Genomic DNA, 144,179 nt, shown 5'->3' with positions numbered 1-144,179 from the left:
TTCTGAACCTGTCCACTTCTCGATCTTCTTTCTCGGGTTTGGGCTTTCGACTTACTATTCCTCTGATTTGAACTTGGGCTTAGTTATAACCTATGGAATCTCACTCTATGGGTTGGGTCAACTGGATCTCTTGACTTTTGGTCTGACACAGCTCTCGGGTAGGAGTGTGTAGCTGCAAGAGACTCCAATGATAATTATCAGATAAATTCACTCTACTCACCTCTTGAATTGATCACCTATTTATAATGCTTTCTTATTGGGCCTCTAACCCAATTGGGCTTTTACTCCTTCTATTCATTATTTATTAAATATACTCCTTGTGTTTGGGCCAATTTATTGGACTTTGTTATAATATTTTACTTTATTTATTTCTTATTTGATTTTCAGTCTTACTATTATTTCTTATTTCTTACATATGCTCGTCCACCACACATGACTTGACAATCATGTCATCCACATAGACTTCCATATTCCTCCCAATCTGCTCCTTAAACACCTTATCCATCAATCTTTGATACGTTGCTCCAGCATTTTTCCAGCCAGAAGACATGACTTTATAACTATAATTTTCCATTTCAGTGGTGAAAGTTTTCTTGGGTATATTCGGCTTGTACATTTGTATTTGATTGTAACCGAAATCAGCATCTTAAAAATTCATCACAGCTTGGCCGGAAGCCCCATCAACCAATCTATCAATGCTCGACAGTGGATACGAGTCCTCCGAGCATCCTTATTTAAATCTGTGTATCGATACACGTTCTCCACTTTTCACTCGACTTTTTAACAAGCACCACTTTCTATTTTTCTTCCCCATCTTTCTTTTTTTTTGAGCTACTGACTTTGCTTCTCGAAAAACAGACAGCTTATGTGAAATAGCATCAGGATCTATTCCTAAAATATCACTGTTTTCCATGTAAACAAATCCTTAACTCTCTTTAATGTTGCAATCAACCCATTTACTAATTCCTCTAGCATGCTTCCCCCCCCCCCCCCCCCCCCCCCCCCCCCCACACACACATATGTGCATTGTTTTTCATTTTCCCCTATTTAGGTAAATGTTGTCTCTTCTCTCAACCCCTGATAGATATCAAGTTAGAGAGGATTTTACTAATGAAGGAAGAGGCCATCCACCCAAACATTTAAAGTTCTTCCTTCTAGTCTTCTCAAAAATTAAAGAAGAATTAAGTAAAGAGAGGATCAAACCCAAAGCCAACAAAAAGACTACAAGCATTCAAGAATGGGCTCCAATTAATATCTTTCTTTATAATTTCTTTTGTATAAATTTGTAGAACATCTAGGAGTAGTGTTTAGGAAGGTGCTAAGAGGGAAACCAAAAAGACACCTCTTTTTTAAGTACCTTAGGCGTTAGTTTTTTAGGAAAGAGCTAGAAGAAGTGACTTTTCCTTCTCTTGCTCATTTAGGCGCCAATTTAGGAATAGGCTAGAAGGTGACTCTTCAAATGTTCCTTCCCTTGTACTCTTGGCCGGTCTTATGTCTCTATATAAAGGCATGAAAGGCACCTTCAATAATAGAATTGATTTTTGAGAGTAAAGAACCTCTACCAATTTGGTGAGTGAGTGAGAGAGACTTGTGTCTTCTTCTCTTCTAGTCTTATCTTGAGTGAATTCTTGGGCTCTCAAGTGGCGGCAACAACACTCATCTTGAAGCCAACCATCTTTCAAGTGGCGTGCACATTCCAAGAGCTTTATCCATATAAGTCCATTTTCCCTTCATTCCAAATTACCCATTTTTGTTCTACTTGTTTGTTTTCACTTTCAATCGGTGCAATCTCTTCCTTATGATGTCCTCTTTCATTTTCTGCACTTATATTCAATTTTAATCGGTGCAAGTTGGTTGTTCTTGCTGTTTTGGTCACGCCCTCCATGGGTATAATTGCTATATGTTGTGTTCTTGAGTTTCTATCCATGGGTTTGTTGTTCAAAATGGGTTTCTATATGAGTTTGGCTTGGTTACTTGTGTTTTGGTGAGTTCTTGAATGTTAAGAACATTGATCCAATTCTTAAAAAGTGCCTAATCATATTCCAACTCTTATTGAATCCATAACATGTTCATATCATATCCATATCATGTTATTGGAATCATATCAACTTCATTCTCTCCTCATCATTCATTCTTGGATCTAAATCCACCATGACTACCATATTTATGCTCTCTTCCCTCCTTATCGACAGTCTCAGCTCTTAAACCATCTTCAACCGTGCTACATAACATTTACGAGTAGCCCTTTGATAAACATATATGGTTGCAATATCCCCACGTTCAGTTGGAAATTTCATAGCCAAGTGTGGTGTTGACACTATGGCTCCCAACTTGTTCAATAAAGACCTCCTCAATAGAGCATTATATGAAGTGCATGCATCTACCACTAAATACCTGATTTTGATTGTTTTTGTGGCACTTACTCTTCCAAACGTTGTCTGCAAATCAATGTATCATTTTTTATCAACCCTCTCACCTGAGAACCCGATTATTTGTTCTTGGAATGATATCATATCTTCTTCCTTCAAATGCAACTTGCGCAAAGTTTCCTAAAACAAGATATCAAGTGAACTTCCTTGGTCTACAAGAGTTTTCGTTATAGCATACTTGATTATCTCCACCGTTATCACCATCAGATCATCTTGTTCATGATCAATTTCTTGGAAATTCTTGTCAAAAAACAGCATTGGTGGCAAACTTCTCTTTTGAAAACATGATTTATAGTCCTGACATTCCTCAAGTGTCTTTTTCGTGAAGATGGAGAAACATTCCCCCAAAGAAGCCTCCATAAATGGTATTAATAAAACTCTTGACAGGTTTTCCTAGACTTCGCTCACGATTTCTCCTACATTAAGGGTTGCGATAACTTCTTTCATCTCGTCTCTCTTTTATGGTCTCTACTTTTCCTTCTCTTCTTTCAACCCTCCCACCATCTCTTATTTCGAATTGTTCTTCTCTCCTGCTGACATTTCCTCTTCCTCTTGGCTCTGGACTTTCTCTAATCCTTATTCCTCCATCTATCACAAAGCGTTGTAACTGCCCGACTTAAATCAACTTTTCAATTCGATCTTTCAAAGCCACACATTCTTCTGTATGATGACCATGATTCTTATGATATTGACAATGTTTGCTTTGATCAGCTCGGTTTGGTGTTCTCGCTTTCCTTGGTGGCGGAATTACTTCAATTGCCATTGTCTCTTGTAATATTCATGCTTTGGTGGTGCTCAATGGTGTGTATTGTTAAAATTTTCGACCACGAGGTTCCTCTATCTATCCTCACCTGATTTTGAAACTCCCTCAAGTCCTCCATCTACATAAACTTTGGTGCACATTGCCTTAACTCATCAAGATTTCTTGCTGGTTTTTTACAAAGACTATCGGCAAATGGTCTCGGCCTCAATGTTGTAATCATATGATACATAGTGACCTCCGGACTAAGATTTCAGATACTCAGTGCCACTTTTCCAAAGCGTTCCATAATTACTCTCAACGATTCTCCCTTTTCCTATTTTATATTCATCAAGGCAATTGACGTTAGATGATGTGACCGACTCGTAGCAAACTGAGTTCCAAATTTTTCAACTAAAGTATCAAAGCAATCAATACATAACGACGATAATCGTGCAAACCAACTCAAAGTTGCCCCCTTCAAATTTTTTGGAAATACTCAACATAGAATGACGTCATTCCATGTATACAAACTTACTTACATTGTATAAATTGCAATATGTTCATCAAGATATGTACTCCCATCATATTTATCCATGATTAAATTCTTCCAGTTTTCTAGTAACGGGGTTTCTATAATGGCTTTAGAGAATGGATGTCTCCTAACAGATGCTCCAACAAACGTACCAGAAGCCTATGGTAATCTCTTCCTTGTAGCTTCGAAACTTTCTTCATTGTGAACCCTATGAAGGATTTGTGTTCTTGGTTGAAGAGTTTCAAACGATATGCTTAAAACTGTTTCTTCATTCAACTTTCGCCTCATGTATGCATTCTATGCTCTCAACATGCTCAACTCTTCTTCATTACTCTTCTTTAATGTTTCAAATTCTTTTTGCAATTGTATAAGCATAGCCATCGACATAGCATTTTGACTATCTCCTTACTCCCCAGACTGCTCTCTTCTCATACTCATCTTTCCTCCCTTCTTCAATTAACTTGCTTCTCGGCCCCATGGTGGGCACCAAAATGTTCTTACAAGGGCCTAGAAACAAACTTCTTCTTTTGAACCTGTCCACTTCTTGATTTTATTTTTCGGGTTTGGGCTTTCAGCTTACTATTCCTTTGATTTGGACTTGGGCTTAGTTATAACCTATGGACTCTCACTCTATGAGCTGGGTCAACTGGATCTCTCGGCTTTTGGTCTTACACTGCTCTCGGGTAGGAGTGTGTACCTGCAAGATACTCCAATGATAAAGTCATAATCAATTTTAGTTAATTATCCGATAAGTTCACTTTGGTTACCTCTTGGATTGATCACCTATTTATAGTGCTTTCTTATTGGGCCTCTAACCCAATTTGACTTTTACTCTTTGTATTCATTATTTATTAAATATACTCCCTATGTTTGGGCCAATTTATTAGGCTTTGCTACAATATTTTACTCATTAGTTATTTATTTATTTCTTATTTGATTTTCAGTTTTACTATTAGTTTTTCTACCTTTCGGCCAACTTTTTGGCCTTTTACTCTTTTACCTAGACAATACAATTTCCATATAGGAACATGTTATTTATATCAATTTGCTTAACCATTCAATGGTAAAACAAGGCTAAAGTAAGAATGATGCAGATAGTGGCATGTTTGACAATTGGACTAAAGGTTTCCTAGTAATTGAAGTCGTATTGTTGATGAAACCTTTGGTCACAAATCTGGCTTTGTACCTTTGAAAGGTACCATTTGCATTACACTTCTTCTTAAAAACCTATTTGCAGCCAATATAAGTAACTCCTGATGGAAGTGGAACAAGTTGTCATGTTTGATTTGCTTGCAGCGTCGTATACTCTTCTTGCATAGCAAAAAAACAAGTGAGGATCATTTAAGGCTTCTTTAGTCGTGGTTGGAATAAAAGGATTATCAATGAACGCAATGAAAATATGTGGCTTGAAAACACCAACTTTTGCTCGAGTTGTCATAGGATGTGTATTTTGAAGAGGTGGAACAATTGAAATGTTTTTTGTAGCAGATATAACAACATATAATAAGAGAAGTAATAGGGGAATAATGTTGGTACATCAAAGAAACCTTATGTGTTGCATTTTGTTTCAAAGGATCGGAATTAGTTGTCCAAGACTATGTTGATTCAAATTTTGCAGTGATCTTGATAAAATAAGATATGCTAACTATGTGTTTACATTTGTAGGAGCAAGAATAAGTTGGTTATCCAAGTTACAGGATGTTGTATCTTTGTCTACTACAAAATTTGAGTACATGGCTACTATTGAAGCTTGCAAAAAGCTATATGGATTCAAAGGTTAATGGAGGAACTCAGGCTTAAGCAACATAAACTTGTTGTACATTGTGACAGCGAGAGTGCCTTGCACATTGCAAGGAATCCTATCTTTCATTCCAGGACAAAACACATAAGTATTCACTATCACTTTGTTCAAGAAGTAGTAGATGAAGAAAGTATAAATATGCAAAAGATTCACATTAGTGAAAACCTAATAGATGTTATGACAAAGTTGGTTAGCATTAACCAGTTCATGAGTTAGATCCTAATATGATCTATTGAAAAAAATAAGCAACATGTTAACACAAAATAAAAGATAGTGTGAAGATTTCATTAATTTTATCAAAATCTTCAAATGAAAAAATGTGAAAAGGAAATTTTCATGAGAGAAAATTTACTTTAATGCTTACTTTTTCATAATATAAAAAGAGCACAATATTTTCTTAAAAAATACAAACCAAAATCTTTTTTTTATTGCTTAGTGCTTGAGAGAAATATTAAAAAAAGAAATTAATTTCTCTTTATAAGAGTTAGAAAGGGTATGTAATTTTCTTTTTTCTTAATTGAATTACATTATTAACTTTTTTTTTATCTTTTATTTTAATTGTAAGTTCTTCTTGTTACTCTCTATCGTCCAAAAGATTATAGATAAAAATATATAAAATAATTACCAAGGATATAATCATTTTTTTATTGACAATAAAAAATAAATAAATGAAAACCACTTCAGGAGTGGTCAAACTCTTATACAAAATAAAATACCTAAGACACTCCATCTCAACCCTCACACCGCCTGAGGCCTAGAATTACAAAACACCATTGACTCAACCGAAAAATAAACACCCTAAAAATAGACATCTGAACTAAAAGATAAATGAAGAAACCATCGTCATACAGACCAAAGGTTCGAGACACCACTCGAAAAAGGAGAACAAACCTGAGAGAGACTTGGACGTAATCCAAGACCAAGCCTTCACTTGAACCAAGACAACCACTTCTAAACCATCGACAACTCCCCCATTAAAGATTACGTTATTTCTATGCTTCCACAACTCACTTACCACTGCAGTCCAAATCACTCCCCACATCTCATTTGCTGAAGCAGACGCATTACACAATCTAAACTGAGAAAAATTTAGCAGTGGATCATTATGGGACACAAACTGCACTCCAAGCCATGCAAAACAACGACTCCACACTAGTCAAGCAAATCTGCTCTCGAAAAACAAATGGCTATTTGATTCCACCTCCACCCTACAAAGACTACATAAAAGACTACACAAATATCCCTTTTAACCAAGAATAATGAAGGTTAAAATGAAATATCCAAATCTGGACTTCTTTATATTCATGCTAAAAAATTGCCTGGTTAATGTCCTAAAGACTGGGCCAATTTGAGTGAGTCATTTCCTGATCTATGCATGTCATTGACGTAATTGTCTTCAACCTTATCAGTAATTCTCACATTCTATACATTTCAAGTTTTTTATTCTCTAGGTAAAATTTGAGGATGTATGTTGTTATTTGAGGCATCCAAATTGTGTTTTTGGTGATTCTGATAGTGGCATGAACTTAATTGCCACAAATGATGATTCTGACCAAGCTTTTGGACAGTTTATTTAGGCTGATGCAACCATTTAATAATTAGAGGAATATAAAGCATCGATAACAAGTGATTCAGGTTCAGTGACAACCCCCCTGCCAAAAAAATTCCCAACAGTTTTGTACCATCACTAAGAAATTGAAATTTTGCTTACCATAAATGCAGAGATGATGGTGGTAACGGATGCCCCAATAAAACCCTCCCAGGTTTTCTTTGGAGATAACTTAATCAAAGGGGTTTTTCCAAAGAAGAAACCAAAGATATAAGCAGCAATATCATTAATGACAATAAGTGCCTGTTTGCTTCTGGGGATGGCACTATAGCCGCAGACAGATTGTTGGTGCCACACCCATTTGTTTCTATTGAAGGGTGAGGTTGAGAGTGTGAGTGAAGGGAAAGTAAAGAGTGTTTTTGTTGCTCTCAAGAGTGAAGAGAAAGTGGGGGAGATTAAGAAGAAAGCCATGTAGGATAGTGTCATTTACATAGTTACCATTGTCTTTTGCTATCTTTCACGTGAGCTTGCATGTCATGCACAACACCATAACATTGAACAGTGAGTTTCGTAGTGGTTTACTGGGGTTGGAGAGGTTCGTGATGCATCAAAGTGGTAGGGGAGTGAGTTTCGTAGTGGTTGTTTGGTCTCAGGTTAGCATTGCCTTCGTTTTGTATAGCACATAATCGATTATGACTGAAAAATAACAAAGTACATAATCGATTATGCTGTTAAAAACAGTGGATAATCGATTATGCTCTTGGGATAATCGATTATCTGTTTTTTTTTTTCGACCATAATCGATTATGCACTCTGTGTAAAAGTGAGGATAATCGATTATGTATTTGAATAATCAATTATGTTAGTTTTTTAACTATAGAAATAATCGATTATGTTAGTTATTTTCAGATTTGTAAATTTTTGTGTTTTTTTTTTGTTTTATAATAATTTGTATTATTTTGAAAATATTATTAGTAATAAAAATAATATAATTATTTTCATGAAAATTAATTATATAAATTAATTTAAAATATAAATATTAAGATCATAATGAAATTTATATTATATTATTTAAAATTAAATAAATAAATTACATATTTTTGTTATATTTTTGCTATTGAGAATCTATTCGAATGAATTTCTCTTAATTAAAATTCATTTTAAATCTAGACTAAATTAATATAATTATTGTTGTTATATTTTTGCTATTGAGAATCTATTCGAATGAATTTCTCTTAATTAAAATTCATTTTAAATCTAGACCAAATTAATATAATTATTGTTTTTTTTATCAGCACTAATATAATTATTGTTTTTTATTTAGGATTTTATTGATTAATAAGAGTTTTTTTTTCATATTAGTCATAACATATTGAATTTTTTTTCTTCTGTTTTTAGAATATTAAGGTTTTCATGGTAGTTTTAATGGTACTTATTTAGAGAATGATATTGTTTTAAATGCAATTTTTTTAACATTTAATTTATATTAGGCTCCATTACATTGAAGCATTACTTTATATATATATATATATATATATATAATTTAAAGAATCAAAAATAATATTAAAATTATCTAAATACATTAATTTAACTAATAAAATTAAAATAAATTGAAAAATTGAAAAATAATATAATATAATTATATTTACATTTTATATTTTATTTATTTGTTTGAATTTTACATTATTTTATTATTTTATTTATAATTAAAATTTTAAATTATTTTAATTGAATAAAATGTGAACGAAATTAATTATTATTTGTTTTCTTTTTTTTATACACAAGGGTAAATTTGTAATCTTATCATTTACACAATTAAAAATAATTCAAAATATCCTTACAACCATCACATTACTCACATATTTCAATAAACTTTCTTCACACATTCACTCTAACATACCTCAATCCAAACACACTCAACTTTTTTCACACTTTCTTCTCAAATCTTCACACTTCCACTCCCCCTCACCCTCAACTTTCCACTCCCTCACACCCTCTAATCCAAACAAAGCCTAAGTGCATGTTTGGATAGGGGGTGCACTGCTCCTGCGGACGGAAATGAAGGTGCACCCCCTGTTTGGATCTGGGGATGAAGAAGGATGAGGGAGCGGAGGAGTGGGTGGGTGGAAGGTTCAAGCTTCTTCTCTCAAGTGCAGAGAAATAAGTGAGAGAAGAGAGAAAGCCACCTAGGATGTCTGCAATTACGCACGTGCCCCCATATTTTTATAAAATCTGCTGTGAATTAATCACATTTAATTTTGTATCTATTTTTTTAACTATCCCATGCACATAATAAATCATAAAAAAATAACTAAAATTGTAAAAAAAATTATATATTAATAAAAAAATTAACTATATTAATAATATAAATATTAAAATAACAATAATATTTAAAATAAATTTTAAAATAATGATAATAAATATTAATTAAAATCACTTCAGTTATTTTAATTTTATTTCAAATAAACTGTACACACCCAAAAAAAATTAATCATTTATAATAAAAATAAAAATATTAAATATATTTCTAATAAAATAAAAATGCCTATATATATTAATAAAAATAGTATAAAAATTTAGTTAAATTAAATTTTACAAAATATTTTATATTTTATTATTTAAATATTTTAAAGATAAGAGTAAATTTGTAAATATATATAGTTTAAAGAATCATAAATAATATTAAAATTAACTAAATACATTAATTTACACAAGGGTAAATTTGTAATCTTACAATTTACACAATTCAAAATAATTCAAAATATCCTTACAACCATCACATCACTCACATATTTCAATAAATTTTCCTCACATATCCATTCTAACATACCCCAATCCAAACAACCTCAACTTTCTTCACACTTCCACTCCCCCACACCCTCTAATCCAAACAAAGCCTAAGGTACCATTTGCTTCTAGGGGTGGTAGTGTTTGCGACGACAGAAGTCACAGTACCACCCCGTTTGCTTTCTGATGGAGGAGGGCCAAGCTCACCACACTATGAAAACCAAGTTCCAAGTCTAGACCGTCTAGACCCATGTGGTGAGCGTCTAGACTCAAGAGGAGAGCGTCTAGCACAAGATGAGGGGCGGCTACAAAAGGAGCGTCTAGGAGGAAGCCTAGACCGTCTAGGACCTATCACTAGGTCCATGACCAAGCACCTTCACGCACAAATGGGTCAAGCAACGGATTGGAGGGAGAAGAACTTATACATGCTACATGGAGGCCCATTAGGGGTGGCTTAGTAGTTAGTGTAGTGTTAGAAAGCATAAACTTGTCTTATATGTGATTTACCCTAGATTTTGTGCACATTCTAGAACTTTGCCTCACATGGTCGGCCATGTGCCCATGTGCTCCATGTGGAGTAATTTCCATTTCATTTAGGAAGCATTTCATCTTCTCTTAGCTTAGGATTTACGACCTCCTTAGCCTATAAAAGGAGAAGCCCATCACTTGTATTTGCAAGATTAATGAGAGTAATGTTATGCTACCCATATTGTGCCATACATTGCCTTTGCCTAGTTTCTAGGACCTAATCTTTTCTTCACCATCTACCAAGGGGGCTGGCCGAACCTCCCTCTTTCCATACAATACATGCACCTTCAAGGACACCACAACTCCTAGGAGGTCCTTGCCCACTTTCACCATCAACTTCCGCACCATATTCTTCAACATCCAAGAAGAGCTCCATGAGAATGCCATCATTTGGTATCATGAGCATAGGTTCTTCAAAGATGAGTAGTTCTTGGTCATTTTCATTTTGAGTCCTTCTTTATTTCATGTTGTTCATCTTGTTTTCATTTTTGTCTTGCTGTTTTTAATTTTTTGCTTTGATTTGGTGTGCTGTTTGGAAATTCCAATCGGTGCATCTTGTTCAATTGATCTTGAGCAATCCTTGTGCAATTTTTTGGTAGGATTCCATACACTTTGAGTTGCTGTTTTTATTTTAGGTATTTGAGTCCTTATTGCAATTTTATTTGGTTCATTTTATGCTCTTTGAGTCTTTTAATTTCTGAATCTATATGTGTTTTGTCTAGTCATGTTTTTTCCAAAATGTCATCAAATCATAGTAGTACTTTGTTTGGCTTATTTGTTTCTTGATTTTGGTCTAAATATTTGTTTTGAATCTGCTGTGTTTTTTTATCTTTTGGTGCCTTTTATTTTTAGCTTGAGTTCATATTTGTGTTTAGATCTACACAAATTCCTTTTCATCAATTCCATTGTGTTTATATTTTGGTATCTTGCTGTTTTTTCCAGTTTTTACAGAATCCCCTGTTTTACATAACTCTGTGCTGGCTGTTTTGTTTAAAAAAATTATTTTCCTACATAGGAAATTTTTGATTCTCTAGATTATGCAAGATTGAGGTGTTACAGAAAAGAAAAAAAAAAGAATCAGCTCAAAAGAGTCAATAGAAAAAAAATGATAAATATTATAAAAACAGTGTGCAAATCTGGCGCTACAGTTGGCGTAACTGAACACTTATTTTGAAAATTTTATTAAAAAAAATGGTTCATACGTTTGGAGTGAAACCAACGCCAGAATTTAGTTAAGATCTTGAATTATTTGCATATAAATTTTCAGAAGCAAATCTTAAAAGGACAACTCAGCATAAATCGGGGAAAATCACGTTCTCTGGCCCACAACAATTTTTTCAGTGGTGCTGTTTTTTATTTTGAAATCAATTCTAGTGCTATTCTTAGGATCCATTTTGTGTGCCTACCTTTATTTGAGTACCTTTATTTGCTTGTCTAATATTTCTTGGAACTCTTTCTAGTTATCACAATTTAACTCCATTTGTGTGGTACTGTTTTTCTAATTAAATTGTTTCTTGCTTTAATTCTTTGGCCTCTAAATTTGGTGTTGGATTTATTCTCAATTGGTGCTTATTTGAGTGGAAATTTGACTTGAGTGAGGTCTAGTTTGCTTGATAGGTGCTTGATTGGAGAATTAAGTCCCTAATTAAGAGGAACAAAGGCAAGGGCAGAAACAATTACTTACCAAAAAAAACACCACAAACACTTGGAGGGCCCAACAAAGAAAAGACAACCAAGGAAGTGCCATAGCATAAAAAGATCAACAAAGGGAGTTTTCTTAATTTTCTTTGCAACTTAACTTTTTTAATCACTTCTTTAATTACGTGATTAGACGGTGAGTGTGTCTTCAAGGGCTCCAAGTGTCCAAGAAGCCTCACCTAGGGCCGACTAGTGTAGAACTATTTAGTTTAGCAATTGTTAATTGTTTTTAATTGCATCTCTTGCTTAATTAGTTTCGCTTTTTCAATTGTGTTGCTTTGTTTAAGCTTTGTTAATCCTTGCTTGGTTAATTAGTTAGCTTGCATTGTTTTCTTGCATTAAAATCTGATTTCTCAACTTAATTGTGTTCTAAGTGGTTTACTAAGAGAAAGCTTTGTGCGAAGACATTGAGGGATAGTTTTTGGCTAAGGCAAAGGCTTGGTATTTAAGTAGTCCATTGTGACTCACCTCCCTTACCTGGAAAACTACCTTCTTTGACTTTCCTAAATTTTCTCAAGGTAAAATACTTGTATACACAAAGCTTTAGTCATGTCTTCTTCTTCTCATTCTCCAAAGTCTATTGAAAGTGAAGTAAAATCTATAAAAACTCTTTTGAAAGAAGTTTCACAAGCTGTGCAAATGATTTCTTTTAGACAATTGGAGAATGAGACTAAAATTAATGAGTTGACTAAAGCCCAAGAAGAGAAGTCACAAAAATCAAAAAAATCTCATACTCATGCATCTAAAAGTAATGAGTCTCTAGGGGAGGGGAGCCTTAGAATCAATGACTATTACCAACCACCCCCTAGAAGAAATAGGCAAAGGGAGCAAGAGGGGCCAAGGGAGGTTAGAGTAGACCTACCTCACTTCCATGGTAAGGAGAATGTAGAAATCTACCTAGATTGGGAGATGAAAGTAGAACAACTCTTTGCTTGCCATAGGGTGAGTGAAGAACGCAAGGTACCCCTAGCCGCCCTTAGCTTCCAAGGGAACGCCATGTATTGGTGGACCTCTCTCGAAAGAGAAAGACGTCTTCATAGGGAACCTCCCATACGTATTGGAATGACCTTAGGGGAGCCATAAGACGTCGCCACATACCTTCCTACTACCATAGGGAGTTGATGGACAAGCTCCAAAGACTCCAACAAAAGAACATGAGTGTGAAAGAGTATAGGCAGAAAATGGAGCTCTACATGATGAGAGCATCCATTAGGGATGAGGAGGACACCACCATAGCTAGGTTCCTTAGTGGCCTTTCACTTGAGATAAGAGATAGGGTAGAACTCCTTCCCTACCAAGACTTGAATGACTTGGTTCAACTTTGCATTAAAGTTGAACAACAAATTTTGCGCAAAACTTCAAGTCAAAGGGTGAGTTCCTATTCTAGCTTTTATCCCAAGAAAGAATATAGAAGGGAGGGTAGCACATCAAGAGAAAAACAAAAAGAACCTACCAAACCCTTAACCAAAGAAACCTCCACCCCACCCATCCGAGCTAGAGATGTTAAGTGTTTTAAGTGCTATGGTAGAGGGCATGTGCAAGCACAATGCCCAAACCAAAGGACTTTGTTTTTAAAGGGTGTAGATGAATACACTAGTGGCGAGGATGAGCCTAGTGAGAGAGAGGAAGGGGGAGAGGATGAGAGGGTAGCTCCACTAGAGGGAGAATTGCTTATGATTAGGAGAACCCTCAACAATCACCCTAGCACATCCATAGAAACACAAAGAGAGAACATATTCCATACAAGATGCAATGTTTTAGAAAACATATGTTCCCTCATTGTGGATAGTGGATCTAGTTGTAATTGTTGTAGTGCTAGAATGGTGGAAAAGCTTAATCTACAAATAGTTCCTCACCCAAAACCTTACAAACTACAATGGCTTAATGAAAATGAGGAACTAAGTGTAGATAAGCAAGTGGAAATCAAGTTTTCCATAGGGAACTACAAAGACAAAGTTTTATGTGATGTAGTGCCTATGGAAGCTTGCCACATCTTATTAGGGAGACCATGGCAATTTGACAAGAAAACCTTGCATGATGGTCTCACTAACGAGATTTCCTTCACCTACAAGCATAAGAAATTTGTACTTAGTCCTTTACCACATTCTCAAGTGGTGAAAGACCAAATACAAATGAAACAAAAGAGGGATGAGGAAAATAAAATAAAAAAAGCGCTAGAAAAAGAGAAAATCCTTAGGGATAGGAAGGCGTGGGAGAAGAGTGTTCCTTCCCACAAGGTTGCTCAACAAGAAAAGTCTTTTGAAAATGTTTTGGAAAATTTGCTTCTTGTTGAACAACCAAGCCTAGTCTTTTGTAAAGGAACACTTACATGCACTGTCACAAGTAATGAACTCATGAATCTACCTCCTCAAATAGAAAAACTTTTAAGTGAATTTGAAGATATATTCTCTAATGAGGGACCCATTGGACTCCCTCCCATTAGAGGTATAGAACATCAAATTGACTTCATTCCGGGGGCAAGCCTACCAAATAGGCCCGCTTATAGAACAAACCCCAAGGAAACCAAGGAGATAGAATCACAAGTTCAAGACTTGTTGGAGAAGGGTTGGGTTCAAAAGAGCCTAAGCCCTTGTGCTGTACCTGTCTTGTTGGTGCCCAAAAAAGATGGAAAATGGCGCATGTGTTGTGATTGTCGAGCAATCAACAACATCACCATCAAGTATAGGCAGCCAATCCCAAGGCTTGATGATATGCTTGATGAACTACATGGGTCAACCATATTCTCTAAAATTGACCTTAAAAGTGGATATCACCAAATTAGAATCAAAGAGGGTGATGAATGGAAAACCGCTTTTAAGACCAAATTTGGATTATATGAGTGGTTGGTGATGCCCTTTGGGCTCACTAATGCCCCTAGTACATTCATAAGGCTCATGAATCATACCTTGAGAGATTGCATAGGTAAATATGTAGTAGTTTATTTTGATGATATCCTAGTGTATAGTAAAACCCTAGAAGACCATCTAAGTCACCTTAGGGAAGTTCTTCTAGTGCTTAGGAAAAATAGTCTTTTTGCCAATAGGGATAAGTGCACCTTTTGTGTAGATAGTGTAGTTTTCTTAGGTTTCATAGTCAACAAAAGGGGGGTGCATGTTGACCCCGAGAAAATCAAAGCCATCTGAGAATGGCCCACTCCACAAAATGTAAGTGATGTAAGGAGTTTTCATGGGTTAGCTAGCTTCTATAGAAGGTTTGTGCCTAATTTTTCAAGTCTAGCTTCTCCTTTGAATGAACTTGTAAAAAAAGATGTTGCATTTTGTTGGAATGATAAGCATGAGCAAGCCTTCCAAAGGCTAAAAGCTCAACTCACCAATGCACCAATTCTATCTCTTCCAAATTTTTCCAAAACTTTTGAGATAGAATGTGATGCATCGGGGGTAGGCACAGGTGCGGTATTGTTGCAAGGTGGACACCCCATTGCATATTTTAGTGAAAAATTCCATGGTGCCACCCTCAACTATCCCACCTATGACAAAGAGCTCTATGCTCTTGTGCGAGCCCTAAAGACTTGGGAACACTACCTTGTGTCCAAAGAATTTGTCATCCATAGTGATCACGAGTCTTTAAAATATTTAAAGGGCCAACACAAACTCAACAAGAGACATGCTAAATGGATGGAGTTTCTTGAACAATTTCCTTATGTAATCAAATACAAGAAAAGAAGCACCAATATAGTGGCCGATGCTCTTTCAAGGCGGCATACACTCTTTTCAAAATTGGGTGCCCAAATTCTTGGATTTGATCACATAAGAGAGCTTTACCAAGAGGATCAAGAACTTTAATCCATCTATGCCCAATGTCAACATAGAGCGCAAGGAGGTTACTATGTGACCGAGGGATATCTCTTTAAAGAAGGAAAACTTTGCATTCCCCAAGGTACACATAGGAAACTCCTTGTCAAGGAATCACATGAGGGGGGACTCATGGGCCATTTTGGAGTTGATAAGACTCTAGACCTTTTGAAAGCAAAATTTTATTGGCCACACATGAGAAAAGATGTTCAAAGACATTGTTCTAGATGCATATCATGTTTAAAAGCAAAGTCTAGAACAATGCCTCATGGACTCTACACCCCTTTGCCGATTGCAAATGCTCATTGGGAAGACATTAGCATGGATTTCATTTTAGGACTCCCTAGGACTGGAAGAGACCATGACTCTATCTTTGTGGTAGTAGACCGTTTTAGCAAAATGTCCCATTTTATTCCTTGCCACAAGGTAGATGATGCTCAAAATATTTCTAGACTCTTCTTTAGAGAAGTGGTGAGACTTCATGGTCTCCCTAGAAGTATAGTATCCGATAGAGATCCCAAGTTCATAAGCCACTTTTGGAAAACTCTTTGGGGCAAACTTGGAACAAGACTACAATTTTCAACTTCTTGTCATCCTCAAACGGATGGCCAAACTAAAGTATTCAACCGATCTCTTGGGACTATGCTTAGGGCTATCATGAAGGGAAACCATAAATCTTGGGATGAGTATCTTTCCCACATTGAGTTTGCTTACAACCAAGTAGTCCACAAGACTACTAATGCTTCTCCTTTTGAAGTAGTATATGGATTTAATCCTCTCACACCTATGGATTTGTTACCTCTCCCTAATCCACAAGAATTTGTGCATAAGGAAGGAGTAATCAAAGCCGATTTTATAAAGAAAATGCATGAGAAGATTAAAATCCAAATACAACAACAAAATGAGAAGTACACCAAATACAACAATAAAGGGAAGAAAGAAATAATTTTTGAGGGAGGAGACTTAGTTTGGCTTCACCTTCGCAAAGATCGATTTCCAACTCAAAGGAAGTCCAAACTAAGTCCCCGAGGTGATGGACCCTTTCAAGTCCTCAAGCGAGTCAATAACAATGCATACAAATTGGACCTACCTCTTGAATATGGAGTACATGACACTTTTAATGTAATTGATCTTTCTCCATTTGTAGGTACCAATGACGATGAGGACGAGATGGATTTGAGGAAAAATCCTTTCCAAGGGGGAGGGGATGATGGAGGAAGGCCAAGCTCACCACACTATGAAAGCCAAGTTCCAAGTCTAGACCGTCTAGACCCATGTGGGGAGCGTCTAGACTCAAGAGGAGAGCGTCTAGCACAAGATGAGGGGCGGCTACAAAAGGAGCGTCTAGGAGGAAGCCTAGACCGTCTAGGACCTATCACTAGGTCCATGACCAAGCACCTTCATGCACAAATGGGTCAAGCAACGGATTGGAGGGAGAAGAACTTATACATGCTACATGGAGGCCCATTAGGGGTGGCTTAGTAGTTAGTGTAGTGTTAGAAAGCATAAACTTGTCTTATATGTGATTTACCCTAGATTTTGTGCACATTCTAGAACTTTGCCTCACATGGTCGGCCATGTGCCCATGTGCTCCATGTGGAGTAATTTCCATTTCATTTAGGAAGCATTTCATCTTCTCTTAGCTTAGGATTTACGACCTCCTTAGCCTATAAAAGGAGAAGCCCATCACTTGTATTTGCAAGATTAATGAGAGTAATGTTATGCTGCCCATATTGTGCCATACATTGCCTTTGCCTAGTTTCTAGGACCTAATCTTCTCTTCACCATCTACCAAGGGGGCTGGCCGAACCTCCCTCTTTCCATACAATACATGCACCTTCAAGGACACCACAACTCCTAGGAGGTCCTTGCCCACTTTCACCATTAGCTTCCGCACCATATTCTTCAACATCCAAGAAGAGCTCCATGAGAATGCCATCACTTTCAGTTATGTATGTGGGTGAGGGAGAGACTGCAGGTAAAGTGGAGGGCATATTGCATCTTCTCCAAAATGAAGAGAAAGGAGAGAGTGCATAGCAAGTGCCACATCATATGTAAAATATTACTTTTCTACCCTTCTTTTCTCTTTTCTCTTACATGCCACCATAGGCCTCCATTCTATTCAGGTTTTTTAATTATTTATTTTAATGTTATAGTAATTTTAATGTTAAAAAGACAAAAAAGTTTAGAGAAAAAAATTGAATTTCTAATAATAAATGTTGATAGTTATTAGTTTTTAAAAATTAAATTGTTTTATAAAAATAGCTTTTTATTTCTAAATAATATTTTTACAGAATGGATATAAAAATTTATAATGTTTAGTTAATTTTTTTTTAGATTTGACATAAATTATTAATGTTATCATTAAAAACATTAAAAAAATGTTGTAGTCATTTTTTTTTATAACATTTAATTATTTATAAGAAAAAATTTATTTATTTAAACTGAATATTTTTACAACTGGAAATAGAAATTTGTAATGTGTAGGGTTTTTATAAATTAATATTATAAATTACAAAATCAAAATAAATGTTTTAGTAAGTTAAGAAAGCAGAAAGAAAAACTTTAGATAAGAAATTTCAATTTATAGTAATAAATGTAGATAATTTTTATGTTTTAAAATGAATATGTTTACATAATGGAATTAAAAATGAATATGTTTACATAATGGAATTAAAAATTTGTAGGATTTTTTTATATCTGACATAAATTGTTCATGTTATAATTAAAAAATTTATAAAAAATGTTGTATTAATTAAAAAAACAGTCAAACTTATGAGAAGAAATCTGATTTTTTAATAATAAATGTAGAAAGTAATTATTTTTTAAAAAATGAATTGTTTATAAAAAATAGAAATTTTTATTTAAAAAATTTATTTTGACAGAATGGAATTCAAAATTTATAATGTTTAGGATTTTAATTTTTTTAGATTTAACATAATTTATTAATGTTAAAATTAAAAAAATTAAAAAAATATTGTAATAATTTGCATAATTTCAAATTAACATGTATTTATCTCTCTACATCAAATATAATAACTTTTTATATTTTTGCAACTAATTAATGTTCATGACATGTTTTCTTAAATTATATTAATGTTATTATTAATAGTAATCAAAATCATAATTAATAAAAATTATATATTTATATATTTATATATTTATATACCATAAAATTTATTAAATAATCATTAATAATATTAAAATTATCTATTAACAAAAATTTAACATTAATATTTCATTTTCCTATTTATTTATATACAAGGGTAAATTTGTAATCTTACAATTTACACTATTCAAAATATATTAAAATACTCTCACAACTATCACATCATTCATACTTTTCAATAAACTTTATTCACATATTCACTCTAACATCTCCCAATCCAAACACCCTCAACTTTCTCCACACTTTCTTCACACTTCCACTCACCCACACTCTCAACTTTCCACTCACCCACAACTTTTAATCCAAACAAAATGATGCTGGGAGAAGAAACCTGTACAGTAGTCCAAATGTTGAAGAAAACAAGCAAGACATCAACATCAATACAATTAAAAGCAATGGGTGCAGGATATGTCTTATTTCCTATAATAGCAGTGATCAAACATTAAATAAAATGTGTGAACAAAATGATTCTATGGAAGCACATAGATAAACGCATAAAATCACTTTAAAACATACCAGTTTAAGATTATGCCACACAATCATCATTAACAGTGCAGTTTTTTATTTGGGAAAAGAATTAAAATAATACCCCCGTAATCAATGGCGGTAAGAGACTACGGTAGAGGGAAGGAGGTAAGGTGGAGGGGGAAAAGGGAAGAGGTCTGGAGAAGAGAGGCAGACTTTAAGGCAGCAGCGTCGGTAAATAACTCCGGGGAAGGGGACTCAATAACGTTCTTTTTCTCGAATTTTCCCGACAGCCATGGAGAGCATGAGATGTTTAGGATCTTCAGAAAGTGGGCTAGAGTAAAAGAGGTATTCATCTCTAGAAGGCCAAACAGGTGGGGAAGAAGATATGGTTTCGTGCGATTTTATCCTGGTCCCAATGAGGCTAAGCTGGAAAAGCAACTGGATCAGATTCACATTGGCAACTTCAAACTTTATGTTAATGTTCCAAAGTACAGAAGAGCAAAGATCAAAGTCATGAAGAGGAGGCCAAGTACATCTACGAATGCTATCTTTCGAGTTAGGAGCCCTCACGGCAAGAACAAGGAAAATGAGGGTTGGCACGAACACAAAACAGTCCGAAAGGGTGAGAACCTGAAACCTAACCAGTCCTATGCTGAGGTTGTATGTAAGTCGGTAAAAGATAGATGGACTGGCCCTGCTTTTGAAACAACTTCAAATGCACCGGCGTGGCTGGTTTCAAGTGCAGTCGGATGGATGTCTCCTGACATCTCCTTCGAATCTTTGAGTGAAGAGTTTGTCAAGGGGGGAATGAGTAGTATTAAGCTTAGAGGTATGGGTGATAATCTAGTGCTTCTAACACCTAAAGCTGGTGAAAGTATGGATGATATCATTAAGCTTAATAAAGAATGGTTCGTCTCCCTTTTCGATGATATCGAGCCCTGGTCTGAGTCTTACGTAGCAGAGCATAAAATGGTATGGGTAAGGTGTTATAGAATCCCATTAACCCTGTGGAACGAACAATGCTTCTCGAAGGTGATTGGAGAAGTAGCGTCCTTGGTTAAAATTGATGAACCTACTCGGCGGTGGGAGAACTTGGAGTATGCTCGTCTGCAGGTGAGGTTACGCAAAGCATGCAAAGCTGAAATGGTGAAGGATTTTAGGATTAATGGGCAACTCTGTAATATTGTGGTCATAGAAGAGATAACCAGCAATGAAAGAGGAGTATGTTCTTACCTCGATGACCATTATGCATCGTCCGACAGCATTTCGTCCTCGGACACCGTTGTGGAGGAAACTTGTCATTCTAAAAAGTCGTCTGATGAAGAAGACGACCTTGGAAGCGGCGGTATGCGGCGGGACGAGGTATCCGAGGCGGTGGGGCAGACCCCGATCTCGGTACCAGCAAACAGAAAGTTCGTAGGGAATAAGGCTCTGAGTGATAAGGGGTGTTAGTCTAAAGGTGGTTTTTCTTTCATTAATATGGCAAAACGTGTGCAAGGAGGGTCTGAAAGTGGGGCAGTTGTTGATACTGTATACCAAGTCAACGAAGCTTGCAAAATGTTACAGGATTCGCTGGCTAACCTAATGAAAGGGGCCTATGAGTGCAATTCTTTAGCTACTGGGCTTAAGCAAAGTGAGGCCCAATCAGCTAATAGGGGTACGGTTAGTAAAGAATTGGTAGCAAGGGGCCCAACATCTGGAAGCAAAGGGGAAAAAGTGTCTCTACGTTGTGTGCAGGTGAGCGAATCCGATGGAAATCCATGCCAGGCAATTCGCCGTAGTAGCGAGGGCGAGGGGTCTTCTACGGGGAGCTCGGACCCTCAATCAAGCGGAAGCGTCAAGTGGGGCAACACGATCAATGCTGAAGAAACAAACGCCGAAAACGAGGCCTGTTCAGATGGAGTTGTGAGTCGCAAGCTATCACCGGAATTCCGACGGCTACGGTCTATGCGGGGGCATGGCACGCAATCTGCTCAACAGAAGTGGAGGTCGAATGGGGGAGTAGGGTCACTCCATAATGGGGTAAATTCTCCTTCGAAACTTAGCCTCTGTTCTTTCGCGGAATCGAGTACTGATATTCACCAATGCAACGATCGGTTTAAGTTGGAAATTAAGGATGCGGAATCCGTTAGAATTTGGGAGTTGGGACGTAACTTAGGAATGGAGTGCTCAGGGGGTGAGGGGATTTTGGTTGGAGAACTGGACCGTTTAGAGGTAAGGAACAAGAACGATAAAGAGATGTTTAGGGTGGGCAGTGCGAAGGAGTTACCATGATTATAGTCAACCTTAACATTAGAGGGTTGGGAGGAGGGACGAAAGCAAGGTATCTGAGTCAAACCGTGCTTAAGGAGGGTGCTGAGATTCTTTGTTTGCAGGAAACAAAAACTACTTCGTTCTCAGATGCTAGATGTTTTATTTTGTGGGGAAGTTGTAACATTGGTTGGGTTCACCATGAAGGGATTAACGGGGCAGGAAGCATGATAACAATGTGGAACAAGGAAGCTTTTGAATACGGGAACCATGTTGTAGGTACTGGTTTTATTGCTATTGAAGGTTATCACTTACAGGCAAAACGTCATTGTGTGGTGGTAAATGTTTATGCAACATGTAACATACAAGACAAAATCCACTTGTGGGAGGCATTAACGATGTTCAAGCAATCCCACCAAAATCCGGTCTGGTGTTTATGTGGTGATTTCAATGCCGTAAGGAGGGCAGATGAGAGGAAAGGGATTAGAGGACACTCAAGTCAAAGGAAGGAAATGGAAGGTTTTAACAATTTTATTGAAGCCAATGGATGGGTGGATATTCCGTGTGTAGGGAAAAAGTTTACCTGGTTTAAAGCAAACGGAACTGCAAAGAGTAGACTAGACAGATTCCTGGTTTCCGAAGAGTGGCTTCAAGTCTGGCCGGCGGCTAAATAGTATGTGCAACAGAGAGTCGTTTTGGATCACTGCGCTCTTGTTTTGAAATCATGTATTAAAGACTGGGGGCCAAAACCTTTCAGAACCTTTGATGTGTGGTTAAAGGAACCGGGGTTTACGGCAATGGTAAAGGGGAAGTGGGAATCGTATCAGGTGGAAGGTAATAGTATATTTGCACTTAAAGAAAAGCTGAAACTCTTAAAGGCGGATCTTAAAGTGTGGAATAGAAGTGTTTTTGGATGTGTGGAATCTGATAAGAGACGTATCGAGATGGAAATTGAGAATCTGGACGGGGAGGACGACATTGACACCTTAGAGGACGAGGGGAGGTTGAGAAGGTTGGAATTGCTTAGTCAACTGGGGTTAGTGAATAAAAAGCTAGACTCCATGTACAGGCAAAAAGCAAGAGTGAATTGGCTTAAACATGGGGACCTTAACTCTAAATTCTACCATTCAGCGATTCGATGGAGAAGGCTAAAAAATGAGGTTAAAGGTGTTGAGGTAGACTCCCAGTGGTGTGAGGAACTGGAAGTTGTAAGGAGGGAAGCTAAGTCACTTTTTGAGAGGAGGTTCATGGCTACGCAGGACTTTGGAGTACACTTGGGTTCGGTAGAATTCAGGTCGTTACCTTTGGAGGTAAGTAGAAATATGGTTATCAAGTTCTCTGAGGAAGAAGTGAAGAATGCAGTATGGGATTGTGGAGGATCTAAAAGTCCGGGCCCAGACGGTTTCAATTTCAATTTTATCAAGAGCTGTTGGGAAGTGCTTAAGGTGGATGTTATGGCAGCGGTGCAACTGTTTCACACAACAGGGTCTCTCCCGAAAGGTTGTAATGCGTCCTTCATTGCACTCATTCCAAAAGTAAGAGACCCGTCGACGCTAGATCAGTTCAAACCCATTTCTTTAGTTGGAGTGATCTATAAGATCATCACAAAAGTTTTGTCGAGTCGAATGAAGAAAATTATGCCGCTTATAATTGATGAATGTCAGTCAGCCTTTATTCGTGAAAGAGGATTATTGGATAGCGTTGTTATGGCAAATGAGGTCCTTGAGGAAATAAAGAGAAAGAGGAAAAGTGGGGTGTGCTTTAAGGTGGACTTCGAAAAGGCGTATGACTCAGTAAGATGGAACTTTTTGTTTGACATGCTCCACAGGCTAGGCTTCCACGAGAAGTGGATCTTATGGGTAAAAGGGTGCCTAGTCTCATCGTCAGTTTCTGTGTTGGTTAATGGAAGCCCCACAGAGGAATTTAAACCTTCCAGGGGGTTGAGACAGGGTGACCCAATGGCCCCTTTTCTTTTTTTAGTGGTTGCTGAAGGTTTAGCAGGATTGGTTAGACAAGCGCTGAGAACGGAGGTTCTTAGGGGCATAAAGGTGGGAAGGAATAATGTGGAGTGCTGCTTACTACAATTCGCAGATGATACACTCTTTATGTGTGAGGACTCCTTTGATAGCATTTTTACAATTAAGGCTATTCTTCGTTGTTTCGGGCTTGAAAGTTAACTTTCACAAGTCTAAGTTGACTGGTATCAAAGTGGACAACTTTGCTATGAGCACGTATGCCAAAACCTTGAATTGCAATACGATGAAGCTACCTTTCCTATATTTGGGGCTTGAGGTGGGTGGGAACCCGAGGAAGAAACAGTTCTGGGATCCGGTAGTTAAAAAGGTAGAAGCCAAACTTAGCTCTTGGAGGGCAAGATTCCTCTCAATGGCAGGACGGATTTGTCTGCTAAAATCGGTATTCACTGCCATACCTTTGTTCTACTTATCTATCTTTAAAGCCCCGGTAGCAGTGTGCAATAAAATCAACAGTATTCAGAGGAAGTTTTTATGGGTGTGGGGAAAACATAATAAATCCATACCTTGGGTTAGCTGGGATAATGTGTGTAAGCCCTTAGAGGATGGAGGATTGGGGGTGAAGGAAGTGAAGAACTTTAATGATGCACTCCTGGCGAAGTGGAGATGGAGAATCATAAGTAATGAAGGTGGAAAATGGATGGAGATTATATCTTCTAAATACAGTTCATCTGCCGAGAACATGCATCTTAGATCAAAAGACCAATCATGGTGGTGGAAGGATATCATCAAAGTATGTGGTGAAGGTGTAGCAAACGGATGGTTCCAAAAGGCCATTGGGTGGAAAGTAGGTAACGGAGCCGTAGTGAGATTGTGGGAGGATTTGTGGCTCGGGAATGAATGCCTGAGATCGGCGTATCCTAGATTTTTTTCTTTGTCTCTTGATCAAGGAAAAAAGGTGGGAGAGGTAGGGGAATGGGAAGATAATAGATGGCGGTGGAATTTGAATTGGAGGAGGGTTAGGTTCCAATGGGAGACGGAATTGGAGGTCGAAATGCTATCTAGATTAAGTTTGGGTGCACTGAGTAAGGACACCTCTGACCAACTGCTATGGAAGGGGGACCAAAAGGGTATGTTCTCGGTAAAATCAGCATACTCTGTGTTGACTAACCACCAAACCCCAGCTTCAAAGGAAAGTGTGTTTAGTCTCCTATGGCAAGCCAAAGCTATGCCCAAAGTTCTCACTACTGCTTGGAGAATCCTTATTGACAGAATTCCTAGTAGAGTGAATTTGTTAAGAAGAGGAGTGCCGGTGACATCAACCTTGTGCGCATTGTGTAATCGGTCGGATGAATCTTCCCAACACCTCTTCCTAGAATGCGTGGTTGCACAACAAGTTTGGTCACGGTGCTATCGATGGATTGGTGTTTTAGGGGCCCAAAATAAGGATCTCATGAACCACTTTATGAATTTCCACTTAGCACACCTTTCTAGTAAACAAAATCAAGTGTGGTTAGGCTTGTGGGCGGCGATCGTTAGCTGTATTTGGGAGCACAGGAACTTAGTGGTTTTCAGACAAGGGGTCCCAGACGCTGATGAGATTTTCCAGCATGCCCAGCTGCAGTCCTGGTTATGGCTAAAACACAAAACAGTGGTTTTTTCGTATGCTTTCTCGGATTGGATCCTGAATCCGAATCAGTGTCTCATCGAGGTTCGCTGAATGTCGGGTGCTTGTGCTGGAACAGGAAAGGAACATCAGAAAAGGGAGGTTGCATCCTAGTAGGTATAAGGTGTAGTTTCTTCCTGTCTTCGGTAGAGGTCATGCTTGGAAAGTGGACAGGTTACGAAGTGCTCCCAAGTCCAAGGTTATCTAGGTGCCCTGCCAGATCAAGTTTCTTTAGTATAGCTGGGATGTGGTAGGATGGTAGAAGGGTGATGCTGGTTTTTTCTTCCTTGGCAAGTTTATTCACCTCTAAATCTGATCGATGTTCGGTTTTATGGTCGGGATGATATTTTAAGTAGTCTGGACGAGGCAGTAGATTGTGCTAGACGCCTCCCAGTACATCTTGGATGTGGGAAATCATTTACCTTTTGTTTGGAGTAGCCCATATGCCTGATGCCACTATAACTCTTGTAGGGGCTGTCATGTGCGAACCGTGTGTGCCTGGATAAGGCTTACAGACACCTGGCGTTGAAGTTATTGTGCAACAGCGAACAGCAAGCTCAATATATTGTTTTGGAAGTGTGTTGCAGGTACTCAACCATTCAAAAACAGGGGTGCAGAATTGTTCCTCCTCTGGTGCGATGTTTCACTGGGAAGATTAGTTGGTGGACTAGCAACAGCAAGGAATTGGCAGAATGCAGATTGATGATTCAAAGCTGCAAAAGTTGGTGTTGTCTCCCTTGTTTTTCTGGTTTATGCAGCTTTTGAGGTGTAGGTATAGGCTGTGAGGTTATGTCTAGTTGTATGTGCGCTAGTTTGAGGCCATCAGGTTTACCAAGTTGTAAAGAATGGCTATAAGTACTTACAGGGGTTGTTTTTGAGCTTAACATGGAGCACCCGAATGAAGATGATGCACAATAAGTGGACCATGGAGGTCTCTTGGCTGCTGGGGAAGTTTGGAGGTCCTACTCTTAGTGCGTTTTTTCTTTGGGTATAGATATCAGTGTAAGGCTTAGTTCTTGTAGCATAGAGTTTGGTTTATCCCTTGTTTTTGTCTTGCCTTATGTAGTTTGGTTAATGTAAAAGGGTTGGGATACCCCTTTGTATCCCTGTTAATTTAATTTCATTCTTTGCTGATCAAAAAAAAAAAAAAAAAAAACCCCGTAATCAATCCAAGGAAAAACAAATGGGAATATACTTTAAAAATCAGCTCCCTGCATTTTGAAAAGTTGGCAGTTGATTGATCTTGTTTTACAGCTTTATTGTCTCTCTTTTTTTATGAGAAATATAATCATTTCATCAGCTCCCCAATATTCTCTCCATCTTTTCTATCCTAAGGCCTTGATTCCACCATTTGGGCAAGACCAGATAACATCCTGTGCAATTCAGCCAACAAACCCACAAATTATGAAATTCGTTTACACAATTCCTTAAGGTGATTGTTTTGGCATCAACTACCAGAAAAATACCTCCACCCCACCCTTACAAAGACTACATAAAGAACTTTCAACAGCAATTCCACGCTTTTCCAAGTTAACCCTAGTAACTAGCTTATTTTTCAACACTCTCCAGACAATAACAAGTGCAAAAGGCAGGGTTTTACATCTCCAAAGTTATTTAAACTCGATGACATTCTCTCCTTCTCGGCCCCTCCTAAGACGATTATAGACAGAATTAACCGTATATGATAACACCTCCCTTATCCTTCCAAATCCAACTATCCTCCTTTTTCAAGTCAAAACAGACACCTTGAACTACCTGTGAGAACTGACACTCCAATTACTTCTCCCATTCAAAAAGACTTCACTGGGTTAATATAATCAATCATAAGAGTAATTCAAAATTCTAACAATTATCCTATTTTGTAAATAAAGATTATTATTTCTGTCCCTATTTTATAAATTCTCTTATTTTTCATGACAATGTAGTATAAGCAATACTTTTATAAGACTTTTTCCTAAATTTAGTCTTAGATTTTTCCATAAAAAATTATTTTAATCTAAAATCCTCTAAATTCTTTTTTTTACGGGGTTGCTCTTCCATAATTGAATTTTTCTTCAAAATATTAAGTGCACTAAAGCACCTTGACCCTCAAGTAAAGGGTTTTTGAAAAGGATATAATCATAGTTAATATAAGCATAAGAGTAATTATAAATTCTAACAATTATCCTATTTTGTAAATAAAGATTATTATTTCTGTCCCTATTTTCTAAATTCTCTTATTTTTCATGACAATCTAGTATAGGCAATACTTTTATAAGACTTTTCCTAAATTTAGTCTTAGATTTTTCCATAAAAAAATATTTTAACCTAAAATCCTCTAAATTCTTTTTTTTACGGGGTTGCTCTTCCATAATTGAAATTTTCTTCAAAATATTCAATGCACTAAAGCACCTTGACCCTCAAGTAAACGGTTTTTGAAAATGAGACTGCCTTATATTAAATTGAATTCAAATATACATTGACAAATAACTAGCTCACTCACATTCTCAGAGCAGAAATTGAGCATTTTTAAGTATATTACAAAATAAAAAAAATTGGAACTTTGAAATTATCATAGTATTTTATTATTTTTGGAGAAATTGTGACTTTGATAAGTCATATCCAATAGAATCATTCTTGAAAGTAGGTAGAGAGGTTATTCAAAACTGATTAACCAAGAATATATTGGATTTTGTTCGAGAAGGATTCTACATACTTCTTGGTAATCAAATTAATTAAAGGCATGGACAAACAAAAATTTGAATTTTTTTTTTGCCAATGAGAGATTTTTTTTTTGTAAAATTTATTTTCTTGCTTCACAAAAAGTTCTTAAACGAATTTTTTATTTATTAAATTATTTTTATAAAATTATTAAATAAAAACTAATTTTAAAAATAAAAATTAATTTATCATTATATTAAATAAATTCAATATTATAAAAAATTATTAACATGTAAAATAATTTTTATTATTATTAAATAATTTTCAAATTATTATCTAATTAGTTACCAAAATTAGTTACAAACTAATTAGATTCTAAGTAAGTAAAAATTTGGTAGTTAAATAGATATAATTTAAAAATTATTTATTAATAATAAAAATGATTTTAAATATTAATAATTTTTTAATCTTTAAAATAATATTTAATTAAATTAATATAATGATTAATTATATTTTATTTAAAATTAATCTTTATTTTATGTTTGTAATTTAGTAATGCATAATAATGTATAACTTTTTTAATAATATTATATTCCATTTGAGTCTTAGTCGAAGTCCCATAATAGTATCTAATAATTTTTTATTTGAATTGTGATTTCAAAATACCTCTTAATCTTAATTCAAAGGTATCAATTTCCATTATCATAAAAGACTCTAGGATTGAGTAGTCTTAGACAAATTTTTTTACTGGCCTTTTTACCTTAATAAACTATATTGTTAATTCTGGTCTCATGGCCTGGAAATCTTTTAAAGTCTATAGAATAAAGATTTACAGATAATTTTTATATTATAAAATAAAATATGATACATAATTTACACATCTTAATAATTTTGGTAATTTATTTTTAGGTTTTATTTCATTAGAGAATTTTGAACAAAATATAATACTTTTAACCTTTGGAATTATTGTTACTTGATAAATGTTATGTCCTAAAAAATATATTTTAGATTGACCTTGTGCCTTACCTTTGTTACCAACAATTTTGGTATAAGTCCTTTTTTGAGTCGAATCGTAGACATTCTTGGTGTATTAGCTTTAAAAATGCATTACAAAAAAATAAACACTATAGTCCATGACAAAAATCCATTATACTTTTAATAAAAGTAAATCCTGCATAATATAATCCATTATACTGTAATTATATTTGAATATATCGTAATTATAATAATTAATTAATTATATATTTAAAATTGAATGTGGAATCTTAATTTTTGGTTTATACCTTGCTCTCAATTTGAATGCTCCAAAACCAATCGATATTCCTACGAATCCTGAGTCTCTAGTCTCAAGTCTCAATCCTAATTTGACCTCCTTCCAGAAAAGATTCTTGAAGAGGCAAGCAAAACTGAACCAGAAAAAAAGGGATTTTTATTATTATTTGTTGTAAAAGAAGAAGAAGGAATATAGCATCATAATAAAAAAGTATTAAAAATGAAAGAAGGGTCCGTCACAATAATGATACTCTTCTCCTGTGTGAGCTGTGCTTTGGCAAGAAAGAATTTCTCGTTTTCTACTTTCGAATAAACGAATAAGCTTCATCGCTACGGTGTTTGTGTGCGCGCTTTGCTTACCGTTTCTTGTGTTCTATTCTCACCTTCTATACCTATTATTTCTCACCCTTCCTTTTTTCGTCTTCTTCATTTCACTCTCTCCCTCGTCCTTTTCGTCGCTCAACATCGCCACAACCCAAACCAGGTTTCCTACCTTTTGCCAATCTCACTATCGCTCGCTTATACATGTTTATGTGCTTATCTCCTTTTATTTTTCACTTTCGTGAGATGTTTTTTGCTCTCATATATTATTCAACTTCACGGAACTGTCTCTGATGTTGAATCTGAACTCTTCTCATGTATCATGTTCCAGATTCGTCGTTTTGCTTTGTTTCCTGCGTTGAAAAATTAAAGAAGAGTAAGAGGAAGTTTTAGTTGTGCGCGTTTGTTTTTTGTTGAAACTCTTTGCGTGTTTTTGGCTCTCTATAATTAACGGTTTTGTAGAGAGCAGAGGAGTTATTAATAGGGTAAGAGAATACATTGACTTTGTTCGAGAGTGTGGAATAGTGATGTAGGGTTACTGCGACTGCTTCTTTTTTATAGAGAGGGTTTGTGCGATAATGTGTTTTTATTGAATAGACAGTGGACTGTGTAGTTAGGGTTCGTTACTTGTTGAAAACGTGGGATTCCTGAAAATTAACAAGTTGTAAGAAAACTTGAAGGCAACACTTCGGGGTCGGGTTTGGCATCGATTTGTGATTTCGTTCTTGCAGCATGTGATAAATATTACTTATCCGTGCGGAAGAGTCCCTGGATAATACCAATTGACTGCTAGTCCACTACTACTGCCACTCTCTTCAACTGTGCCTCTACGTTTGTATTTAGTCATAAGTCATGAATTAATAGATCGAGCAGATGTTGTACATTCAGTGATTCCAAAAAAGTTGATAGATATGGGATTCCACATGTCTTCCTTATTGATGTTATTATTGATTGGCCTTTTGCGGTTAGAGCTTAAAGTTATGTTTGTGTTTGATTTTTCTCTTTTTCTTCTCGATATTTTCTGTTTTGACGAAAGCTTCACGCAAAGATTGAATTTTGCTTACTGAGCTTCGGTTAAAATAAAAAGTTGCACATATTAGGCATTTATTGCATGTTAAATTATGTTTTATAATTCCAGTTAGTATATTGGATATTTGGTTCATATTACATAAAGCAGATGTATAAAACTCATCATCTGTACTTTCTTTACAACAACTAAAATGTTTTGTCAGATAGGAAAGAGGGATAGGACTAATAAGGGCTAAATAATGGTAAATAATTGATATCCTTAGCTGTGAGAAGATCATGTAGGTATCCTAATGTTGAAGAAGATGATTATTATTCCAACTGGTGAATGAGACTTAGTGATATGAGTTAATATCATGGTACTCAAACGGCTGTGGATGATATGGTTATAGTGAAGTATAAAGATCTCTATTGGATTGAACTAAAAAAATGAATCACTGGAAAAGTTCATTTAGCTAAACTTCCCTGCTCCAAATTTAAGTCTACAGTTAGTTACCTTCATATATGTCATGCTTTTTTTATCCTCCGAGTTTGTGCTGTATAATGGAAGCTAATTTGTTCAAGCTTTTTTGCTTGGAAGGTCTACAAATTGAATCATATCTAATAAGTTATGCTTCATATATATAAAGGAGTATATTTAATCTCTTTTACTTTTACAGGTGTCTACTTTCTGGCTACACATGTGCTGTTCACATTGTCTTCCAATTGGGTGAAATTTGATTGAAGACCAATGCAGAGGGATACTAGTACTACTGCCCCATTAACCACAAGTGGTCGGATTAGGCACCGCAAACGCTCAAATGAGGTTAGTTAATTAAAGTTTGATTTATCACTTAATCATCTTTTCCTTTTGTCTATTAAAAAACATTTTTTGTTAGTAAATTTCATGTAGAAATTGATTTAGCGTACTCTGTGTCATCCTGAAATTTGAAGAGAGAAAGAAAAATTGTCAAAAGTATCTAATTATGGACAACAAATAATTCGAAGCATGGTTAAATTCTAATTTATTTTCTTTTTTAAATCTTTGTTTTTTTATTATGACTATTTTGTTCTTTCTTAATGTTGCTGTCTCCATAGATGAATTTAATGTAATAACTTTCAATGACATGACATGAGAACTGAATCATCGCAGTATCATTCTGGAAGATTTTCTGTAAACTATTTGAAGTTAATTTTTTGATGCCTTTATCTAAGGTTATTCCGGAAGTTAGCAAAGCAAATGGTACCCAGTTACTTGTTAATGACAAAAGCAAATACAAGTCCATGCTAATTCGAGCATATTCATCCGTATGGATGATTGGCGGCTTTGTGTTGATCATATATATGGGTCACCTCTACATCACTGCAATGGTGGTGGTTATTCAAATCTTCATGGCAAAGGAGCTTTTCAATCTACTCAGGAGAGCTCATGAAGATAGGCAGCTGCCTGGATTTAGGCTATTAAACTGGTATGTTCGTAATTGTTACTCATATAGCAGTACAATCATTCTTTTTATAATGAATTAGTAGCTAATTGGACAGGACATTTTTAAAAAAGTCATTTAATGATGTCTTCATATTCACGTATATTCTTTCAGGCATTTTTTCTTCACTTCAATGTTATTTGTTTATGGACGTATTCTGAGTCAACGGCTGGTTAACACTGTAACTTCAGACATGGTTTTATATCGGCTAGTGAGCAGTCTTATTAAGTATCATATGGTTATTTGCTATGCCCTGTACATTGCAGGTAACTTACTTTTATTCATGTTATCCTTATAATGTTCACTAGCCAGTGCTTGTGCAATGTCTCTATTAGATTCCTGGCAAACATCAAGGTTGTTTTTTACATTTATGATCTTATGGCCATTTTCAACATTGTAGGGAAGTGAATACTTTGTTTATGCACTTTTTATTGATTGAATGCAGGATTTATGTGGTTCATTCTCACATTGAAGAAGAAGATGTATAAGTACCAATTTGGCCAGTATGCTTGGACACATATGATTCTAATTGTTGTATTTGGCCAGTCCTCCTTTACTGTGGCAAGCATTTTTGAAGGGATTTTCTGGTAATATAGCCTATAAAAGGAAATGATGATTAATTAATAGCCATGCTAACAAAATTTCACCAATTTTTGAGGATTCTCTTTTGCATGAAATCATATTATTCTTCATGATGCTATTCCTCATTTTTGTGGACACTTTTTTTGCAATATTTTTTTAAATGTTATTTTTCTGGTAGTTGATGCCAAAACAATCACCTTAAGGAATTGTGTAAACGAATTTCATAATTCGTGGGTTTGTTGGCTGAATTGCACAGGATGTTATCTGGTCTTGCCCAAATGGTGGAATCAAGGCCTTAGGATAGAAAAGATGGAGAGAATATTAGGGAGAGGTGATGAAATAATTATATTTCTCATAAAAAAGAGAGACAATAAAGCTGTAAAACAAGATCAACTGCCAACTTTTCAAAATGCAGGGGGCTGATTTTTAAAGTATATTCCCATTTGTTTTTTCTTGGATTGATTACGAGGGTATTATTTTAATTCTTTTCCCAAATAAATAACTGTACTGTTTATGATGATTGTGTGGCATAATCTTAAACTGGTATGTTTTAAAGTGATTTTATGCGTTTATCTATGTGCTTCCATAGAATCATTTTGTTCACACATTTTATTTAATGTTTGATCACTGCTATTATAGGAAATAAGACATATCCTGCACCCATTGCTTTTAATTGTATTGATGTTGATGTCTTGCTTGTTTTCTTCAACATTTGGACTACTGTACAGGTTTCTTCTCCCAGCATCACTTATTGTCATTAATGATATTGCTGCTTATATCTTTGGTTTCTTCTTTGGAAAAACCCCTTTGATTAAGTTATCTCCAAAGAAAACCTGGGAGGGTTTTATTGGGGCATCCGTTACCACCATCATCTCTGCATTTATGGTAAGCAAAATTTCAATTTCTTAGTGATGGTACAAAACTGTTGGGAATTTTTTTGGCAGGGGGGTTGTCACTTGTCACTGAGTCTGAATCACTTGTTGTCGATGCTTTATATTCCTCTAATTATTAAATGGTTGCATCAGCCTAAATAAACTGTCCAAAAGCTTGGTCAGAATCATCATTTGTGGCAATTAGGTTTCTACTTGAGCGTTTATACATCAATAATGTTGTTATGAGCTGGATGCTAATATTATCTTTGAAAACTTATTTTGTAGCTTGCTGACATCATGGGTCATTCTCAGTGGCTAACGTGTCCAAGGAAGGTAGCTGTGTAATGCATACCACGACTAACTTGCATATTGTGAAACATTATTCTAATGCTCACATCTCGTTGGTAATAATAACATGCAGGATTTGTCAACTGGTTGGCTTCACTGTGATCCTGGTCCTATGTTTAAGCCAGAATCCTACTCCTTACCTGGATGGATCCCTCATTGGGTAAGCACTTGAAATTCAGCTGAAATTTGAATCTTATGACCTATATCAATATCTACTTGACAGTTTAAGTGTGCATGACCGTATTGGTAAAAAAATTCACCAAAAACACAATTTGGATGCCTCAAATAACAACATAAATCCTCAGATTTTACCTAGAGAATAAAAAACTTGAAATGTATAGAATGTGAGAATTACTGATAAGGTTGAAGACAATTAAGTCAATGACATGCATAGATCAGGAAATGACTCACTCAAATTGGCCCAGTCTTTAGGACATTAACCAGGCAATTTTTTAGCATGAATATAAAAAAGTCCAGATTTGCATATTTCATTTTAATCTTCATTGTTCTTGGTTAAAAGGGATATTTGGAAGAGCTTGTGTGGTCTTCTTATCTTATGATATGACATAAATACTTGTGTAAACCTATAAAAAGAGCTTATGACCTGCTGTAAGTTATTTTCAGTTTATTTCAATAAGTTTTACAAAATAGATTGTGAAACAGTCTAAACGAGCTTGAATGCCCTCTCCCTCTTTGATTTCCATATAATCCTTAAGGCCTGTTTGGGTATGCTTCTCTAAAAGTACTAGAAGAAGAAAATAAGAAAATATGAAATGAAGTTTTTCATAAGTAAAAACTAGCTTAGCATAAGTTAAAATTCTAATTTTTGGAGAAGTTAAATAAGAGAGCTTTTATATACTAGTTTATGCATAAGCTAATTTTAATTTATGGAGAACCTTATTTGATTTTTATTTTTATTTTTTTCTCTTAGAAGTACTTTAGGAATATTTCAACCAAACAGGCCCTTGAGCTTATTATGTAATCAACACTTATTCAATAGGCGTGTAGTTAATTTTGTTTTTCCAAACACACCAATAGTTGCCATTACAAAACATGTATTCTTAATAGAATTAGGAAACTAAATTTTCTACCAATCACTCTGTTAGATTTTATATTTCGACATTACATTTCAGTGTATAAAATGTGACTATTCTGTAATCATGAGTTCCCAATCCAGATTCTTGGAACATATGAAAATCATAACTTGCGACATGTTGTATACAGTTTCCTTGGAAGGAGGTATCAATCCTACCAGTTCAATGGCATGCTTTATGTCTTGGCTTGTTTGCTTCGATTATTGCACCTTTTGGAGGTTTCTTTGCTAGTGGTTTTAAAAGGGCTTTTAAAATAAAGGTATGCAATTGTTTTTCTAATATTGAAGTCAGCAAATATCAGCCATTTTGATCAAGCATAAACAAACTTGCCACGTGTTCCCAATTTTGCAGGATTTTGGTGATAGTATTCCAGGACATGGTGGAATTACTGACAGAATGGATTGCCAGGTAGACTATTTTGATGTTTCAATCTAGCAAATTATTTTAAATCAATAATATTTAACTACTTGGGATTTTATATGTTATTTTTGTCTTTGTGGGCAACTTTTAATCATCATATTACATAAACTAATGTTTTTGTCACTCATAGGGGTGACAAATAATCCCGTATTTGTGGGCGTGGTAATGGGTAATGCAACTTTTTGAATCGGGACTAAGATGAGTATATGTGTGCATGTAAATATATATATATATATATATATATATATATATATATATTTGTACTGTGTCCGTTTTAAATTTTTAAAACACTTTTATTTGGTACTCTACTTTAAAATTTTATTCAGTGTTGAAGAGAAAATGTGTGTTATTCTTTCTGATTGAAGTTTTGACAATTTAAAGTTTTTTTGCTTTAATTTTTACTTTTTATAAAAATTTATTTAATAAATATTTGAGCAGTTAAAGAAATCTTTGACGAACTTTAACTAAGAAATGGCATCAACCAAGATTTACTAAAAAAATAATCAATATTGATATTTTTGAATTATTAACAATTATTTAATATTTTAATAACTTTTTTGTATTTGGTAGTAATTGAAATAATTTATCCAAAATTAGAAATTTAAAATTTAATAAATTTGGATTGTCTCATCTAATACTAACAATTTGAATTGTCTAGTCCAATATTAACAATTTGAATTAAATTAATAAATTTGCATTGTCTTGTACAATTTGAAATCAAATCAATTTAAATTCAATATATTTGGATGCCTTGAAAATTATGAAATTTTCTACTCAAACAAAATTAATTTAAGCGTGAAGTTTAATGAACTCAACAAGAAGGGATCTTCGGTAGAAGTCTTGGTGGTCCAGTATATGAATGTCAACTGCATACTGACCCTGGCCTGGTTTAATATATTTGTGAAAGTGAGCCTGGTTTATTCATTTATATTTTTGATGCCATTCGAATAATGATAACAGGCCAAAATTTGCCCCTCCCTAACATCTTACCAACTTTTCACTCACTTTTACATTCTGCTGCCTGTACACTATTTGTATCTTTCGTCCTGTTCATTCCTTTGGCTGAGGGGCTAGCATTGGAAGTTAAAGCTTCCTAGTACCAAGCTATTATGCATATGACGAGCAAAATTTGACCAATTTGTCTTGCTGTAGATGGTTATGGCCGTGTTTGCATATATATATCATCAGTCATTTGTTGTGCAACAAAGTCTCTCGGTTGAAATGATTTTGGACCAGGTATTATGTTTATTTTACATTGTATATTTTGTATTTATATCAATTAACATATTATGTTTAATTTGTGGAACTACCGCTGGTGTCGTTTCAGATATTGATCAACCTATCGTTCAATGAACTAGAAGCTCTATATTGGAGACTTGGAGAAATTTTACAGCGGGGGATTCCAAGGAAATCTTAGATTCATGGCGAGGTGTATTTGTTCTCACCTTCTATTGTATTCCTTTACATACATCTACCTGTACAAGTGTTTTCTTTTCTATCTTTTTGAGTGAAACGAATCAAAGGTCCGGAAGCTGTCTAGCTGTGCATAGTGTATGTCTACCGTTAGTTCCATTCTGTTTTTCTGGCTCTAGTTGAATCTTTAATTGGTGGCTTTGCATGAACACCTACCGTTCACTCATGATCTTTAAATATTAATAATTCACATTGCCAATGGCTGAAAATGAACGCCTGTGCTGTATTTAATTACCTTAAATGTAGTTTGAATCACGTTTGATAATATATTTTAATATGATCAACAATTTATTTTGTTCTACTATCAAATGTTTCACCAATTATATGATAGGATATAAATTGTTTTCCATTTCCGTGGTACTCTTTCGTTTCTATTTTGTTGACAATCACTATGGTTTTGGCATGCCTCGGATTCCTTACCGAGTGCAAATTTGGTTAATTCTCTATCTAGTATGTTCGAAGTTCAATTTGTGACTCAACCATCAGTACTGTTACAATTGGAACAAAAGCCTCCATTAGTTTATGAATAGGTAATGATTCGATTCTAGGGAATTCAAGGACTTTTATATTCCAGCAGGCTAAAAAAATGTAATATTTCCCTATTTGTAAAAGCAGACAATGGGAATTCTTTTGGGAATGAAGTATTATTTTCCTCCAGATGAAAAACATATTTTCTTTCCCTCAAGATCCAGAATGCAACTTGTGCTTCGCAGAATAATCTGTTACTGCAATTTGCTGATGTTTATTTACACTGACAACAGAGCAGATTATTGTGAATATGTTTTTCATTTAGCTTAATGTAATTTAATAAATTATTATAATGAAAATGCTCTAGTGATTTTGATCGGGTGCAAAATAATTTAATCTAATCATGCATTAAGAAATGTTACTTAGCTGTAAAAATTAGCTGTAAAAAGTGATATGAACTTCGAATGCACTTTTTCAGTGGAAAGAACATGATTTGCATCTAGCTTTGGAAAGAATCTTAACAAAGTGGCTCTAGCCAAAAGGTCCTGTTAAATGTTATGACAATCCTAAATTGACTACTTTATTAAAGAAAGTTATACCGTCTAAAGCAATGGAATGGTGTCAACCTATGTTTCGAGATCCAATAAAATTGGTCTAAACCAATTTATACAAAACTATTTAACAACACATTATTTTAAAATTTCTGAAAAAACCTTAAAATATTTGGTTTTTTATTCTCCATGTAAACTTATTGTTATTGATATATGTTATTAAAATTTTAATTAGAGTATGTTAACATGTTTTAGTTTAATTTTTATATTATTTTAAATGTTGAAAGCCTATAAATTTATGTTTTAATTTAGTTTTTAACATCACAGAATTATGATATTATATTTTTAATATTATTTAATTCTTATAATAATTTTATTGATAGCAATTTAGTCCTGATTAAATCACATTTGAACAATTGAAACCGTAAATAAAATAGCTTGTCCAGTTGAAAAACCAGGCGAGTATTTAAACATTGGTTTAGTTGCACCAAACTATTCAGACCTTTTATCACTAGACTCATTCTAATGAGTTTTAAAGCAGCATCAAACTGAGTTTGACGTTTAATGCTCCACAAAAATAGCATACTAAATCACCTAGAAAGGGTTAAAGAAAATTTATCTATAAATATGTAGGATGATTCAACTGATTCCAATTACAACCAATATGGCAAAACTTTTGGTTGTGATTAATGGAGTTTAGTCAGGCTGAAAGAAGCATCTGTATAGTGGCACAAATATGGTACATGTCCTAGGTATAGAACAGAAAATCGAAAAACAAATAAATCATTATGTATAAACCAATCTAAGCAAAAAAAGAAAGAAAGGCCAAGAACATGGATAGCTAACTACTCTTTACCCAAATGTATGATGAGTGAAACATTTTCATCTTGTATTATTTTCTCTTACTGGCGTTTTGGCTTCTCAATCTTCACATAGGGCAAGACACCCATTAAACGGACAACTTTTGGAGAGCAGGCAAGTTGTTGAGCACGACAAAACATCAAGAATGTGTTTGCAAAGTAGGAATTGAAACCCATGAAGAGATGCCACAAAGCATGACCTTGTGGATTAATTGGCCAACGAGAAATTTGGTTGCAGAAAACGTGATCGCATAACCAACACAAACCTCCCAATAGAAAAGTAACTACATATAGCTTTCCCAGGCTCTTTGCAGACACACAATCACTATAAATGTAATACTTGTACATTCTTGGACTGCAGAGGAGACAGAGAATGACATAATGGAGTTTGAAGCCAATTCCAAAACGGACCACTGAATGGACAATGGCAAAAATAACACCATACAAAACTAGGAAGATGGGCATTGTACGAGGGTAGTGCCAATCTGGGGAATACAGGATGAACATGTATAGCAGAATCTCCCACATCATAGGAATTTCATCGCTCTGTTGTTGCCTAAATCAAATTGCAACAACTCAACAATAAATAAATACTCACCCAAAACAATATCAACAAATGAATATGATGTGATCCCTGCAATCACCTTAAATAAGATTCAAATATTCAACAAACATTTATGCAAAATGCCGAACTCATTTTGTATGACGTAGAATAACTCAAATAATAAACCAAATATTTATACAAATTGCTGCAAAAAATGATAGAGTTCAACACTTACACACGCTGTAGCGTGGCATGGTACAACATGCTTCCAATGGCAAGTGCCATAATTGTTACATAAAGAACACAAAATCTTTTCTCGAACCGTTCTCTATAAGCATTTATAAGACCGATAAGAGCCAACAGAATGGTTGGAATAGTGGATATTGTGTTATAAAATTCTGCAATATAAGATGAATATTCATAATTCTTTTCACAGCAATCTGTTGATGATGTGACCGGACCCCAGAAGCTAGACATTTTCCTCTACAGCTGAATTATTTGTTTACCTAATTATCTGTATTTAAAGCTGCAGAGCTCACAAATCCCTGGAAAATCAGGAGGCAACATCAACATGCCAAAATACAATCAACCCCACAACACAAAAACCTCGAAATCCTAGCTATTAGTCATTAAAATACATATTAAAGCAATGAAAAAAGTGATTAAAAAAAAGGCATACCTGGGAAGATTATGTAAGAACCACGTAGATCTCATTCTCTCTACTCTTCCTGTCTCTAACAATAATAAAATTCGGTGAGATAAGTGGAACGAGCTTCCCAAAATCAATCTGTTTTCTCTGTTATTTTGTAACACCTACGTTAAATAAATAACGTTTATTTGCAGTAGAATATGTTTGATTTTGTTGTAACACAAAACAATGTGATGTATCCGATAGAGGCAGACAATGAAAGAAGGTCTCATTGTAGAGAAGAAGATGCAACCGTTATTACCGTTACGAATTGTGATTCATTGGTGTTAGAAAATGGAAGCAGAAGAGGCTGATACGTGTCTTGTATATTAGATATGGTGATGGTTAACCTGTATCTTATAAACACTAATTAAGGAATTAAAAAGAGATTATTTTTTTTATTCAGACATGAAAAAGATACATTTTTTTATTATTTTTAATGCATTTTTATATTGTTTTGAGACATCTTGCTGATGAGTATATGGACATGTATTTCTAATACCATATTTTTTAAGAAAAGATTCAAGACTTAGAAATATTTGTTTGAATAGATTTTAACCTGTGATTAGTTTGAGTCTCAGCAAAATTATTAAGCATAACAAAAACAGAGGCCTACATAATATCTTGCACCATTTGTAACAGGAGATGGTCCTCATGTATCTATTTATGTAAACAGTTGTGGATGGGTGAAAGGGTAACTGATGCAATTTAGTTTTGACACAAACATACTAAAAGGAATATTACAATTCACTAAAATCTGTGCGGATGATAAATAATGTCTCCGTTTCTATCCTGCAAAAACCATCGCCAACAATTCCTTTTCATATGTATGTCTATTTAAAACTCTGGTGATGTATGCTATAGGATGTTGTTCCTGCATCAATACAACCCCAATACCTCATCCACAAGCATAAAATAAAGGTTTATTAAAATCTGGAAGAGTCAAAACCGGAGCACAACTAAGCAAATCCTTCAATGTCTGAACTATGCATAGCCTCTATTTTACTCGGGTATGTTGAAACCCATGTACTTGGGATATAATGACCCAACTATTCCACTTTGTGTACCGCAAAGAAACATTGCCGAAGGGTGAGAAGAACCTGTTTAAGGTGGTTCCAAATGGTCTTCTAAAATTTTGCTGTAAAATAAAATGTCATAAAAAAAGAAACCAGCAAAAACTTTCTTAAAAGCCTTTCAAACACATGGTTCATCAACTTTTGAAAAGTGGCTGTAAGGCCAACAGGCATAACAACATATTCATAATTCCCGCCATGTGTTCTAAAAGCAGTTTTGGGTATGTCCATAAGTGCCATCCGAACTTAATTATAACCTGCCCGCAAATCAATCTTGGAAAAAATTGCGGATCCATCAAGTTCATCCATTAAATCTTCAATAAAAGGAATAGAGAACTTGTTTTTTACCGTATTTTTGTTTAACTCTCTATAATCGATACACAATCGCCATGTGTCATCCTTCTTTCCCAGTAGCACGACTGGGCTATGACTCTTTTGGATTACCACTGATTTCAAGTAACCCTGTATCAAAGAGTCAATGATATCCTTTTGGTGCTTGTTAACTGGATTACATCCATGAACCAAAGGAATGGCATGATCATAATGATCACGAAAGGGTGGCAAGGTGTTTGGTTCTTGGAAAACATCAGCAAACTGGTGCAGAATTTTATCCACCCTTTCTGGAATTTCTAACTGCTCGGCATGGGTGGTAAGGGAGTGTAACAAGTCGTCTTCCTTCTTGGTACAAACTTGTAAGAAGGTTAAATGAACTGCATTAGTTATAGTCTTACCCAATTATTGTGGTTTTTTTTTTTTTTTATCGGGGCAATGAATAAATATAAATTAAGAGAAACCCTTATACAAAATCATAATTCACACAAATAACATAGGCACCGAAACCAACAAGTACAAAATTTCTGCGTTTGCTGCAGAATTATGCAGCAGAACTGCATAAACTTGGCTCTACAACAACCTGAACTGTAGGAGTTGCAGCTACTCTGCATCTCCCTTTCTTCTTGCCTAAACCGCCATCAACATTTGCATTCTTCTATACTACTTAACTCCATTTTGGTTTTAGCGACCCCATCAGTTTCATCAGCATCAGCTTCTTGAACTTCTGCCATAATCCTGCTGCTGCTGCACCAATTATCACAGCACCACAACAAAGGGGTTTGCTGATCTCCCATACAACAACAGACCCAGATAGACCCCCTGAGTTCATAAAATTGGCACTGGATACTAAGGAAATAGCAGCATAAAAACAGCTACTAAACAGCACTTACTCCTCATTATGCATCACATTACATGATTACAGCAATAGCGACTCTAGATGTAGCAGAAGCCTCTTTGACTGTGTTGTGGTTTGGTAGACTTTATAGGTGGTGTAGAAGCCCCCCGCAGCACATGTCTTTTCCCTTGAGCCTTAAATTCCATTGTTACACTATAAAAGTTCCAAACAATATTCCCTAAAGTCACCAGCCACTCAATACCGAGAACAATATTGCAGCAACCGAGGGGAATGAGGAACATATCTGATGTAAACATGGTTTGTTGAATGGTCCAAGAAAACCCTTTGACTATTGCTGTGACTGTCAAATGAGATCCATCCGCCACGCCTACCTGGATTGGTCATAGTACAGCCCAACTGTGTAGCCATATTAGCATCCAAGAAATTATGTGTAGAGCCCCTATCAATGAGGATGTGTAAAGGCTTTTTGTTCTTGTACCCTGTGATCCTCATAGTCTTGAAACTAGGGACTCCCGTGAGAGCATTTACTGAAATATGTGGAGAATCACCACCCTTATTGGAGACAGTGGCAGTGTTCCCATCTACTTCTTGAAGATCAACATCATCTTCTACTTCAATCACATGTATTTGCAGTTTCTTGTGGACACGACTATGTTCGAAAGAATATGGTTCATCGCAAAAGTAACACAAGCCCTTTGCATGTCGTTCACTCATATATGCATGCGTTAAATTTTATGTTGCTTGGAATTGGAAAATGAATTGGCTGAAGAAGAAGCAGCATTGGAAACTGGTTTAGAACCCAAAATACCTTTCTGTGTGCGGCCAAATAATTCTGGAGGAATTTGAGGAACTGAACTTGTATTTGCCGCCTCTCACAACCTTGCCAACGTAAAAGGCTACTGAGGCTGAAACATTCTGACTGACATCTGAATGTCTTTCTTTAAACCGGCAAGAAACAACTCAACATGTAATTGTTAACAGGAGAGAGAATGAGTGGAGGAAAAGAGTAAAATATTCATATATTTACTTTTGTGTGAAATATATAGGCAAAGATACACTTGGAGACCGACTAAAACTAACTTAAGTAATCTGCTTAACATCCCTTAAACTTATGATGGGTTTTTCCAAAACCATAAGTTTAGGACGTACAAAAGTAAAACTAGGACCAAAAATAGGTTTTGTAAACACACCGGCAAGTTGAAAACGAGCAGGTATATGAATTAGAGAGACATGCTTCCGTTGTACATGGTCATAGACAAAGTGAATGTCTATGTCAAAGTGCTTGGACCTCGAGTGCATGACACGGTTAGCTGAAAGTAAAACCGCTCCAAGGTTATCAGAGTAAATTTTGGGCATGGTACATGAGATATGGAGTTCATTTAATAAAGATTGAAGCCATATAATATCAGCTAGGACAACAACAATTCCGTGATACTCTGCTTTAGTGTTGCGTCGGGAAACAACATTTTGTTTATGAGAAGACCATGAGACAAGATTAGAGCCAAAATACATGCAGTATCCAGTTGTAGACTTTCTGTCATCTATATCACTAGCCCAGTCTGAGTCACAGAAGCCCTGGATTGTATTATTGGTGTTGTGTTTGATAAGAAGCCCATAATCTAACGTGCCTTTGAGATACCTTAGGATCCGTTTAACTGCCTTCCAATGATGCTCTTGAGGACTGTGCATGAATTGAGAGACTTTATTCACAAAAAAAAGGTGAGTTCTGGACGAGTGATGAGCACATATTGAAGAGCACCCACTGTGGATCTGAAATAAGAGGGATCATAAAAGGATGCAGAAGCATTTTGTGGAAGCTTTAAGTTGGTAATCATAGGTGTAAGTTGTGGATGGGACTCAAGCATTTGCGTTCGTTGAAGAAAGCTTTGAACATATTGACGCTGTGATAAGTGCAAAGATCCATCTTGAAGAGTGGAGACATCAATACCAACCAAGGAAGTGATGTAGAGGGCCCAAGTCCTTTAGAGCAAAAACAAAATTGAGAGTGGAAATAAGAGCAATAATATCAGTAGGTACAGATCCAGTAATAATTATATCATGTACATAGATGAGAACAAACAAAGAAGAAGAATGAGTAAACCTAACAAACAATGATGAATCACTAGTGGTGGAATTAAAGCCAAGACTTTGAAGAGTGATACTTAGCTTTTTATACCATGAACGAGGTTCTTGTTTGAGGCCGTAAATAGCTTTGTTAAGCTTACACACTAGTTGTGGATTGGCAGAGATAAAGTTTGGTGGTTGTTGCATGTAGACATCCTCATTATTGATGTTGATTACACTACATGAGCAAGCACCACTCTGATAGTAGTATGTTTGATTACAGGACTAAATGTCTCTAAATAGTCAAGACCTTCAGTTTGACTATATCCCTTGGCCACAAGCCGTGCTTTGTGTCGCTGAAACATGCCATTTGCATGATACTTATTCTTGAAGATCTATTTGCAGCCAACAATGTTAGCTCCTGGTGGTAAAGGAGTCAAAGTCCAGGTTCTATTTTCGATCAGAGCATAATATTCATCTTGCATGGCTTGATTCCATTGAGGATATTAGAGTGCAACTTTGAAATTGATAGGTTCAAAACCACTAATCTTGCTGTTGATATTGAAGAACTTCCTCTTATGGTTGAGAAGGAGAAGATGAAGGGGACGAAGAAGGAACCTGATCTCCTTCAAGAAACTTCAAGAGTTTGAGACCACGTATAGTGGCAAGAACTTGATGACACCATAGAACAAAGTTGTCTTTATCAAGTTTGATGTTTATGGGAGTGGTGAATTGCTGAATAGAATAGAGACCATCGAAAGAAGAGGAGGTTGGGGATGAAGGCATGGGTCAAAAAAAAAAAAAAGAGGCTCATGATACCATGTTAACAGGAGAGAGAATGAATGAGTGGAGGCATAGAAAGATAAAAGAGTAAAATATTCATATATTCACTTGTGTGTAAAGTGATAGAGGTGTGAAATTTATAGACAAAGATACACTTTGGAGACTAACTAAATAGAAGCAAACTATTCGTAATACTCAATAACAGTTGTTTTTTGACGCAAGGTCACCAAATCTGCCATAGGATCATTACAGACATCACCAAATCGTGCCATTAACAACTGCGTATACTCCTTCCAAGATATCACCGTAGGATACTGAGGCGTCCCCACAAAAAGCAGAATGCCACTCCAACGCGCGCCCTTCAAGGTGTACAATCGGGAGTTGAACATGAACATATTATGGAGTGTGGTCAATAAGGAAGTAGTTTTCGCATTGAAAAAGCCATTGACGGATATTATCTCCAGAAAAAGGTGGAAAATCAATTCTTGCTAAACGAGTGCCGCAAGAATATGAAGAAGAAGAGGGATGACGTTCCCCTCTGGACTGAATACTCCCAGAACATTTCCTATTGTCGTCAACATGCTGATTTGCCAATTCTTGAAATTGATCTTTAAGATAATCACTCAAGGCCTTTTGCATAGAACAACAATTTCTATGAGACGAGACTCCAACAATCGAGAGAAAATGCGATCCTCAAAATCTTTCGTAGCTACTACCGTGCTTTGTCGAATCTGCCATCAGTTCCAAGCACAAGATACTGATAGCAATTGTTAAGGTAATGCTTGTGCAGAACACTATCAGGCCGTCTACAGAGAAGGAAACCAGAAAGAATGAAGGGCTGAAAGAGAGAAAGAGATAAATGTAGTTGCTTACACGAAGATACAAAAAAGGGAAGCCTGACGTCTTCACCATAAATTGTTATTAAGAGAAGAGTTTGAATACAAGTATGTTCTGTTCTGTTTTACATGAGAATCAACCTTTCTTTATATAGCAAGTTGATTCATAACACCTAACTAAACAACCTAGTCAATGTGACTAGGTTAACAAAATTATCTAACATGAGAAGCACCACCTTCAGGATACCGCATACGGTGGAACCACAGGGACATTGAGAGTGATTAGCATAAATAATAGTTTGACTATCAAATTCATACATGTGCCAGCAATTGAGAGTGTGAAAAAACTTGTAACAGATTTGACATTGAACCTTCGAATTGGACCAACATGTGTTGAGTAAACTTCAAATGCTATTTTTTGGGTTTTAAATTTAGAAGTTAGTAGAAGATAAAAGAATGATAGTTTCAATAGAGGAAAGGCCAAGAGTTGTTAGTGGGGTTTTATGGTCATAATAAGGTTTTATTATGTTGTTAGTGGGATTTTATGGCCATAATAAGATTTTATTATTTTATGTTTTAGAAGAGCTTGCTAATGTCTATAAATAAGTTATTCTCTCAATTGTTAGAAACACAAATGAAAAGATATACAACAGAGAAATAGAAGAATAGTGTTTTTTCAGAAAACTGAGTGTGCGTGTTAACTTTGGCCAAATTGATTGCTTTTTACAATTTGGTATCAAAGCCAATGGCGAATGTGACGGGTTAAATGCTGCTACCATGATAAACAAGACGACCAAATATGATTGATCCTGCCTGTTGACCGGGACGCAAGAACCTTGCCTCGTCAAACCTGGATCGACTTCTGCGCCGTGTTAGCCTCCGTCCTTCACCGTGATTCACCTCAAGAACCTGCAAAAGACAGAACGGCGCCGCTGCGGCCGATCACGCTCCGACGCCCAAGTCAGCGACTGAACCACCAAATACTAAGAGAAAACTCAAGAACTCTCTGGAACCGTGCAAAATTCTCTCTCAGCGTACTCAAGACTCGCAAGCGTAAAGAAGTAATCTAAACGTGCGTACCTCAGAAGTTCGTTAGAATCTCTTATATACCTGTGCACTTTCTCTCTCCTGACAGTTACACATCTGGACACGTGGCTCGCATCCAGCTGTACACGTGTCACCATCTGGAGCATCCTTGACTTGGGCGCCACTTCTTACTCTTCAGGCTTTTGGCTAAGTTACTTATGCATGACACAACTCAGTGCATAGCTGCCTTGGAGCGTGATCTCTTCTGAGTGGCGAGTTCGGGTGCCTTCGTACACACCTTCCCTGTGGTCTCACCGGCCGCCTTCATGATCTACTTTACTTGCTTCACCGTGTATGTTCAGGTAAGCTGTCTCCCGACCTCATCCTCTGGCTAGCTAAGAAATGACTATTTGACTTCATCTTCGGTGATGTCTTCTTTTCGGCGATCTCTGATCACTTGATCGCCCGGGTTTGCATCCGGCGACTTCATCGTAAACCTAGTGACCGCCGGTTTAGGTATGCTAGAGACCGGGGCACGCCAACTTAATAACTGGCGACCACACGAGCCCCCCGACTTCCTTCCCTTTTGCCAGCCATGGACCCTGCTCAACACGCCTACACAATAGCCCGCTGCCACGTCACCACTTCCGACTACCAGGACGGTACAATGATAACTGGAGCATTCAAATGAAAGCCCTTATCAGTTCTCAAGATGCATAGGAGGTGGTCGAAGAAGGTTTTGAAAAACCAACAAATATCATGGGTTATACGGCGGCTCAAACCAAGGCGTTGAAAGAGACGCGATCAAAGGATAAGGCGACACTATTACCCTTGAATCCTTCAACGGTAAAAGGTATTCCATTTCCTTTATCAATGATTTTTGCGAAAAACTTGGGTTTATTTTCTGAAAGAAAAATCCGAGGCATTCGAGGTGTTCAAAAGGTTCAAAGTGATGGTGGAGGAGGCAACTAATAAACACATCAAAGTTGTACGATCCGATAAAGGTGATGAGTATACTTCGACAACTTTCATAGAGTATTGCGAGGAGCAAGGAATAAGGAGATTCTGGACATGATTCGACGACTTTCATAGAGTATTGCATACACTATTCAACAAAATGGTGTTTCCGAGAAGAAGAATCAGACCATTATCGACATGGTTCGGTCAATGCTAATGAGCAAAAACATGCCAAAGGAATTTTGGGTGGAAGTCATGCAACGCGCCATCTATGTACAAAATCGATGTCATGATCAAACACCATAAGAGGCATGGAGCGGACAAAAGCCGACAATTTCTCATCTCAAAGTGTTTGCTAGTGTGGCTTATGCACACATACCAGATCAATGAAGAACGAAGCTCGAAGACAAAAGAAAAAGGTATAATTTTATTGGGTATGATGAGAAGACAAAAGGCTACAAGCTACTTGATCCGATAAGCAAGAAGGTGATGGTGAGTCATGATGTGCGAATAAATGAAGCAAACAAGTGGGTTTGGAACAATTCTTCCGAGGTTATCATCAAAGTTGGAGAATTATCAGTCGTTGCACTAACAAGTATATAAAAAAGTTATGAAACTACCGATGATGAAGATGAACCACGACAACCCAAAATGAAAAGTTTGCAATATTTGTAGATTCGACAAATGAGGTACACCTTGTATGTCTTTTGGAAGATGCTGGAAATATTAGCTTCGAAGAAACGGTGCGAGACAAGAAGTGGCAAACTGCCATGGATGAGGAGATTAAAGCGATTGACCGCAATAACACATGGGAGCTAATAGAATTTCCAGAGGGAAGTCAATCCATTGGTGTGAAGTGAGTATTCAAGAAAAAGATGAATGCTCAAGGCGAGATAGAGCAATACAAGGCGTGACTCGTTGTGAAGGGATACAATTCAATTTCTCATTTCCCAAGCAACTCAATTTAAATGTTCGATATTTCAAATGGATGTCAAGTCGGCATTCTTGAATGGTGTGCTTGGAGAAGAAGTCTACATCAAACAACCACCCGGGTACATTAAAATCGGAGAGAAAAAAGTGCTAAAATTGAAGAAGGCACTTTACGGGTTGAAGCAAGCACCGCCGGCATGGAATACTCATATCGATACATATTTTAAGGAGAACAAGTTCAAGAAATGTCCTTACGAGCATGCCCTTTACACAAAGGAGAGTGGAGGTAACGTGATATTTGATGCTCTTTATATTGATGATCTCATTTTTATGGGTAACAATGATGAGATGCTAGAAGAGTTTAAGAGCACAATGACACAAGAATTTGAGATGACAGATTTGGGATTGATGAAGTTTTTTCTTGATTTGGAGGTTAGACAAGAAGAGACGAGTATTTTTGTATCACATGAGACATATGCAAAAGAGATTTTGAAGAAGTAAAAGATGGCAAATTGCAACCCGGTATTAATACCAATGGAACCAAGTGCAAAACTCTCGAAGTTCAATGAAGGAGAATGTGTCGATGCGAGTAGATACCAGAGTTTGGTAGGAAGCCTTCGCCATCAAACATGCCCAAGGCCGAATCTTTCATTAAGTGTCAACATTATAAGTTGGTTCATGGAGGAGCCGATTTACTCACATTGGAAGGCATTGAAGTGAGTCCTACAGTACATCTAAGGTATTGTATCACTCGGGTTGTTCTACTCGAAAGTAGAATATTACAAGTTGGTTGGATACTCTAACAGGGATTGGTGTGGAGACATAGACAATTGGAAAAGTACATCAATATATGTATTCTTTACGGGCAACACAACATTTTCTTGGATTTCAAAGAAGCAACTTAGCCTCGCATAGGCCTGCTTCGTACTTAGCCCGCCTCGCGTAATGAATACATGTTGGATTCCCTGTCTCGTTCCGCATAAGGGCTAGCCCGCAGGTTTGCGGGCCAGCCCACATACGTTTTTTTTAAGAAATTTAATGAAAATGTTTTTTACTTTTTGCTCCTGAGAAATTGTCAAATTGAACCTATATATTTGCTACTATCAAACATCAATATTTTTTTCTTCCATTTCAAGCATAGTTGATCTTACAGGTGACTTGGTCGTTGAAGGTCTCGCCACGTCAAACTCCGTCTTCCGCAAGCACGTTCCAAGCACTTCCCAACCAGCTCCGAGCGAACCTGTGAAAACACCACAAACGGCGCCTCTAGCGGCCGATTGCACTCCGACGCTCAAGTCAGTCACACAAGACCACCAAAGAACTGTGTACCAGGAATCTCAGTGAGACTCGTGCACTATGTGATTCTCCCTTTATCTCTCTCAGTAAAAACCAGTCACTTGCCAGAATTAAACGTACCTTTGTAATGAGCGTGGAATGCCCTTATATACCCTGCCGCGCGCCCAAGTTATTCGTGTACGAAGTAACTTAGTGTGTTTCCTTCACTGGGTGTCTCGTGAAGCCTCAGCGTGAGTACCAGGTGCAACTTGGACAAGCGCACATACCAGGCATCACCTATCGCGTGAATGATCACCCCTGCTTTGCTCCATGCACGTTATGGGCTAAGAGAGCACTAATCACCGACCGACTGCTAGCTCCCTTAGACCACTCTCATGCATGGTACTGCAAAGCGCATAACCTCTCTGACCTCTGATACTCTGCCACGCAAGGCTCGCATGCAACGCTCTCGCCGGGAATCCCTTCTCGTTCCCAGCTTAACTGCGTGTGACACGACGACCGATCGGCCTTGTGACGCTTATCTAATCGATGATCGCGCATCCCTTCTGATCACCGATCACCCTCCAGGTGACCTTCTTTAAGAGACATCAGCTTCCCCGGCCCACGTGTCCTACTAAGAACGGCCCACGTGGCCATCAGTCGCTGGCGTCACCCTAAACTGATGACCGACCGGATCAATAGTCAAACATCAATAATTCAATTAAGATAGAAATCAAATATCAATATTCTTCCATTTTAAAAACATTAAAAATAGCTAATTCAAAAACATTAAACATAAACACCACTACAATTAACATAGTTAATTCAAAAAAATTAATATTTTTTTTTCAGTCAAAGTTGTCACCGCCAAACCCAATCCAAGTCAACACACAAACTTTTTTTTATTGCGAGCTAGCGGGCTAGCCCGCCCTGCCCCGTGTTGGCATGCGCGGGCTACAGGTTATGCAGGGCGGGTCGAAGCGGGTCAACAGGTTGAAAAATTAAGCCTGTCCTACATAACCCACAACCCGCACGTGCCAACAGCGGGGTAAGGCAGGCTGGCCCGCATGGCCCGCGCCGCTTTGTCACTTCTAGTTCTACAGTACATCCAAGGTACTGTATCACTCGGGTTGTTCTACTCGAAAGTATAAGATTACAAGTTGGTTAGATACTCTGACAGGGATTGGTACGGAGACATAGACAATTGGAAAAATACATCGGGATATGTATTCTTTAAGGGCAACACAACATTTTCTTGGCTTTCAAAGAAGCAACTGATCGTTATGCTATCAACGTGTGAAGCTGAATATGTGGCAACATCTTGGTATGTATGTCATGGGATATGACTTAGAAACTTGTTGAGCAAGATGGAACTAAAGCAACTAGGTGCAACCGTGATTCAAGTTGACAACAAACCAACAATTGAGTTGGCAAAGAACCCAGTGAACGATGAAAGAAGCAAACACATTGACGTTCGTTTTCACTTTATTCGTGATCCTGTGAAAAAAGGAATTGTGGAATTGGTTCATGTGGCAAGTCAAGATCAAGTTGTGGATATCTTCACAAAATGGCTACCGAAAGTATTTTTCAAAAAATACAAGAAGATGATTGCCATGATTAGGGTTCTTGGAACCAAAAAACTTGAAATTTCTATTTTGGCCTAGATTCTTGTAATGTGTTATGTTATTTTTATTGAAAGAACCAAAAAACTTGTTTCTTTGATTATTTGCGGAAGACGAAGGACCAGAATTATTAACATGCAGACTTTCAACAATCTTGAACCTTTCTAGGCGTTCTTTTTTAGACAACAGTAATCTCCTCTACTATATAAGGATCTACACCAGACAAAACATAAGTGATGAAGTTGTCACCCATCTAAAATAACTTCAGTGTGCTCATCGGTTGAAATAGGAGGTCCAATGGCATACTACAAGAAATAATGATGGTAGAGTACCCAAAAGAGCGACGCAAAGAACAAAAAAGAGACACTACATGGGGCTAGTGTGGACTTAGTGCCCCAATAGAAATGGAAGCTAATCTTTTGGTGGCTATGTATTAGAGACAACCTCCAATGGGACACAAATTTACAAGGTAATGTTTGCCAAGCCTACATAAAGAAAAATATATTATTTAACTATATCGTAGGTTCGGGGGACACTAAAATGGATATAAAATTAAATAATTATTAAGAAGTGGATTTTAAACCTAACTCAACCTCATAAAACCGGCTTATAAGATGATGTTTAACCCCACTTATATACTATGAAATGTACTAATCTCTAGTCGATGTGTGATCTCCAACATGTTGAACCAAGTGGTGTTCAAGCTTTGAAGAATCCAAAACCCTTTGAAGGATGTTGAAGGCTAGGTTGTGCTTGCTATTGCTGAGTTGTCTTAGATAAAATCTGGGGTAGATTGAGTTTTGTAATCCACTCTTGATTGAATCCAAAGCATAGGCATTCTCAATCTTTTTAAAAGAAAAAGTGTTTTTCAAGCTAAGTGAATAAAACCTGTTGTTTTGTCGAAACAACCGATTGTTTTATACTTAGGTGTTTTTAGAAAAGATTGAAAACTGTTTTCAAATGGTTGAGCTGTTAAAACCAAAACAACCGATTGATTCGAGGAAACAACGATTGTTTGTTTTGGTACCTTAACAAAAAAATGGTTTTTGTTTTGACTGAGCTTTAAATGATTTTAACTGATTACGCTCCAGTCTTTAATGCTTTGACCAATATTTAAATGCAATGAATAGTTTGTTAAGATTTGGTAACAAACATCATCTTTGAATATCTTCAGAAAAACAAATTTGAGTAAGAACATTTTAACAAAAAGTTTTTGAGTTTTTCAAAGAGTTGAGATTGCTTAGAGATTGAGATTGATCAAAGTGTGTGAGATAGGATTTTTGCTTGTATTGATTTCAAATTTGCTTCTGTAACAAGTGTAATCCTTGTATCTGTTGAACAAGAATCTTTGTGTGTTTGCTGAGAAGTGATATGTGTTCTTAAGGGGATCAAAATCAACATTCTTAGTGTTGGTGTGTTGGCCAAGAGAAGTGTGTGTCTTGAGGGGATCAATGTCACTTTCTTGGTTGTGTTGTAAGTGATCTAGGTTTGATTGCTTAGTGGTGTTCCTCAGTGGTTTCTAAGAAGACTAGATGTAGCTCTAGGTTTAGAGTGAACCAGTATAAATCTCTGTGTGCATTTTCTCTATCCATTAACTCTTTAAATTCAGTTTTGATATTTGTAAACTGGTATAAACAACCGATTGTTTCTGCGAAACAACTGATTGTTTTGTTGGTGTTGTGCTTTTAGCTTTGTGTTTTTGAAAAACTGATTTCTTAATCAAGATATTCTCGAAGTAATTTCATTCAAGGCTTAAAAGTTTTCAAAATCCCTCTTTAAACCATTCACCCCCCTCTAGTTTAAAGCCATATATTCTAACAATTGGCATCAAGAGCTTGGTTCTTGAAAGTTATTCAAGTTGATCCATTTTTTTTTTTATGGCTGGAAAACAATCTTTTGAGGAAGGTGCTTCAATCTACAAACCACCTTTATTCTGTGGATTGAATTATAAGTATTGGGAAGCCTGTTATCGGGGGCACTATTGAGAAGGAATGATGTGGATTTGCAGGTGTGGGGGAAGGAAGAACCAGGCCTTTTTTCTGTGAATTCTGCTTATGAGTGCCTTACCAAGCAGTCTCGTGGAACCCAATCTGGTGTGTTTAATTTCCTTCGAAAGATTAAGGCATTCCCAAATGTGATCGTGACAGCTTGGAGAGTGCTGCTGGATAGAATCCCAACAAGGGTGAGTTTGAGTAGGAGATGGGTGATGATGGAATCTACGTTATGTGCAATGTGTCAGCTTAAGGAGGAGTCTTGTCAACATATCTTCTTGGAGTGTAAATATGCACATTGGGTATGGTCCTTGTGTTTCAAATGGATAGGTATCTCTTCTATTCAACAGAATGATTTAAATCTGCACTTTATGAGTTTTTATCTGAGCAATGCTAGCAAGAAGCAAAACCTGGTATGGAAAGGTGTTTGGGCATCTGTTATTAGGTGTATCTGGGACCAAAGGAACCTGGTTGTATTAAAAAAAGGGCTAGTTGATGCGGAAGAGGTGTTTTAGAAGGCTCAACTCAAATCCTGGCTTTGGATGAAGCACAAGGTGCATTCCTTTACTTATTCTTTCATAGACTGGATTCTTAATCTAATGCTTTGCATTAGAAGTTATAGTTAGGACTCCCAGATGCCAAGAGTTTTAAGACTACGAACTATACTGGATTTATAGTTCGTTGGAGGTGTTGGTGGGTTTGTCACGACCTGCAGCTGGTGTAAGATGGAAAGGACATATGTGCTTGTATGCCAAGGAGTCAAAAGGAATGTTAAGGACATGATGGAGGATTCTGTTTTGATGTGTCTTATATTAAGATAAATAGAGGCAGGGTGTTTTTGATGGTTTTGTAGCTGCAGTTTGCAGTGCCTATAACATTCCAATACGAGCACGATGCTAGTTGGAATAGGATGTCTAGCTTATGCAACAAACATTATCTATCTTTTGCTTCTGGGGTGTTTGCTCATCTCTTTTTTCTTGGAGATTCTTAATGTGATTTGGTTTATGTAAAAGGGTTGGGATACCCCTTTTGTATCCCTCTTAATTTAATTTCATTCTTTGCTAATAAAAAAAAACAAGTATTGGGAAGCCAGAATGAAAATCTCTGTGGAATCTATTGATCAAGGAATTTGGGATTCAATTGAGAATGGTCCTTACATTCCAAAGTTTAAAAAGAATGGTTCTTTCATTGCAAAACCTTTGTCTCAATGGACCAATGATGAATGTAAAATGACCAAGCTTGATTGTACTGCTCAAAACATAATAGCTTCTGCACTAGATACTAATGAGTTTTTCAGGATATCAAAATGCAAAACTGCTAAAGAGATGTGGGACACACTCAAGGCTGCTCATGGAAACAATGAACCAAAGGAGGCAAGGTCAAAAAGTCAAGCAAGAAAGAAAAGAAGGCAAAACAAGAAAAGCCTCAACCTCTGCTTCATGGCCAGAAAGGAGGATGACTCAAGTAGTGTAAGTTCATCTAACTCCTCAAACTCTAAAAATTATGGTCAATTACTTCAAGCTTTTCAAGAAACGCATGAAGAAGCCAACCGATTGGCCCTCTTGAACAATCAGTTAAAAGAGAAGAATAGCTGACTTAAAACAGAGTAAAATCAATGGAAGAGGAATTAGAAAATTCAAAAACAGATTTTGAAAACCTTGAAATCATTTACAGAAACTCCTCTTGCAAGTGTAATACTCTTGTTTGTGAAAATTGCGAAAATCTTGAAAATAAGGTTCACTATCTTGTTAAAACTGTGGATAAGCTTTCTAAAGGTCAATCCAACTTTGAGAGTGTCTTGGCATCTCAAAACTGTGTTTTTGGAAAAGCTAGATTAGGTTTTAACCCACAAAACAAACAAGATAGATTTTCAAAATCATTTTCGAAAATGCCAGAAAAACAACCGATTGGACCATCAAAACAACCGATTGTTACATGCTTGTATTGCATGAAAAGAGGTCATTCTGTGAGGTTCTGTAAAATCAGAAAATCTGTTGTTCCTAGAGGCTTTATGAAGTGGATTCCTAAGTGCAATAAAGATTCAATTGATGAATATAAACAAAATGGACCCACATTCATAAGGGGACCAAATCTTTGTACTTGAAAAATCTTCTTTGTAGGAAATCTTGGAGGAGAGCAAGCAACAATGGTACTTGGATAGTGGATGCTCCAAGCACATGACAGGGGACAAATCAAAGTTCCTGAGCATCTCCTTTAAGCAAGAAGGGCATGTCACTTATGGGGACAACAATAAAGGAAGGATTCTTGGTAGAGGATCCATAGGAGACAAAGACATCTTGGTCATCCATGATGTGCTCTATGTAGAAGGTCTAAAGCACAATCTGCTGAGCATTAGCCAACTATGTGACAAGGGATATCAAGTAATGTTCAAGTCAAACACATGTGAAATCTGTCTACCCAACACAAAAGATGTAATATTGGTAGGTAAGAGAGTAAATAATGTGTATCTTCTAGATATCTATTCACCATGTTCAATTGGATGTCTTCTATCCAAGCAAGATGAATCTTGGCTTTGGCATAGAAGAATTGCTCATATTAACATGAATCACTTGAACAGGCTAATTTCAAGGGATCTTGTGATTGGGCTACCAAAGCTCAAGTTTGAGAGGGATCACATTTGTGAAGCGTGCCAAAAAGGGAAACAAGTGAAAAGTTCTTTTAAAATAAAAAATGTTGTTTCTTCTTTAAAACCCCTTGAACTTCTTCACATGGATCTCTTTGGACCCTCAAGAACTATGAGTCTTGGTGGAAATTATTATGCTCTTGTTATTGTTGATAACTTTTCTAGGTTCACCTGGACTCTTTTCTTGAAATCAAAGAGTGATGCCTTTTCTGCATTCAAGAAGCTAGCAAGAAGGTTACAAAATACAAAGAACTGCAACATAGGCTCTATTAGAAGTGATCATGGAGGAGAATTCCAAAATGAGAAGTTCAGCAAGTTCTGTGAGAAGATGGGGATTCTGCACAACTTCTCTGCTCCAAGAACTCCACAACAAAATGGTGTGGTAGAAAGGAAGAACAGGTCTCTTGAAGAGCTAGCAAGGACAATGCTTAGTGAATCATCTCTTCCTAAGTACTTTTGGGCGGATGCAGTGAGCACGTCTTGTTATGTGATGAATAGAGTGTTTATTAGGCCCATTCTGAAGAAGACTCCATATGAACTATTCAATGGGAGGAAGCCTAACATCAATCATCTTAGAGTTTTTGGCTGCAATTGTTTCGTTCTCAACAATGGAAAGGAAAACTTGGGGAAGTTTGATGAGAAAGCGGATCTTGGCATCTTCATAGGGTATTCTCTCACAAGTCATGCATATAGAATCTACAATACGAGGTTGATGACTGTAGAAGAATTAGTTCACGTTGTCTTTGATGAGGTAGATCACAGAAACATCCAAATCCCGAAGACCAGAGCTGAAGAGGATGAACAGAGCATCAGTTTGACAAAGCTGGAAATCTGTGCAGAAAAACAACCGGTTGATTCGCAGAAACAACCGATTGAAGTTCTGCAACGGAGTGAGCTGCCCAAAGAATGGAGGATTCCTAGAGATCTGTCAGTGGAAAACATCATAGGGCAGATAAAGGAAGGTGTCTCCATACGTAGCTCCATCTCAAACTTCTGCAGGCACACAACTTTTGTCTCACAAATTGAACCAAAGTTAATTGGTGAAGCTCTCAAGGATGAGAAGTGGGTTGAAGCTATGCATGAAGAATTGAATCAGTTTGCAAGGAATGAGGTATGGTTTCTTGTCCCTAGAACAGATGAGATGAACATTATAGGTTCGAAGTGGGTATTCAGAAACAAGTTGGATGAAGATGGTGTGATCACAAGAAATAAAGCAAGGCTAGTTGCCAAAGGCTACAATCAAGAGTAGGGCATAAATTATGGTGAAACCTTTGCCCCTGTTGCTAGGTTGGAGGCTGTGAGGCTGCTGCTAACTTTTGCTTGTATGAGTGGTTTCAAACTCTTCCAAATGGATGTCAAGAGTGCTTTCTTGAATGGCTACATCAATGAGGAAGTGTATGTGGATCAACCACCGGGCGTTGAAGATCATCAACATCCCAACCATGTCTTCAAGTTGAAGAAAGCTTTGTATGGACTGAAGCAAGCTCCAAGGCAGTGGTATGAGAGGCTTAGCAACATTCTGCTATCACATGGTTATGAAAGGGGAATGGTAGACAAGACTTTCTTCATCAAAAAGTCAAATTCAGAAATAATTCTTGTACAAATCTATGTTGATGACATCATCTTCGGTGCTACATAAGATAAGTTGTGTGAAGAATTTGTGGCTGCAATGAAAGGTGAGTTTGAAATGTCTATGATGGGAGAATTGTCTTTCTTTCTTGGATTGCAGGTTAGGCAAACAAAGGATGGGATCTTTCTATGTCAATCAAAGTATTGCAAGGAGATTCTCAAGAAATTTGAAATGGAAAGCTGGAAAGAAGCAAGCACTCCAATGCCATCAAGCTGCTATATGGATGCTGATTCTGCTGGAAAGAGTGTAGATCAAACCAAATACAGAGGATTGATTGGCTCTTTGCTATATCTAACAGCAAGTAGGCCGAACATCATGTTCGCGGTGTGTCTTTGTGCAAGATATCAAGCAAATCCTAAAGAATCAGACTTCAAAGCTGCAAAAAGAATTCTGAAATATCTAAAAGGAACATCAATTGTTGGGTTATGGTATCCTTCTCACTATCCAATTCACTTAATTGGTTATTCAGATTCTGACTTTGCAGGTTGCAAGCTAGATAGGAAGAGCACAAGTGGCACTTGCCACCTTCTTGGCTCAAGCCTAATCTCATGGAATAGCAAAAAGCAAGCATGTGTTGCTCTCTCTACTGCTGAGGCTGAGTATAGAGCTGTTGGAAGCTGTTGTGCACAAATTCTATGACTCAAACAACAACTTGCAGACTTTGGATTAAAGATCAGCAAAGTCCATTTGATGTGTGATAACACAAGTGCCATCAATCTTACCAAAAATCAGATTCGACACTCAAGGACCAAACATACTGAGATAAGACATCATTTCATAAGGGATCATGTAAACAATGGGAACTGTGAAGTGAAGTTTGTGGAGACCAAACTGCAACTAGCTGACATCTTCACGAAACCACTACTAAAAGAGAGTTTTTCTTCCTAAGAAATGAATTAGGTATCCTTGATCTTAATAATCTCTCCTAAATTTGTTTTGTTACTGAAATAGGGGGAGAATTAATTGGTCTTGTGTATCCTTATCTGAAACTGTTTAATTCTGTTAAAATCTCTGATATAAAACTGTTTTATGCAGCTGCTAATAAAAACAACCGATTGTTTCGAGTAAACAACCGATTGTTTATCAGGTTTTATGTTTTAAATGTGTGAAAAACTAACCTGCTGTTGTAAGAAGCATTGGATGGTAGATATGCTATTTTTGTAGGTACTGCTTCAGATTCAATCAGATCAAACACAAGCACCAGGGATTTGTCTTCATCAAATAGGGGGAGATTGTTCAACCAAGTGGTGTTCAAGCTTTGAAGAATCCAAAACCCTTTGAAGGATGTTGAAGGATAGGCTGTGTTTGCTGTTGCTGAGTTGTCTTAGATAAAATCTGGGGTAGATTGAGTTTTGTAATTCACTCTTGATTGAATCCAAAGCATAGGCATTCTCAATCGTTTTAAAAGAAAAAGTGTTTTTCAAGATAAGTGAAAAACAACCTATTGTTTTGTCCAAACAACTGATTGTTTTATACTTAGGTGTTTTTAGAAAAGATTGAAAACTGTTTTTCAAGTGGTTGAGCTATTAAAACCAAAACACCCGATTTATTCGAGGAAACAACCGATTGTTTGTTTTGGTACCATAACAGAAAAATGGTTTTTGTTTTGACTGAGCTTTAAATGATTTTAACTGATTACGCTCCAGTCTTTAATGCTTTGACCAATCTTTAAATGCAATGAATAGTTTGTTAAGATTTGGTAACAAACATCATCTTTGAATATCTTCAGAAAAACAGATTTGAGTAAGAACATTTTAACAAAAAGTTTTTGAGTTTTTCAAAGAGTTGAGATTGCTTAGAGATTGAGATTGATCAAAGTGTGTGAGATAGGATTTCTGCTTGTATTGATTTCAGATTTGCTTCTGTAACAAGTGTAATCCTTGTATCTGTTGAACAAGAATCTTTGTGTGTTTGCTGAGAAGTGTTGTGTGTTCTTGAGGGGATCAAGATCAGCATTCTTAGTGTTGGTGTGTTGGCCAAGAGAAGTGTGTGTCTTGAGGGGATCAAGGTCACTTTCTTGATTGTGTTGTAAATGATCTAGGTTTGATTGCTTAGTGGTATTCCTCAGTGGTTTCTGAGAAGACTGGATGTAGCTCTAGGTTTAGAGTGAACCAATATAAATCTATGTGTGCATTTTCTCTATCCCTTAACTCTTTAAATTCAGTTTTGATATTTGTAAACTGGTATAAACAACCGATTGTTTCTGCAAAACAACCGATTGTTTTGCTGGTGCTATGCTTTTAGCTTTGTGTTTTTGAAAAAATGATTTCTTAATCAAGATATTCTCGAAGTAATTTCATTCAAGGCTTAAAAGTTTTCGAAATCCCTCTTTAAACCATTCACCCCCCTCTAGTTTAAAGCCATATATTCTAACACAACACACCCCTCACGTTGAGGCTATCAACTCGTGCGTGGGACCATATATTATGGGTGGTCCGATAATGCCTCAATAATGGGTGACCCGATAAGTTCAACAAACAATTGTTAGGATAGACTCGAAATGACTCTGATACCATATTAAGAAGTAGACTTTAAGCCTAACTCAACCTTATAAAACCGACTTATAAGGTGAGGTTTGCACCCACTTATATACTATGGGATCTCCAACAATAATTAAACTTAGCGTTGTCGTTGGGGACATTGTGAGAAAGCAAATGTGAGTAAATTGTTGTTATTAGTGTTGAGAACCAAGGAGAGAGTGCGCTTGAGGCCCATGCCCAACAAGCCCAAGCCCAATCTGAGGCCCAAGCCCAACTGATGTGAGTTGATTAAGAGATTAATTAATTTGTGACACTTTAAGAACATGATGAGGAATTGACTAAAAGAAGACAAGGTGTAGCACAATAAGGAGGCTTTAGGAAACATCAATGGAGTTTAATGCCTTCCAAATGACGAACCGAACTGATAAACATGAGTGTCATATCCTTACACAACAAGTGAATGGAAAGGAAACAAGAACAAGCACATGAACAAGATTATATTGTGGAAATTAAAAGGATGACAAGATAACAACATTGAATCAAATAGAAATACATCACAATGCAAATGAACCGATTAAAAGGAAGAACAACACAATCTAACCGAATAGAAATGAAGAACAAGACAAAACAACCGAATAGAATTTGAACATAGGTGCGGAAATGGAAAATGAAAGATGAAAGCAAGAAGAACTTATGTGAATGAAGCCATGGAAGGGAAGAAAACGCCACTTGGATGGTGATTGATCCAAGATAAGTGCAAGATGCCGCCACTTGAGAGCTTCCCAAACTCACAAGATAAGACTAGTAAAGGAGAACAAGTCTGATGGAAGAGGCCCAAGCCCATGATAGAAAAAGCCCAAGCCCAAGCCCAAATACAAGTTCAAGCTTCAACTCAAGCCCAACAAATAGAAGATATGGGCAAACTAAGCATCATTGGATGTCTTTCTTTTGTAATTACTTTTGAGTATTTTTAGTAGAACATAAAGGGAGGTGTAGATATAAATATAAGAGGTGCAAATGTATAAAGCTAAGTCACACCTTCCATGTGACACAAAAGAAGGTGTAGGTATAGATTTAGGAGGTGCCAAAAATAGAAACCAAGTCACACTTCCCTTGTGACTAGGAATTGGCTCCAAATTCAAATGCTTCTTATTTGAATTTCCCTCCACTTTCTTTTGAATTTCCAGCCCTCTAAACACTCTAAATAAGAGGGCTTGGCTCATGTATTTGAAAGATTAATTGAATAGTGAAATGCTGTCAAAATTGTGCCATTCTCACTCCTTGCCTAAACTCTCTTAGGAATAGGCTTTTAATCTTCAAACCTTTCACCACCTTCAAAGGGGCTGGCCGAACCTCCCCATTTCCACACTCTTCATGCACCTTCAAGGTCACCACACCTCTTAGGAGGACCTTGTTCATCTCTTCCATTAAGCTTCCGCACCATCTTCCACAAACATCCAAGAAGAGCTCATAGGAAATCCATCATTTGGTATCATGACCTATGGTTCTTCAAAGATGAGTATCTCTTTGTCATTTTCTTTTTTAGTTCTTCTTTGTTCTTCATCTTCCATATTAGTCTTGCTGTTTTTTAATTTTTATTTTGAATTGGTGTGTTGTTTGGAAATTCCAATCGGTGCATCTTGTTCAATTGTTCTTGAGCAATCTTTGTGCAATTTTTGGTAGGATTCCATATAGTTTGTGTTGCTGTTTTTTATTTTAAGTATTTGAGTCCTTATTGCAATTTTAATTGGTTCATATTGTGTTCATTTGATTCTTTTAATTTCTGAATCTATATGTGTTTTGTCTAGTCATGTTTCTTCCAAAAATGTCATCAAATCATAGTAGTACTTTGTTTGGCTTATTTGTTTCTTGTTTTTGGTATAAATGTTTGATCTGAATCTGCTGTGTTTTTTATCCTTTGGTGCTTTTTATTTTTAGCTTGAGTTCATATTTGTGTTTAGATCTACACAAGTTCAATTTCACCAATTCCATTGTGTTTTTCTTTTGGTATAACTTGCTGTTTTTTTCCAGATTTACAGAATCCCCTGTTTTGCATAACTCTGTGCTGACTGTTTTGCTTAAGAAAATTATTTTCCCACATAAGAAAATTCTGAGCCTCTGGATTTTGCAAGATTGAGGTGTTAGAGAAAAGATAAAAAAAGAATCAGTTCAAAAAAACAAATAGAAAAAAATGATAAATATTATAAAAACAGTGTGCAATCCTGACGCTACAACTGGTGTAACTGAGCACTGATTTTAGAAAATTTATTAAAAAAAAAATGGTGCATGCGTTTGGAGTGAAACCAACGCCAGAATTTCGTTAAGATCTTGATTTGTTTGCATATAAATTTTCAGAAGCAAATTTTAAAATGCCAGCTCAGAATAAATCAGTGAAAATCACGCTCTCTGGACCACAACAATTATTTCAGTGGTGCTGTTTTTGATTTTTAAATCAAATCTAGTGCTATTATATAGGTTCCATTTTGTGTGCCATCTTTTCTTTGAGTACCTTTTTTATTTGCTTGTCTAAGTTCATTGGAACTCTTTCTAGTTGTCACATTTAATTCCATTTGTGTGGTACTGTTTTTTCAAATTAATTTGTTTCTTGCTTTAATTCTTTGACCTATAAGCTTGGTGGTGGATTAATTATCAATTGGTACTTGATTGAGTGAGAATTGACTTGAGGGGAGTCTAGTTTGCTTAATAGGTGCTGGATTGAAGAATTAATTACCTAATTCCAAGAGGAACAAAGGCAAGGGGCAGAAACAAACACCTTCTAAATACACCACATACATTGGAAGGTCCAACAAAGAAGAGACAACAAAAGAAGTGCAAATAGAAAAAATCAACAAAAGGGAGTTCATCTAATTTCTTTTCAACTTAACTCTTGTTAATTACTTGTTTAATTACGTAATTAGACGGTGAGTGTGTCTTCAAGGGCTCCAAGTGTCCAAGAAGCCTCACCTAGGACCGACTAGTTTAGAACTATCTAGCTTAGCAATTGTTAATTGTTTTAATTGCATCTTTTTACCCTTGATTAGCTACGCTTATCAAACTGTTTTGTCTTGTTTAAGCTTTGTTAATTTTGCTTGGTTGATTAGATAGTTTGCATTGTTTTCTTGCATTAAAAATTTGATTTCTCCAACTTAATTGTGTTTTAAGTGGTTTACCAAGAGAAAGATTTGTGTGAAGACATTGAGGGATAGTTTTTGGCTAAGGCAAGACTTGGTATTTAAGTAGTCCATTGTGACTCACCTCTCTTACCTGGAAAACTACCTTCTTTAACTTCCCTCATTTTTCTCAAAGTAAAAAATTTCTAGACACAAAGCTCTAGTCATGTCTTCTCATTCTTCAAAGTCTATGGAAAGTGATATGAAATCCATCAAATCCCTTTTGAAACAACTTTCCAAAGATATTCAATCAATTTCATCTAAACAATTGGAGAATGAGACCAAAACTAATAAATTGACTAAAGCAAAGGATGAGAAGTCTCAAATTTCAAAAAAATTACATTCTCATGCATATAGCTCTCAAGTTTATGATTCTTTTGGGGAAGAAAGTCTTGGGATAAATGAACCACCCCCTAGGAGAGCTAGAAAAGAGAGACAAGAAAACCTAAAGGAGGTTAAGGTAGAGCTACCTCATTTCTATGGAAAAGAAGATGTAGAAACATATCTATATTGGTAGATGAGGGTAGAGCAATTGTTTGCTTACAACCATGTGAGTGAAGAAAAGAAAGTACCCTTAGCTACATTAAGTTTTCAATGTGATGCTATGCATTGGTGGAATGCCCTAAAAAGAGAGAGACATCTCCACAAGGACCCACCCATTACATCTTGGAATGACCTTAGGGGAGCCTTGAGATGTCGCCATATTCCCTCACATTACAATAGGAAGTTGATGGACAAGCTCCAAAGACTTCACCAAAAAGATATGAGTGTATAAGAATATTGGCAAAAGAAGATATCATATATTGAGAGGGCAAGGATTAACGAAGACAACCATACCACCATAGCTAGGTTTCTAAGTGGTCTCAAACTTGAGATAAGAAACAAAGTTGAACTTTTACCTTATAGAGATTTAAATGACTTGATTCAACTTAGCATTAAAGTTGAAAAACAAATTTTGGGAAAACAATCAAGTCAAAAACAAAGTTCATACTATGTATCTTATGACAAGGATGAGTTCCATAGAGGGGAAGAACATATACAAGAAACATCTCTAGAACTTTCCCAAAACCTAACCAAGCATATCTCTCACACTCAAGCTAGAGAAATTCCATGTTTAGAATACCTTGGCAATGATCAATTAGCATCTCAATGTTCCAATGAAAGGTCTATGATCTTAAGGGACAAAGATGAGAATAGTAGCCAAGAAAAAGAAGCTAGTGAGAGTGATGAAAATGTAAAAATAGAAAAGCAAGAGAACCTTGTGAAACAAAAGGCGTGGGAGAAGAGTGTTCCTTCCCACAAGGTCATTCAACAAGGCAAGCACATTGAAAATACCCTTGAAAACATGCTTCTTGTTGAACAACCTAGCCTTACCTCTTGTAAAGGAACACTTGCAAGCATAAGCAAAAAAGAAGAGTCTTTAAAAGAAGCTTGCATAGATAAAGATAAAGTAGATTATTTCTCATATGTGCTAGGATATCACCAATTGAATGTCAAGTTATCTATAAGCATCTACAAAAACAAATTTTTATGTGAGGTAGTGCCTAAAGAAACTTGTCATGTCTTATTGAGACAACCATTGCCAAGTGTACAAATTCTCATAAACAATGGTTGTAACAACGAGACTATCTTTACACATAAGAGAGAAAGTCTTCATGAAGGAGAACTCATGGGTCAAATTAGAGTTGATAAAACTCTAGCGCTTTTAAAAGGAAAACTTTTGTCCCCCATGAGAAAAGAGGTTCAAAGACATTACCTTAGGTACAATTCTTGTTTTCAAACTACACCTAAGGCAATGTCTCAAGAATTCTATACTCCTTCACCTTTTGCAAATGATCATTGGGAAGACACAAATTTCATATTAGAGCTTCCTAGGACAACAAAAGGTTTTGATTCCATTTTCATGGATATGGAAAAACTCTTCTCTAGAGAAGTGATACATCCTCATGGTTTATCTTCAAGCATAGTGTTGGATAGAGCTCCAAATTTCGCAAACCATGATTTGAGGATTCTCTTGGGAAAACTTGCAACTAAGTTGTACACTTTAAATTCTTATCATCCTCAAAAGCATGGTCAAAATACATTTGAAAATCTAGCTCTTTCTACTATGCCTAGAATAATCATAAAGGGCAAACACAACTCTAGAGATGAGCATACATACCATAGCGTAGTTCACAAAACTACCAATATTTTCCCATTTGAAGTTGTATATGGACTTAATCCTCTTTCTCCTTTAGATTTATTACCCCTTCCTAATCCACATACCTTTGTGCATAAGGAAGGAGTTACAAAAGATGATTTTGTTAAGAAAATGCATGAGAGGATTCAAGAACAAATACAACAACAAATAAAGAAATATTATGAGAAGTTGCCAAAAACAATAGAAAAACAAAAGGAATGGCAACTTCCTAAAATTAATGTTTACACAACTGCTCAAACTAACACATTTGATTTGTTTGATGACTCACAGAGATGGACATTTGATCCTGGAGGATGAGCCTAGTTTTCAAAATAGGAATAAGGTTGTTGTTCGAGATCAAACCTGTAGATCTGAGGACAAATCCTCTCAAGAAGGAGGGGATGATGGAAACCATCCAGCCACATACATCCACATAATGATGATGAAGAAGAAGCATTCGATTTGAGGACAAATCCTTTTCAAGAGGGAGGGGATGATGGAAGAGGCCCAAGCCCATGATAGAAAAAGCCCAAGCCCAAGCCCAAATACAAGTTCAAGCTTCAACTCAAGCCCAACAAATAGAAGATATGGGCAAACTAAGCATCATTGGATGTCTTTCTTTTGTAATTACTTTTGATTATTTTTAGTAGAACATAAAGGGAGGTGTAGATATAAATATAAGAGGTGAAAATGTATAAAGCTAAGTCACACCTTCCATGTGACACAAAAGAAGGTGTAGGTATAGATTTAGGAGGTGCCAAAAATAGAAACCAAGTCACACTTCCCTTGTGACTAGGAATTGGCTCCAAATTCAAATGCTTCTCATTTGAATTTCCCTCCACTTTCTTTTGAATTTCCAGCCCTCTAAACACTATAAATAAGAGGGTTTGGCTCATGTATTTGAAAGATTAATTGAATAGTGAAATGCTGCCAAAATTGTGCCATTCTCACTCCTTGCCTAAACTCTCTTAGGAATAGGCTTTTAATCTTCAAACCTTTCACCACCTTCAGAGGGGCTGGCCGAACCTCCCCATTTCCACACTCTTCATGCACCTTCAAGGTCATCACACCTCTTAGGAGGACCTTGTTCATCTCTTCCATTAAGCTTCCGCACCATCTTCCACAAACATCCAAGAAGAGCTCATAGGAAATCCATCAAAGTCTCACACAAATCTCTCTCAATTTGAGTAGAGTAACTTTTCTTCAAATTCCAAATCTGAATTTACATGAGCATAACACCTCTATTTATAGTGTGAGAGGGATGAAATTAAAGTGGGAAAATTCAAATGAGAATCATTTGAATTTGACGCTTATTACATGTCACAAGGGAGGTGTGACTTGGTTTCTTTCTTTGGCACCTCCTAAAACTACACCTACACCTTCTTTTTATGTCACATGGAAGGTGTGACTTATCTTTGTGCATTAGTACCCCTTATATTTATATCTACACCTTCCTTTTATGTTCTACTAAAAACTACTCAAAAGAAATTACAAAAAGAGACATCTCCCAAAGCCTTGGCCTTGCTCCTAGTAATCCTTTGAGGCATGAAGGATGTTGAGCTCATGGGTTGGGCTTGGGCTTCTTGGGCTTGGGCCTCCATTTTAAGAACACTGATAAGTGTCTAATTTCAGTAATATTTCATATTAAAATATAGGCACTTATGAGGATTTATTGCTAATTTACATATAAAATAATCCCTAATTTATGAATTTATACCTTCTTACATTTTTTATGATCTTTATTTGAATAAGAGTATTTTATTCCCAAATTTGGTGTTAATTGCAGATTTCTAAGGAAGATTGGAGTTTTGGATTAAAGGTGAATGATTTGAGCTAAAAAGATAAAGATAGAAGGTCCCAGAATGGAAAAAGATGCAAAGAAAGATTGGGCCTTTTTTATGTTTTATCATTTAGCCCATTAGCGCGACACAATAAACAACCTAAACCTAGAAAACTAGGATAAATAAAGGGCTAGAGGCTCAACCTTAGTGTGCCAGATTGAGAGGAAAACACCATAGAGTGAATTGTAACCCAATTGGGAGAATGGAAGGTGCTAGAAGTATGCGTGGCTAATTCTACCCTTTGGGGTTGGGAGTAATCTGCTCAAACTCTTATGTATTGAGGTGATATCTTATATATTAATATTCTTGGTTGATTATTGGTATTGTTGTTTTACTTTTAACTTTTCGTGACAAATTGAGAATCTTAAATCTGATCGGGAGGTATTTTTAGGGTTCGGACCTAAACAACAATACTTAATATATTTGAGTGCTAGGAATAGACTTGAAATGTTAATTGCTATTAAACGTCTGAGCTTCGTTCTAAGTTGTTCTTATAATTATGCGAGGGATCGATAGTTAGGGGACATTCTTAAGGACTTTATATGCGAGGAATCGATATAAATGATTTTTATACGGGCATCAATTTCAATCAAAGAACTTAATATTGACATGCTAATCAAAATACTTGAGAGTGAGAGAGATGAAACTAATCCTTATTTTTCCAATTGAAACAACTAATTCTTTGTCTGTTTTCTTATTGATCAGTGCCACCGCAATTAATTCAAAACTCTTTTAATTGTTGTTCTGTTTTTATATTTAGCGATTATTGTACTCGATAATTCAGTGTTCCTTGTGGGATCGATATCCATCCTTAGGGACAATTATTACTTTTGACAAACGTGGTGCACTTGTCGTAAAAAGTCATCAAACACTAATAGGAAGAACTTCAAATGTTTTGGTCCTTGACCATTCCTCCTATTGATGGCATCTTTATTTGCTTGTTGAGATGATCCTTCAAGTTTAGCATCCTTGGTCATCTTCATGTGTTTTTGAATCACATCACCAACCCATGATCTCATCACCCACCATGCCTCAGAGGATTACTAGGAGCAGGACACAAACATTAGGAGATGAGAATCAATTGATGTCTTTTTTTTGTAATTTCATTAGAGTAGGTTTAATAGAACATAAAAGGAAGGTGCGGATAGAAGTTTAGGGCCTATGAGAAGAAATGGCAACAAGTCACGCCCTCTATGTGACTCACCTTTAGGCGCCATTTTCAATGGTCTTTCATTTGAATTTCCCACCTTTTTCTTTAGTGAAAACCGACCCTCTCACACTATATATAGAGGTGCTTGACTCATGTAATTACAAGTTGAATGAAGAGTAAAGTTACTATACACAAATTGTGTGAGATTAGTGAGACTTGTTTCTCCTAGCTTTAGTCTTATCTTGTGAGTGTTTGGGAGCTCTCAAGTGGCGGCAACATCACTTATCTTGGAGCAAATTCACCATTCTAAGTGGCGTGATCTTCTTCCCAAGCTTCATCCACATAAGTTTTCCTATCCTTCATCTTTTCAATTCCAATTCCATTCCATTTCAATTCCTAAATATGTCTTGTGTTTGTGTTCTTGTTTCTATTCGGTTCATGCTTATTCTTTAGTGTTCTTCCTTTTGAATTGTTGCGTTTCAATTCTGGATTTTATCGCACCTTGTTTTGTCATTCATAATCACCTATAATTGTGTTTTTCCTTTGGTCTTATGGAAATGAACCTTCACATCTACTTAACACTTGTCACCTTAATTGCTTAATCAATATCAATTCTAATTCAACAAGTGTCACCTAAATGAATCAATCTAAAATCAACTCACATCAATTGGGGACACTACATGGGAAATAAATATGAGAAAAATGCACTTAAGGATGGGAAATAAACGTAGGGTTTTTGGGAGGAATTTTGGGATTATGAGTTTAAAAGTGTGAGACAAAAATAAGAAATTGAAAGTGTGAGAAAATGAAAATGTGAGGCAAAATGTTTTAATGTTTTAATGTTTTATTTTTTTCTCATTAAATAACTTAGCGTGGACTAAGGTGACAATAAACGTCCACATCACCTTAGTGTCGCCTAGACCTACACTAAATGTAATAAAATATTAACTTGCATCCACTTTGTGATGGCATTGAGCTCTTCTCTTTTGTGATTTTTGGGTGGTTTGTGGAAGCTTAGTGGTTTGTTGATGGATCTAGGCCCTCCTAGGAGGTGTGGCTGCCTTGGAGGTGCATGAAGAGTAGGGAATTTAGGGAGGTTCGGCCAGCCCCTTTGGAAGGTGAAAGGATTGAAGATTAAGACCTAAATTCTAGGCAAGGGAGTAAAGTATGGCTCAAGTTTGGCAGCATAACAATACTCAATTTAATCTTACAAAATGAGAGCCAAGCACCACCTTATAGGATTGGAGGGCTGGAATTTGAAGAGCCAAATACAAATGAAAGGCTAGCCAAATTACATGCAAGTGTGAGCACATGGAAGCACATGGAGCACATGGCACATGGGAGCACATGGGTGAAGTGGCGCCTAAATAGAGGTAAATTCTAGAAGTATTCCTTGTGTGGTTGGTCTAGAATTTACGCCCATTAGGTCTAGCTAATTGGGTCGGTCCTAAGTTTACTTAGAAATGGTTATTTCTAATTAAACTTAGGTTTAGGCTTTTAAGTACCACTTTGCATATTTCATCACATTTACAAAAAGATTTAAACTATGCTACTTTAACTAGAAAAGGAAGAAGAACTATCTCACACTAAAGTCTAAGACATGTAAAAATGTCCCCTTGACCCCTCTTTGACTATGACTCTAGTGATTGCCTTAAGTGTAGCATTTTGGTGGCCTTTGATAGGATTTGTGTTGGGGCCTCTTCCATCACTTTGTGTCTCCATTCTTGATGCAATGTCATTCTACAACTTATTTTTTGATTGCATATACTTTGTGTCCCCATTCTAGACGCTAGCTTATTATTATTTTAATAATTTTTAACCATCCACTTTGTGTCCCCATTCTAAACGCTAACTTATTATTATTATTTTAATAATTTTTAGTGTGAGTTAAAGGTCTCTATTGTTGACATAATATTTAACATTTATTTTTGTGTCCAACTTGAGTAGACTTCACCCATACTAGTGACTTCTATTTTATAGTCTGCGCGCTTTTTGTTGACTGCTAAAATGGATTTTTCTTGTAGTGACAACTAACATGTCCACAATCTTCTTGATATTAAGAAGGTATGTGTTGATGGTACGATCTTCTTTTAGTTGAATTTTAAGTTTTTTTTATATTGGCTCTTGAATGTGAGACATAGCAGATGCGAAGCTTTTCCTAAATTTGAGATGAGAAAGATAATCCTACCATTTTGGTGAAAATGGATGTGTGCATTGAGGCTAAAAGCCATGCCACCAACAGCTGGTTTCGCCGTTCGTAGTTGAGAAACACTTCATTGATAGTGTTTGTTAAAACATCTTGGAGTGTTGAAAACCGTGGTGACCTTCCAAGAACTTCATTAGTTGGAGACCCTTAACAGTGGCAAGCACTTGCTGTTGCCAAACTAAAAAGTTGTCATCATCCAAGTTGAGAGAGATAGGTATACTGAAAGTGAGTGGGAGAAAAGAAGAGGTGTTTGAAGAGTTGGCAGAATGAATGGTGGGAGAAAAAAGATTATAAGTGATGATAAAGACTAAAGAGTTCTTGATACCATGTTAGAAAGAAGATTTGTATTGATTGAAAAGAGAGATTACAGAAAGAATGTTTTATACAAGATATAGAGTAACAGATGTAACATAAATGTAAATTGTTATTTCTGATTATTTACTAACATAATTTATTAACCAGAATCCTATATATAAAGTAGTATCTCAGATATTAACCATATCAAACCCATTGTATCCGTGTGAGAAGTTCCTTGTTTCAAATGGCACATTGAAGATTCACAATCCAAAACGAATGAGTGACATTCTCAGAAGTGATTCAAGAATGTAAACTCAAAAAAATGGAAAATGATTAAAATGTTACTAATCACATGTTCCTTCAAACTTGCTAACAACCTAAGCAAACTATTGTAGTATGTTGTGGCAGCATAATTTATTGCTCTAGATTGGCAGGGGCATGATAGCTTGCATAGAAAAGAAGAAGAAAAAAACAAATTTTATTGTATTCCCAGAAAGGCTGCAATTCTCTTGGCAACACAATATGCCGTAGATTGTATGGTTATCATGGGATTCACACCAATTGCAGTTGGCAGCAAACTAGCATCACACACAAATAGGCCTTCTGCTTCCCAACTCATCCCATTTTCATCCACTGCACCTTCCTTTTCACTCATCCCCATCTTACAACTCCCCATCTGGTGTGCGGAACTATATATACTCCATTTTTCTTCTTGTGACATTGACCCTCCTGTTGCATATATGGATTCCACAAACCTCTCCAATTCCTTTTCATTATTCCCATTACATTCAATTCTCTGCCCGTCACTTCTGTGAGTACCTACCTCAACTGCTCCTGCTGCTATAAGAATCCTCAGTGCCTGCTTTACTCCATCCCTGATATTCTCTTTGTCCGATTCATCTAAATCATAGTGCACCCTACCCTCACTCCTAACTACTCCACAACCCTTGTCCCTAATAATTGTAATCAGATGAACAGTCCGTGAATATTTTAGCATTCTTTCTTTGAAGTCAGATCCAGACACCCAAGGAAGCAGTGTAGATAACACTGCTGGCCCCAGTGCTGGAGTTTCAACTATAGCTTTTACATTGGAGTCCTCTGATACCACCTTATGAACAGAAGTTATTATTCCCCCCTCATAGCATTTACCCTTGAGATCAGAATTTGAGTCTGGAAAATACCCCCAGGACATTAGCACTGGATGCATATGAAGATTCTTTCCAATGTGTTTGTTCTTCAATCCACTGGAGATCATTAAAGGTGGCGTTAAAAGAGCCCCACAGGCTGAAACTGTGACTTTTGCCTCAACTTTCAGTCTCCAAGTGATGTTGTTTGTTAAAACATTGGCCATCACTCCTAAGCATTTCTTTTTTCTCACTCTCCCTCCCTTGTTATTTCCCAATATAAATCTTTCAGCTTTGGTTCCTGTTAGTATCACTGCATCATGATCCACAGCATCAACAAGCCATGTAACTTCTGTTCCTTGTTTGTCTCCTCTTGTACAACCATAGTTGCAAGACCCACAGTAATGTCGTTCTGATGAGTTTCTTGGCACGTAATCAACTTGAAGACCAAGATTCTTACAACCTTTTCTGAGGACTTGATTCTGGAGCCCTTCCTCCACACACTTGTCGGTTACACCAATCCTTTTGCAAACCATGTCCATGGCAGAAAGATATTCATGACTCGAAAAGAGTGATAATTTGTGTTCTTTTTCCCATTCCTTAAGCACGCTATCCGGTGTTCTAATAGATGCTGCCCAATTAACAGCAGAACCACCACCTACCGTTGACCCTGCCAGAATCGCCATGTTTCCATCCCAGGATGCAAAAGTTCCTCCTAATTCATAAAGCTCATTCAAAGAAGGCCCTTCTAGAGAAGAATAATCACTGGAGGTATAGTAGTTACCCTTCTCAAGAACAAGCACCTTCAAGCCTGAACTTGCCAGAGTAGCAGCTGCAACTCCTCCCCCACAACCAGACCCAACAATTACCACATCACACTTTATTCCAAGGACATTGTTTCCAGCATCTACAGAAACTTCAAGACCTTTCTCACCAAGAGACTTAGGCAGGCTCCAATCACTCTCATTCCTACCTTCCACTATTCCCTTTTCAAGAGGCCTCTCTTTTTGAACCTGTTTTGTGATCCCATCAGTGTCAACCTTATATCCTACAGCTTCCCATGCTGGGTTTTGACCCTTCTCATCACACTGCACACAAGGGAATATTCCATGACTCACAATTAGTAAGACAGGGAAGAGATATGATCATGAATGAGAAGTTGTGAATGAAGAAAGTGGCATGACCTGAGAGAAGAAAACAAAGAGGCACAGAACTTTGACGTAAAGGAATGCAAGTCTAATAGGTGTGAAGAAGCGGTGCTTAAACCATTTCTGCAGAACCTTTTCTCTGTTGTCTAAAGAAATATTAGAGAAGTTGTGGATGCAAGGCCATTTCTTACTCAGACAGAGAGTCCCACATAGCAACAATGTGCCCAACCTTGTTGACAGCATCCATAGGATCAATCTCACAAATATCAATGCTTCTTTCAAAGCTCTTTTTATCAGCATATCTGCAGTCTATGCACATTTCACATTTTAAATTCTAGCTAGTAAAACTACTTCCTTCAAATTCAAGAAATTCTTTCATATGAATCACTGTTTATTTATGAGGGCCATGTTAGAATAATATTTTTACTAATACAAAAACTCCCCAAGAAACTCTTTTGCAATGCTCTTAGTTGTTTTGGTATGATGCAAACTTCGATGGAAAACAAGCTACCCAACACTCCCTTTCACATTTTACCCTACAATGGTATAATTATAAGGTAAATTCCTATTATATATCCACATAACTACATAAATAACTAGCAATAAAAAATGAATTTTTTTAATTCAACTATTTTTTTATAACTTTACATTATTTGCATGGTTTATGTCAAATTTAATAAAATTAAAAGTTTAATCAAGTGATTCATATTTTACTACTTTATGAATAAGATCACAAATAATATTTTATTAATAAATACTTTTGCATATATAATTTTATGTAATTTAAAAACAAAATCTAATTCTGAATTAAAAACATATTTTATAACTAAATTATTAAATAATACATTAATTAATTAAATTTGTAAATTCTGTTTTATTCTCAACTATATCTACACACTAAAAAGTTCCCCCTTATATTATTTATATTTTTGTTAATGACATTGTTGATACAAGTACACACGAGCACATTTCTCCCATGATTTTTATAAATAGATAACAAAATTATTAAAAACTCACCTTTCGGCCAAGTTTTTTTCATCACAATTTTTTTTACCAAAATAATAATAGTAGGAAAATAAAAAAAAAAATAAATATTAAACATATAAAAAAGTTTAAACCATTTTAGTATTATGACATGAAACTTTTGTTAGTGTGGCCATGAGGGGGTGACCCAATATTGCACACTTGCATGCAAGGGGGTCGTGGGTTTCACGATTTGATTATTATTAGTCTGGTCCATTTACTTATCAAAATTTTGTATTTTAATTCATATACTTCGAAATTAATCATTCTACTTTTTATATACATTCTTTTATGCTTCAGTTGTTTCCTTTAGTTCTCAATTGATGATGTAAAATAAACAGATAATTAGTGTTTAAACTCTTAGAATTTCTAAAACACAGAAGTTTATGGCACTCATGACCATAGGCGATTTTCAGAAATAAAGTTCATTTTCCTTCTTACTGTATATTTTAAGAAATTTCGTTTTTAAATTCTTAATTTAGTAATCACTAATTTTTTTTTTTAAGATTAATTTGGCATTGATTTTAATTTTGTAATAATGTTAGAACACCCAAAGTTAAAATAGAGTTATTAGATGATTTTTACATTCTCTAAACATGTTCTTGTTTTATTAGAGAATTCTTTAAGTGATACAATCTGATTCAAGCAGTATTTTCCTTTAGGTTTAGGATACAATGTTTAACCTGATTTAAAGTGTTTAGAAATATGAATTATTACCTTTTGGTTTTCATCTTTTAACTTTATTTAACTAGTTTTTGCCAAACAAAGTCTTTATCAATTTTGAGTGATGATAAAATGTGTAAAAAGTAATAAATAACTATTCCATTATCATCTAGGAGTTAAAAAAAATTCTCATATTTTCTTGATAAAATTTCAAACAAGAGAACCATGTGTATGTAGTGTTTTAAAACTTTCAAAAACTTAATAATAAAACTAAATTAAAGATTTGTGCATGGTTATTATAATATTAAAAAAAATCAGTCCTACCAAGTTGATGACACGATAATTAACTAAGGAACCTAAAGTGGGTAGATTCATAAAAAGTTATAATAGTAATTAATACGAATATCATTTAATTCCATTTATAACATATGAAAGAGATGCCTTATGTCTTCTTCAAATAAAAAATATATATATAACAACTTTGTTTATGGAGTGGTTGAGGAAGAAGGAAGTGAGGGAAGGGAGAACAAGTTTTCTTTCTATGGAAAAAATAATTAACAATTCTAAACATTTATTACAGTTATATATATATATATATATATATATATATATATATATATATATATATATATAAGTGAGGTGTACTGTTACTGGTTAGGTGGAAGTTGAGTTTAATTTATCTTTTTATATATTTTAATAATTAAATATCATTGGATCGTGTTGAGTTGGATTTATTAATTAATAATCTAACTCAATTCAATTCCATTATATTAGGTTGCCTTGAGTTGAACGAAAAATTAAAAAAAAAAGTAATTATTCATTAAGAAAAAATACATTGAAATAACTAGTTTTATATTTTTTAATAATTATAAAATAGTGAAAATAGTGTAATATATAAAATTCATATTTATTAATATAATAAAATATAATTTTTAATAAAATTATTAAACTAATATTATATATTTGTTATATATACAAAATTGAGTTGGATTTTTCTAATTTAAAATTCATAAATATGTGTTAAATAAAATTCAACTCAAATCACAAAAATATAATAGAGTTGAAATGCTTTTGTAGATTTAGTGTAACTTCTTTATACCTTATTTAGTTGTTAGATAATTTGTCTTTGTATATAGTAAAGTTACGGGTAAGAAGTTATTGCTTAGTTATAATATTTCTTACAATCTGAATTATAAGTAGAAAAAGTTATAAATTGTGAACTAAAATATATATTTTAGCTATTTTATATTTTTTGTTATATGTTTTGAAAATGTCTTTAATTTAATTTAAATTTATTTTTAATATTTCTATTTTTATATAGTTTTGATGAAATGAAATTAAAAAAAAAATATATATAAATAATTAATAAAATTATGTAATTTAAATTAATTTTCTAAATTAGTAAAAAAACTTAAGTAATTTTGCTTATGTTTAAAGAGGTTAGTTAGACAACATCAAATTTTGTGAATCAAGAAAGAAAGTGGTAGATCGTTTGTCCTCTTATCAAAGGTAACCCAACACTAAGGATATAGTTGAAGATGTGACAAGAATATTAAAAAAATACAACTTTCAAGTTATTAATTTCGAAATAATATCACCGACAAAGAAAAATAATCATATAACAACCACAAGTTTTTGAAAGTCTTTATCTCTCTTTTCCTAAACATGCATCTCTCAATTATGAGCCCTAATTCTCTTTCTCCCCATCAAATCAATTATCCTTTTGCTCAATTCAAAACAAATTACACACAAATTGCTAGAAATTAATGATGGAGTTGATTATGGTTACATGATCAAGATAAATATTTAATTTGCTGGTATCATTATTATATAAAAAATGCAACAAACACGTATATAAATACCTAACTCTTATATTTAAATGCGTGGTGAAGTGTAACTAGATCATAGAAAAGAATTTATCCTAATATTTATATAATGACTTTCTATTTAAGTTAATAGATTATAATGGATTGAGATGCAGATTATTATAGTTTGACATACACTATAATAATTAAATTTTGTAAAGGTAAATAATTTAAAAATGGTGTATGTGTAAAATCAGAAATATTTTTTCGTTTTTAAATATAAAAATTAAAATTAAATTATATCAATTATCATGAAAAACTTGATATAACGAAAAACTAAATAAAATATATAGTTTAATTAAGAATTTTATAGAAGGAAATAAATAAGCACAGAAGATGTGAAAGTGAAGGAGTGGTACCTCTTGAGGGATAGGGAATTGAGAGGCAGAAGATTTCCAGAAATGTTGCACAGCTTTGGTTTTTGAGTTGTGTTTGTCCAAATGTTCCAACTGCAGAGGAGGAAAGAAAGCCTCACATATGCTTGTAAGGGATTCCATCTCAGCTGAAGGAAGAGGATCTGTAGTGTTTCTGCTTCCTCTTCTTCCTCCTCTCAGCACAGGATGACACTCTCTCTTCATCTCTCTCCCTCTACACCAACTGCACAATATCACCACTCTGTGCTATGTAATTGATTAATCAAGATGTGTTGTATATATGGAGAGAGAGAGAGAGAAAGAGAGCTTGGTTTTCTTGTATATCATTAACCAAAGACAGGTAAGAAAACCCAAAAACACACTCCTATGCATCCACAAGAGTGTAGTTAGTGTGTCTGTAAATGGAACTATCTAAACCCCAACAACTCAACTCCTCGTGCTTTCCATTAAAACCCTCTTTTCCAATATCACCTACCAGCCATGTGTATCTATCATAACTTCTTCTCTTTCATATCATTTATATTATTTTTTATGTATCTATCATTTATAGTATGAGTAAATGACTTTTTTTAGAAATTATAATTAATTTATTCTTTTAAATGTCATCTAACTTTGTATAAAAGAAAATTATACATTACATCCATTATATACCGTCTTACCGTGAACAGAGGGCCAATGCAAAGAGAAAGAGAAAGAATACTTCTTTATTAAGTATACTCAAAAGTAATTGTTACTATGGTGAGAGACTAAAATATATACACATAAGTTAGATAAGAGTAACCTTGCCTAACGGTAACATAACAGTAATACATTAACACCCTCGATAAACTTATGTGGTTTCACAATAACTGTGAGTTTATTCCTGAGTGATAGAAAATTTGTGAGTTTATTCTTGAGTGATAGAAAATCGGATCAAGAGATTGGTTTAGTTAGAGGATCAGTCACTTGATAACGAGCAGGTATATGCAAAAGAGTAATGTGCTGTTTTTGAATGTGATCTCTAACAAAGTGTAAGTTAAGCTCGAAATGTTTTGATTTGGAGTGCATAATAGGATTGGCACTTAGAAGCACAACACCAAGATTGTCAGAAAAAAGCTTTGAAGTAAGGATGGGAATGTGTAATTCATGAAGAAGGGACTGAAGCCATAAGATTTCAGTCATAACAGCAGCTATGGCACGATATTCAGCTTTTGTACTGCTACGGGAAACAGTTTTCTGTTTGTGAGAGGACCAAGAGATGAGATTGGAACCAAAATAGATACAATAACTGGTTGTGGATTTTCTGTCATCAACATTCGCACCCAATCGGCATCGGAGAAAGCAATAATGGAGGAGGAGGAATGCTGATGAACCAGGAGACCATGATCGACAGTACCCGCAAGATAGTAAGTATACATTTGACTGCTTGCCAATGATGAACATGAGGATCATGCATGAATTGCACAACTTTGTTGACTGAGTATGATAACTCGGGGCGAGTGACAAGGAGGTACTGCAAAGCACTTACAACAAATCTGTACATTATAGGATCAGAGAAAACTTATGAAGAAGATTGTTGAAGACGAATAGAGGAAATCATGGGAGTTGGTTGGGGATTGGAATCTAGCATGTTGGTCTTGCGAAGAAGCTCACGAATATATTGAGTTTGAGAGAGGTGCATGTTCCCAGTTGAAGTACGAGAAACTTGAATACCCAGAAAATGATGAAGAGGACCCAGGTCTTTTAGTGCAAAAAGGATTTAAGACTAGCAATGAGACCAGTTACTGCAGTCTCTGAAGAACCCATAATAAGAATATCGTCTACATAGATTAGAACGTAAAGAGTGTCATTGGAGGCAAACTTAACAAAGAGAGAACTATCACTTATAGTTGAACGAAAACCAAGATGTTTTAAGGTATTACTTAACTTAAGAAACCACGAACGAGGAGCTTGCTTCAGGCCATAAATTGCTTTGTGAAGGTGACAGACAAGATGCGGATCCGTGGACGTAAAGCCAAGAGGTTGTTGCATGTAAACACATTCAGTGAGGTCACCATTAAGAAACACAGTATTGATATCAATTTGACGAACGAACCAACGAGAGGCAACAACATGAGCAAGAACCAAACGAATGGTAGTGTGACGAACGACAGGGCTGAAAGTCTCTGAATAGTCAAGTCCTTCTGTTTGGTTGAATCCTTTGGCCACAAGTCTTGCTTTGCATCATTGTAGAGATCCATTTGCATTAAGCTTAGTTTTATAGATCCACTTGCAACCAACTAGTGGTTCTCCTGGAGGAAGAGAGGTTAAAGTCCAAGTTTTATTTGAGAGTAAAGCATTATATTCTTCGGTCATGGCAGTAAACCAAATGGGAGAAGCAATAACAGTTTTGACAGAAATAGGAAGGGAAGGAATAGCGTTTAGAGATGTATGATAAGCTTTGGGTTTAAAAACACCAACTTTTGCACGGGTAATCATAGGATGAGTGTTAGCAGGAGGGGTAGGAGTGGGAGAGGGAGGAATGAGGGTATCACAGTGACTTTGAGTTGATGAAAGATTGGAGGGAGAGGCAGTATCTAAAACAGAGGTGGAAGAGGGTTGATTACATTGTTGCATAACAGTGATAGAAGGAACAATATCAGTGGTTACCTGGGAGGTGCAGGAGTCAATCTTATACTGATTGGGATGAGCAGAGTATGGAAACGTTGTTTCATTGAACACCACATGACATGAAATAATGGTTTTACCTTCAGGAGTAAGACAGATATAACCTACATGTTGAATACTATATCCAAGAAACAAACAACATGCAGAACGAAACACAAATTTGTGTTGATTGTAAGGTCTTAAACTAGGATAACAAGCACAACCAAAGATCTTAAATTTTGTATAATCCGGTTGACGTTGAAACAATTGATGATATGGATTATTACCTTTTAAAACATATGTGGGAAGAACGTTAATAATATGAACTATGAACGGAGGTGATAAACGCTTCATCCCAGAAACGAAGCGGGAGAGGGGCAACCTCAAGCAACGTCAAACCCATATCAACAATGTGATGGTGTTTGCGTTCAACAGAGCCATTTTTTTCATGAGTATAGGGACAAGTAAGACGATGTTGTATCCCATGGTGATGCAAAAAAGGAGTGAGAGAAAGATACTCTCTGGCATTGTCTGTTTGAAGAGCACAAATTGTGTACCCCGTTTGTTTTTCAACAAGACCTTTAAAGGTTTTAAAAATATTGATGACTTGAGACTTTTTATGCATGACATAAATCCAAGTAAATTTAGTGTAGGCATCTAAAAAGAAACATAATAGGGAGCACCATTGGAAGCCATGAAAGGGGAAGGTCCCCAGATATCAGTGTAAATCAGTTCAAGAGGCTTAGTACAAGTATGCACAGAAGTTAGAAAGGTAATTGATGACTTTTTCAACGAATACAAGCAGAGCAAAATTGAATATTATCAGAAACACGTATATTACAGTGTGACATAATTTGTTTGAGAACTTTAAAATTGCAATGGCCAAAACGTTCATGCCATGTGTTTACATTGATTTTATCAGCAGTGAAAGATAGAGAATTTACAGAACACTGAGAAACAGATAGCAAAGTAGGAAATATATACAAGCCATTTTTAAGAATGTCCTGAAGCATAACTCTTTTCGTAACCTGATGAATAACATAACATGTGTTAGAATGAAATTCAAAGAAAACGTTATTATCAATACATAATTTAGAAACGCTGATAAGATTCTTAGTGATTTCAGGAACATGAAGAAGATCTTTTAAAACAAGATTGTTATTGGAAGTAGAAGAACGAATATGAGCAGAACCAATAGTAGAGATTTTCAAACCTGTGTCATTACCCATCTTTACTGTGTCAGTGCCGTCATAAGAATTCTTGCTAGTGTAAGTAGAGGAGTTGTTCGTGATATGGTGTGTGGCTCCACTGTCTGGGTACCACAGAGGGTCGTCAACAGAAGAAAGAATACCTAACAGAGAAGGAGCACTGGAATCGGTGTCTTGCAGTTGAGTGAAATTTGCGTGAGCCTTAGTGGAAGAGTGTTGATCATACCTTTGCCAGCAAAAAACTCAATAGTATGCCCGATTTTCTTGCATATTTGACAAGTGGGTTGGGGTTTAAGAATAATGCCATGAGTCATGTTGGTGAGGTCGGTAGTTGGAAGACCCTTGAAGAGAACCTGAACGAGACCATTGAAGAGAACCTGAACGATAAGAGTCATGGTTTCCACGAAAACTATTGAACTTGTTCTTAACCTTATCAGTTCTTGAAGATACTGGATTCCATGAGACAAGAATAGCTACAGGAGAAGCAAGAGGATCAAGAAGATGGTGTTTGTCAAGACATTCTACTTGCGCCAATAAAAGAGCTTCTATTTCATTGAAAATGTCTCAGACATGATGGAAGCCACAAAAGAAAAATTTTGTGCTCTTGATACATGTTGCAGTGAAGAGAGGGCCATGCAAAGAGAAAAAGAAAGAATACTTCTTTATTAGAGAAAAAGAAAGAATACTTCTTTATTAGGTAACTCAAAAGTAACCGTTGCTGTGGTGAGAGAGTAAAATATATACGGATAAAAGAGTCCTTACATAAAAGTAATCTTGCTTAACGGTAACATAAGTAAAATAACAGTAATGCACTAACCCTACAGTTATATATAATTTTTGATTTAATAGTTTTTAAAAAAAATATATAACAAAAGATAAATTTATAATAAAATGATATAAAAATTATTAAAATAATATTATTATTATTGATTGTTAAGTGCGTTTTAAAAAATGGTTGGAAAGTATCAGGACCCTTATATAAATACTTATAAATTTATAAGACCCTTTTAGGAGCCCACCACTATAACTCTCATCCAAAATTGGTTTAAATTGCGTGTACGTTGGTTTTGTTTGTTCAATTCTTTATGGAAAATAAACTGTAAGAAAAAGATACAATCGAGTTTTTATATTAACTCATTTTAATTTATGTGTTTTATTTTTAGAAAATAAATATTTCTTCATAAAAGTTTATAATTTTGAGAAACTCAGTTTTATGTTATAAAGGAAAGTTATACAGATAAGCCATAATAAAGTCCTTCGTTTTGAACATTGATGTGCAGTTTTCAAGTGTGAATTATTTGGTATTTTATATTTTATTTCTGAAACTTCCTTCAAGAAAAATTATATTCTAAAATAACATAATTAACCCTACCTCAATTTAAAGGCAAAATACTCAAATGCATCAATCTGTATAAGTATTAAAAGGATTCGTTCCTGTATTTTTATTTTATTTTTTTAAATTGATTTTCATCTTCATCCAAACTTTAGACCTTATGAATACTTATAGTAAGGAAATTATTAAATTGAGTTATTGTAAATTTTTTTATGTGGCAAATAAAATTTCAATGTGGACCAGGATATTTTCATGCTGAAAAATCATTTGTTACTTAAAAAAAAAGACTTATTCCAATAATTTCCTTACTACAAACGTTCATGAAGAATAAAGTTTGGACTTGAGATAAAAACCAATTTCGTGATTTTGTTGTTATTTGTTGTTGTTCTCTTTCAATCCAAAGCAATTATCTAAAACAAACATTTTCTCTTATTTGTCGACCTTCTTTTTCATGTCATTTTTAACTATCTACCACCAACATTTTGGAAATGAAGGGCACTCACCAATTCATGGTACCCTCAGCGTGGCGCTACGCATCATACTGATGGGAAATTCAACACAATAAAAATAATATCTCAACAAGAGCAATAAGCAACGCATAATAATTTCCCCAACTTGCAAGAATATGTGAGGAGCAATAACAAATAATGACAGCAACACAAAATACACTTCAAGAAGACACGAAAATTTTAAGGTGGAAAACCTTCTCAATGTGAGAAGTAAAAACCACGGGCACAAGTCAGTCAATCAAGCTCCACTATGATCAAATTTATGGTTACAAGAGAGTCTCAAATCACAATACAAATTGTGCTTAATAACCAACCAAATAGCAATACAATAGAGAATAAGAAACCTGAAAAATTCACAAAACTGGAGTTACCATACGCGGCCTATATATCCCTGTTCCAATGACTTTTGAACAATCCTAACGGTCTAATTGAAGCACCACGAAGTATGAACCTTCTGAAAAAATTTCAGCTCAATCCAACGGTGGACGAAACAATCTGAAAAGTTTCGTCCTCAATAGAAACGCTGAGAATGCTGCTGCAGTGTGAGATGAATTTCTCTCTGCTCAAACAACTTCTGCAAGATCCGAACGGTCTGATTGAATTCACACAAAGTATGAACCTGATGACAAAATTTCAGCCCGATTCAATGGTGAACAAAGCGTTGGTGGTGGCCGGAAGTTGCTGAGTGAAATTTTCTATCTTTTCTCTTTTCTCTTTCTTTTTCTATCTGTCTATTCTGTTGACTGCTGTCTCTCTGTTCGAAAAAACGTTAAAGATTAATATTTGACTGGACCTCCACATAGGAAGTGAGTCTAACCCAACACATACATGCAACCTAAACTTTACGTGTCCTAACACACATAGGCTTAGGTTTAAAAGAAAATGTTTTACTTGAACTAGACCCATGTGCACTAAGCGCACCCCTAGGTCCATAACTACCCCTGGTTTGCCGCCTAGGCCTTATGTACGAAGGGTTACACTAAACATACAAAAATGACTAATACATACATTCGAGGCCCAATCACATGGTCCACCAACATGGCCCAAAAGCCGAGCTGATCTGTATGGCAGGTGCTGAAGGCTGACCTTAAAGTGCTGAGCTCTGAGTGCTCTGGTCTAGTACACTAATGTTTTAATATGATCAGTCTTCCTCTATCTCAAGATTTACATGATGACACGTATATATATTATTTTCTTTTATTTATGATTAAATATTATCAGTTTTTATTAAACAAAAATAAAATTACACAATATACTGATCCCAGTAGTTTTTGTTTTAAATAATTGAAGTCGGTCTTATATAATTTAAATTATTTTTTCTTAAAAAGAAATTTCACGGCTTTTAAAAATTTAAAAGAAATTATGCATGCATTATTGCCAATTTCAGTGGATTAATCTGTTGATGAATGAAGTAGAAAATACGATAGGGGGATAAAATTGACCTAACTGTGTACAATTCAAGAGCTTTTAATAAAACTCTTTTTCATACAGCAATCAATGAAACACCACCAAAATCTCACTCATTGCTTGCCCCCATGCCCATTATATGGGTCAAACAAAGGGAAAAATAAAAAATTATTTTGAAGTTATATGAATATTATGATCTTATTATTACCATAGCTACTCCAGGAGCCACATTTAAAGTGAGTTGCTCACTTTATTTCTTTCAATAAATTTGGACAATTTGTTCACGCAACCTCTTTAATTTGAGGCATATTATGTTGCAAATATTATATGTGTACCGGTCGATATCGGAAGAAACAGTGTCGATAAGATGATCGATCGAGTCAAATACCACAAAGGTACATAATAAATAAACATGTAATAATAATTATGATGACGTTGAATGTGTCAACTTACACTCCAAAATATATGAAAAATATCTCCAACATAATAGATAAACTAATTAAATTGAAAGATATACATTCCTAGCATTAAGGAATCATTACGCATGTCAGTTGACAACCGATATTCGACCCATAAGTGTCAAGACCCATAAATCAAATCACTATAAATAGAGTCCTCTGTGAAGGTGATGTGAGTTGATTTTAGGATTGTTCATTTTATGGTGTGACACTTTACTTAAATTGAGTTTTTTAAACAAGAATATGGTGAGAACTCTAAGAAGATCCCCACTGGACACGAACTTAACCAAGTGGTTAAGTAAGTGTGAAGGTTCACTTCACAAAAGGAAAAGGAAAAGACAATTATAAGATGAGAATGATGCTAGAATGTTCGGAATTAAAGAACAAGGAAAGGAAACCAAATAGAATTTTCGAATGGAAACAAGGGAAACCAAACAAGAACATGATACAAAGAGTAATAATGGAATGACAATGGAAGAATAAACGAAGGAATGAGAAAGCTTATGTGATGGATTTGAGAAATGGAGCACGCCACTTGGAGTGTGATTGGCCTCCAAGATAAGTGATGATAGCTACCACTTGAGAGCTCTCAATACTCACAAGATAAGACCTAAATTCTAAGAGGAATTCAAACCTCACTAACACCTTACACAATTGTGCAAAGTAACTCTTCTTCTATTAATTTCAACTTGTAAAATATACCAGGTAGGCCTCCTATTTATAGGTCAAGGAGCCTTAGAGAACAAGCTAAATGGGTAGGATAGGAAAAGGGAAAAAATGGGCAACCTTAGGGTTTGACTAAGTCAAATCCGCATCCTAGGCTTGTCCTTCTAGAAACTAGGTCAAAATGCCTTCCAAAAGGGCTAGAAACAAGCTAAAATGCTACCCACACCCCCTATTATGCTAAAGGCACATTCTTCTAGCCTATCTTTGCTATTTGGACTCCTAAAGTGAACCCAAATTATTTACAACATGTTTTATTCTTAAGTAGACCAGCAGGAAGAACTTGAGATGCTCTAGTCTTTGTCCATTTCTCCCTCTGGTAAGGTTTTCACTTGAATGTTGAGATGACCTTTCATAGTGTGCATCCTTGATCATCTTCTTGTTGTCTTGGTTTGTATCAGAAGGAGTAAGGTACGTTTTTACATTATGCTAGAATACACCTAAACTAGAACACTGACTTGAGCGTCAGAGTGCAATTTGTAGGTACCCCGCTCGACCGAGCATCAACATTGAAGGAAGGAGGCTTGAAGGAATTTTGAGATCATCGATACGTCAACAATTGAATATCCAGTCACAAGTACTATCTGGGTCCCTCAGCCTACACATGTACAATATGAAAATGAGAAAGAAATTAGGCCAGTCCTGTATTTACAATTGTGACTTCCATAGTATAATGTACCATTTTTTACCACACACTTCTCATTATCTCATGACGGTTGACACAACTACCTCCATGACATTACTAACGCAGTGCTAGAAGCACACCATTTTAACACATTGTTCTTAATTGGTTAAAATTTATCAAAAAATTATAAAATCATAAGAGATGGTCATTAAATAAGTTGTGAAATCCACTAAATTTACTGATTTTAAAAATTTATCTAATATCCCTAAAAATCTCACATATAAAATTATTACCTATAAACCTCACTCTGAATCCACACAATTATGCGCATAATAATCTCAATATCATATCAACTAGTATGACATGGTTAATTCATATGACTTGAAAGACCAAATTATTTTTCAAATCGCAGAAAAAACCATATGAACCTCTTTCGACTCTCAACACCAGATAATCCTCATCTATGTGATTCCAATATATCAGGAGAATTAGAATACATCCTTATAAACAAATCCCTAATCAATGCACATCTTAAACAATCTCAATATGGTATTTTATTTCCTGAAAATACTACCTCTTGATTATGATTCATAATTCACATCTCACAATATTTAAATTCACACCATTAAATCATGTCAAAGCTTAGAAATTCAAAACACACCAAAAATTTATCCAACAAATCACATAAACATCCTATTAAAGAAAATTTTCAATTAGAAATATATATATATATATAAAATAAAATTTCATTCAAATAACATTAAAAACAACAGAACATGAATAACCCAACCTTTTAAAAATAAAAAAAAATAAGTTTTTTTACTCTAACTTAAGCAAAAAAAATCTCAGTTGAGTGAGAATGCATCTCGCTCGAGCGAGAATGCGCCTCGCTCTAACGAAAATACTCTTTCTTGAACAAGATTAAACTCGAGTGCACCCCAATATTCACCCTATTTTGCTCAAGCGAAAATGGGTCTCGACTGAGCGAAATTCCTTCTCGCTTGAGCGAAAATGAACCCAAGAGCACCCCATTTTTTACTGTATTCTCGTTTGAGTGAGAATTATCTTGCCTGAGTGAGAATTATCTCGTCTGAGCAAGAATTATCTCGCCTGAGCGAGATATGTAGAAAACAGTTTCTAATATTTGCTATATTTTTTATTTTCACCAAAAAATTTACATTCAAATGTTATGTTATCAAACATACCAAACCAAAGTAATAATCTCTGCTATAGTTGGATAATTACTCTAATATAGCTACTCTTTAAATCTATAATACCATATATATCCAACATTTCTAAATTAAAATCATTCACCATAATCAACCAACTAATAATTAGAATCTCTTACACATCAATTATATCATAATACAATTCACTCATTCATATTAACAATTCAACACTTTTCATCCCAAAGACAACATATTCAACACTTATTCTCATAAAAACAACATATACTATACATAATTCACAAAATCATCTACTTTACTCAAAACAAACAATCCTGCAAGAAAATTGTAACTAGTGACTACGTTACCCCCACATCTAGATCTTCAAGCCTAGGGTTATATGAAAAACTTAAACTAGTCTCCCTTACCTAAGCTGGAGCAGATGCTCATTAAGAGTTCCAACTTCAATAAGACCCAAGGACAACATAACCTGCACCACATAGTTTTGATAAAAAAAATTCTAACTATATCACTAGGACTCTGAGCGAACAGGAACTAATCTTGAAGATGAAAGCACCACATGCAAGGACCTAAACAGAGACCAACCTAACAAATTCAAATTGTGTCTCAAAGAGAAGAGCAAAAATGAACTTACTATATTATATATTCTGATCAGACAATCTTGTCGTCTTTGCTTCCAGGAGTCCAATGATGGACTATGATTGTCAATCTGATAAATGAGGAGAACAAAGAAAAAGAGAAGTTTTAGAGAAATGATAGTTCTTTTAAGATGAAATCTGAATAACGAAATCTTCTATTTTTATTTTTTTTTCATTTTAATAATAAAATATTTATGTACCATTTAAAATCTATCACTTCTACTCTAAGGTTATTTTCTAAATCCTTACAATTTCCAATTAAAAAAATATTTTAAAACAAAAATTGTGATAGACTATAAGTTGGCAACAGTGACAATGGGCTAAAAGAAGGAAGATCCAAAGTAATATTTTAGTTTTCTACCCTTATATTTCAAAAGATACCAAAATCACTCTTTTTTATGGACATATTTTGTTTAGTTTTGAACTATAGAATTTGAAGACTTTATAGATTCCAGAATCCGAAAATTAACATTTATGATTTTGTGCATTTTGAATTATATAAATTAAAATACAAAATTTTATTTTTGTATTTGGGATTGTATAATGTATAATATAATATAAATTTATATTATGAATTGTAAAATTATATTTGAGATTATTTTAGTTTAAAGAAAGCATCATATCTTGCTTATAAAGTAAGTATTTACTTTTTTTTTATCGACAAGAAAAAATAAATTAATATGAACCACTTTAGGGGTGGCTCAACCCTTATACATAATCATAGCACAACAGTTCCTCAAAACCCCTTCTAACCTACCTAATCCTTATAACCTTAAAACAAAAGAACACCCCAGTCAAAGGAATAAACCTTGCATAAGCTCACTTAATTGAAAACATACAAGCCATAGGATCAATGCACCACTCATAATAAGTAAAACAAGCATAAACAGATTTAGATGTTACCCAAGACCAAACCTTTAATTGAGCCAAGGTAAACATTTCTGAATGATCTATCACTCCACCTTGGAAAATATGCTTATTCCTGTGCTTCCAGATTTCATTTACTACTGCAATCCAGATGCTACTCCAAACAACTTTAACCTGGGCAGATGCATTTAACACATTAAACTGCAATAAGTGGGAAACTGGATCAACATGATCAACGGACGTAGTCCCCAACCATGTAAAACACTGTTTCCAAACAAGTCCAACAATCCTGCAATAAAAAAACAAATGATTTGTCGACTTCACTTCCATCCTGCAAAAGCTACAGAGGTTGCTATCAACCGAAACCCCACGCCTTTCCAAATTAACTTTTGTAGCAACCGAATTAGACAACACCCTCCAAGCAGAAAACTGGGTTGTAGGCAAAGCATAAGACTTCCAAAGGGATACAAACAGACTCTCTCCCTCAAAGGGGCCTCTTAATTTAGCATAGGCAGACTTTACCGAAAACCCACTATCCTTACCTACCTTCCAAACCCGGCTATCTTCAATACTCAAGACCGAGGCCTTTCCATGCACCTCTTGTAACAACTGGGCTTCCTAACTATTTTCCCACTAAAAAAGACCTCTTCTCCAGACTAACTTCCACTCCCAACTATCGTTAACTCACTCCCCACAAGACTCTAGATTACCTTCTTTATTACCACATAAGGAATACAGTCTTTGGAATTTACTTTTCAAATCTTCGTTGCCCGCCCAAACATCTTTCCAAAACAAGATATACTTCCCGTTTCCCACTTTCCACTCACAAAAATTCTCAAAGGTTCTATCCCATTCCTCCATCCCCCAAACCCCCTTCAAATCCCTCCACCAGATGGAGTCCTTAGCATTACTCCTTTGATCTTGCAAGATTCTCCAACCTCCTTATTTAGAGTCAAGAATTTCCTTCCACAAACCACCATTCTCAGTCTCCAGACGCCAAGTCCACTTTCCCAATAGAGCCACATTGAAAAGCCTTAAGTTCAAAATACCAAGACTGCCAACTTCTCTAGGCTCACAAGCCTTTTTCCACGAAACCCACGCTATTTTCCTTCCATCTGAACCTCAACCCCACAAAAACTTTCTTTGAATTTTTTCAATCTCCTTTAGCACAGCAGAAGGAAACATATACATAGATAAATAAAAAAACGGGATAACAGAGAGAACCGACTTAATGAGACAAACTCTCCCGGCCAACAAAAGAAATCTACCTCTCCATTTTCCCAACCTACTCTTAACTTTTTCCAACACTACGTCCCAAAACGAAACTCGCTTGTGGCTCCCCCCCACAAGAAACCCCAAGTACTTAAAAGGGGTTTTCATGACTTCGCAATTAACGATAGCAGCAAACTACTGAGTCACAATGTGGTCAACCCCCACCCCTCCAATTCTACTCTTCAAAAAATTGACCTTCAAAGCAGAGGCTAATTCAAAACAGTGTAGAATGACTTTCAAATTGCAAAAAAATTTAAAGTTAGCTTCACAAAGAAACAAAGTATCATCCGCATATTGAAGCATATTTACCTTAACCTTTTGTACCCCAACCTCCAGACTCTCCACCAAATTCTTCTCTACAGCTTTCCTTACAACACCTACCAAACCTTCTGCCACAATAAGAAACAAAAAAGGCGCGAGAGGGTCGCCTTAATGTAACCCCCTCTTAGGGTAAAACTCCGAAGTAGGGCTCCCATTTACAAGCACTGACACAGAGGAAGATTCCAAACATGATTTAATCTATCTGATCCATTTTTAGTAGAAACCTAACCTTCCAAGCATATAATATAAAAAATCCCAACTTACAAAGTCATACGCCTTTTCGTAGTCTACTTTAAAGTAAACACAACTCTTCTTCCTCCACTTCACCTCCTTTAAAACCTCATTAGCTACGAGGACACTATCCAATAGGCCCCTTCCTTCCAGGAAAACAGATTGCCTAATATCAATCAGCTTAGTCATCACCTTCTTCAGTCTAAGAGACAAAACCTTTGAGATGATTTTATATAAACAACCTACCAGAGAGATAGGTTTGAAGTCACTTAGCTGTTGCGGGTTGTCAACCTTGGGCACCAAACAGATGAAAGACGCATTTGACCCTCTGGGCCAACTGCCTCTATCTGCAAACTCGTTCACAGCCTTCAGAACATCCTCTTTTAAAATCTCCCAACAGAACTTTAAAAAGCCGAAGTTAAATCCGTCAGAACTAGGGCTCTTCGAACTTTCACAACTCCATACAACAAATTTAACTTCTTCTTCAGATATATTTTCAACCAACATTTTATTCTCCTCCCCAGAAAAAGTAAGTATTTACTTATATATTATAAAATGATGTTTTCATTTCTAGTCATTGTGAGATCTTCAACATATATTGAATTTTCAAATTTTAATGAAAGACATATTAGAAAAAAATTTAATTAAATTTTTTGAAACTAATGTTAATCTATTTTTAATATTAATGTGAAATTATTTTTTTTTTAGTCTAGATGAACTGCATCTAATATGTAATATCTTTTCAAACGTATTCATAATAAAAGTTAATCAATTCTAGATTATATTAATTAAAAAGTCTACACAGTTATATTAAAAAGTCAACAAAAATAATATATTAAAAAATTTAATAAATGAAAATATTTACATTTATATATATAATACGGTAAAATTCAATTAACAAGTCAATTATAAAAAATAAAATTTACTATTTAGAAAATAAATATAACTTGATGGAAGAGGGCCAAGCACAACCTCATATAAAAAGACAAGAGCCAAGACGTGAGCATCCAAAGCCAAACCAAGAGCGTCTAGGCCAAAGGAAGGAGCGTCTAGGCCAAAGTGAAGAGCGTCTAGCATAAGGTGGAGAGCGTCTAGGACCTCTTACTAGGTCCATGACCAAGCTACGAATGGGAGCCTTGGGTAAAGCCTCGGATGGGAGAGAAAGCAACATGTATATGCTACATGAAGGCCCATTAAGGGCATCTTAGTATTAAGTGTAGTGTAAATAGCATAAACTTGTTTCCATGTGATTTACCCTAGATTTGCTCACGTTCTAGAATGTTTCTTCACATGGCCGGCCATGTGCTCCATGTGATGTAATTTGCATTTCATTTTGATTAGCATTAGGGTTGCATTATGGTCCTCCTTAGCCTATAAAAGGAGGAGCCTACACCTTGTATTTTTAAGATTGAATAGAGTATTGTTATGCTGCCAATTTAGTGTCATACATTACTCCTTGCCTAGCTTCTAGGTTTTAATCTTCATTTCACCACCTTCAAAGGGGCTGGCCGAACCTCCCCATTTTCACACTCTTCATGCACCTTCAAGGTCACCACACCTCTTAGGAGGACCTTGTTCATCTCTTCCATTAAGCTTCCGCACCATCTTCCACAAACATCCAAGAAGAGCTCATAGGAAATCCATCATAACTTGAAGGTAATAAATATAAATAAATAAATATAATATACTATTGAGTTTCGTTAGAGTTAATTTTCGACTTTAAATTGTGAACTGAATTAAGTTGTGTAATTTAAAGAAAAAGGATTAAATACAATCTCACGAAAGTTGATTTCTCGTGATTTTTAGATTCAATTTTTAAATTTGGTAGATTCAAATTTTAGCGCACCTAATCTAAAGGAATATGTCACACAACACAACACTATTTTAATTTTTGGGTGTTTCTTCCTGTACCCATCTTCTTATTCCTGCACCCCCATAAATTTTCAAAATTTCAAAATTATCCTTTTATTTCACAATACAGTTTCCATGGTAATGTGTGGGTTGTAGGTGAGATCGTGGACATTACTGCAGCAAAGGTTGTTGATGGAGGTTCAATGGAGTTGTTGCTGTGTTGAGAAAGTTTCATTGGTGGTTTGCGGTAAAAGAATGAGGAGTGTTGTACTGTTTTGGATTGGATATGGTGACGTGGGTGTTTTCAGAAATTGGGTTCTGGGGATGAGTTTCGAAATTGGTATTTCAGAATGGGAGAATGAATTTCAGAATTGGAAATCTCTAACACATTCTGAAATGAGATGCTATGAAATGGAAAGTTTTTTTTTTCAGAATGAGATTTCTGGAAGCAAAAAAAAATTATGAAATGGGGTTTCTAAAAGTGAAAAAGTTAATTCCAAAATGGTACTCCATACTGCAAAATTGTTTTTCAGAATAGGGATTCCATAAGAGAGAAAAAAATATTCCATAATACCTTTTTCGAAACACGTATTTTGACTTCCAAAAAGGCCAAATCTGGAAGGCAAAATATGTATTCCATAAAAGGTATTCCATAATGGTTTTTTCTCTTCCAAAATGCATATTCTAGGAAACAACTTTTTAATATTTTGTTGGAATTTTCTGTTAGGTAACATGTTATTTTGTAGGAGTATGGAGAATATCGTAGGGTTTTACCCAGGGTTATATGATGAACTTGATGTGTGGGAGGGACTAGATGATGTTGATATTGAGCCATCAATATCTTGTAAAGCATTATTAGACAATGAATGCAAGCCACATGAATATAGTGATTTGCTTACCACATATGTGGTAAAGGTGAAGGTTGAAAAATATGTTTAGATTGTGTATTATTTAGTAAATTAAATATCAAGTTGTGACAACTTTTTGTAGATGAGCTTTTGAGGTGGGCCAGAAAAGTTGTGTATGATTTTGGCTTTGTTATTGTTATATCGAGGTAAAATATTTCAAATAGACAACGCGGAAAGAAGACGTACATATTATTGGATTATGATAGAGGAGGTAAATACAGGCGATATAATAATGACTTACAAGTGACTGGGAGTGAAAGTAAAAAATGTGATTGTCCTTTTAGATTACGAGGGAAACTTGTAAAAGGTGGTGAAAGATGGATGTTGAAATGGTATGAGAGGCTTAACAACTTTCTGCTGTCTCATGGCTATGAAATAGGAATGATTGACAAGACTCTCTTCATCAAAAAGTCAAATTCTGAAATTATCCTTGTGCAAATCTATGTTGATGACATCATCTTTGGTGCTACACAAGATAGTTTGTGTGAAGAATTTGTGGTTGCTATGAAAGGTGAGTTTGAAATGTCTATGATGGGAGAATTGTCTTTCTTTCTTGGATTGCAGGTTAAGCAAACAAAGGATGATATCTTTCTATGCCAATCAAAGTATTGTAAAGAGATTCTCAAGAAATTTGAAATGGAGAGTTGCAAAGAAGCAAGCACTCCTATGCCATCAAGCTGCTACATGGATGTAGATGCTGCTGGAAAAGGGGTAGATCAAACCAAATACAGAGGTTTGATTAGCTCTTTGTTATATCTAACAGCAAGTAGACCGGACATTATGTTTGCGGTGTGTCTTTGTGCAAGATATCAAGCAAATCCTAAGGAGTCACACTTCAAAGCTGCAAAAAGAATTCTGAAATATCTCAAAGGAACATCAACTGTTGGGTTATGGTATCCTTCTCACTCTCCCATTCATTTAATTGGTTATTCAGATTCTGACTTTGCAGGTTGCAAGTTAGATAGGAAGAGCACAAGTGGCACTTGCCACCTTCTTGGTTCAAGCCTTATCTTATGGCATAGCAAGAAACAAGCATGTGTAGCTCTCTCTACTGTTGAGGTTGAGTACATAGCTGCTGGAAGCTGTTGTGCACAGATTTTGTGGCTCAAACAACAACTTGCAGACTTTGGATTGCAAATCAGCAAGGTTCCTTTGTGTGTGATAACACAAGTGCCATCAATCTTACCAAAAATCAGATTCAGCACTCAAGGACTAAGCATATTGAGATACGTCATCATTTCATCAGAGATCATGTAAGCAATGAGGACTGTGAAGTGAAGTTTGTTTAGACTAAACTGCAGTTAGCTGATATCTTCACAAAACCATTACCAAAAGACAGGTTCTTCTTTCTAAGAAATGAGTTAGGTATCCTTGACCTTCATAATCTTTCCTAAATCTGTTTTAATACATGTTAAAGTCTATTTGTGAAGACAAATAGGGGGAGAATTGATTGGTTCTTGTGAATCTTTCTCTGAAACTGTTTAAATATGCTGAAATCTCTGATATCAAACTTGTTTCTGCTTCTGCTGATAGAAACAACCGATTGTTTCGAGTAAACAACTGATTGTTAGTCTAGAAATTGCTTTCAAAGTGTGAAAATCTAACTTGCTACTGTAAGAAGCATTGGATTGCATATATGCTGTTTATGCAGGTACTGCTTCAGATTCAATCATATCCAACACAAGTAATCAAGGATTTGTCTTCATCAAATAGGGGGAGATTGTTGAAACAAGTGTGTTCAAGCTTTGAAGAATCCAAACCCTTTGAAGGTTGATGAAAGGCAGGATGTGCTTGATGTTGTTGAGCTGTCTTTAGATAGGATCTGGGGTAGATTAATTGTATATATCCACTCTTGATTGAATCCAAAATATAAGCATTCTCAAACCTTTTAATTGAAAAGTGTTTTTAAAACCAAGTGAAAAACAACCTGTTGTTTTGTCGAAACAACCGATTGTTTAATACTTAGGTGTTTTTAGAAAGATTGTAAACTGTTTTTGATGGTTGACTTGCTGTCAAACCAAAACAACCGATTGAATCGTGGAAACAACTGATTGTTTGTTTTGGGACCATAACAGAAAAATGTTTTGTGCTTTGACTGAGCATTAAATGTTTTTACAACTGTTTACGCTCCAATTTTTAATGTTTTGACCAATCTTTAAATGCAATTAATAGTTTGTTAAGATTTTGCAACAAACAACTTTGTTTTAATACAGAAAAACAGATTTGAGTTTTTCAATAGTTTTAAGCTTTTGAAAGATTGAGATTGCTTAGAGATTGTATTGATAAAAAAAAGTGTGAGATAGGATTTTCATCTTCTATTGATTTCATATTTGTTCTGTAACAAGTGTAATCCTTTGTACTTTCAAAGAAACTCTGTGTGTATAGTTGAGAAGTGTTGTGTGTTCTTGAGGGGATCAAGATCAACATTCTTAGTGGTGTTGTGTTGAACCAAAGGAAGTGTGTGTCTTGAGGGGATCAAGGTCACTTCTTTGGTTGTGTTGTAAGTGATATAGGGTTGATTGCTTAGTGGATTCCCCAATGTTTTCTGGGAAGACTGGATGTAGCTCTGGATTAAGAGTGAACCAGTATAAACCTCTGTGTGCATTCTCTCTATCCTTTAACTCTTTAATTTCAATTTTATATTTGTAATCTGGTATAAACAACCGATTGTTTCTGCAAAACAACTGATTGTTTTTCTGGTGCTGTGCTTTTTGCTTTGTGTTTTGGCAAACTGATTTCTTAATCAAGTTTAAATGTTTGCGAAAACCCTCTTTAATCCATTCACCTCCCCCCCCCCCCCCTCTAGTTTAAAGCCATACATTCTAACAGCAACAAGATAACAAGACAAACAAACTGGTTTTCTGCATATACAACATTAGTAGAAAAACCAGAAAAAGTGAAGTGTTCTAGTGCTTTCAAGTTCAGAATAGCAACAACATAATGCACAGTTTTAAATCTATCTATACAACAAAATCAAGCATAGACTTCTCCTCCTATTTGTTCTCACAAATAGACAATGAGAAAGGTTGTAGAAATCAGAAATCAGAATGATAATACAGTAGTCCAGCAGTACAAACAATGTTGACATTTCAAGAATAGAACATGACATAGAGTTTTCAAGAAAACAAGTGGATATAATCTTTTATTATCAGATTCTGAGGCACATTCAATGTATATTTATCCAAAAGCAAGATTTCAAAAAGAGGATTGGTTTAATCATGCATAAGGAAACTTGGCAACATTATACAAAGGTGCCAGAGGAAAAACAATCGGTTGTTTCGAAAAAACAATCGGTTGTTTTACTGTGACAACGAAAAGAACATTTTTCATAACCAAAAATTACCTTTTAAATTAATGAAAATGCAGTATGCAATTTGTTCATGCCTTTGCACAGAGAACCCCAAAAGATTCACCCAAAAAGAAGACTTTGAGATGTTCATATGGTCACAAGGCACACTTACATGAATTGAGAAATGAAAACACACATACTCTCTTTGAAGTTTCTCTTTTGATCAACACTATGCATGTGCCAAGGATGTCTTTTGACATTCAAAGAACCCTGCAGGACATATACAATTGAAAAGTGTAGGTACAAAGATTGTCTTTGCTCTTGATATTCTTCCCTTTAGCAGTCATTCTTCAAGCTCAAAGGTGATTCTTGGCTGCCAAAGATCCATCATCTTCTTCCTTGGCCATCAAACACAGATTGGCTTCTTTTTTATTTTGCTTTTTTTCCCTTCTAGCTTGACTTCTTCTCCTTGCTCTCTTTATTTCATTGGTTCCCTCATGAGTTACTTCAAGTGTATCCCACATCTCCTTAGCAGATCCACATTTTGAGACCCTGAAAACTCATTAGAATTTAAGGCAGAGGTGATAATATTTTTTGCAATACAATCATATTGTGCTCTTTTACTTTCACTCTCAGTCCATTGGGACCAAGGTTTTTCAAATAAAACATCATCTTTTTCAAACATAGGAATAAAAGGACCATTTTCTATTGCATCCCAAATTTCTCTATCTAGTGATTCAACAAAGATTTCCATTCTAACCTTCCAAAACTGATAGTAAAAACCACAAAATAAAGGTGGCCTGTTTATTGAGGGACCCTCCCCAAAAGGTAATTTTTCAGCCATAAGAAAAAGGTTTTTAGGATCAAACTTGAATATCTTTCAAGAACCAAGCTCTTGATGCCAATTGTTAGAATATATGACCTTAAACAAGAGGGGGTGAATTGTTTATAAAATATTTTCGAAAATTTTGAAGGTATAATGAAATTCAATGTTGAATTACAGAGAAAGGAATCAAGGAAACAAAGAACCAAAACTGTTTTAAGATGATATCAGAAAAACAACTGGTTGTTTCTTTGATTCAATCGGTTGTTTTTATCAACAAAATTAAAAACAACTTAAAAACAGAAATTAAAGAGTTAAGGGTAAGAGAAAAGCACACAAGCAATTTATACCGGTTCACTCTTACACCAAGAGCTACATCCAGTCCCCAGAAACCACTGGGTAAACCACTATGCAATCAAAACCATATTACAAACACCACACACCAACGTAGTGACCTTGAACCCCTCAATAAACACACTACATTTGGCAAACCACACCAAGAGTGTTGATCTTGAACACCTCAAGAACACACAACACTCTTTGGCAACGCCAATACAGAAATACAGTAATCAAGGAAGAAGAGAATATAATACACTTGGGTATTACAAAGCTTAAAGTTCAGAATTACAACCTTATCCTATTCCACACACTTAAGATTGATCCAAAGCTCTTTCAAAATATTGGAAAAACTGTTTTTGATAAACTCTTTTTCTTACTCAAAGATTAGGAGCATAAAATCACCTTTATATAGACCAACCAAGTGGTCAAAAACATTTAATAAAGGAGCCAAGGTAGTTATGATCATTTAAAGCATATTAAAACCACTTAACATAATTCTGTTAAGGTTTTCAGAAAAATAATCGGTTGTTTTGTCAAAACAATCGGTTGAATTGACTTGACAGCAAAGTCAAGCTTTTCAAAAACTACTAAGGTAAAATAACCTGTTGTTTTGAAATTTCAACCTGTTGAAATTTCAAAAAAAAAATTATAAAACCCATCTTTTCAAAAGGTTAAAGATTCAAATGAACTTAGATCATCTTAAGGAGTGAATTAACAAGTTTCAAACAACTAGACACACACATAACAACAACAAGGTCTTCAAGCTTTCCACTTGGATTTGGAGACATCAAAACATCTTGTTCAACACTATTTATGTGTTAAATCATTGTAGTGATAAATACTAGTGTTGTAATATAATATTCACATATTTTATTTTAATAAATATTATTAATTTATTTTATAAATAAAATATTAGTGACTGAAAATAATTATTTAAAAATCTAAATGATGAAAATCAAAGCAAAATACTTAAACAGAAATTAAAACCAATTGGTAAGTTTCCTAATTTCTCCTAATCAGTATGGGTTTATGCATGGGAGACAAATTTAGGATTGTATTGGTATTGCTTCAGAGGCTATTAACATGTTATCTAAAAAGCTTCGAGGAGGTAATGTGGCGTACAAAGTTGGTATTCATAAAGCCTTTGATACTCTGAGTTGGAAGATTTTATTATTAGTTTTGACACATTTTGGTTTTCACCCCTTGTTTGTCGGTTGGATTAGTACTATTCTGCAATTTGCTATGCTTTCTATCAAAATAAATGGCAGTCTAGTGGGTTTTTTTTTCCCTGTAGTAGAGGTGTCAAACAAGGTGATAATTTGTCTCCTCTACTTTTCTGTCTTGCAGAGGAAGTTCTCAATAGAGGCTTATCTAAGCTTGTGAATGATAAGAAGATTCTACATATGGCTGGTCCGCAAGGTTTTCTCACTCCCTCTCAGGTTTTGTATGCTGATGATATTTTTTTTTTCTGTAGGGCGGATAATAAGTCTCTTAGAAATTTGAGTACCTTTCTTAAAATATATGGTGATTTCTCGGATCAATATGTTAACAATTTTAAGAGTAATTTTTTCACCATGGATAATTCTGCAAGATTTGTCACCAAAATTCAGCGTATTCTTTCTTGTAATCATGGTTGTTTGCCTTTCAATTATTTAGGAGTGCCTATATTTGTTGGTGCTCCAAAGATTCATTTTCTACAACCTTTGGCGGATAAAATCAAATTGAAGCTCGCATCTTGGAAAAGGAAAATCTCTTAGCATGATGGGTCAGATTCAATTGGTCAATACGCGGGAATTCTAGCCCATAGTTTTAACTTGTATAAATGACATGTTTCTCTTCTTAAGCAAGTTGAGCAGTGATGTCGAAACTATATATGGACTGGCGATATTCTGAAGAAAGGCATAATTACTGTTAATTGGGCTACGATTTGTTCTCCCCTTGAGAATGGAGGTTTGAAGATTATTAACCTTCACCATGAAAATAAAGCATATCTTCTTAAACTTGCTTGGAACTTTGCCTATAGCAATAGGTCTTGGTCTTTGCTCTTAAAAGCCAGGGTTCTTAAATCAAAATACGATTTTAAAAAGGTTTACAGATCCTCATCTCTTTGGCCTGGAATTAAGCAGTTTTATTCTACTATACTTGATAATACTTCTTGAACTGCTGGTACATGTTCTTTTATTAATTTATGGAATGATAAATGGTATTCTACAACTTCTTTAGCACATATTGTAGGGTTATCTAATGGTGTCAACATTCCAGATACAGACTCTCAGTTTTGGACAAGTTGTGATTGGAATATTCCTTTGTCTTTACCGCATATGCCTCATCTTTTTAGTCATATCATGGTTAGAGCGGAACAGGATATTCCTAATTGGACTCTAGAGGAGTCTGGTCAGTTCACTCTTAAATCGGCTAGAAATTTTTTCTTGGAACTAGGAGTTCCCTGTGGTTGGGGTAAGTTTATTTGGTTTTCATATATCCTGCCTTCAAAAACTCTTGTCCTTTGGAAAGTTTTTCATGGGCGGCTTCCTACAGATCGGCATATTCAAAGTAAAGGTTTGCATATTTGTTCTATGTGTACGCTTTGTGAAAAGAATGAGAAATTTATTCAACATTTATTTTTTGAATTCCCTAATGCTTTGTATATTTGGAGTTGGGTTCGGCAGATTTTTCCTACTTCTCATTTCTCTAATAAGGATGATCTTCTTTCTTTTATTAAGAGTGATGGTAGTTCTTTTTTTAAATTGATTAAGCTTGTTGTGATAACCTTTTCTATTTGGATGTTATGGCATATGAGGAATTATGCTCGTTTTCAGGTTAAGATTGAGGTTTCTAGGGCTATTTCAGTTATTAAAGATTTAACTTGTCTAGTGGGAAATTCATTTAAAGCTTCAATGAAGAATGATATGATGGGTTTCAGCGTGATTAAACTTTTTGGTATTAATACTCGTACTGGTAAAGTTCTTCGTCCTCTTCCTGTTAGATGAGAGTTTCCTTCACCAGGCTGGGTTAAAATTAACATTGATGGGGCCGCTAGGGGATATGCAGGTCTTGCCACTTGTGGAGGTATTTTTCGAGGACGTATGGGGGAGTTTATTGGAGTCTTCTCTGCGTTTCTTGACATTAAGACTGCTTTGGTTGCTGAGTTTTATGGAGTTATATATTCTTTGGAGGAAGCTCAAAAGATGGGACTTACTAATGTCTGGTTGGAGTGTGATTTTGCCTTGGGTTGTGCTGCGTTTATTGCTAGAACAATTGTTCCTTGGATGTTTCGTAATCGATGGAATACTTGTCTTAATTACTGTGGAAAAATCAAGTTTACGGTTTCTCATATTTTCTGTGAATGGAATGTGTGTGCTGATAAGTTGGTTAATTTAGGATTTACTCATAGAGAATCATTTCATTGGTATAATAGACTTTCATCTAATATGTTCTTAGAATTCTTTATGAATAGGTATAGTTTACCTACGTATTGTTTTTGTTAACATATGGGTTTTGAGCTAATCCTCCCATATTTTGTATTTTCTTTATTTTTTCTTCTTTTAATAATATTTTTTTCGTGTGATGACAAATGATTGTTGTTACTTGAGGTGTCAGCCTAGCTGAAATGTCAAATTACATAATAATGCCTAACATGAAAGTTTTTATAAAAAAAATTACATTTTTTTCTCTGTCTTTCTCATTTTACAAAAATGCTCCTATCACATAAGCAATCCAAACACCTAAACAAATTGTATTTTGACACAAGAAAAAATGGGTGTCGAAAAATCATTTTTGAATGAGTAAATGTATGAACGCCTATAAGATGTGACGATTGAGTGAGCCTTATTCCAGAAGCTTTTATTTCGCTAGATAAGTCTCTTTACCTACTCGATTCAAGATTGGGAGTTGTGTGCCATCCAAAATTCTATGATCAACCCGTGGATGATTATACCATCCTGCGTGTCACTTGGACAATACCATTAGATGATGGGTCGACCCCTAAAAAATTGTCACATGGTGTTAATTAAGATTGCCTCGTAAGCGTCCATCTTACTAAAGATATCCCTCGATTATATATATATATATATATATATATATATTTATTTATTTATTTATTTGTGGTATAATAATCTCTCAAAAACTTCACTATTCACCCTCAAAACATAACAATTGAGATTCCTCTACAAGGGATCAATTATTTATAAAAGAAATGGTACTATTAGAATGAAAAGGGGACTAAATTTTTGGAAAGACTGAGAAATTAAATATTTAAAAACTTTCTCATGTTACTTCCTTACCCAACTCTTTACCTAGAACAACAAATAATTTATTTAAATATGCAGAAAGTATTAATAAAATTTATTTTTATTTATTTTACAAATTTAATTTTTCAATTGAAAATAGTTATAAATATTAACAACAAGAATACCACAAAAATATACTTTAGAATCTGAAAGTAAATATTTTAAAATTACGGAAAACATAAATATAATGAAATAATTTAAAGAGTTAAAGAGAACTTAAAATTTATTGTTTTAGGGAAATGGAAAATATATATTATCTTAACAATACTTTTTTATCAGCCTTAACAAATACTAATATAAATTTACACATAAAAAAAACTTTATTATTAGTGTTGATGTATGATGGATATTCAAGTTTTTTAATTTAGTTTATTCTCTTTTGTAATTTCTCGTTTTTTCTGTTTTTAATAAACATTTTAAAAAAATGTTAAAGCATTACGTGGCGCGCTCGGAGGCAAGCATAGAAAAAGTCACACCTCTTCCTGTCCCGTGTTCCATTCATATTGGTGTTCTTCTGTGCTTGTCCCGTCTTTCTCACTCAAATCTCAGTCACATGCTCATCTTCTCCAAAAATCTCTTCCAAATTCTACACTTTCCCATTCCAAAACCCACTATTCATGGCCTCCCTCAACCTTCTTCCCCACCCTTCACCCTTCTCTTTTTTCTCTTCTTCCCTTCACAGGTCCCGATGCAACACCCTTCTTCTCGCACCAAAACCTTCTCAAGCCAGACCTTCTTTTCTTGTCAAATCTACTGCGGGTGTGGCTGACCCTGCTTCATATTCTTCTGGCTACGCTGGGGACACCTCAGATTCCATCTCCTCTCTGAAGCTCAATCTGCTGGTGAGTGGTGCCCTTTTACGGCATCGTATGATTGTGATTTTCGTTATGGTTATGTTTCTTATGCTTGAGTTGAGCATGGAATAAGTGCAGAGTGCTGTTTCTGGGCTGAATAGAGGTCTTGCCGCTAGTGAAGATGATCTGCGAAAGGCTGATGGGGCGGCTAAGGAACTTGAGGCTGCTGGAGGACTTGTGGATATTTCCGTTGGTCTTGATAAATTGCAGGGAAGATGGAAACTCATATATAGCAGTGCATTCTCATCTCGAACTCTAGGTGGTAGTCGCCCTGGACCTCCCATTGGAAGACTCCTTCCCATAACTCTTGGACAGGTTTTTGTTCAGTTATCAACCACATATGCTACTATTATGGCTTCATTGCTTGTCATACACAATAGGAAATTTCAAGTTTAAAATTATGCACAGTGGTAGAGCAAGTTACGGATTCTAATAAAACTGTGTCCCTCATATTCCTATTGTCAATTGTCAGTGTCAGATATACTTTTTTTCCTGGAAAAAATGTATCAATTTTGACTGGCATGTAGCTGAGATCTCTTAGAAATTCGTTAGGAGGTTTAACTCAACCCAAATTCTAGTTTCTAGTTTAAGAGGTGGGGGCTCTCCAATTTGTATCCATTATTTTTCCTTATCTTTATCTCTATGTCAATGTGAGATCTAACTCTGTACAACACCCTCCTCTTACCTGAGGATATCTGGAAAAGACTTATAGTTTGAATACCAATCACTAGGATAGACATTTCTGAATTTACATTATGGCTCAATTCAACCCCAAAATTTATGGCAGAAAGATTAGGGTTACCCTCATTCAAGGTTATCAAACTCTAGGGTTAACTCGTAAACCCTTACGAGTTTAAGAGTCAAGTGACTTAGTTTATGTAATGTATAATTCGAAGTTGAGAAACAAACAAATTAGAAGATCTATTGCTCTTCCATTTGAAGACATTCAGTCCGATAATGAATGGATAACTGAAGAAGGAGATAATGTTGTTGAGGTTGAGCAAACTCTACTTGAAAATGATGGTGTGAATGTTGACTTAGGTGGAGGAACAAGTTTAAATGATTCAATTCTAGATGCAGCTGATTTTGATAATATAGTTTTTGATGATGATGAAGATGATGATGATGATGAACATGGTGATGATGAAGATGGAGATGATCATGAAGATCTTGGAGATGATTTCCTTAGAGGATTAGATGAATGAGACTTTTAAAACTATAACATTTGTGTTGTTTTAGTTATTTTATTGGTGTATGAACTTGTTTATTTCAATATTATGGATTTGATATCATGAATTATTTTTTTTTTGTTAAATTTTTTATGTGAAGTAGACTCTTCTACGAGTTGGGTTTACGAGTCGAGTTTACTGGACTCCCACGAGTAGATTCTCGAGTCTGATAACCTTGCCCTCATTTATATACACTGATTTTGGCTATATCTCTAGTGGGGATTTCTAACAAAGACTGAGCAAGATGTTAGATTATTACAAATTATGATATCTTTTTTCTCATGTTAGAGTATTACAAATCATAATATTTTTTTCTTATTCGTTTCCTTTTTTGCGCTATGCATCCGATTTTGTTTCCACCGCAAGTTTTTTCCAATTACTAGTCACGCATAATATTTATAGCATTCATGCATTTTGTGTTAATAGGTTTTTCAGCGAATTGACATCCTAAGCAAAGATTTTGATAACATAGTGGAGCTTCAGTTGGGTGCTCCATGGCCACTACCACCCCTTGAAGTAACAGCCACATTAGCTCACAAATTTGAACTTATAGGTTGGTTTTATGTTTTCATGTCTTTGTTTATTATCTCTGCATATTTGTTGTAAGTTTTGCATGATTTCTTGCTACAAATTGCCATGTATGATAATTGTTGTGTTGTACTATTGTAGAGTCTTGAGAGTGGCTTTTTATGTTCTGTGAGTTTGTAAATGTCTCAGGATCTTCAAAGGTGAAGATAGTATTTGAGAAAACCACTGTGAAGACGGGTGGGAATTTGGCACAGTTGCCACCGTTAGAGGTGCCTCAAATTCCGGATGCATTGAGGCCTTCTTCCAATAGAGGAAGTGGTGAATTTGAAATTACATATCTTGACTCAGATACCCGCATCACAAGAGGAGATAGAGGCGAGCTAAGGGTCTTTGTGATTTCTTGAGTTCCTGCTTAATGTAACTACGCATTTCCTCTGTTGGACTTCAAAAATATTCCAACACCTCACTCTTTCATCTTCTTCCTTTTTTTTTCTTTATTCTTTATAGTATTTGTTTCTAGTTCCTCAACATTGTAAACAAGAATACAGTGTAAACATATATTTAGGGATGGAACTAAACCCTTCTGTGTAGTTCAAAGGAAACAGGCTCCTTTTTGTTTAAGTGTAATATTTCTTTCTCAAGGAATAATTGTTTACAGTCCCTAAATATGGACACTCGAGAGAATTTCCTTTCAGTTTTAGACTCTATTCACCTTCATATAATGTTTTACCATAATTAAAATCTCCTTTATGCCATTCACATCTGAAACCATTTTTCTGCTGCTTAAAGTTTTAAAGAAAAATATTTTTAGAGAAAAGACAAATCAAAAACTGGTTTGCATTGTTATCACTCATGCTTCTTTTCCTCCGTGTAGTATTCTTTAAATCATGACCTATTTGGCTCTTTTGATCTGTCTCTTATTTTGGGGTAAGGAAGTTACATTTTAAATTCCAATATCCATCTTAGATGTTCTTTTTTTAATTTATCATGTAGTTTGCATTTAATTATATTAATCTTGGTTGCTTATGTGATTTCTTGAATCTATTAAAATTTGCATGTTTTATTTTTTTTAAATATCTTTTTCGTTTTTTTATTATTATATAAAATCGATTTTTTCGCTTTTTTATTACTATATAAAATTGATTTTTGGTTTTAGTTCAAACTCTAGACTTATTTAAACTATTGAAATAAATAGTAAAAAACGTTAATAATTTTTTAACGTAGCAAACTGATTTAGACTTAGATTTTGGTGTAAAGGTTATTAAAATATGTAAGGAATCATTATCCACATGAGAATACTACAAACAATTTTTACTAATTCTTTTATGTAAAATAATTTTTTATAAAACTATGTGTAAAAGTGGTTGATACATATAAAATAAAAAAAATTAATATGTTAAACTAATATTTTTATATTAAATTTATTTTAAATTAATTGATAAACATTATATTTTAAATTATTTGCCTTTTAAATTTTAATTAATTGTGAACTCTTGTAATTCTTTTAAGTTAATTATTCTGCTTATATTATTTAGTTTTTATATTTTCGTATTGTATATTATATACTAATAATCTTATATATTTTCTTAAAATATTTTAAAATAAATTTAAAATAAAATATCATACTTAATAAACGAGATAATTTTGTTATATTGATTTGCGTATGTTAAATGATAATAAATTTATTTTACTTTAAAGGATAAAATACGAATTTACGTATTATAAAGAGAAATATATATTAAATATAAAAAATTTAGAAATTAACATTTGGAAACAGCGTACTTAAAAGAGTGTTTAAATTTTATAAACTGTTAAAAAATTATTTATGAAATACTGAATATAAGATAAAAATTAATTTCACCTAATAAAAGAAATAAAAACTAACTACAATGTTTCACCACATATAAATCTTATTTATGCACAAGTTTAAAAAAAATAGAAAAAAAATATAATATTTATTATAATATATTTTTGTAATATAAATAAAAAATATTTATTATTTTATATTTTTAAATAGTTTAAACATTAGTCAATTTGTCACATGAATGACAAAATTGTTAATGTCATCTACTTATGATGATGTATTTCAATAATTTTTATATTACAAAGATCTAAGTAGTATAGAGTATTGACTAGAGACTAAACCCAATTTTACATAAAAGTACATAGGAGAAAATTACATTTAATTCTTTTCTTTTTGTTAAAGAAACATCTTTGTCTTACACTTACAAATTCATTTTCTTGATAGAAATCACATGGATTACTTGTCTTAGGATAACTGTGAAAATGAATTTAAATAAGTATGTTTGAAGAGGAATTTGAGAAACTATTTGAAAAAGAATCTTGGAAGATCGTTGATAGAAGTATTAGTGGGGTTCAGTCTCAAAATAAAATTATGTTCCCCATAATGTAGTGTAGGGTCGGTTGGACATCTCAAGGATCTAACTTTGTTGTTTGATGAAGTCAAACTGAAGATTTGTTACCTTAAGTGTCAAGGTAGTTTAGTTTTTATTTTGTGTGTCTTGATTTATCTTTTGTCTTAAGAAATGATAATGAATCAAAGAACAAATATTTTTTAACTAGTTAAAACTTTTTTCAACTGGTTTTAAATTGTTTTATGAAAAGTTACATTTTTTTTTCAATTGATTAAAATATTTAAAAGTTTTTAGATTTTTCATGTTTTATATATTGAAAACCATGTTTTAACATGTAACATAAGAAATATTTTCAATTTAAGTACTTTCTATTTGAGAAAAATCAGTTTTCATGCATATTACATTTTTAAAGTGAAATCAACATATTGTTTTGATTTTTTAACAAGTTGATTTTACTTAACTACACACTTTTAATAAAAATAATTTATGTTAAATCTCTATAAAAGGGCCTGCATTATTTTAGAGAAAGGTTACTCATACAATTTACAATTATACATCTGTGAGAGCCTTTGTAATTCAAGTTTTTGAAAGAAATAGTCTTTCAAAGATCTTTGAGGTTTCTTGGAGCAAAACTTTCATCATCTAGGGTGAGGTCAAATATATTTAACTATTGTTGTTGTGAATTTGAGGGATCTTGTTGTATCTTGATCCACTTTTCAAGTTAATTCATTCCCTTTTATACTACACTAAATTTGTGTGTTAGATTGTAGCCAAGATAGGGTTTCTTGGTGTCTTTCACTGTTGTGACAAGGTGTTGCAGTGAGTGGTTTACCTTCTTGTAGTGTTTAAGAACCGTTTTGTATTTCTTTTAAAGAAATTGTGTTGCTTTTAGTGAAATCCACCTTGGTGTGAGGTGAGACTGGATGTAGCTCTATTGTGGTGAACTAATATAAAATTTTGGTGTCTTTTATGTGTTCTTTATCTCTATTTTACAAAATGTCTGCATAATAATTTGTATTGGTATAATCAATTGGTTGTTTTAAAACATTAATCTATTAATTTTGTTCTTTGCAGACTTGTTTGATTCTTTGCAATAATTGAAACTATTGCGATAATTGATATTGATATTTACAGTGAATATTGATATATTTTTGTGTCAATTTGTATTAGTTACTGATTAGCAATATAAATTAAAACAATTTACAAACAATTTACAGTTTAAGAAGTTTTCATTAATTCTGGTATAATCAAAGGTTTTCATAAAGCATTGATTAATACTTGTGATTTATGTACCTATCATATAATTTGCAAAAATCTCTTTTTAATATTGCTTGATCATTAAAAGAATATGTTAATTCCAAAAATAATTTGTTGAAATTAATTCAAATATTTGCTTCTTTTAAAACACATTTAGATATTTAAGTAAACTTCTCATCATAGTATAATTCACTTAAGTTCTTTAACAGTGTAAGATCCCTGGGTGTCTTCCATTCCTTAGGCAATCCTGCATTCACAGTAGATTCTTTGACAGAATTTGGATTAGTTGCATCAAGCTCACTAGATTGATTCTTTTGCAAAATGGTTCTTAAATCATCCATACCAGGTTCATCCAGAACAGGTTTAGGCACAGAAAAATTTGTTTCATCAAATACAACATGTATAGATTCTTCTACTGCAAGCAATTTTTTGTTATACACTCTATAAGCATGACCATTTATAGCATATCCAATATGTATTCCCTCATCTGATTTAGGATCAAATTTCCCCAGATTGTCTTTACCATTATTTACAACAAAACATTTGCAGCCAAAAACCCTAAGATGACTAATGCTAGGCTTCCTACCTTTATACAATTCATAGGGAGTTTTCTTAAGAATTTGTCTAATCAAAGTTCTGTCAAGCACATAAGAAGCAGTGTATACTGCTTCTGCCCAAAAATATTTAGGTAAACCAGATTCATTTAACATGGTCCTAGCTAACTCCTCTAATGACCTATTCTTCCTTTCAACTACACCATTTTGTTGGGGTGTCCTAGGAGCAGAATAACTATGTGTGATCCCATGTTTTTCACAATATCTATCAAATTTTGCATTTTGAAATTCTCCCCCATGATCACTACGAATCTGTTTTATTCTATTTTCATTTTCATTATGCAGAACCTTAGCTAGTTTCTTAAAGGCTTTATATGCATCATTTTTAGAAGCAAGAAACAAAGTCCATGTATATCTTGAAAAGTCATCAACAATCACCAAAGCATAGTAATTTCCAGCTAAGCTAGCAGTCCTAGATGGTCCAAACAAGTCCATATGTAAAACATCCAAGGCTTTGTTTGTAGAAACCACATCTTTAGATTTAAATGAAGTTCTTATCTGTTTTCCCTTTACACAAGCATCACACAATCTGTTATTTTGAAATTTTATGTTTGGTAAACCAGAAACAAGTTCCTTAGACTTCAACTTATTCAAGTGATTTGTATGGATATGAGCTAGCCTCCTATGCCACAGCCAGGACTCATCACTTTTAGACAACAAACACTCATTTTCAGAATAGCTATTCATAATATCTAAGAGATAGATGTTGTTTACCCTTTTTCCTGTGAAAAGCACCTTACCAAAAATTTCATTTGAGATTGTACAAGTGTTGGCTTCGAAATTAACCTTGTATCCCTTGTAACACAACTGGCTAATGCTTAGAAGACTATGCTTTAGCCCTTCAACATACAGTACATTCTCAATAGTGGTTGAGTCTTTAGTTCCAACATCTCCTCTTCCAAGAATTCTTCCTCTATTGTTGTCTCCATATGTGACGTGTCCTTCAGCTTTGAGTTTTAGGCTTATGAATTGAGTCAAGTCACTTGTCATGTACTTTGAGCACCCACTGTCCAGGTACCACTGATTTTTCCTACTATTCTTCTACAAAACAAATTCAGCACATATGGTACCTCTTTTAGTCTAGGGTCCAGTATGATTAATACATTTCCTTAGGAAGCCATTTGGCCAACCCTTTTGGAACAAGGTACCTTCTAGCTTTACATGTTCTAGATATATGTCCAGACTTCATACAATAAAAACAAGTTGCAGAATACATTGTATTTGAACAGCTAAAAGAGGAAAAACCTGTTTTGGAAGGAACAAAAAAACTGGACAGCTTTTTCACATTACTTTTCATTCCAGGATTATATCCTAGACCATTTTTATTAAAAACAACATTCTGTGAACCTAATAAAGTTTCAAGATTTTATCTTCCTTTGGTGAAATTTGAAAGTGTTTTTAACAAATATTCAACCTGTTTTTCCAGCTTCTTACAATTATCATAGGTTTTTATTGATGCATGCAAACATGTTAATTCAAGGCTAACCAATTCAGTTTTAGCTTTGTGCAGTTCTTCTTCAAGAGCTTTGACCTTAGGTTCAAGTACCCTATTTACTCTATTCAATTTGTTGCAAATGACAGCTAAATTGTTTGCTTCATCATGTGTTTCCTTAAAGGCAATTAACAGCTGATCATAATTTTCAGAATCAGTAGAAAAATCACTTACTGAATCAGAGTTAGATTCTTCATCATTCACCATAAAGCACAGATTTGCTTCTTCACTTTCGGTTGAGGAATCACTAGATGAGGATACATCATTTTCTTCCCATGAGATGTATGCTCTTTTGCCTTTGCTTCTTTCACTCTTCTTGCTTGCTGATTTTTCTTTGTTTTGATTGTTTGGACAATCAACCTTTATATGACCTGGTTTACCACATCCAAAACAAGTGTAATTTGAAGAATTTGAATCATTGGATTTAGAATACCTCTTCCTTTGTTGAGTTCTGTCACAGTTTTTCTTTCTAAGAAATCTGCTGAATTTTCCGGTGAGCAGACTCAATGTCTCATCATGTTCAGGATTCTCTTCTTCCTCACTTGTATCATGTTCCATGGTAGTTTTCAAGGAAATTCCTTTGGCTCTCTTCTCCACAGTTTCTTGTTCTTTCAATCTTTTCAGCTCTAGTTCATGCTCCATCAGCTTTCCAAAGAGTGCAGCAGTGGACATCTTGGATAAATCTCTGGATTCTAAGATTGTTGTTACCTTAGGCTGCCAGCTCTTATCAAGGCATTTCAGCACCTTTATGTTGAGCTCTTCCTTTTCAAAAACTTTACCAAGGCCAGTGAGGTGATTTACAATATGTGTAAATCGTTTCTGCACATCTGCAATACTCTCTTCTGATTGCATTCTGAACAGTTCGTATTCCTGAATGAGTGAGTGCTTCCTTGCTTGTTTCACATCATCCGTCCCTTCATGAGTTATCTCTAGTACCTCCCACATCTCCTTAGCTGAGTTACATTGAGAAACTCTAAAGAACTCATCCATATTCAGTGCAGAGGTGATGATGTTCTTGGCTAAGGAATCATATTTAGCCTTCTTCCTCTCGGTTTCACTCCATTCAGACCAAGGCTTCTTTATTGTTTCTTCTTTGACAACCTGCATAGGTATAAAAGGTCCACTGACCACTGCATCCCAGATACCCATATCAATAGACTCCATAAAGACTTTCATCCTAATTTTCCAGAAAGCATAGTTAACACCACCAAACATAGGAGGTCTATTAATAGACGCACCTTCAGCAAAATGCATTTTAAACTCAGACATCATGCATACACTTGAGCAAAATACAAGCCCTAGCTCTTGATACCAATTGTTAGAGTTAAACAGTGTCTAAGTTCAAGAGGGGAGGGTGAATTGAGCTTATCAAATTTTCGCAGAAGAGGCTAATTTACAGTGTAACAGAGGTGAAAATAACAGATTGATTTTATTTGAAACAGATTGTTTTTACAAATGAATTTAGCACAAACAAAACTTGATCAACACAGTTTAGATCAGCCAGTTGAAATAACAGAAACAAATCTATTAACTTTCACAGCTTATAATGTTCCAATTTGTAGCACAGGATTAATCAATTTTACCTAATACAAATTATCTAGATTAATGAACACATGTCACAGTTCAGTCAAGGAAAAACAGTTCAGTCAAGGAAAAACAGTTCACCCTTTTGCCATATTACAGATTTATACAACAGCTTGATTTATATTTAGAAGATTGATTAACAAGCAAGAACAGCAGATTTAACCAGGTCCAAAATTAACAGATTTAGTTTTAATAGAACAGATTCCTTTCTTGACAGATTATGTAAAATCACAGAATTAAGTGCAGGGATGAGAAGAGAAACACCAGAGAATTTTTATACTGGTTCACTCATCAAGAGCTATGTCCAGTTCACCTTACTCCAAGGTGGAATCCACTAAAAACATATACAATCAATTACACACACACAGCAGTTCTTGAACCCTTCAAGAACTTCAACAACCAAGGCTGAAAAACACTATTCCAGCATACCTTGCACTCCAAGAAACCCTATCTGGAGTGACTAACCCTTAAACCTATTACAAGAATGAATAAGGAAAAGATTACACCTGAAACTGTGTTGCAAGAACATAAACCGGTTGTTCTATTTGCTCCAAGACAGTACCATCACCTTCAACCAACACAAGGTTCTTCAAGAACAAGCCGACATATATTTTCCTTTTGAAAAACCTTTGCAAAAACCGTTCAAATTCACTTTTTCACACAAAATGTTGTATCTCTGTCAAAACTGTGATTGTTCAGCATCCCTTCACGTGAGAAGGGCATTTTATTTTATAGAGAACAGTTTCTAACCACTTTTAAAAAAATAGTTACAAAGCAGTTTACAAAACAACAGATTGATTCTAAAAGCAACAGGTTAAAAGATGATAAAGTTGTCAGCTCAGCTTAACTGAAATAACAGACTGAGTTGTACCTTTGGTGCCCTAACAGAATTTCGAAAAGCCTTTAACAGAGACGAAATAAACCGATTTCCTCTCAATAAAACAGATTTATTTTTGTACTGAATTAAACCATTTAAGAAAACTTTAAAAAGCTTTTCCAAAACCATTTAACCACATCATGAGCTTGATCTTACTACCTTGATTTGGCATCTAGGATGGGTCATGCAGCAAAAAGGCAACCTCGACAACACACAAGCCTAAACAACAGAATCATCTAAGACATATAGCAACCTACAAAGCAAACTAGCTAACATCTACATCAAACACACTAAGGATAGGTAGAGATGAGCTTCAACCATCTTCAACACAAGCAAGTCAGGAAATAACTATTCAGTCATTCAAGAGACATTTAAAATGCAAATCCACTTATTCGCTACCACGTGGAACAACGATTGTAGAGTCATAATGGTTGAGTGAAGGGGTGTGGCGTGATGTGACGGTTGAGTGATTCCTGTTCCAGAAAGTTCTATAATCCTTGTTGGATAAGCTTCTTCGCCTACTCAACTTGAAGATTGGGGGTTGTGTATCGTCCAGGATTCTAGTGATTGGTCATTAGAAGCAATATGAGTCACGATTGTCGCTTCATAAACGTTATATTCGATATACGAGTGAATTAATTGAATTTGCCCCTGGACGACGTGATGGTTGGAAAGAATCAACCTCTAAGAGACCTCATCTACCCCTAAGCAACCTGATGATTGTTAAAAATTGACTTTTGGAAAAGTTTCTCCAATCTCAACTATATTCATGGAAGACATAATTACCTTTTGAGTCCTTACATTAAAGATTAAAGATCAGTAGTTAATTTGGTCAGTAAATTTAAAAAATATTAATTGCATCACAAAATTTAAAAAAATATGTAATCTAATTTCTTCTATTAAATTGACATAAATAAATAACGTTAACTTGTAATGTGATACAATGTATCTCCATCACCATGTAAAGCCTCTCCTCTCCCTCAACAATATTGTTTGTTCTGCCTTTCGCTTGTCAGGAAGCTCCTAATTTGTGAGTTACTGGTTCTATCTAGGGATGACAAAGCGGGGCGGGTTCACCTTTTCAACCCGCTAACTCGCATTAGCCCGTCCCGCATAACTCGCGACCCACACGGGCCAGCAACAGAGCGGGCTGGCCCGCAAAAAAAAAATTGACTTTGACAGCAATGCAGTAAATGTTTTGTTTTTCTTTCTTTTTCATTTTGGGGTAGAAAATTACAAGGGTCATTGGAGTTATAATTTCCTTAAGACTCCTTTTTTGTCTAGTTTTGGGGATGAAAATAGAGATATGATATTTCTCATGTAATTTGGAATAAATAATAGTGGATATGTTAGGTAGTGGATAAGTCAAGAATATTGAAAGGTTGATACTTGGATTATGTAACATTCAATTAATGTTTATTGTTGTATTAATCCTAATACCTTTGTTTTTTATGACAATTTTTTAAGAGAAAAAGTAAAAGAAAAATCATTGAATTTCTTTAAAAAAAATTGAATGGAGGCTGGCCTGCAAACCCACTATCAACCCTTATCTGGGACGGGACGGAAAGTCTAACTCGCACTCACTTTACAGGATGGGTCACGGCCCATATTTTGCGGACCAAGTATGGAGTGGGCATATTTAGGATAGAGTGACCCACTTTGTCATCCCTAGTTCTATGGCCATCGCTGTCGTAACGTCGTGGAGATTTCCTTATTTTCTCTTTCCATTCAATTCAATTCCCAAATTGCGATTTCGTTAGCCTTTTCATTTTAGTATAGACACATGTAAACCAATGAATCGTTTGGTGGATGCGGCTGAAGAAGAAGTCTGTACCGAGCGGAGAATGCAGATTGGATTGCGTTTGGGGCTGCAACGATATTCATGCATTTGAGATTAAATAAAGCTGACAATGTGTTTTAGGTTTGGGTGGAAAAAGGCTGCAAATATTAATTGCACCCAATTCATTGCATTGCACTAAAAAGATGGCTCGCCACCTCTTGCATTCTTAACAATATTTAATTTATTTAGTTATTTGAAAATTATTATAATTTTTATTAATTTTTTATCATTTAATTCTTTCGTTACCTATCTTAATTATGGTCTTATTCCATCTTGTTTAAGTAACTCTGGACGTTAAGAAATATAAAATTTTATTATTAATATAAATTAATATGATAATTAGTTTAAAATTATAATTGATTTTTCTTATTTATTTATATTGATTCTAATATTATTTCATGGAGCTTCCTCTTTTTCTTTCTTTAATATATTTTCATAATTGTTACATTCTCTATCAAGATTCTTTCATCTATCTACTCTATCCAATTTCCTTTTTATTTTATTCTTCTTCTTTTTCAACTCAATTCTCACAATCACTCTGTTGTGATAGGGCGATCGATGGTAAAGATGGTGAGGATCTCAACAGTGATGAAGATAGAACCGGCGACTAAAACGAACTTGGAGTTGTCTGGGAAATAAGAGGCAAAACAGAAGAGGTTGGACGGGTAGATGTTGGTGGAAGACACACGTGGAATCCATGTGTTTGTCACCTTATATCATATCATTACCTCTTAATATCCATGTCAATTTAATATAAAGAATTATATTACATACTTCTAAAAAAAATTAGACGAAATTAATTTTTTTAAATCAAATTAACTATTAATCCTTCCGGTACAAACCGAAAAGATAATTATGTTTTTATAAAATAACGAAGATTCTAACAAAATCTACAACATATCTTCAAATATTATCTGTACCGGTATGGCCGAGAGGCTGAGACCTTAGAAGACTTGACCGAGAGGCCGAGACCTGAGAAGACTTGGCCGAGAGGCCGAGACCTTAGAAGACTTGGCCGAGAGGCCGAGGGGCCGAGACCTTAGAAGGCTTGGCCGAGAGGCCGAGACCTTGGAAGGCTTGGCCGAGACGGCCGAGGGGCCGATACCTTAGAAGACTTGCCCGAGGGGCCGAGACCTTAGAAGACTTGGCCGAGAGGCCGAGACGACCGAGTGGCCGAGACCTTAGAAGACTTGGCCGAGAGGCCGAGACGACCGAGTGGCCGAGACCTTAGAAGACTTGGCCGAGACGACCGAGACCACTGGAACATGGTCGATGGCCGACCCATGCCATGATGATTTGGCCGATGGGCGACCCCTATTACAGTTAACGCTCAAACCAAGATCAGTGAAGTTAATCTATCATTAAGAATTAGGTAATGCAAACCTAAGAGGTGTCCACCTCGATAAATGGGCCCAACAAGGTAGGCCCACTAAAATAATATAAATAGTACGCATCCCAAGGAGTAAGGTATGTCATTTATCACTCTGAGAGCTGACCACCCGCTTTACTGACTTGAGCGTCGGAGTGCCTTCGCAGGTACCCCCACCATCCGGTGTTCAGCCGAGGCCGAGGGCCGAAGGAGAAGCAGGAGGACGAAGAGAACCTCAGTTCACTACCCAGTCACCTGACCGACCGAAGGAAGGAGAAGAAGACTTCAACAGTTCTCTAGGTCCCATCTCCCTAGCAGGAACATTATCTATTTATTTTTATTGTTACGCGAAACTTTCTAATTATTCCAAAAATTACACCAATCATTTATAAAAACAATAACATAGACGAATATTTTTAAAGACTAGAAACTTTACTAACATTTAAACACTCCCATTGATAGAGGAAGAAACAATTTCTCACATAAAGGTTTCCATCCAAAACAAAAGAAAATTTATTTAATTATTTATTTTATTAAAGTAATGAATAAATTATTTTTTATTTACTAAAGGCTAAAGTTGTTCAATTAAAAGAAGTTATTTATTTTATTTATATATCTTAATAAAAAGAAGTTATTTATTTTATTAAATAAATAAATTATTTTTTAATCTGTGAATAAAGTTATCTCATGAAAAAATCACACTAACAAAAGTTAACAAATGATATATCCTAATTAAAAGAAGTTATTCAATTATCTATTTTATTATATTAAAATATAATGTTATATTTGTTTATAAGTTATGTAATGGTTAGAGTGTTCGTCATCTTGGTCCAAGCATATGAAGAGGTCAATTCGGCGATTGGGTCAAGAGGGCAAATCAGGAGCTCAGTCCAGATGTTGGTTGACCTAGGGAAGGAAATTAAGATAAAAAAATAAAGAGATATTTTATCTTCTTGTTATAATACATATGTTAATTAAAAGTTGTTGAGAATAAAAGAGTGAGCATCCGAGAATAATGGTGCACATATAAACAAAATATTTTTCTATTGTTAGCACCTAGAGATAAGAGGTGCGCATGAACAGGTGGTCTTTTGTTATGATTAAATGCTTTTAATTGAGATTATATTCTCGTGAGTAAGAGTTGGTAAAGAGATAAGCTATAAAAGGGGTTGAAGACCCTGAGTAAAGGTACGCTATTTCTGAGTAGTAGAGACTGAAACTATTTTACATAAAGAAAGCTCTCACTGACTTCATCGTCGGAGTCCTGTCAACAGGTACAACCCCCTTTGTCCCCATGGAGTCGCGTTCCAGAGCAGCAAGAGGAGATAGAGCAGATGCGGAGCTCTCCATCAAGGCCAACCAAGGTCTACCAGCGAGAACATTTGGCGCCCACCGTGGGGCCCGATAAAATTTGATCCCATCCGCCTTCGTGTTTGATCCTTCTGATGTGATGAGGAACACGAGGCAAGCACCGCAGGGATATGAAGGAAGCGATGCCCCCGACTCACAGCAACTCATGGAGACCATGAGAGCCCTCTAAGAAGCAAACAAAGAAGCCAAGGTTGAGCAGGAGAGGCTACGAGCAGAAGCCCGAGCTGAGCAAGAGCTTCTGCAACAACGCTTGATGGCAGTGGAGGAACATGCGCAGATCAACGAGGAGTTGCATAAAACTAATGAGAAGTTGCGAAAGAGTTTGTAGCAACATGATCAACGCTCCAACAGGGAGCGACATCTTACCTTACTAGTAAGGGATACTCCCAAGTTATTCTCATAGGAGATCATGAAGGAGGTCGTACCACTTCACTATATCACACCCAATATCGCCTTTTTCATGGCGTTCAATGCTCAGATAATCATCTCTAAAGCAACGGATGTCGTTCGGTGTAAGATGTTTGTGGGCACCCTTACTGGTATGACCCTCCAATGGTTCAATGGGATTCCCGATGGTCACGTTACTTCTTTCTCTCAGTTCTCCAGGTTGTTTAGAGAACAGTTCTCCAAGTTGTTTAGAGAACAGTTCTCCACCAACAAAGTCAAACCACCGAGATTGTATGACCTCTTCGACGTGAGACAAAGGGAGGGAGAGTTGTTGAAGGATTATTTGAACAAGTTGAATGCGCTTATAGTAAGATTGCAAACGCACGATGAACAGATGATGATCGTCGCTTTTGAGCAGGGGATGGTAGCTAGATCGTTCAGTGATTCGTTGATCAGGAGTCCAGCAGAGATGTTTTTCGAGGTGCATGAACGAGTTGTCGCCCATATTAAGGCGAAAGAATGGAAGCTCGCATTCAAGACAACCTAGGCCTAAGGAGAACAACCGAGCTCGACCCTTGCAGGTCAACGAAACCTCTGTCGACAAGAGAGCGGGGTCGAGGTACATTGCTTATGTGGCCAAGAGAGATGAGCTCAAGATGAAGGCCAGGGAAGAGTCAACAACTCGACCCAGGTTCTGTGTATCCTATAAAGAGCTCCTGAGCATTTTGGGAGTTGCGAACAAGCTGAACTTTCCCCAGAAGATGGATCGAAACGTAGGATCGCAGAGGGATGCCTGGTGCGAGTTCCACAAAGCATTCAGGCATAACGTAGAGCGATGCATAGCCTTGGGTCACCAACTGGCTGACCTATTCAAGGATGGGTTCTTGAAGGAGTATCTCGAGGACAACTAGGAAGGACCGTAGAGAGAGGTCGCCCTCAGGGACTCGACACATGAGACATCGGTCCACTGAGAGTTAAATACCATCTCAGGAGAATTTTCTGGAGGAGGAAGCTCGGCTACCAAACATAAATGGTATGTCCGGGCAGTGATGTCTCTGGAGGCGAGGAGACCTGACCATACTCCGGAGTCCGATCTATGCTTCACGAGTTCCGACCTAGAAGATGTGTTTCCCCACAACAATGATCTGCTGGTGGTATCAGTCGTCATTGTGGGACGAAACAGAGTTTTGATTGATCAGGGGAGTTCGACTGATGTGATGTTTAGGGAGACGTTCGTTAATTTACATTTATCCCCTAGCTAGTTGAGGTTATACGATGGGTATTTGGTTGGCTTTGCAGGAGATTAGGTAAATGTGTGAGGGTACATTGAGCTGAGGACGACCTTCGCTGATGAAAACACGGCCATAACCATTACCATCAGGTATATTGTTGTTAACGTGTCTTATGCTTACAACTTGCTTTGAGGTCGCCCCTCCCTAAACAGGTTGGGAGCGGTAGCCTCAATAGCTCATATGAGGATGAGGTTGCCTTCTACTGATAAAATATAATGTTATATCTCTTTATAAGTTATGTACTGGCCAGAGTGTTCATCACCTTGGTCCAAGCATTTGTAGAGGTCAGCTCAACGATTGGGCCAAGAAGGCGACTCAGGAGCTTAATCTAAATGTTGGTTGGCCCGAGGAAGGTAATTAAGATAAAAGATAAAGAGATATTTTATCTTCTTGTTATAATACGTATGTTAATTAAAAGTTGTTGAGAATAAAAGAGTGAACACCCGAGAATAATGGTGCACATATAAACAAAATATTTTCCTATTGTTAGCACCTAAAGATAAGAGGTGAGCGTGAACAAATGGTTTTTCTGTTATGATTAAATGCTTTCAGTTGATATTATATTCTCGTGAGTAAGAGATGTTAAAGAGATAAGCTATAAAAGAGATTGAAGACCCTGAGTAAAGGTACGTTGTTTCTTAGTACTAGAGACTAAAACTGTTTTACATAGAGAAAGTTCTCACTGACTATATCGTCGGAATCTTGTCAACAGGTAGAGTCCTCTGTCCCAACGGAACTGTGTTCCAGCGCAGCAAAATGAGACAGATCAGAAATGGAGTTCTCCATTAAGGTCAACCGAGTTCTACCGACGAGAACAAGTTATATAATGATATAAATAATTTTATACTTTTTTGAGTAATTTATTAAAAGGTAGATTTACATTAAAAGATTTCTTTCCCCAAACTACTACACAAAGACCAAAAACATTAATATTCTTCATTGATGAGACAGAGAAAAGCAAAAAAAAAAAAAATGAAAGAAACATTCCATGTGTGTAGTGTGTGCACTATATCATCAATCATTAACACGGTTGGTGAAAACTTAACGGACCAAATTGAACTTTTTAAAAAAAATTTGGGACCAAATTGAGTTTTTTTAAAACCACTATATTGAATTGAATATTGATCTAAAAGTAGGAACACAAAGATAATTAAATCTAAAAAGTAATACAATTATATATATATATATATATAATTTTATAAAAATAGTATTACAAATTTATGTAACTATTACTTTTAAAAATATATATTTTTAATTATTTTTAAATAAATAACTTTTTATTTGTTAAAGGAAAAAGTTATTTTGATCCAATTTAAAGATGACACTGACTAATATTAAAATATGACACTAACTAATAGTATAAAAAAAATCTGGGATAAAAAAGTAAATGCAAAATAAGGGTTTTGTTAAAATTTAATTTCTGACGAAGATCCATGCGCTAAACGTCCTAAATTTTATTTGGACTGTGTGAGTTACTGTCCATTTAGGAAATTATTTTAGGTCATTTTCATTTTGTCTCGTGAAAAAGATAAATCGAAACACATAGAGACGTTGGACACTGTAACGGCTACATTTTGTTTGAAATTTCAAAACCCTCAAACCCTCCGTCGTTTCTTCTTCATCCACCAAATATTTTCATTTTCTTCATTTCTATTTTCTACCTCTTCTTGCGGTATTCTTTCTTGTTTGTGTTGCAAAATTGGATCGCAGATTCAACCCGAGAGTTTCAATAAAATCTTTCTTCTCAATTCTTTCTGGGTTTTAATTTCTCATATTCAAATTTTCCGCCATGGCTCCAACCCCTTCTTCCAAACAAAACCACCCCACCCAGATGAAGACACCACAGTCCAAGCACCGTCTCAACTTCTATGGCCCCAAATCAACACTACAAATACACCCTTCTCCCAACCCCAATTCTGCTGCAAACAAGGAACCCCCTCCTGAACACCCAATTGAAGTAGTTGCCAGAATCCGTGACTACCCAGATCGAAAGGATAAGCCTTTGTCTGTTCTTCAAACCAGTTCCAACTCGAGTTCTATCCGGGTTCGAGCTGATTTTGGGTACCGGGACTTCACCCTTGATGGGGTTTCTGTTTCTGAGGAAGAGGACCTGGATGTGTTTTATAAGAAATTTGTGCAATCAAGGATCAATGGGGTTAAGCTTGGGGACAAGTGCACCATCATGATGTATGGACCAACTGGTTCTGGGAAGAGTCATACCATGTTTGGGTGCTCAAAGCAGGCAGGGATTGTGTATAGGTCTCTTAGGGACATTCTTGGAGATGGGGATAATGCAGATGGAGATTCTTCGGGTGATTCAAGAGAAGAGCATCTCGGGTTGGGGACTTTTGTTCAAGTCACAGTTTTGGAGATTTACAACGAGGAGATTTATGATCTGTTGTCCACCAATGGAGGAGGTGGGGGAGGAGGATTTGGATTTGGCTGGCCTAAGGGGGGTAGTGCTTCAAAGGTAATATAGTCTATGTTATTTCATCACTTTTATGGCTCTTGTGTCTGCAGGTTTTTGTGCTCCAGATATTATCTGAGAAATGTGACTTATCTTTAGGATTTCTACTTGGGGTTGCTTTCATTCTATACTCATGAAATTTTCATGTTGTTACTTACTTTCATAGCTTTTACGAAATTGGCTGGCTGATTTTTTTTTTTGGCACATTTTGTTCTCAATTTTTGCTGGGCTGTGTCTATGTGTGTTACTCTTTAAGAAGAGCTTGTGAGACATTTCTTACTTTAGAGAAAAATTTCGCTTGTTGGTGTTGTTTCTCCGCAAAAAAAGATCAATCTTGACATGGAAAAACATGTTATCCAAAATTTTGTAACATTTTTTGTATGTTCCCTTTCAATGGAATTTAATGGCTGATTGGAACTCGTTAAACCAGTGATTTTTTTCTCGTAGATATCGTGGTCATTATCAGCAAAATGAAACATCTATCGATTTTGTTTTCCAAAATAAAATTATCTGTCATTGACAGATGTTAGTTTTGGAAGTATTAGCTGAACAGTTGCTCTTTGATTTGATTGTCTGTCATTGACATATGGACGGGGTCCTTTCTTTCTTTTGCTTTTGTACTTGTAGGTGAAACTTGAAGTGATGGGGAAAAAAGCTAAGAATGCTACCTATATATCTGGAAATGAAGCAGGGAAGATCTCAAAAGAAATTCATAAGGTGGAGAAACGGAGGATTGTTAAAAGCACACTTTGTAATGATAGAAGTTCCAGAAGTCACTGCATGGTATGATTGCTTTGATCGAAGGCTTTGATTAAATTTTTTAAGCCCCTCTTTTGTGGAAATTGATTATACATCTTCTATTCTGATCAGGTAATCCTTGATGTACCAACTGTGGGAGGGAGGCTAATGCTCGTAGACATGGCGGGATCAGAAAATATTGAACAAGCTGGTCAAACTGGATTTGAGGCCAAAATGCAGGTAACCTTTTTGCATTTTGATTTTCTTTTCTGAATCATGTAGTTCTTTGCTGATTATTCTACTGTCAATGAAATTTTAGACTGCAAAAATCAATCAAGGAAATATAGCGCTGAAGAGAGTGGTGGAGTCCATCGCAAATGGCGATTCACATGTGCCATTTAGGGACAGCAAACTTACCATGCTTCTGCAGGTAAATATTATTGTCTTTCTAATTCTGTGAAATATTGATGCATGTTCTGTTACTTGAAGTTTTATTGATGCAATGCGAGTATTTGTTCTTCTTTTCCTTTTTAAGGATTCCTTTGAAGATGATAAGTCAAAAATTCTAATGATACTGTGTGCAAGTCCTGATCCTAAGGAGATACACAAGACAATCTCTACACTTGAATATGGGGCAAAAGCAAAATGCATAGTCCGTGGTCCTCATACTCCAGTCAAGGATGACGAATCCTCTTCTGCTGTCATTTTGGGATCAAGAATTGCTGCAATGGATGAATTTATCTTGAAGCTACAAATGGAAAACAAGCAAAGAGAGAAAGAGCGTAACGAAGCGCACAAAAAGCTTTTGAAGAAAGAAGAAGAAATTGCTGCATTAAGAAGTAAATTGAACCTTGCAGAAGGAAAAGGAACTAAGCCAAGTGAGGAGGAAATTAACCTGAAGGTAAATGAACGAACTCGGCTTCTAAGACAAGAGTTGGAAAAGAAGTTGGCTGAGTGCCAAAGAATGACAAACGAGTTTGTTGAATTGGAGAGGAAGAGAATGGAGGAGAGGATACTACAGCAGCAGGAGGAAGTTGAAACTCTGAGAAGGAGATTGGAAGAAATTGAGTTGCAGCTATCTTGTTCAAGGCAAGGGGGGAATAGTGAGGAAAATGAGTCAAAAGACATGGAATCAAGTGGGTTTATGAGAAGGCTATTGCGCGTTTACAAAAGTGAGGAGGATCCTGGAATGGTGAAGTCCATGGATTTGGACATGGACGACCAAGAACCCCTTGGCCGTGAAGTGAACATCGTTGGAGGAGTTATGTGTAGGACTGATTACAATGTTAAGCAAGACTTTTCAAACCAACCTTGTCCAAATACTTTGAATGGTGGAAAAGATGATTTTGCACCCAACTTTGGGCAAAGGGTATGCCTTAGTACAGTATATGAGGAAGAGGGAGAAGGAGACGAAGACAAAGGGGGTGATGAGGAAGTGGAGAAAGAAGTGATAGAGGAAACCAGGGTATGTAGTGTTGAAAAGCCAAGTGCTGCAGGCTCCTTGGCAACATTAAATCTGTCTAACACGAGTCCACAGAAAGAGGATTGTTGTATCAATGTGGATGACAAGGATCTTGGGCCTTCTAGACTACTGAGAATTCAAAACATATTTACTCTTTGTGGCAACCAAAGAGAGTTGTCCCAGAACATTGGAGCTCCAGTTCCAACAAAAAAGAGATCTGATGAAACTTTAGAGTTTTCTCCTGCCAAGACAACTGACAAGGATTCCGTTTTCAAAATCTCTAACAAGGAGAACTTCGAGCCACATAATGTTTTGGGGAATTAGCTCTAATTGTGTTTGTGCTGAAAAACGAAAAAATTGTACTGCATATGACGTTTCCTCCTGGAAACATGACACCTTGGTATTAATTCTGTCTTTTTGCGGTTTTCATCCGTTTGTAGTTTGTAGTTTGTAGTTATGTACAACTTTGTTCTACGAGTAGTATATATCTATGACCAATTCTTTGTGTTATTTGGTCAGGGTTTGCATATGAATGTTTATAAAATAGATTGAGTAAAGTCAGTTTATAACCAATTTATCCTTATGATGGGTTTTGAGGTTGAAAATCAATTATACCTCAGAAAAGTTCATATTTGATAATCAAACAAATTTGAGCGAATTAAAAAATGAATACCATCCAATCCATGCACACTGAAGGTGATTCTGCGCAAATTACTTTGGTCGATAAGGGTGCACTTTATAGCAATGTAAAAAATTGTTACATGTTTTGGTAACAATTGAATCCAGAGGATCCAAAATAGCCAGTGACACTATTACAAAAAAGGAGGAACTGAAAAAAAAGAAATATAAAAGGTTGACATTGAATTGAAGGGATTGAAGTCGTCAGTCAGAACACCAGGCAGGATTGGTTATATACTTAGTATGTATTCGTATACGTATGTGGTAATTGATAATGGAAGATAATTAATTTCTGGCCCCTGAAATCTCTCTCTAAACTGAATCTGCTGCTGGTCCACACTATTACGGAAGATGTCACTGTCTCATTTCTCTTTCACTTTCACGGTTTCTCTATTGAGGCCCAGAATCTGCGAAGGGGAATTCAGTTAAGGATTCCCCCTTCGACTGTCTTCGTCCTCGTCCTGCCCTCCTCGACGAACCTTCTTTCTCCTCCGACGCCCTCCGGACGGACCCTCCCTCCTTGTCCTCCGACGACGACGTCTTCGACTTCCTGCGGCTCGAATGTTTCGATCCCGAAGCTGTCGGGGGTTTCTCTTCTTCCGATGAGTGACGGTTCATCTTTCTAGAAGATTCCGAGGACTGGTGTCGGCGGCTCGGCTTGGATCCCTCCGTCGAGCTCTCTCGGCTCGGAGAACTCGTGGAGGACTGGTTTTCAGTAGAGCGAGGCCTTGACTTTCGGCTTCGCTTCCCCTCGCCTTTGTTGCTATTAGCATCACTATTATTATCTGCATCATCACCATTGTCATCGTACCATGAATTACTCATCAATCTCTCGCATAACTACTTAGCACTATAAAATATGAAATTATTAACGATCCAACCTTCAGATGTGGCCTTCACGGGGTTTACCACTGTTCCAGATGAACCTTCTGGTGCTTCTTTGAATTCAGTTAGCTGCACAATTTCATTTTAATTAATCGAATTTTACGTTGGAGATTATTCTTTTTTTGGAATTGAAGCAGAGAAAGGAGAATGTACCCAGCTTGGTTGACTTGCTTTCGCGTTTTCAGCTCCAATGTGTGCCAAATGCTTTACGTCTGTTGGAAACCCAATCTCTATCTGCTTATCATCCTCTTCATCTGCAATCCAATTTTATTTTTGGTGTGTATGACAATGATAATGAAAATCGAATCTAAGTATACATATTTCCTGAGAGATGATGATGATAGAAAGAAGAGAAGAATATGATTACCAAATATTTGGGATATATATCTGAGTCCTTTGAGGAGGCCTTTCACCTGGCCTTTCACCTGGCCTTTCACCGCACCCGACGTCATTATTGGAGCTTTTTTATCTATCTTTGAACCTCAAAACTTTCACCTCAAAATCTGTTATAACTTCCAATCTTCGATGGAACCAGCTACAAATTTCTGAAACCGAAAACGGATCATACCATTTTACCGTCTAATTGTTTCATTCATTTGGCATTAACAACCAATCACTGAGACATTTGATAGATGAAAGATAAGAGTTGGTACCTGATCACCTCCAGGAAAAATGTTTGTTTGAATCAATCCTACGTATGATTTCCTCTCAGTTTGGCAGTGAAGAACAAATGGAATGTTCAAGACATGGGAAAAAAGTTTTGGAAGTTTTTGGTTGTTCTTGATTGGATGTTATGAATCGAGCATCCAACCCAAGAAGAGAGAGACTTCAGGTTGGAAAAACTCAAAAGTGTAAAATGAAAGCACCTGATTTTGATCTACCGCCCCTAATGGTGGCCAGGCAAATCAAAACCAGTAACTCAACATGTTTTTTGATGGAAGGCCAGACATGTTACGTTGTAATTTTCATCTCCATGCCCTAAATTTGGCATTAATCTTATTATACCTGTTAGTTCAACTGCGACAATAACGGGTTCAAAACCATCATAATCGTATGCCATTTGTCACTTTTCTGAACCTCAACAAAAATAAATACAAAACCATTCGGGGTTGTTTTTCATTACTCTTCTCTTTCACTTTCTTTTCTTTCCCCCTCCTACAAAAACACAAACAAAGCAGAATTTTGGGACTTCCCAACATCCATTTTTTTTCTATAATAGTAGTAATATGATTTCTTTTGGTTTCATTTATCATTAATTTTTGTTTTACTTCAGATCTCTCAACTTTTTCTACAACGTGGTGGAGTGAATGAGTGCATTTGATTAGATAACTAAATTAACTATCCATTTAATCAAATTTTATTTCATGCTGTAAATGTGATTATGAAATTTAATTATATGAATGAATTTAAATAGTTTGCTTTAAAATAAGCTACTAGGATAGCCTGTTTAGTTTGAGATTCTTTTCATTTAAAAATTAAAAGAGAAAGTTAGAGTAAGTATATTTTTAAAGAAAAAAAAAGTTCAAAAGACATTTTTTTTAATGAAGCAATCTTGAAAAGATTAAATATTTATTTCATGAGCTTTACTCTTATTTAATAAGTAAATATAGTTTTGAAATATTAACACACTCAAAAGTAAGGATTTTTAAGTGAATTTGAAAATACCTAATGATCTTATGCAAATCAAGTTTCAAATATACTTAATTTAGAAAAGAAAATATAGTGGGATAGGATAATAACATTATATAATAATGATGTATAATCATATTCAATATTTAATGCATGCAAGATGAAAAGCTAAATAATATTCGAATATAATATAAATTATGTTTAAATGATAATTTTTCATTAAAATTACAAAAAGTTTTCTAAAAGTTCACTATTAATTGATTTTTGTTTATAAAGTGTGAAATTTATTATAAATAAATAAATTTTAAATAATTATACAAATTTCTATTTTATTTTTATAACTGTTTTTATATTATAAAAATTATACGTAATATCTTTAAAATATTTATATTATTATTATTATATTTAATATTTTAATAAACAATATAATTTAATTTTGTGTTACTGTGATTATAAAAAATTGATATATATTATCATACAAACTAATATTAATTTGAAATAATTTTATTTACATAGTTACTTTTAAAATTATAAATAAATTAGATTAGTTTTGTAAAACTAATATTATGATGTAATTTTTTTCTTTAAAAATATATTTAAATGATAAAAGAAATTATTGTTTATATTTTAATAATTATCATTATAATTTTATATTATGTGTAAATATTATTATAAAGAGAAGAGAGAATTTATATTTTATCATGTTAAACCTATTCAAATTCCTCTTTAAGATAAAAAAAAATACACTAAAATATGATAATTATCGTATTTGAGTCACTAGGTTTATGACTCTCCTTCTAAGGTAAAATGGTGTCTTGTCTATTAATGGGTTTTGCATTTTGCACCCTCATGAATTTAAATTTGCACTCTCATGTAATTTTAAATGATTAATTTGTCCTTCTGAAAATAAATGTTTAAATATGGGTGGTAATATGTTGTTTTGGAGCATTTTTCAGGTTTAGAGCGTTGGTGGTGGCTCACAGTGGTTGGTGGTTGGAGGCAGATGTTAAAGGTAGTGATTGGTGTGCTTGGTGGCTGGCGATGATGCCGGTTTAGTTGAAGGGTGGTTGTTGTAGTGATTTTGATGAGTCTTAATTTTTCATTTTTCAATTTGAGTTTAAGAATGTACAATCCGGTGACATTTTGGATTGTACATTCTGGAATGTTAAAAAATTGTTTTTTATATTTTGAAACATAGAATCCATAATACAAAATATGTATTCTGAAACGTTTAATTCATAATGCATACATTTGTTCTAGATTTTGCGTTCCATAATACATATTTGTATTATAGAACTTCGAATCCAAAATAGAAAATATGTATTCAAAATTCTACATGCTGGAATACATATTTTGTATTTTTTAGTCTAGATTCTAAAATATAGTTATAATGAATTTTAATATTTATTTTAAATTTTTGTATTTCTTTTTTAATTGAAAATATGACGTGATGTATTTAGGTGGTTATTGAATATAAAGATGCAATCGCAACGGCAGAGCAAAATATATGACGAAGTGGATTAATTATTTGACATGGATGAATCCAACATAATGAAGTTAATGGCATCTGAAGATGAATTGGTTGGAGGAGACTACATTCAACCATTTAGAACAAATAAGATAAGTGTAATTTCATTTATTACATTTGAAGACCTATGACACCTGATTGTGAAAATGTGTTGTATTTATGTAGGTATTTGGTATGTGAGATGACTTACTTCAATGGGTGTGTAAGGTGGTTTTTGGAATAGGTTTTGTAGTTTTCATATTGAGGTTTGACAAAGAAAATGAACAACAGGAAATGAAGACCTATGTGTTGTTAGGTTGTGAAAGGGGTGGTGAGCATGTGAAATATAGAAACGATTTGGAAGTGATTGTAACTAGTACAAGAAAGTATGATTGTCCTTTTAAATTGCAGGAAAACTAGTTGCCCATGGAGAAGGTTGGGTGTTAAGGGTAATATTGATAATGATCATTGTGGTTGTGTACTCATACGTACTCACGATATACCTTGTGGATATGAATTAGTGAAATATGACCTTAGTAGCATAACCTTAAATGTAGTTCATGTTATGTGAACTAGATTGAGCTTTTTTACATGTCATCATGCGATTCATCCTCTGAATTGCCTATTCAGAAAGAATTTGATCTTATTTTGAATTGTTTCAAAGAAAGAAGTTGGCATTGTAGGAAAAGTGACAATTAAGACCAAGTTGCGTGAAATAGCATGCCCAAACATGACATCAATGTGCGCACCAGTGAATAAAGTAAAAAATAAGGGATCCAAAAAAGGCAAGCAAATAGATTGGTGAGATCTACAAAGTGTGACCCCTTATATGTTAAGCATGTCAATATCATTCATTCAATAAATGATAGTTCTTCTATGTGGAACTCAACCAAGGAGAGGGGAAAAATGACAGTCCCATTGACAGTTAAATTAATACCAATGTTGGACTAGTTTCGTCCTAGTACTCACCCTTACAAACATGATGTCATTGATGTCAAGGCTAATGGTCATTGTGGTTATCGATCTATAGTTGCACTAGTGGGAATGAGGAAATATTCGTGGCCATTTGTCATAATGGATTTGTTTAAAGAAATTGGACCGTGGTGAGATGAATATGCTACATTGTTGGGTGGTTATGAATAGGTAGAGAAACTAAAAAGACCATTACTTATGGATGGGATGTTAACAATAAGTTATGACACACGTAACACATTTTTCCATATTATACGCAAAAATGATGACTCTCTAACTAACATTTTTGTCTTTGCAAGCTAGTGCAAACACACAAATTATGTTCGATATGAGATATGTGATTGCTAGCAAATACAATGTTGTTTTAGTGTGTTTATCATTGAAGAAAAATATCATCATATTCCCATTACGAAGTAAGTATCCCACGAATGTCAGTATGCATAGACTCATATGTATAAAACATGTGCACAATTCACCTTTTGTTCAAGTATTTTCTAATGTCTGATTTAGTGTGTTTACATTTGTATTCTCAATTACTTGTCGATTACATTATATGATGGAAGTTGATGTGTATGAAATTGTAGGATGGTTGTCTCATACCAACTGTAAACATATTGTGGTCTACATACTGTTATGCAGAGGCTAAGTTATGGTCTTCATATTATGTTAATAGGATGCAAATGTTTACACAAATGTTAGGAGTTACATGCACCTATGTTAGTCTTACAGACGATTGACTCTATTCATGCACATTATTCATTTTATTGTTGTATATGACTTTGGGAATGAACACTCTTGGATTTTAGTATATGAATATATACTTAGTTTCTTTATTCACAAGTGTCTTTATATATATATATATATATATATATATATATATATATATATATATATATTCTGCAATGTGCAATCCAAAATGTATTTACATTATGGATTGCATAATCTGTAATGTATTATTACATACTGGAATGTATACTCAAGATCTAGAAATGTATTCTAAAATGTGCAATTCAAAATGTATTTTTTCAGTGACAACTTTGTCATTTCACCCACTCATGGGGTGCATGTTTAAATTCATGGGGGTGCAGAATGCAAAATCCCCCATTGATGCATAGAAGAAGCCTCTAAGGTCCTTTATTTGAAGGTAGTTTCTTCCTGCACCATATCATTTTAAACATGTACCCAACATAAATTTTAAAACCCAACATTGTCCTTAACTTTTTTGAAATGCTACAAAGGAGTGTTTATGTTACTGTGCGTTTTGAAACCTTTATCTTTTTTGAAATGCTATAGAGGAGTGTTGTGTTAATGTGGTGTGGGTTTTGAATGGAAGTGGTGGTGGTGTAGGGAGTTGCAACAGTGACAATGATGTAGTGATTTTTTTTTTGTAACAATGGGAATGGTGCTCACTTCTCCTCCAGTGACAGGTCCTTCTCTCTAGGCAGCCATCTTCTTCTCCGCTACTGCTACCTTGCAACAAGCTTAGTGATTCATAGTGTTCAGTGCTAATGGGTTGGGTGCAAATACAGTGTTGTTGGGTGTAGGGTTTTATGGTTCATACAGTGTTCAGTGTTAATGGGTAGAGTGCAAATACAGTGTTGTAGGTTGTACGGTTTTATATCATTAAGGACAAATAAGTCTTTTCAAATAATATTATTGGGTGCAGTCTTAATTGATATGGTGCAGGAAGAATCTGCCTTATTTGAAATGGTAGATATTCATGGATTGGCTATATTATAGTTTTTCGGTTGGCTATTGGCCCAAATTTCTGTTTGTGCTCAGAGGATGAGTATATAAGGGAGGGTTGGACCTCTCCTAAAGTGATTCCTGGTTTTTTTTTTGTTGATAAAAAAAAATTGGAAAAAAAGTGAAAGGGATAAACAACCATCAAAACTTCTCCTTATTTGATTATTTGATAGCATAATGAAAATAAATAGGAGAGAAGAACCAAAACTAGATCAACCTTCAAAGTTTTTTTTTTCCTGTAGAACAAGAGAGGATAAAAATAAACACATACTTTTGCGTATTTCCCGTTAGCTTTTGTTTCCTGCACTCCCATAATTACTAACTACACTCTCATAACTTTTAAAATGTTCACTCTACCCTTTTTATTTGAAACTTGGTTCCTCTTTCAATGAGAGTTTTTTACGATGTTGTTTTTCTTCATTGTGGTTCGAACTGCAACTGTTACGAGGAGCTTTGTTGCTGCTGCTGGTGGTGATTTGAAGTTTGATGCGGTGGAAAATGTATAAATGAGTGTGATTGTAGTTTTCATTTGTTATGATGGTTGTTGTAGCTTCTTCCAGATCACGGATACCATAATAGATGTTTTTGGAACACTCATTCTAGAAAGTACTTATTGAAATCAATTTTCCTTTTGAATTGAAGTATCAATAAGTGTTTTTTTTTCCTTTAGAAAGCACATTCCAAAAGAAAGTGATATTAATATTCTAAAATGACTATTCTAGAAAATTTCTAGAACAACCTTTCAGGAATACAGGTTTCGTAAAAAATTCTGAAAAATGTTTCAGAATAAATTTTGTAGATCCTAACATACATAATTTAGATCGTTAAAAAATTGTAAACTTACCTATTCTTTCGTCACAACAAAAAGGGTAACAATACAATGAAAAAAATCCAATTAAAACACAGTGGAAAAGAAGAATTAAGTTTCAACTAAAATTATAAATTAAGGATATTTTAGTCTTTTTCATCAATTTTATTATTATTATTATTATTATTATTATATCTCATAACTATTAACCATGCTTATTTAATTTGTAGGAATTTTAGTTTATCTTTAAAAAAGAAACAATTTTTTTTTTCATCACTTTTTGTCCAACTAAAAAAATGGAAAGAAAACTCAATGTTTTTTTTTTTTTTCTGCCCTACCAAACAATAAAAAATCCATCATTTTTCGCCATTTTCCTTTTCTTTGGACTATATATGTGAATTAGAAAGAAATTGAAATACAAAAAAATTAAAAGTTCAAAAGTCAGAAATTTAATTAAATTTCATTAAAAATAGAAGGAATTATTGGATCAGATTAAGAATTAAAAGACAAAAGAAATGAAATATTTATTTTATTTTAGATGTTTTATTTACGATAAATTTTAATAAAAAAAATTCCAAAAAAAAGCATGAAAATCAACGAATAAAAAATCAATTCAAATAAAAAATGATGCAAAAATATTTTGGCTTTCTTTCTTAGTATAACTGAGAAGATTTACGAAGGTATATTTTAAATGATACATGAATATTTTATTATTAAAATGAAAAAGGATATATAAATAGAAAAATCAGTTATTCAGGTTTCATTTTGTACGGGTTAGTTTTAGATTTTGTACGGGTTACTCTAGTTAGATTTTGATTAGGACTCTGTGGTGCAGGTTAATTACCTAGGCTTTTGGTAGATTTGGAGCTCAGGTAAGGGAAGCTATATTTTTTAAATTGCCAATCGAACCCTAGGCTAGAAGATCTGAATGTGGGGGTGACGTGGTCACCAGTTTCAAAATTTTCTTGCAGGATCTCTTGTTTGGTATAGATTGGAAACTGTTTGAGATTGAAATGTAAAATTTAGATATAGTAGATGATGTAGAATGTATATAAGTTTGAAATTGAATGAATTAATGAATGTATTTGAATAAGGTTTGTGATGATTTTTTTTTCTTGACAATTTCAGAGCATATATTTTGAATATTTCCTGATGATTCAGTTTATGAACTAAAATTGTTGGTGACAATTTTTAAAGTAAATTATGAGTTGATTATTTTGAGAGCTATGTTGATTGTAATCTGAATTCTGATGTTTTTGAGATAAGTTAGTTGTTGGGTTTAACAATTGGTGATCAAACTTTAATTTTCATGTGGTGGCTTCCTCATCCTTTTATTAAATACGGTTGGATATAGTTGTAGTTGAAAGATAATTTTATTTCATTCTCCTTTTATTGTCTCTCTTCTTGGATAGTAAAACTTGATGTTATTTAGATACACTTTGGAATCCTTTTGATTCAAGACATTTATATGATTAGTGAATGAATTGTTGTGTGTTTTGGAAATTCTAAATTGTGGAATGATTTGATTGTTTGATGTTGGAGATTTTAATGTTTAGAATATATTTTTTTTAATCAAAACATAGTATTTTCAAGAAAGAAAATACCGTGTTAAGATTGTTTAGGATGTGCATTGACTAGGGATTCGTTTAGAAGGAGATATCCTGACTCTCCTGAGATAATGAAATCATATAGATGAAGTTATTCAGGTGGTGAGAGTCGAAGGAGGTTCATATGAATGGGTAAGTTGTTTGAAAGATAACTAACTTGACATGAGTTAACCCTGTCAAGGAGTGATATGATATTGAGATTCTTTATGCGCATAACTGTGTGGATTTCACAGTGAGATAGTATGACAGGTGCAGATCTCTGAGTCTAAGTCAACGCACGAGTCTTCCGGAAATAGAGTCAAAAGTCTATGTGTTATGAGTTAGTAGAAGTCCGACATATGAAATATGAACTTTATGAATGTAATAGACACTTGAGGGTTTGAGAAATCGCATGAGAATTGATGAATTATGCTTATTAATTTAAAATTTGAATTATATCAAAACTTTTTATATAGATAGTTTACCCTGTTATTTGTTTGTGTTTATTTCTGTATCTGTGATGATTGTGTTTTACACGGGAGCAGATGAGATTGCAGGTAATAGAGCTCCTTAGTGAGCAGCTGGAGGATGAAATAGTTTTATTTGAATGATTTGTTGTTAAAACTATTAAATCCCTATGAAGAGGAATATATATTTCTTTTGAGATACACATATGAGAAAGTAGTATATATTATTTGTAATTAGATATTGCTTGTTTTACTTGTATTTCATTATATATGGGTAAAATTTAGGATGTTACACAATTCATTAATATTTATATTTATATTATAATAAAATAAATATAATTAGTTATATAATATAATATAAATAATCATTATTATTATTATTAAAACAATAAAAAATATTAATAAACATATATATATATATGATAATTAAAATAAATAATAAATTTATGAAATAACAAATATAATAAATAATTAAAAGAATTATAAATAATAAATAAAATTAAATAATACTGATAATAATAAAAATAAAATTCATTTATAATAATATAAATAAATAAATTATATATATATATATATTTATTTTTATTTTATAATTTTTAAAATTAATTATATCTATCGATACTTACAAATTTTCATAAATTTTTCTTTCACTTTCACTCATTTTACCTTAATCCAAACAACTTTACACATCTCTTAAAACTCATTATTTCAAATCCATTTTCTAATCCAAGCAAAATTTCACCTATTTTAACCAATTTAATATATGAACTTTTTGAATAATGGAAAAAGAAATTTAAACATTTCAAATAATTTTTTTTAAGAAATTTGATTAATTTTAAACGGAGAAAATATAATCTTTTTTTTTTAAAACTAAAACAACGCAAACCTCACAATCCAAACTAAAATAAAAAATGAAGTACAAACAAATTTATAATGTATTTTTATAATAAAAAATTAATGAGATGCGAAACTATAGTTCAACAAGTTATTTCTAACCAAGCGAAATTGTGCTTATTCAAAGATTCAACACTGGCAAACAAAAACAATTAAATTGCAGTGCAAGATTAAAGTCATGTTATTGGAGTGGATGGCAACGAAGAAACATAAATTTTAGAAGGCAAGGGTCATTCATCAAGAGACTTCTGATCACGAATCCATGACTTCATGAAGCCTTCATATCATCCAAACCACAACGACTCTGCATCAAAAAGAGTAAAAGCTTTAGTTCCTACATACTTTTAAATGGTGTGGAGAACAATTGCCCACTAAGATTTTTTATTTATTTTTGTACCTAAAATATATAATATTATTTCTTCTTAAAATGAATTAATTACCTCGAACACAATAAGTTTATTGATTTAAACAACATTTTATATATTTTTACTTTAAAAATTAATTTTGATATTGACAATAAAAATTTGTACAATATTTTAGAAGTATGAAAATATGTAAAAGACAGTCATAATTTGCACTTCACATTTTTATCATGAAATTATATAATTTAAAAAAAAATTATAATATTTTTTTAAATAAATATCATAAACTATTTTTAGCCCTACTAAAGAAACTTTTTGGATTCATCAGAGGCTTAATCCAGAACAGTATATTCAAGCATGCTAGTAACAATGATGATCGATCAAATAGCTAAAAAATCCAAGACATTTACCAGGAACTTGTGATTCTCTTCTAGGAGAGGAGAGAAGTCAGTACAAAATTTCTGTATATCACTACTGACATCACCACCAGGACCTTGTATCACCTCCATGAATTTCTTTCTATCAGGAGCCAGCTTCATTGCTACCTGCAAATGGAATATTTACTGTGTATTAAAAGCATGTTGAAGACAATATATTAGTTCCGCACTGTAAGAACGTAAGTCACTTCTTCTTCCTTATTGCTTTCTCTCCATCTCTCCCAACTTCTATTCTCTTCCTTCTATCTTAATTTTCTCTCCCAATTTTCATCTATTTTAGAATCTGATTGGACTACGTTGTAGTTGAGGAGTTAATGAACATTTCTAACCGATTAGATTTTCAAACAGAGTAAGTTCATTTTCGCTATAAAGATCCTTTGTTCTTTGTTTTTTCTTAGGATTTAGTCATCTTTCTTGGTGGGGTCAATTGAGAAGAGTAATCCTCTCAACTTATTCTACTACATACTGAATTTTTGTTTAATTTGGATAACTTGTATTAGACCCTTAAATCTTGAAGTTTATCCAGAGTAGAGGAATAAAATTCTAGAGGTTGCTTGGAAAGCAAGCAATTAAGGTAAGGGAGCTAAATTTAATTTTTAATAGCATCCTAGGCTAGAAGATCTGAATGTGGAGGGGATGTGGTCCCAATATTCAATTTCTCTTGCAGGGATGTTGTGTGTTTATATATTACATTGTTTGTTTATATATTATTTAAACTTGTAGAAATATTAGATTTTGAAGTGTTGTTTTTTTATGTTAAATAGGATTTTGAATATTGTGGATTGCGTTTTGAATGATATTGTATGATGAAAATGGTATGAAATTGAATTCATACACTTGGGATAATGTATGGACTGATGTTTGTTGTGTATTAAGTATTGATGCCTATGTGGTAACAGAGATCTCCGAGCTTCACTGATGTAAGTCACATAGACTAAGATATCAAGTGGTGAGAAGCTGATGGGGGAGTTCATGCACACCATGACATATGAGATGCACGGCTTGGGTTGTATTGAACTTACCCTGATCCTTTCTATTGGATTCGCGGGTAATCTTTGGATCAGGTATTAGTCTCTGGTAGGACTTACTTAATACGAGTCTTCCAGAAGACGTCAGATGTTATTCTGTTTGTTGAATATCCTGGATGTGTAGATCCATGAGATTTATGTGATTGTTTTATGTTAGAATTTGAAGAAGATTGAATAATTGAGAAATTGATCATGTAATTTGGTTTTCTCTTTTGATTTAATTGTATATATTGTAAAATTTTATTTTCACTAGCTTACCTTTGTTTTTCTTGCTGTGTTGTGAACTGCGATGACTGTACTATGTACACGAGCAGAGAATCATACAGGTGTAAGAGGTCCCAGAAAGCTCTAGGATGTTTTAATATTGTAAATGTTTGTATTTCAAGTTTGTATAGAAACCAGTAGAACTTGTATTGTAATAGTTAGATGTTATTTTCTGGGGTGTTACACCCACTGAAAATAGAAAACCAAAAAAAGGACTAAAGACATTAGAATGTTAGTTGAACTAAGTATTTTATGCATTGTAAGGGTATTTTTAAATTCAACTTAATCTAAAAATAAAACATTAAAGAGTAAAACAACTTAAATTATAAAGGAGATATGTAACCAGTTTAGTCAAACCTTTCCCTTCCTCTGAATATCTATTTCTCTATATATATACACACATGTATGTATGCAAACAAAGATTTAAATCAATACAACAAGAGATTATCTTACTTTCAAAAACGTGGAATTAACACTCTAATTTATTACAAATATAAAGGTGGATACACATGACTGAATAGACTTTAAAATTGCTTAGGTTAGCTAAAATAAAACTTAGTATGCAGTACTAGAATATGAGGATTTTAGTATATTTCATCCAATCTGTACTTGATGTGATAATTTCTAAATTACTGAAATCTGATAATTAAAATCACTAACTTGAATGGATGAATGGATTTCCCACTGCATTAAAGTATCAAATATTCATGGGATCGGGAGGAAATATTGTATCAAATGGATTAAACGAGGGCCCAAGTAGTAAACTTAATGCACTTCCTATGACAACTATTTTATGATCTAGAATGACATTTTACAAACTTAGGTCAATATGAGGCAAGATTTTTCAATAAATTGGTTTTGTTTCAGTTAAGGAAATTCAAGATTATAAGGGAGAGAAAAAAAGCAGCAAAAGAACATTACAGTGAAGCTCGAACTAGCAAGCCAGCCATGCCACTTCTTTAGAGTCTTGTTATATGAATCTGTGCAGGCTTGTGCCATTGACCAATCTGTATGGCCGACTAAGTTTTGGAACAATGCCACCAAGAAATCCATTGCTCTGAAAATTTTGTAGGTCAGAGAAATAAATGAATAAAGGTTAAAACATGACAATTCAATGTAACTAATAACCATTTCTTGTGGTCTGTGGTTACAAAATAAAAATTAGTAAACTAATATAAGTGTTGGGAAAAATCCTCCTATTAGTAAGGTTTACATTAGAACAGCTAACGGGAAGGGCATTGGATGAAAGATTCATGATGGCAAAATGAGCAGGGGAGGGAATTAAGCAGAAGGGACACCTATGTAATGATAAGAACATTGAGGTCAGGCAAGAACTAAGTGGTAAGGTGTTGAAGGAAAGAAATCCCACAAAGAACCTTTGCGCTTTCTTTCTTAATAAGCTTAGCAAATAAAATAAAATAAAAAAGGCTCTACAATTGATGCCAGTGAAAAGAACCGTCATTGAGCCAAAAGATAATAAAAGCAATATGAATCTTCCATATCCCATAACACCTTGAGAAAGTGACTCAACCAAAACAGGTAAGAAAGAAATTCAGACTTTTTATTTTAGAAGAATAGGCCAAGATCAAATTTTGTTGATCCACGATTAGAGTCATTGGAGAATATCATGACAAATTTGTGGTGATAAACATCCCAGTACAATAGTCATCCATTCACAAATGGACACATTGCTGCTCTTCATAATGTCTCTATTAATAGTTTATGTTGCATTTTGATCTCAAAATTTGAGTAGTACATGTTCTAACACCGACTCTTTTTTAAGAGATGTGTTCCCAAAATCATGATTTCTGAATTAAAAATTCCATCCATATCTCAATACCTTTTTAATCCTAATAACTTTTTGTATTGGTTAGTTGTTTACTCATAGACAAAAGGCTTCGTGCTTGAAAGTTGAAACATTACAAATTAAAGAAATAGTTCTGTAAAATAAAAGATTTGAGAACTCCATACCAGTATGAATTACAAGTTAAATAGTAGGTGACTGGTGTTCTTTACCTTGTGAGCCACAGAAGTCCATTGGTACAACTGGATGATGACTTGGCCGTTTTAGTTTCAATCTCAACTTGCACCAAAGTGTACAGGCAATTGAATCGGGTTGGATTGGAGGCATACTTAGATTCCAATCTCTGCTTTGAAAGGAACGAGAGTGAGAACATATCGCATTTATGGTTTTGAACAATATTAAAGGTTTCGGTAGTTAATACATAACAAAAGCCAAAAAAAGTTGTATAAAAGTAAAGCATAAGCATGTTTATGCAAGCCAGTTGCACATGAAGTAGAAAAATGAATCAACACCCACCTTACACTTATGGCAAAACCATGTAATCATAGCATGTCATCATAACACAACTAAACATTATTACATATAAATCTACAATCATGCATGCAATCCATGTATACCAAAAAAGGAATATATAAGATAGAAACGGGTGACAGAAACCAACCGCTATGTTACCACCAATGTCAGACTTAACAAGGGCCATAGCAGCTCCAAACTTATCTGCCATAAGAAAAAACATTAGTACATATAATCCCGATACAAGTTAACAATTTGAGGCTCTACGAAGCAGCAAACGACAACAAAATGTTAACAATATATTTTGTTATAAAATTTATGTTTTTAGAGTTAGATTGTAACACCCTAGTTGTACATATTAACAAATGTATATAAGTTTTTTATCCTTAAGGGTTCATGATTCTCTTGCTTTTTACTCTTTTTTCCTTTTAATGAAAAGGTTTATAAATAAAACGGATACGTAATTACTGACACTTGAATAACCAAGAAATGATGTCAAAAGCATACAATGATACTTAGTTTGATGTAATATAGGTACTAAATTTGATAGGTAAACCGAGATCAACTCTTTTTTGTCCCAATTTTGAAATAACATATAAGAGAACTTAATCCATTATGGAAAAATCGCTTATGTGCATCTTGACTTGTTCAAAAGGAAAAAAAATCCATCAATATCTGTCAAATGTAATGTCGTTGTTCTCTTCACATGGTTTAACATACTGTAGAATATTCGATAGAAGTAAAGGACCACCGTGTTCCTCTCTTACAACAAAACACAGTAAACAAAAGGAAGAATACTCAGAAAAATGTCCACTTAGCATATTTGTCTTCTTTATCTTTGTATTGCGACGATAACATTTCAAGGGAAATAAGAGCACGTACCGATAACAGGAAGTATATGCTTGCAGGCATCCAAGAAAGGTTGAGTCAGAATTTCTCCTTGCTCCGATTTTACAAGCTTAATTCCTTCCAATGCAGGAGTGAAAACAGATCCCTCCATTCCGTTGTTTACTACACATAGCATAGCCAAAAGCCAATAAATAGATAAGCAAAATTTAACAGAGATCAAATAGGCATTTTAGGCAATCCTTGTAAAGTACATAAATATGTTCCCTTTCTTTTTTTACTGTCTGGAAAAGTTATGAAGTTTAGAATGTGAAATGAAGGCAAGAAAAACATAGAACTTTCATCAGTAGCAGGCATGCAAGCTATAGAAAAGTCTGGATTCAATTAAGGAGAATAATGTCAAAAGTATCAAAATCACAATTCACACTGATGAAGGGATGCAAAATCTAAGCCAATTTAATGGAAACTGCACTTACAACGCATTAAAAACTCATAATTTAAGAAAATAACTTGAGGAAATAGTCCCCGTCTTTGATAATGTTTACAGCTAAGCAGTCTAACTTGTATATGATTATCAGATTTGTTTTCTTTAACACGGTTGAACTCGATTTTTGCTAATCACCAAACGCATGTTGAAACCCCTTGCGATATGTTGGATAGATGTGGAAAGTTCTGAGACCAGATCAAATAATTAAACTTTTACAGAACCAATGTATGATGGAATAAGAACGCCACATCTCCAATCAACACAAAATTTAAAAGCAGCAACAACACATCAATTGAATTGAGTACATAAGCATCCCAAAATCTAATTTTTTCGAAAATCTTAAGTTTTCGATGTCAAATTTCTCAGGAAACAAGAACAAATACAATCGAATAGACATACATTGAACGAGGAAGACCTTGGTGATCGCAGACTGAGAACAACCACTGCAAGCGTATCACGGAAACTTGTAGTTAACTTTTTATTATTATTTTTATTTGGTTTTGATGGCGATTTGGGAAGAGAGCAACTGTAAGAAAAAAACGCTTGGATTTCAGAGGTGAGGTGGTTTTTTATATTTAATTTAAATAAGAAAATTAATAAAAGAATATTTTTAATGTTTAATTGATCACAACATTTTAATATAAAATCAATAAAATTATAAACTTAAATAAAACATCTAACTCAAGGAAAGTTTAAATAATAACTCTTCAAAATAAATAAATAATTGAAACAATTTTTTTAGTTTTTGTTTTTTCCTTATGTTTAAGGGTGTTAGCGCGTTTCTTAGTGAAAAAAGTGCCTAAATAGTTTACATCCAATTTATCTTACACTACAAAAAATACATGCGCTTTCAGATGTGTAAGTATATTTTTATTACATTAAAACATATATTTAATTTTATTATTTTATAAGTAATTAATTAAAAATATAAAAAATAATACAATATAATATATAATACATATAATGGTTGAAATAAAAATATATTATTAAGTCATGAATTTTTTAATTAAATTTTAATTATAAAAAAAATCTTTTAATTTATTATAAATAATCTTTTTATTGGGTAGATAGTTTTTTTTTCTATTATGGGTAGTTTTATTATAGATGAATATTTGTATAATGTTTTTTATAAGAAAAAACAAATAAAAAGATTTTTTTTAAATAAAATTAGTTAAAAATAAAAAAAAATTATATAAGAAAGTATCTATATTTTAACTTATACGTATATATTTTTAGTTATGGAGAAGTTTAAAAAAGTTATGTAGTTGTCCGTATGTATATAAATTTGATTGACGAATCTTCCTATGTTTGCTCATCTGACGACACTATTCTAAGGACGAAACAAAACTAATGAAAAGTCTATTTCCTTAATGTACTTGTAAAAAAATTAATTAGGTGTTTGGATTAATTAAATCCATTAATAGGAAGAATGAATCATATAATTGAACTTTAATATAATTTTTATATAACATATTATATCAATAACGGACTTTTAGAAAATATTTTGGGGATGTAATTTTTTTTTTATAAGTGTAGAAAATTTGTATATGCGTAAAAGAATTTGTGAGAGTTAAGATCCCCTCCCATACCATTAACTGTCACCACTATATTCATATCATAAATTACATTTAAGAAAACAATTTATTGCCACAAAGTGATTTTCATTCGTGGGTAACACATAACATGTTTATAAGTTCTCAAAGACATCAATCCATGCAAGAAGTCATACTAATTATTTTCTCTATCATTAAAAAATATTATGTATGGAATGAGCTTGTGAATCATTTTCAATCCATAAACAAATATTATAAATTATATTATTTGATGTTATGATAATCTACTCACAATATTTTTTTCTCTTGTATTCTTGGCAAATTCACTTGCTTTTTTTAACATATCATATTTCAAGTTTGTTGTCATTGAAATTCTTATAACTTAGTGATGAAGACATTAGAGATAGAGCATCCCCTAAACTAGCCTAACTTTCCATAAGGATGACCCGGAACATGACACATGATCCAGGGCTAGGCCAGGACCATCCACTAGCCAGTGCCTCAAAACCTATCATTCCTCAGAGGATCACCAAGAGCAGAGCCCATGTGATGGCAACTGAGTACCAGGATGTTTCTTTGTTTTTAATTTTAGTAGATTAGGTTCAAATAGCATAAATGGGAGTGTACTTAGCAAATTGGGCTTGTGTCAATCCCATTTTTTAAAGACAAGTGCACTTAGGTTTAGGGTTTCTTTGACCTACCTTCTACAAGGTTTCTCACAAATTACGCCCCTACCCCTCTTACTTTTACTCCACAAGTCACTCTTTCCTATATAAAGAGTGTTTTGCTTCATGTATTGAGACATTGAATTTTGAATAGAAAATAAACTCTATCAGAGTGTTGAGTGAGTCTTGAGTGCTCTCTTTTTGTGGGTCTTATCTTGGGTGTTTGTGCACTCCAAATGACGACTGTTCACCACTCATTTTGGAGTCTCCCACCACTCCAAGTGGTGTGACCACCATCATCATTCATAAGCTTCCTTTATCTCTTCATTTCTTCCTTCATTGCGCCATTTTCATTCCTCTTATATTCTTATGTTCTTCTTTTTCCTTTTTTGGTTTTTCCATCTTGTTGCTTTCCATTATATGCTTTAATTTCGCACCTCATCATCATCATCACCTTATATTGTGTTTTTTTTTACAAGAATTAATGGCTTAAACAAGAGGGGTGAATTGTTTTTCAAAGATTTTCGCAAAGATTGATTAGAAATGAAGCTTTAACACAATTCACAGATAAAACAATCAAGGAAAGCAATCAAACATTGATTAAGAAACTATTTGCAGAATTTCAATCGGTTGAAACTTCGTTTTAACCAGTTGTTTATAACAGCAACAAAAATAGAATTAAAACAAACAGTTATAAGGAGTGAGAGAGAGGGAGAGATTTACACAGGCAATTGTATATTGGTTCACTCAACCTTGAGCTACATCTAGTTCCCAGAACAACCACTGGGTTCCACTAGTAATCACTCACAAATTACAACAACACAACCACAAAGAGGTGCTCTT

General features: G+C 34.8%; 10 protein-coding genes across 13 annotated transcripts; 5 read left to right on the top strand and 5 right to left on the bottom strand.

The window, feature by feature from the left end:
• Positions 1–19,647: 19,647 nt before the first annotated feature.
• On the top strand, positions 19,648–20,967 carry LOC137815366 (uncharacterized). Its single transcript, XM_068618513.2, has one exon. It carries the CDS (start codon positions 19,648–19,650, stop codon positions 20,965–20,967), a length of 1,320 nt encoding a protein of 439 aa, XP_068474614.2.
• An 818-nt stretch (positions 20,968–21,785) lies between these two features.
• LOC137815360 (uncharacterized) lies at positions 21,786–22,439 on the top strand. Its single transcript, XM_068618505.2, has one exon. It carries the CDS (start codon positions 21,786–21,788, stop codon positions 22,437–22,439), a length of 654 nt encoding a protein of 217 aa, XP_068474606.2.
• Positions 22,440–29,386: 6,947 nt separating this feature from the next.
• Positions 29,387–37,216, top strand: LOC137812576 (phosphatidate cytidylyltransferase 1). Of its 3 annotated transcripts, none has more exons than XM_068614661.2 (12): positions 29,387–29,800; positions 31,323–31,468; positions 31,858–32,111; positions 32,241–32,392; positions 32,572–32,713; positions 33,437–33,593; positions 33,866–33,913; positions 34,002–34,088; positions 35,153–35,281; positions 35,374–35,430; positions 36,595–36,678; positions 36,770–37,216. In XM_068614661.2, the coding sequence occupies exons 2-12, from the start codon at positions 31,394–31,396 to the stop codon at positions 36,857–36,859; spliced, it is 1,275 nt and encodes a 424-aa protein (XP_068470762.1). In that variant the 5' UTR covers positions 29,387–29,800; positions 31,323–31,393; the 3' UTR covers positions 36,860–37,216. The 3 variants fall into 3 exon arrangements, with proteins under 3 accessions (XP_068470762.1, XP_068470778.1, XP_068470770.1); XM_068614677.2 differs by having other exon boundaries at positions 29,507–29,659; XM_068614669.2 differs by having other exon boundaries at positions 29,646–30,013.
• A 1,552-nt stretch (positions 37,217–38,768) lies between these two features.
• Positions 38,769–39,821, bottom strand: LOC137819054 (alkaline ceramidase). The gene is made up of 2 exons (XM_068622778.2): positions 39,574–39,821; positions 38,769–39,350 (listed from the first exon to the last, which is right to left on the bottom strand). The coding sequence occupies exons 1-2, from the start codon at positions 39,813–39,815 to the stop codon at positions 38,837–38,839; spliced, it is 756 nt and encodes a 251-aa protein (XP_068478879.2). The 5' UTR covers positions 39,816–39,821; the 3' UTR covers positions 38,769–38,836.
• A 31,720-nt stretch (positions 39,822–71,541) lies between these two features.
• On the bottom strand, positions 71,542–78,076 carry LOC137818908 (long-chain-alcohol oxidase FAO1). The gene is made up of 3 exons (XM_068622564.2): positions 77,552–78,076; positions 73,678–73,950; positions 71,542–73,581 (listed from the first exon to the last, which is right to left on the bottom strand). The coding sequence occupies exons 1-3, from the start codon at positions 77,768–77,770 to the stop codon at positions 71,848–71,850; spliced, it is 2,226 nt and encodes a 741-aa protein (XP_068478665.1). The 5' UTR covers positions 77,771–78,076; the 3' UTR covers positions 71,542–71,847.
• Positions 78,077–80,980: 2,904 nt separating this feature from the next.
• Positions 80,981–82,011, bottom strand: LOC137819197 (uncharacterized). The gene is made up of 3 exons (XM_068622970.2): positions 81,626–82,011; positions 81,405–81,542; positions 80,981–81,219 (listed from the first exon to the last, which is right to left on the bottom strand). The coding sequence occupies exons 1-3, from the start codon at positions 81,792–81,794 to the stop codon at positions 81,185–81,187; spliced, it is 342 nt and encodes a 113-aa protein (XP_068479071.1). The 5' UTR covers positions 81,795–82,011; the 3' UTR covers positions 80,981–81,184.
• Positions 82,012–102,935: 20,924 nt separating this feature from the next.
• FIB4 (Plastid-lipid associated protein PAP / fibrillin family protein) lies at positions 102,936–105,746 on the top strand. The gene is made up of 4 exons (XM_068621473.2): positions 102,936–103,311; positions 103,402–103,638; positions 104,979–105,105; positions 105,270–105,746. Exons 1-4 carry the CDS (start codon positions 103,087–103,089, stop codon positions 105,482–105,484), a joined length of 804 nt encoding a protein of 267 aa, XP_068477574.2. The 5' UTR covers positions 102,936–103,086; the 3' UTR covers positions 105,485–105,746.
• A 15,277-nt stretch (positions 105,747–121,023) lies between these two features.
• Positions 121,024–124,715, top strand: LOC137818996 (P-loop containing nucleoside triphosphate hydrolases superfamily protein). The gene is made up of 5 exons (XM_068622685.1): positions 121,024–122,008; positions 122,633–122,788; positions 122,876–122,983; positions 123,063–123,173; positions 123,279–124,715. Exons 1-5 carry the CDS (start codon positions 121,328–121,330, stop codon positions 124,527–124,529), a joined length of 2,307 nt encoding a protein of 768 aa, XP_068478786.1. The 5' UTR covers positions 121,024–121,327; the 3' UTR covers positions 124,530–124,715.
• A 205-nt stretch (positions 124,716–124,920) lies between these two features.
• On the bottom strand, positions 124,921–126,741 carry RIC5 (ROP-interactive CRIB motif-containing protein 5). Its single transcript, XM_068622686.2, has 5 exons — positions 126,422–126,741; positions 126,136–126,313; positions 125,922–126,022; positions 125,765–125,837; positions 124,921–125,668 (listed from the first exon to the last, which is right to left on the bottom strand). The coding sequence occupies exons 2-5, from the start codon at positions 126,218–126,220 to the stop codon at positions 125,274–125,276; spliced, it is 654 nt and encodes a 217-aa protein (XP_068478787.1). The 5' UTR covers positions 126,221–126,313; positions 126,422–126,741; the 3' UTR covers positions 124,921–125,273.
• An 8,659-nt stretch (positions 126,742–135,400) lies between these two features.
• On the bottom strand, positions 135,401–141,674 carry LOC137818423 (glycolipid transfer protein 1). Of its 2 annotated transcripts, none has more exons than XM_068621852.1 (7): positions 141,518–141,674; positions 140,668–140,796; positions 139,934–139,989; positions 139,485–139,615; positions 138,390–138,525; positions 136,150–136,284; positions 135,401–135,681 (listed from the first exon to the last, which is right to left on the bottom strand). In XM_068621852.1, exons 2-7 carry the CDS (start codon positions 140,783–140,785, stop codon positions 135,646–135,648), a joined length of 612 nt encoding a protein of 203 aa, XP_068477953.1. In that variant the 5' UTR covers positions 140,786–140,796; positions 141,518–141,674; the 3' UTR covers positions 135,401–135,645. The 2 variants fall into 2 exon arrangements, with proteins under 2 accessions (XP_068477953.1, XP_068477954.1); XM_068621853.2 differs by having other exon boundaries at positions 141,534–141,663.
• Positions 141,675–144,179: the final 2,505 nt, after the last annotated feature.

The sequence above is a fragment of the Phaseolus vulgaris genome, chromosome 7 (genome assembly GCF_051622355.1).
Source record: "Phaseolus vulgaris cultivar YP4 chromosome 7, ASM5162235v1, whole genome shotgun sequence".
Lineage (NCBI taxonomy): Eukaryota > Viridiplantae > Streptophyta > Magnoliopsida > Fabales > Fabaceae > Phaseolus > Phaseolus vulgaris.
The sequence above is the reverse complement of the archived record's forward strand: the minus strand, read 5'-3'. Positions and strand labels throughout refer to the sequence as shown.

Bases quoted from the DNA above. Each gene is read 5' to 3' on its own strand.
- LOC137818423 (XM_068621852.1), bottom strand. From the start codon at position 140,785: ATGGAGGGATCTGTTTTCACTCCTGCATTGGAAGGAATTAAGCTTGTA. The intron at 139,616-139,933 runs GTTGGTTTCTGT...CTTTCAAAGCAG, and splicing joins ACATTGGTGGTAACATAGCG to AGATTGGAATCTAAGTATGC. The intron at 135,682-136,149 runs GTAAATGTCTTG...TTTTTGATGCAG, and splicing joins AAGAGAATCACAAGTTCCTG to AGTCGTTGTGGTTTGGATGA.
- RIC5 (XM_068622686.2), bottom strand. From the start codon at position 126,220: ATGACGTCGGGTGCGGTGAAAGGCCAGGTGAAAGGCCAGGTGAAAGGC. The intron at 126,023-126,135 runs GTAATCATATTC...ATTGGATTGCAG, and splicing joins ATATATATCCCAAATATTTG to ATGAAGAGGATGATAAGCAG. The intron at 125,669-125,764 runs GTTGGATCGTTA...GTGATGATGCAG, and splicing joins CGTGAAGGCCACATCTGAAG to ATAATAATAGTGATGCTAAT.
- LOC137815366 (XM_068618513.2), top strand. From the start codon at position 19,648: ATGGCGGTAAGAGACTACGGTAGAGGGAAGGAGGTAAGGTGGAGGGGG.
- FIB4 (XM_068621473.2), top strand. From the start codon at position 103,087: ATGGCCTCCCTCAACCTTCTTCCCCACCCTTCACCCTTCTCTTTTTTC. The intron at 103,639-104,978 runs GTTTTTGTTCAG...TTGTGTTAATAG, and splicing joins TTCCCATAACTCTTGGACAG to GTTTTTCAGCGAATTGACAT. The intron at 105,106-105,269 runs GTTGGTTTTATG...TAAATGTCTCAG, and splicing joins TCACAAATTTGAACTTATAG to GATCTTCAAAGGTGAAGATA.
- LOC137819197 (XM_068622970.2), bottom strand. From the start codon at position 81,794: ATGACTCTTATCGTTCAGGTTCTCTTCAATGGTCTCGTTCAGGTTCTC. The intron at 81,543-81,625 runs GTATGATCAACA...CTTCTCTGTTAG, and splicing joins TGAGTTTTTTGCTGGCAAAG to GTATTCTTTCTTCTGTTGAC. The intron at 81,220-81,404 runs GTTTGAAAATCT...GTTATTCATCAG, and splicing joins AAAGATGGGTAATGACACAG to GTTACGAAAAGAGTTATGCT.
- LOC137812576 (XM_068614661.2), top strand. From the start codon at position 31,394: ATGCAGAGGGATACTAGTACTACTGCCCCATTAACCACAAGTGGTCGG. The intron at 34,089-35,152 runs GTAAGCACTTGA...TGTTGTATACAG, and splicing joins CTGGATGGATCCCTCATTGG to TTTCCTTGGAAGGAGGTATC. The intron at 35,282-35,373 runs GTATGCAATTGT...CCAATTTTGCAG, and splicing joins AAAGGGCTTTTAAAATAAAG to GATTTTGGTGATAGTATTCC.
- LOC137818996 (XM_068622685.1), top strand. From the start codon at position 121,328: ATGGCTCCAACCCCTTCTTCCAAACAAAACCACCCCACCCAGATGAAG. The intron at 122,984-123,062 runs GTAACCTTTTTG...ATGAAATTTTAG, and splicing joins GATTTGAGGCCAAAATGCAG to ACTGCAAAAATCAATCAAGG. The intron at 123,174-123,278 runs GTAAATATTATT...TTCCTTTTTAAG, and splicing joins AACTTACCATGCTTCTGCAG to GATTCCTTTGAAGATGATAA.
- LOC137815360 (XM_068618505.2), top strand. From the start codon at position 21,786: ATGATTATAGTCAACCTTAACATTAGAGGGTTGGGAGGAGGGACGAAA.
- LOC137819054 (XM_068622778.2), bottom strand. From the start codon at position 39,815: ATGTCTAGCTTCTGGGGTCCGGTCACATCATCAACAGATTGCTGTGAA. The intron at 39,351-39,573 runs GTAAGTGTTGAA...AATTTGATTTAG, and splicing joins CATGCCACGCTACAGCGTGT to GCAACAACAGAGCGATGAAA.
- LOC137818908 (XM_068622564.2), bottom strand. From the start codon at position 77,770: ATGAAGAGAGAGTGTCATCCTGTGCTGAGAGGAGGAAGAAGAGGAAGC. The intron at 73,951-77,551 runs GTACCACTCCTT...AAATGTGCATAG, and splicing joins AATTCCCTATCCCTCAAGAG to ACTGCAGATATGCTGATAAA. The intron at 73,582-73,677 runs GTCATGCCACTT...CCTTGTGTGCAG, and splicing joins TCTTTGTTTTCTTCTCTCAG to TGTGATGAGAAGGGTCAAAA.